The following is a 112,508-nucleotide window of genomic DNA, read 5'->3' as shown; positions in this document are numbered from 1 at the left end:
TTAGCATTTTCCGGTTACTTGGTGGTCACATACGGTCTCTAATGATATGTTTATATATGCCTTTTCAAAGATATATGGTTTCTATTTACTTTTGCTTATAATGAAGGAGATAATTAGCAACTTCCGGTTAATTTGTGGTCACATACGGTCTCTAGTGATATGTTTATATATGCTTATAATTGCTACTTCCAGTTTACTCAAGGATCACTTTCAGCTGATATTTTTTCAAGGTCATATGTCACCCAACATTTTGTAAAAGACTCAATGGCTTTAAAATGAACAAAGTAGAAGTTATAATCAGTTACCTTAAATACAAACATTTCAGGAGCAATAACTCCATTAAGATGTCATTAGATTGTTTTATAATAAATGTGTTCTACCTTCATCACAATAAAGCAAACATTTTTCTTTTATATATATCTTTAAAAGTATCAGAGAAACTGCAAAAGCAATCAAAAGTCAAAATTGCGAACATGATCTTGACTTTGACCTTGACCTCATTTTCTAAGTTTTGACCCAAGGACCTCAACTTAAAAGACTCTTAGTTTATACGACAAATTTATATGGTAAAAGTAGATAACTCCGTTAAGATTTCACTGGATCGCTTCGATCCACACCAGCCAAAAATTCCTACGGTTGTAAAGAACAATTTAGAAAAAGAATTTTGTCAATATCTTTTTGTTACGAAGGAGATGTACACACAAGATAAACAGTAAATGGTGATTTAACTCTTACACAGAAAATTGTTCGGCTGAGCAGGCTGAAATTTAAAAGCGCATAAACTGTACGACACAATTTAAGAAATATCGAAGCGAGATATGGTGAAACAAAAATTTAACGACAGAACAAAAAGAATAATTATAATCAGAACAAATACAATAGGTCTCTCAACAGAATAGTGGAAAGACCTAATTATGAGGTAAACACAAACATCTAATATTGACCATATACACATGTAAGCCATTTTTGAAAGTACTACAGATATGTCTATTCAAATTGAAGCTAATCTATGTTCACCAGCATATTTGCACTCTACTAAGTCGATATTAGCAACAACAAAGAAGGTATTCTAATAACAATATTTTAAGTATAATTGGCTGGTATCCATGAGAAGAAAAATACCCAATTCAAAAAGCTTACAAAATAAAAAGGTAGCGACTAAAGTTCAAACCTTGTATTGACTTTTCATGCTTGCATTGTTTCAATTAGATCCATGTGAAAAAAAAATACCCAATTCAAAAAGCTTACCCTTCCGGAGGACCTGAGATCATCCCTAGTTTTTGGTGGGGTTCGTGTTGCTTAGTCTTTAGTTTTTATATGTTGTGTCTTCTGTACTATTATTTGTCTGCTTGTCTTTTTATTTTTTAGCCATGGCGTTGTCAGTTATTTTCAATCTATGAGTTTGACTATCCCTCTGGTATCTTTCGTCCCTCTTTAACTGTGCATTTGTATTCAGATATCGCAGATCAAATTTATTCGTTCATTGTGTAATCATACGTTTTTTGATTGAGTTAAGTCTGCCAATTGATATTTTATCGTATGTTTTTCTATGTTGTGATATTATGCTATTGTTTCAGAAAAAGGGAGAAGGTTTGGGCCCATTAAAACGTTAAATCCCGCTGCAAATGTTTGCACCTGTCCTAAGTCAGGAATCTGATGTACAGTAGTTGTCGTTTGTTTATGTAATATATACGTGTTTCTCGTTTCTCGTTTTGTTTATATAGATAAAACCGTTGGTTTTCCCGTTTGAATGGTTTTACACTAGTAATTTTTGGGCCCTTTATAGCTTGTTGTTCGGTGTGAGCCAAGGCTCCGTGTTGAAGGCCGTACTTTAACCTATAATGGTTTAATTTTTAAATTGTTATTTGGATGGAGAGTTGTCTCATTGGCACTCACACCACATCTTCCTTTACCTATATAAGCAGACAGAGTAAATAAAATAAATATATCAACACCCTGTGTAGCTAACTTTTATGAATTCCGTCTATCTTATATAGATGATTAATTCCTTGGCGTGTTGTATATCTATTGTTCGTTCTTATCGAGTCTGCAACATAAAAAAATATTTAATTACCATTTAAATGTTATGATAGCTAATGAGTTTAATATGCTGCGTACGTGCAAAGGTATAAAGGTTTCATCTTCTTTCTGTTCACAAATTTCCGTTTATTATTGATATCGCTTGCTTTGAAATAAGTTTTAAATGAGGATGTAATGGGAGATTTTGAATAGTATACGTCAATAAAATAAAGAAACAATTGGCCTTGGGTTTGGACATATGTCTTTTTTTTAAGACCGTTTGTTAATCTCATATGTTTTTTTTTCAGATTTTAGTGTGCTGTTGCTGTCACAATGACAAGATTGCGGTATAGCAAAACCTCTTTTAAGGAAAATAAATATATACCTGTGTGGGAATGTTTGTGTCTGTGTGTGTTAGTTAAAATGTAAACATACGACAGCAGTAACTCGAATGAGCATATGTCAAATACCAGTCATTTGCATTGCATAATGTATACCCTCATTCGTCTCAACTCGGCCGATTCCGTATCATAGAAAGAGAGTAGCGGATTCTACCGAGGATTGCGGAATGATACGGTTGGTGACGCTCGTAGAGTAATAATTCCTTACCCGACCAGAGCACAAGAAATTATCTCCGCATTCAGAGCTAGATTCATATCGCTTAGAACTTTTTTGCCCATGTTTTGGTGCAATTCTTTGCCTTATTAACATTTTCATTTTAGCCATTCTGTCGTCTGTACTTCAATTCAGTAATTTAGATTGCTCAGTTCTTATCTTGTTGTTATTCTTTTATTTTGTTCCCCCTAAATAGTCACTCTATTGGTAGAGCAATAGAAATATCATTCCGAACTCAAATTTAGGGAAAACAAATATTGGTGCGATTAAAATTATTTTCTTTGATACCACTAAGAAAATGTATTAGATGAATCTAAACGAAAACAATTCTTTTTATAATAATATTTTAGGACACAAATCATTGTTGCATTTTTATGAAAATAAAGACAAAATCACCGTGGCAATCAGGCTTGGATTAAGGATTCCTATCAACGTATGCAAAACGTGTGATAACTCCATTACAAAATATAAAATTATGTAAAAGTAATTTATTAAGTGGTAAAATACTGTCAATGCACATTTGATTTACACGAATATCTGAAGCAAAAGAAACATAACTTTTCCAAACACAGGCATTTTCAATTAAAAATTTATACAATATTGTTAATTTTCGTTTTAACAATAATTTAATCATTTTCAATGAATTTGTGAACATAGTATTAGACATTATAAAGAAATGAGAAAGAGCAATAATGCCTTCAGGAACCTCAATTGAAACGCTTTGCTCACGTAAATGCTTCAAAGTAACAGGATACTTTTAAAAGGAATTAATTGGATGTGACATTTGAAATGCATCCTGTTGAACATTCTTCCAAGAGCACGTGACAGAATTAAAGACCATACAAAACCTTATTTTGCAACGTAGATAAGGAATCTTTGTCTGGAACGCGATAAATTATGGTTCGTCATTACAAAACCAACAGTGAATCTTATATTTAACAATAGATATAATATCCGTATCATTAGTAGTCTAAGAATGAAGAGCGAGCTATTTTCAATTCTCCGAACACATAAGGAACAAATTAAATAGATACTAGTACATGTAGTTTGTTAAATATCAAAACAGTTAATTTGAAATTCATATTTGAATCTTCAGATCTCAGTGATTTAACGACTGGAATATCTGTATAGTTACCATACAAACAATTTTCCATAAATATTGCAGACTGTATAATCGCATGAAACAAAAGTTACCGGTTATAAAATAGAAAACAGCCATGGTTTACAGTACGATTCCCTATATGCATGTTGCATATGTCGTACTTGGGATATCGTCTTGTTCAACGAACGGACTGCTTGTTTGGATTATATTTCGTAAACGACGTCTTCGCACGAATAGTAACATTATCATTGCCAGTCTGTCAATCAGCGATTTCTTATTAGGAGCGACAATAGCACCTGTAGAAGTAGCCCATACTCTACAGACAACTTTTACTATTGTTGGGTATGGTTGCTTAGCACACCAGGTCATGATGATATATATACCACTTGTATCCATACTTCATTTGCTGGTTGTTGCATTGGAACGATTTGTGAAAATTGTGTACTCGCTTCGTTATGTTAATATTATAACAAAAAATAGAGTTGCCGTATTGATTGTCTTTGCTTGGACTTTTCCACTTTGTGTGTCTGTAGTACCCTTTACAAATTCGGACTTGTTTTCTACCGGAAACGCTTCCGACCAATCATGCTCTACGCTTGATCTACTTTCCTGTCCTTATATTGCATTTGTTTTCACAGTAATTGGCACTACTTGTATAATAATGACTGTCTTATATGGAATAATATTAAAAATAGCTTGTCGTCATGCCATGGAAATTCGGTGTATAAATGTTCAAATATGTAAACAGAAAAGCACTTACAACATACGAGAGTTGAAAATTGTCGGTGTATTAATAGTAACTGTCGGGTATTTCATAATATCATGGACACCTTTCACTGTTGCTGTTTTTGAACAATGCATTTCTTCCAGATATCCGTCATACTGGTATCCTGTTGTGTTTCTTGCTTATTTCAATTCTACAGTTAATCCGATGATTTACGGGATAGGAAACAGGGATCTGAGAATGTCATTGACGGAGTTATGTTTTGGTAGAAAGCATGATGCACAAATTCCTAGTAACTTGACAACAGTTACAACAATTGCAAAATACGAGGACTCCATTGGACATACAGCTTTTTAAATTTGTAATAATTTAGGAAATATTGCAAGGTGTATGGAATAATGTATTATGATAAGATGGAGTTTACATATTGTTTTATTGCTGTGTTTAAGCTCTAACCCGGAACATGTGAAACGAAAATGTTGGGAATATATGTTAACAGAACAAGACTATATTATCATAAACAACATTTGTTACATGAGTTTTGTTTTAAATGCATTATATTATTGAAGAATTTTGACAATGATTATACTGATTTTAAGACACAATTCTGTCTGTACATGTACATGCACTCTTAAGCTGTGGAATATTGATTTCATAGAAATAGTGGATCTTAAACTTCAATTTCAATACTATCTTGTTCACTCAGTGGCATGACGATATAATGGACAACTCAAAAGAATTAAAAACCTTACTGACATATTTATATTGAATTATTATGGCAGATAACACTTACGAATCTATCTGAATTAGTGGCTCTTGATTGTGGACAGGAGGAAAAGAATGTGACTGTTTTGGAAGCACTAAACACCCACCTAGTGGTGCAATAACATAACGCACATAAGAATAAATCAGGTTGAACGTTCTTGCCTCATAAGATAACGTAGGTACTGAGCACATACACAACTAACCTTGCTAAGTACTCGTACAGCATACTAAAGTAATCTGCTTGTAATGTTTTGATATTCAATGGTAAAGGGGGAGGGTTGAGATCTCATAAACATGTTTAACTCTGCCGCAATGTTGCGCCTGTCTAAAGTCAGGAGACTCTGGTCTTTGTTAGTCTTGTATGATTTTTAATTTCAGTTTCTTGTGTATAATTCGGAGTTTAGTATGACGTCCATTGTCACTGCACAAGTATACAGATGTTTTGAGGGGCCAGCGGAAGGACACCTACGGGTGCGGGAGTTTCTCGCTACATCGAAGACCCATTGGTGGCCTTTGGCTGTTGTCTTCTCTATGGTCGGGTTGTTGTCGCTTTGACACATTCCCCATTTCCTTTCTCAATTTTATTATTTTCATTTTGAGATTAATAGTTGGAGCCTGATAAGACTAGTAAGACTGTTCTTACTTTTTTAAAAAGATAATATATGTATTTATTAAATTAAGCTTGGATAATTGCTTTACATGATTCATTGTGATTGCCATTACCAGAGTTTTTAATTGTATTGAAAGGAAATATACGGTTGCGACCTCTAAATGCACTCATCATAGATACCAGGGTTGAAATTGTGTGCGCCAGTCTAAAAAAATACTCATTGATGACGCTCGAATTAAAAAAGTTAAAAAGTCCAAATAAAGTACGAAGTTGAAGAGCTAAGAACAGGTTTTTTTTGTTTTTTTTTTACATAATTGATGTGCTTGTAAGTCGAATCAATCAGGATTTAGTGGTAAATGGACGACAGTTTAAGAGAGGCTAAAGACACCAAATTGACATTCAAACTCATAAGTCGAAAACATTCTAACACTGCCATGGCAAAAAACAAACAAAAAACATCAAAAAACATTTACCAGATACCATTTATAAAGGCGATGAATATAAGCACCTTATGGTCATCAACCGTACGGCCTTCATCACTAATGTAAACCCATACCTTAAAGTATAGGCTGTAAACACAATCATCGATCCATACCGATTTTATTATTGCTTGATTTAATGCTTCATTCATCTTCGATCGTGTCCTGCTTCGCCGTCATGCCCTTTACGCAATGTCGTCTTGTTGATTCTCACGTCAAAATATTTGTTCAAAAGGACACAGATTTGAAAAGAAAAAGGACATAAATTTGGGACGTATATGATGCAATATGAAAAGGACACATATTTGAGTAAAGGACATTTGAGACCGGGCATAGATTTGAGGCTAATATATATATGTAAGTCCGACTCCGTTTTAACGTACGTTTAAATATTTAGTGCTTATCTGCTTATCTAAATGAACATTATTAATATCAGTAATACAATTAGTTCCAAAAGGTTAGACAGTCTGTGTGAATTTATACACTAAATATGTCTTACAGACAGGATATCTTTATATGATTAAACAGTAATATTGCCATACTTCACAAGTGGTATTTTCATTAAAGACGGCGGAGTTTTCAAAAAAAGTGACGAAAAATTTTCCAAAATTAACGTACATTAGGTGTTGATAGATTTAAAAAAAATATATGCGTTTCCACAATCTTTCAGGCGAATATCTTAAACTGATATATCCGAAGCATTCATCCTTTATTTTTTTTTTAAATTCTCGCTTAATCACTATGAGAGGTTTGCATGAACAAGTTTTAATTAAAATAACTTATTTAATAAGTCGTTCGTATCCAGTCAGAATGAATTTCATGATAGCATTTCACTAAGATTTTTCCCTCTAGCATATAGCATATGTAGATGTATGTTAGCTTCTAGAAATTGAGTGCATGTTAATGTATGTTTTTTTTAAACGATAAGGCACATGCAAAGCCTTGAAAGTTCAAAATAAGAAAATTTTATAAGATCAGCTGATGATCTTTATCATTATTGTTAAAAACACGAACGAGCAGAACTTACGTAAAAATTTTAAGAACGACCTAACTTGTAACCTATAATTTTGAATGTGTCTACCTGAAAGCCCTTTGACTTCGTCCAAAATTCGTAATCGATAGACTGCATATCAGACAAAGGTCTGATAAGAACTTTACAATATCCGGAATTTCAGGTCTTTTGAACGCCATGTTAGCTACCTGGATATCTTTACTTAGTATTTGTTCCTCAGGTAATACATAATATATTTAAGGTTTTTCATGGAACCAAAATGATACACCCACAACTAACTAGTTAAAAATCACGCAGTAACCATTCGGTCAAATTAAGTTATTCGGCAAATGTGCGCCTTTTCAATTGTCAAATTAGTCAGTTACAGTGTACCAATGTATATAGAATTTAGTTTTGTAATGTTTCACCATGTAACAATTAACAGAAGATTAACATGATCTAATTACTTTTGCATGTTCACGTCGTCTATAATTAAACTGAAATTGAAAGAACAAGTCATTCACGTCAGTTTGCAAAACATATGTTTTCGTCATTAAATATCAGTTCACAAGATAATTATTATAAGTCATGCTCGATGCTCGTTTTAACAAAGGAAGAACTTAAACCTGTCAATATCTCTATGCAGAGCGTAAGCAAAATCTAATTTTAAATATTTTCTTCCACTTTCTATTAAACACAATGTAAAATTAAGCAGATGTGGTATGCTGCACTTTTACATCTTTTATAGTACATATTATGGAATACAACAATGAGCAAATCACATTACACATAGTAAGCTATAAACATGATAAAAGCTCCCGGAATGAAAAAAAAATGTGAAACTATTAAGGATGTTCGCTACTCTGTTTTGAAATAACAAGCCTTTTTGAAAGACTGTTATAAATTGAAAGTATATACATAAAGGATGTAAAAAAACAGAAAAAATTAAGAGTCTGTGTGCTAGTTTCTGAGATATAAGACATTGAAAATTTGGCGGGAAATGATTTTCTCTAGATTTTTCTTACAATTATTATGGCACCTTTTTTCTTTAAAAAACTAAAAAAAATAACAAAGATTTTATAAGATTTCAATTATGGCCTTTTACGCTACATGTAAAAAAATTATGAAAAGAAAAGTAGGGGTAAGTGGGCAATTTTTTCAATATCACTAAACGGATGAAACCAGAGGGTGCTGAATATCTGACAAAAATTCAAAAACAAGAGGAGCCAACATCCATAGGATAAGAAAACAAACGGTATGAATAGTTCTTATATATACAATCAACATAATACAATATGGAAAGGAGCAACTGACAGCAACCACTGAAATACAGTGGTTTGGAAAAGCACTTAAAGAATGTTGCGTGGTCAAACATGATTGGAGCGCAATTCTTCCCCATTATAACAAACTGAGAACCCTTACATTCACTCCCTTCAACATTTATACTGCAATGTCCTGGTAAGATCTATAACTTTTTGAAAAAAACATTTTTCGAAATGCAAACGATAATAAAGGTTAAACGTGTTTGTTCAAGGCCTTCTTAATGTGGTACCTAACACTACAGGAAGATAACTCTGTAAAATCAGCTAAACTTTTTAATTACGTTGTGTTGTCATTTAAGGGAATACTAAGCTTTTCAATGATCAAAATAAGTGTTTGACAAAATGCTATATAACCAGTGTATTTTTTCTGATAAAACGGTTGGTTCAAATTTTTGTAAATTTTTATATTTTTGTCAAAGGGTCGAAGTAAATAATTTGTCAAAATTTTATGAAAATTGAACGAGCTAAATTAATTTTAGTGAAGGTGTTGGGTACCACCTTAACTATTGATTTATCTTAATCAGTGTTTGCTGGAACATGGAGTAATCCTAATTGTGCTCCTGGAAGACACACCATTGTTCATCTTTTTGAATGGAAATGGTCGGATATTGCAGCAGAATGCGAGAGATTTCTTGGACCATACGGTTACTGTGGCGTACAGGTACTGTTAAAATGTACAAAGCAAGTAAAACAAAAAACAGCAAAAGATCAATGCAGACGAATTTTGATATGTTTCAGGAGTCTTAGATTTAAGAACATTCATTTTAAAAGAAATATTAAGTTTAAAGCAGTTGCAATTGATCATAGCAAATTTAAGAAAAAAGACATTTGAGATTAAATGAACAACATTTTCAGTACGTATCAGACAAACGATATGTTTCGAAACTTTGTTTTTGTGAATAAACCAATATTTTGTATTGTCTTTTTTTTGCGATTGGTTTCTTATTGATTTTTTTATTATTATCCTCTATATATTTTCATACATATTTGTCTTTGAAGAGTGGTTTTATTTGGTTTGTTAGTTTGTTTTAATTATGTTTATATATTGACATTTTCTACTGAGTCTGGATTGGTATTACAAAAGAGTTTGACTCAATTTCGTTCAATTTTGAGTTCTTGTAACTCCTAATTAATAATAATAATAATAATGATAATTATAATACTTTTACTACTACTACTACTACTAATAATAATAATAATAATAATAATAATAATAATAATAATAATAATAATAATAATAATAATAATAATAATAATAATAATAATAATAATAATAATAATAATAATAATAATAATAATGATAATAATAACAATATAATAACCATAATGATAATTTGAATAATATTAACTTACTAATATCTAGTTAAAATAATAATAAAGTAAATACAGAAAGATAGCTATTTTACTTCATGTGTATTATAGTGACAAAATAAAGGACATACTTCGGTAGATTCACAAATTTTTTTTAGTTTATGTCAGTGATCATGTAAAGATAGTCTGTCTGTTAGAAATATTAAGTGCATTAATTCACACATACTTTCTAACCTTTTGCAACTAATTTTAGTATTGATATCATTAACGTTCATTCAGATAAGCACTATCTAGTACATGTACACCTGGTAAACTTAAATCAGAAGGAACATAAGCTTACCATTTTCTCAAATTCAATACATCTTTAAATTATAATGTTATGATTAGAAATAAATGTAAACGTTGCATTACGATCGAATAAAGAATGGCGGTCTACTACATCACTTAAATAAATTGAGTTATAAAGTTATTATGCAGATTTGACACGTGATCACCTAGTATGTGATCTGTACTGATTGGTGAGCTTATATAGGAAAACATGATTTATTTATAAATTGATGTGAACCTAACTTTCAGTAAAAAAAGAGGTGAGAGATACATGAGAGATATTCTAATTGAGTCGGAAAAAAAACTGACAATGTCATAACAAAAAAACGACAAACAACAGTACACAAAAAACAACATATAAAACTAACGACTGAGCAACACGGTAGGTTATATCAGGTGATCCGGAACTGTAATCAGATCTTTCTCTTCATTTTGCACCCGTCGTGTTGCTCATGTAAGTACAAACTCGATATTAAGTCAAGTTCGTTGAGTCACATTCGAGAAAAAGAGGACGGAATAGTGGTTTATACATTTAGAACATATTATTCGTAATCTGAGAAACAAATAGTCCACAACGGTCAACCAACTTGTGATGGCGCACGTCAAAGTTTTCGAATTAATTATTTCAACTACTTGTACTCTTTAAACCAGTTTGTAGTGTCTTTTGTTCTTTTTGTCGTTTGATCTGCTTTGTTTAGATCTGATATGTCAAACCCTTTGAATTTAAAATATTTTTTAGTTTGTTCTTATGTTGTGCTGTTACACTACTTTTCCCGGTTAGGACAGGATTAAAAACGTTTAATACAACCACCTTTTTTAGGAGCCAGGCCAAAGTAAGGAGTCTGTTATTCATTGTTGTCGTTGATGACTGTCTTTCAGATTTTGTTGTCGATTATTGTTCAAGCACAAATTGGGCCGTTGTTATGTCGGGGTTTATTATACTTAATACTGTACGGTTTTTGCGCATTGTTGTATGCAGTACGAAAACCTAAGCTGACTTACATTCAGTTGTGTGGTCTCTTGTGAATTGGTATCTCATTTGACGTTGATACCACATCTCAATTTTATACATGTATCAGTACTTTAATTTTTACGACATCTTCTCTCAACGTATTGTGTCACTAGTCTGTCAACACTGAAGTTGTGAGTTCGAATTCGCACGACTCATATCTTAGATGACTAGGTTTATCAATTTTCCTACCGATGTTCGAGTTTCTCTCCGGGCACTCCAGTTTCCTCCACCTATACAAAAAAAAACTGACCGCCACGAAATAGCACAGTAGTGGTGAAAGTGGCGTTAAACATCAATATATCAATCAATTAATCAACCATTCAATCAAACTTTCAGTATTGTTATATTTTTATGATATATTAAGGTTTCTCCGCCAAACGAGAACCGTGTTGTGACATCACCAAATCGACCATGGTGGGAAAGATATCAACCTGTCAGTTATAAATTAGTCACAAGAAGTGGTAACAAGGCTCAGTTCACTGATATGGTACAGAGATGTAATAAAGCTAATGTGAGGTGAGAAAATTATCAAGCTAATTGTAACTGTGATCTTCTGTCATTCATACGCTCTTATTAAGTATCATTAGTAAGCCTAAAGAGCTTGTCGTTTGCAATTACACATTTATTTTATAATGAATGAGACAGAAACCTTCAAACAGAAATCGAAGGCAACATACGGTATCGTTTGGTAACTATATGATCTATGTAAACTTCAGATTTTCTCCCATCGATAGTATAAAACCATTTATGAATCACTGACCAATTGATAACATGAATGGATATGTTATTTTAGCTACAGGGCGTACACTAGTTACAAGCTTTCATGTCGTAATAAAAAGCTTGTTGATCTCTGAAGTATTTCTCAAAAGGATGGTTTGACTGGCAGTACAGCATAATATCCATACGTATTATTAAAGAAATTCATATACATGCGGCAGTAGCATGCATCTATTTTTTTTGCCTTTTGCGTTGTTTATTTCTTCTATGTTGAGGAATATCAAACGAAATCAAATATATTGCGTTCTTAATGGGCAAACTATTACGAAATCAATATGTTTAAATTTCCTCTAGGATTTACGTGGATGCTGTAATAAACCATATGACAGGAGCCGGTGGGCAGGGAACAGGAACAGGCGGATCCCACTGGGATGGTGGCGCCCTGAGTTACCCAGGCGTTCCTTTTTCATCGTGGGATTTCAACGGAAACAATGAATGCCATTCTGGAGATATGAATATCCATAACTATGGAAACAAAGATGAAGTACGAAACTGTCGTCTGGTGTCCTTGACAGACTTAAAACTAGGAAAAGAGTTCGTACGAAGCAAGATCGCAGAATATATGAATCACCTTATCTCTATAGGTGTTGCTGGTTTCCGAGTGGATGCTGCTAAACACATGTGGCCCGGTGATCTACAAAATATATATGGAAAGCTTCATGGTTTAAATTCACAGTATTTTCCTGGTTCCCCGAGACCTTTTGTCTTCCAAGAGGTAATTGATATGGGCGGTGAAGCTATCAGCGCATCGGAATACACAGGATTTGCACGTGTTACGAATTTCATCTTTGGAATTAAACTTGCGCAAGTGTTCAGAAGACAGAATGCGGCAAAATATTTACGGACCTGGGGAGAGGCATGGAGTATGCCAAAAACAACTGACGTGGTCGTATTCATTGACAACCATGACAACCAGAGAGGACATGGCGGGGGAGGTGGGTATATCTAAAATTTGTATTTATTATTCGTTAGGAACTGAATGCTTATTATTTGAATCATATTAACATTTTGCACATGTTATGAATTTGGATGACACATATATTGTATGAATGTGTTTTAGGCCTTGTTTGAATAGAGTAGCGAACATTCTTAAGTATTAATAAAATTGTTCGTTCCTTTTTGTCAAACATAGGTTTCCAATATGGGATTTTCTCATTGCTAAAGTCGTAATGTGACTTGTAATTGTTCATATGGTTGTCTATAGATTGGTATGAATAGTCGTCGGATTCAATGGCAATTATACCACGTCTCCTTAGATGATATTTTTATATATTGTATAATATATATTGAATTTTGACAGTTTGAAGGAATTTGAATATGCCAAAAAATCAATTAGTTCAAATTCGATATCACGTATGAAATTTTAAGCATATAGGCAAGTTAACTTCGTTTTTGATAGACCAGACATACATTTGTTGTCTTAAGACTGCTACAGACCTATTACATGTATTTAAATAATTAAGGGACCGTATGCTTGTTTTCGACATATAAGCCATTGATTATTTGGCGGGAAATTATATTCTCTAGACTGTTCATACATTTAACACAGGCACCCTTTTTCTTAAAAAATAACAAGGATTTCATAGCATTTTCAAATGTGGCTTTTTAAACTATATGTAATAAAATTCTGGAAAGAAAAGTAGGGGTCAGTAGAGAATTTTTTTTAATGGCACTACTTAAAATTTTAATAAACAGTGATATTGTTTTTTTCAGGAGGTGTACTGACACACAGCGACCCGAAAAGATATAAAATGGCAACTGCCTTCATGTTGGCACATCCTTATGGTTTCACAAGAGTGATGAGCAGTTTCAGTTTTGGCAGGTGATTTTAATTATCCATTTCTATGTTCCATTATTCATTCTCTATAAGTAAATTAAAAGGGGAGGGTTGTGTACTTAAATCCCTAGGCTAGGCTTGGCCACATTTTCATTAAATTGTAAATTGATGATGATTAGACTATCCGTTCTAAGAAATATTGCATTTGATAAAATTAAGGACGTTAAACTATTAGTCAGTGACTTCTATCCCGCCCCCGATAAAAAAATAATAGAAAAATCACAGGACATGTCTAAATATCATTTGAGCTTTGGTGTCGAGAAAAAAAGAAGCTTTCTATGTCAAAAGTAAATTTGTTCTCAGAACTTTATAACTGAACGGAAAATAACAGTTACAACAACTACGTGTAATTTATCTTATATGTTATTCTATCGAGAAAGTAGTCCTTATTTCAGTTACATAATTTTCTAAATCTTTGGTAAGCTTAAATCAACCATTTTTTCATGCCCCGCATAGGGGCATTATGTTTTTCGGTGTGTGCGTCTGTTCGTTGGTTCGTTGGTTCGTACGTTTGTTCGTCTGCCTGTTCCGCTTCAGGTTAAAGTTTTTGGTCAAGGTAGTTTTTGAAGAAGTTGAAGTTCAATCAACTTGGAACTTAGTACATATGTTCCCTATGATAGGATATTTCTAATTTGTATGCCAAATTAGAGTTTTGAGTCGAATTTAATGGTCCACTGAACATGGGAAATTATAGTGCCCGTTTCAGGATAAAGTTTTTGGTCAAGGTATGTGTTGATGAAGTTGGAGCCCAAATCAACTTGAAACTTCGTACACATGTTCCCTATTATATGATCTTCCTAATTGTAATGCCAAATTAGAGTTTTGACCCGAATTTCACGGTCCACTGAACATAGAAAATGATAGTGCGTGTACTATGGACACATTCTTGTTGTTTTCTAAAATAAATTCCATTCTTACACAGACTATTCATTTTTTCTCACGCATAAAAAACATATTTGCAATGTAAGACTCATCACTTATTTAACCATTATCTATCCCACAAAATAGTGTGTATCAACTTTCATAAAAAATACGGTTAATAGACTACGTCAACATGGAGCGATTTTACATGTTATATTTAATCGAGTCTTGCATACCCATACTTCATATTTTCAAACACGATGACACAGGAAGTACGACTGAAACCGCCACTTAATAAATGTTCAGGTCACCATCACGAATTGGTTGACCGATACGATGTGTTATTGTCTCGACTCACTAGTGACAAGTTTTTTGGACGTAGGTCTTTAGAATATAGAATAGCCCTCTACTTTAGCCCTATTCCTGATTGGGAAATTTGAAATGAGTTTGTTTTTTTGCAGATGATGCATAAATAGCAGAAAACGCTTACCCTGACAATGCACTCGTTCTCAGTCATTCCGTAGTTCGTGCGATACCTTTAGGTTTTGTTTGTTACCTATTTGTGTCTTTTCTTAATCCATTTACGTGATTCGAACATCAGGTAAACCCCAGTTGCCTAAACTTATATTCTCAGCATATGTAAATAATTCATTTGAAAAAAATATATAATGTGAGGTAAAACGAAGATGCGATCATAAAAATGTTTTGCAGTGTTGCTTGTTTGTGCTTCTTTTGAATTTTTATTTACAATCTGAAGTACAACTACATGCATTTTGGTTGATTGTTTTAATACAAATTCTTAGGCAAATGAGAAAAAACAATAAAATGTTCAAATATATTATATAGTTCCGACGAAGGACCTCCTCATAACGGAGATATGTCTACAAAGAATGTTAACTGGGGATCGATATCAGACTTAAGCTGTGGCAATGGTTGGGTATGTTATGTTTACATTTTAAGTAGATAATAAAACTATGGCTACAAACTCGTAAGAAATAACAGATTTATAATTGAAATAAGAAGAACTATGGTGTTTATATTGAAGAGACAAAATATCCAATTGATAGCTTTTATAATCATACAGATCGATTGATGAATTGACTTGCATTATCCAAATGCGTTACAAAAGACATTTGTATAATTGTATAAGAATGAGTCGGAGTGTATACTATATTTTTTTTCTAAATCCACCCCAATGAATTCATAGGAGCACAAATTACAATCTGTACATGCATTGTGGATCATTATGGGTTAATCTTTCGAACCTGGAACACATGTTTTCTTTAATATTTATTTCCACTTTGAATCGAATATATGCACAAATATACATGATAAACTAGAAGTACACATTTGTGCCATAATGTTCAAAAACTAGTTAGATTAAGACGCAATCAATTTGATTTACGACTGCTATTCCGACTGATCATTCATCTTTATGAGGGCATGGCATTATTTCTACTAGCAAAAGATATGTTTTCACTTTAATACAAAACGAATTGCTTTTTTACACAAACATACAGGAACAGGTTTGTTTGTAACTCGTTAATAAATGAAAACAAACTGTTGTTTTTGTTTTCCTCGCTTCTGAAATGTTTTTTTAAAGACATCTGCTCAACTAATTTATAGAAAATAAATGCGCCCCAATTGAAGATGAATTGGTGGTTACTTACTGGCCAACATAAACACTAAAAGAAAACTTTAAAAGTTTGAAAAACATTTGTTTATTTAAATAAGAAGGACGCAGTTGTCATTTAACAGTTGCCCTCAAACCATAAAACCATCGCTTATTTTACAGGTGTGCGAGCATAGATGGCGTGAAATCTATAACATGGTGGCATTCAGAAATGTTGTAATGGGAACCAATATGCAACATTGGTGGGATAATGGTAACTACCAAATAGCGTTTTCCAGGGGAAATAAAGGATTCATTGCGATAAATGTAGAAACGTCTGATTTGAATAGAAATTTACAAACTGGACTCCCACAAGGCACTTACTGTGATGTTATATCCGGAAGTTATGATGGTAGCAAATGCACTGGTACAGAAGTGCATGTGAATGGAGATGGAACCGCTCATTTCAATATCAGGAGTAGTTCAGATGATCCCATGGTGGCAATACATATAGGTATGAATTTGTAAACAAATAAGTATTTGTTCTATCATGTAAAGAAAAAAGGAAAAGAGGGGCGGAAGATACCAATAGGATTTTTAAACAAACTATTAAAAGACAATTTGAAAACATCATGTAAAAAAATCCCCCAAAACGACAAAAACAACCTAAAAACTAAAGGCAAAACAAACCTTACTAAAAACCGCTTATGATCTCTAGTGTTCCGGAAATGGTAAGCAAGGCATATTGATCTATTTCATTCCTTTGCATAATTTAGATAAACATAATCTTTAACTATTTATTTAAAGATAAAATAATACCTCTTATGCAGTACATTCATTTAAATAGGCAAGGACACAGCTGAATAAAATGAAAATTTCTAAATAATTTTCAAATTCGATTTTTTTTTTTTCAGGTGCGAAGAAAGGAAGTCAGAGAAAAGTAACAACATAAACAATCACTTATTTCTAATCATAACACTGATGAATTGTTACCAAAAAGATATGACATTAAATAATCGGTATATTTAAATAAATGTAAAAGTCTCAAACAGTTATTGTACTTCGACAATTTTTTAGAAACCTTACATGAATGTTATAAATAAACTCATCATAGATACCAGAATTTAAATTTTGTACGTCTCGTCTACAATAGACTCATCAGTGAAGCTCGAATAAAAAAAAGTTAAAACGGTCAAATAAAGACCAAGGCGAAATGCTTTTTTTCGATCTTTGATCGAAAGACCTTTTACAAATGATATTTATTTAAAGTTATTCAATGTTAAGGGAATGACAACATTTGTGTCATCTGTTGCGCAAAGTTGTTGATCCAACGTTAACTCGTATTCTGTGAGACTCTACATTTTAGCACCTGTACTTCGACAATTTTTATGAAAACTGAATGAATGATATAGATAAACTCATCATAGATACCAGAATTTAAATTTTGTACGTCTCGTCTACAATAGACTCATCAGTGACACTTGAATAAAAAACGTTAAAACGGTCAAATAAAAAGAAAGTTGAACAATATCGAGGACCCACAATCCCTGAAATTTTCACTTTGTTTTGCCTATTTGTAAAGCTTGGCTGCAGAAATAAAAGATGTTGATTCTATTGCCATTTTAAGAAATCACCTGTGAGTTGCTTCTCTCAACAAATTATGCCCGCGGCAATCTTTATTTTGTTTGGCCAATGTCAAAAATTTTTCCAAAATTGCATCGCAGATTGTTCGGAAACAGTAGAGGACAGCTGATTGGAAGATTTGATATAGTCGAGCATTGCATATTGTCCGCATTTATGAACTCTATGAGCTTACCTTGGAGTTTGGTGTTTTTTTTAAGACGTTTTTACTAGGAAAGACGTATGTTCTAATTAAAAATTATCAAAACTCTTCTCTTTTGCTACTAAAAGGTGAAATATTTTGGTAGTTTTAGGACATAGAAGGCAATACAAACAGCAGCTTTTGTCATAATTGAATTTCTTTTCATAATGAAGGTTAATTTGTCTGGTTAGCGATCCAAGTTTATTCTAGTTTGATCATATTCCCTTTCTATAAACTGCTTTTGTCTTTTGGTAGCCTGTACTTGTTCACAATGTACGATAGTCGATACCCGATAAAAGCTTGTTTTAAATAAGAAGATGTGGTATGAGTGCCATTGAGACAACTCTCAATCCTATGCATAATGATTAAAAAGTTAACAATTTTAGGTCAAAGTACGGCCTTAAACGTGGAGCCTTGGCACACACCAAACAGCAAGCTATTAAGGGCCCCAGAATGACTAGTATGAATTCGAAACAATTTAAACAGGAAACCCACCGGTCTAATTTATATAAAAAACGAGTAACGAGAAACACTTATAAACCACACCAACAAACGACAACCACTGAACAACAGGCTCCGGACTTAGGATAGAGGAGTAAAAATGCAGCGGGTTTAATCGTTTAACAGGCGCCAACCTTCACCGCAACCAGTAGTGTTACATTACAACATAAAAATACACACTATAAAATATCAATTAAAATGTCTTAACTCAATCAAAAAGAGATTTAAACAAAAACAACTAAACATACAACGAACAAGTTTGATCTATGACACAATATGAATACAACATGAAAAAGAGATGTGCGAACCGTGTCGAAAAAACTCTAACCTTGGACAAAATGGCATTGAACAACGTACACAGGTAAATAATTTTGTTGTTAGGAGAACGGAATACTACTTTTACAAAAATTATTTGTTGTTCACAGTACAGAAGTGAAAATTTATCGTCATACTAGCTATAGATATCTATCAAACGTGGTACATATTTAAAAAAGTTAGACGAGTTATAACAAAAAATAAGTAAACATTGAATTACAGAAATGCATTAAAAATTGTGTCATCAGGTCAAATTAACACGAAGGTACGATTTGAGAGTACTTGCAATTACTGAAAGCTAGTTAAAAGCCAAAAACAATAATAATAAAATAATCATGCATCAGGGACAAGAATTAATCAAAACACATCCTAGGGATTTAGTCCTTTAACGCCATGGACAGTCAAGAAAGACATGATTTGTGCAATTGTTTATCTATTCGCTGGTCCGTCGGTCGGTCGTTATTTTGTCTGTCCGTCAGGTCGTCCGTTCGTTCGTCCGTATCAGCCGAAAATCTATATTTACTGTACAACATGTACATAAAACTATCAAGGTGTGATAGCATTGCTAATGAGACAATTATGCACCAGAGTTTAGTGTAGTAAATGTAAGCAGTTAAAGGCCAATGAACGACCTTCATCACAAAAAGTGAAAATGTCTCATGACACTTTTTTTAGCAAAGAAACCGGTTACAGAGGAGATCTTTAAAAAAAAATCACGATGAACAATGGACGAAAAGGAAATGATAAGAAAATTTTACACAAAAAACTTCGTCGGCTGACCCATTAAAAAATGAATAAAAATAAACCTACAAGTACTTTGCTGTATGTGGTAAAACAGGTGTCACAACTGTTTGGGAGAATTTCGAAATTATAAGATTAAAAACAATAACTTTCATTGAAGTAAGGATGAAAGACCCTCTCTAATCATAAAATAGAATACAAGAATGATAAATGCGACATTGTGCAAATTTCAGAGAATTTAATCAATATAACAGTGTTACACACAGTTATATGCAAATCAATACTTATATTACAGCCCTTGAGAAATAGCATAGCATAGTACTAATTCGAATGCCATCATCCAATCGAATTTGAAATAAATGACACCACCCAGATATGACTGTTTTTTCTTGGTTTACTTTTAGATATTGTACATTTTTTTGGATGAAAACACAATTTTACGATACAAGTTATGATTTTTTGCTTTCGCATTTCAAACTTTCCATTTCTATGTAGCAACATTCGAGCAGCGATTGTATATGCTGTATATATCTTCAAGATGATACAATGTACATGTACTAGAGCTTTTGTAACCTTTTATCATCAATTACTCATTTTGAAGATTGTATCCTTAATACGATCATTCTATGTACCGTAATTCAGTACTTGTATTCATAATTTGCATCAATCTATGAAATCCGCATCTCCCGATGATTTATTGGTATAACATTACAAATGTTTTTATTAAATATGTTTGCTTATTACATTATACCAACTAGTTACAATATGTATTCAAAGTAAGTGGTTAATACAATGTATGGCGTTAAGATATTTCAGTTCATTTCAATTAATCATGACTTCAAACAGATAAAGCTTATTAGTACACAGACAGTTGGGGAATGGGTCCCCTTTTTGTGTTTATTTAAAAAAAATCTATCAAAGCATTTAAAATTTGTAATTTCTAGTTGGTTGAGTGATTGAACATACAAACCATCTACCAGAAAAAACAACAAAAAAAACCCAAAAAAAACCCCGAAAAGGTATGTATTTTTGGAGTTGATAGATTATCTTATTTATTGGAAAATTTGAAAAAAACGGGGAGGATCTATTCCCAATGCGACTGTATATTAGTACATGACATTAGCAACACAATATATTACATAACCTGCGATAAATCTTCAGAAAAGCATGCATTATATATGAATATTAAGGCATTTTCCAACCATTTTTTTTTACAAATATTATTCATTGACAAATAATTAGCTCTTAAATGTGCAACCATTATATTATTACTGTTTTAAATCAACTTTTAAATTTATCATAACAACTAATCTTTTGTCCGTCTTCTTAAATGCTGAACAGAAAGAATATATTATTTATCAAACTGAATATGAATATGACGCTAAATATTATCAAATAAAAAGTTCATAATGAAATATGAACAAGATACTTAAAATATTAAATGTAATTACGTGGGTCTTTTTGTCTTGATCAATTGACGAATTTGAAACTTATAGACAACTGGATTTCCTGTGAATATAAATTGTTTTAAGTATCTTGATTAACAGAGGAAAAGTTTCAGATTGACTTTTAATATAGATATATACATTAATTCGGCATTAATAGTGTACCAATTGTAGTGCGAAAGACACTTCTTTAACATGTTTATGGAAAATCATTCTTAAGGTATGTTCGAAAAAAAGTTTAAAGTCAAAATGATAAAATACTTTAGAGTACGTCAACAGCAGGTCTAGATAAAAACAGAATATGATCAAATATATCTGCAACCTCAGTTTTCAAACAATTCCATAATTCATAAAATGAAAAATTACAGTTAAATCATGCCAGTACCAAAGCGTTATATTTTAGGCAATGACAATCAAATAAAACACAATAACACAATGGTATCAAATTAATTCATGGATCAGTTACACTTCTTATCAAAGCATGTGTCCAGAAAACATGGAGTAATCGGCACCGTAAACCGATCCGGAATCTCGTGGATGTTGAAGATATATCGTGTCACCTTTCTGTAGTTCCAGTATTACTTGGAGTGTTCCAGCAACGCCATGTGTCTTTGCACAATGACCCCGAGCTATAAAATGTCCATTCTTCATTAAGTTTATTTCAAGCCACATGTCACCATTTGAAATGAAATTTGCAGAGAACTCATATACACCCGTCTTTGGTGCTCTAAAAATTCCCGTGTTGACGTCATAACCACTTCCAATATTGGTTACTACGTTTGAAAATTTTAGCACGTCTTTTCTTCCAAGGTTTTGAGTTGCCTTTAATGTTGCAAAGAAAGCTGGCTTCATTTCTGAAAGTGAAAAAGACACAATGTTGCATATCATAGTTCTACATGTGTGAGTATTTTGATAGTCCTTCTAGTAATTAGTGATACATTAACCAGCCATTATTAAACTCGATCACTATCAAAAGCTCTTACATTTACTATACATACTTCTCGTGTATTCATTTATAATGAATCGATTAGGTAATATCCTAATTATTGATATTACAATTAGTGCCTCCTATTTTCGTTGTCATCATAGTAAACTTTTAATCAGAGTGTTTTATTTCTTAAATCTTTAACTTTCCCCTTTTTCGTTTATTTCTACGTTTTTTTGTGAAAATGAAAGAAGAGAGTTGAATTTATCTTTTGTATGCTTTATTTTTACTGTTTAGTGGCTTGGCCCGGTGCAACATGGTAATGTTTACAGTTTTCGAAATATATTTTGTCTTGTCTATACAATAAAGTATGTGTTTTGGCAAAATCATTCAACTGGATCGATTAGTGTCATGTTTCTAAATTTCAAGTAGATTCTGTCACTTATACTAAAAATTACAAAATTACCCCAAAAAATGCAGAAATCGTTAACAGGATATATGAATTTGAGACAAAACATTATAGAAAACAAATAAAGGAAACTAATTTGGGTCTGTACAGTAACCTTCTAACTGGTAGAATCTACCTTAGGCCAAAAATGTTGCTCCTATAGATTTAATGTAAAAAAAAAGATCCCCAACTACCTACTTTGTTTTTTTCAGCATGTGATAGAAAACACACATACATTTTTGTTTGGCCTTATCAAAATCAATGAAACCACGTGCAAAGAAGAAATAAGGACATGAAACGTTTTAATGCTAAGACTTTCAAACATGCAATAAAATTCAGAATAGAAATGGTGAATGTGTCAAGGAGACAATAACCCGACCACAGAGCAGAAAACCGCCGAAGACCACCAATGAGTTTTCAATACAGCGAGACAATCCCGCATTGTCTACCTTTCATTCAGTTAATAATCAAACTCACCGAAAATACAATGCTCACAGTTGTGTACGCATGACACGCGATTCGTCTACAATAGACTGACACCAAAATATATTAAAAAAAATAACTTGCTTAAGTACAAAGTTGAAAAGAATTGAGGACCAAACATTCAGCAGATTATGTCAAATTAAGATAATATAATCTCTCTCCTGGGAAGAAAAACACATTCAAAGTTTTATAAACCGCGGGTTGTGGTACCATTCGAAACGAATTCGATCCATTTGTTACAAATAAACTTGTTATAAATACATGTTCTAGACCCAACTTCAAAAATGTTGGCCGAATACAGGTGAGGGAACATATTGCTTTAATAAAATATTTTAAGTTTTAAAATAAATACGTTTTACACTGTTGTTGACTTTATCATGTTTATACGGAAGTCTCAAGCAGATAAAAACACTCCTTGTGTTAACTTTTTGAAAGCTATTATAACAACCGATTAGCGAAAGCATCGTCTAACAAAATATTCGATCCATGACTGTTTATCATATAAAAAAAATCCTATGGGGCTCTGAAAAAAAAACCCGCACGCCTTAATCATAATAAAACTAAGTAAGAAACTTAGTTTATGCCACAAAATCATTGTATATCAATAAATGGGAAACGCATTAAGATAAGTTATGGTTAGGTGTAAGGACTGTAATTTCTTATACAAAAGAAAATACACACACCAGGAACATTCTTCCATTACAGAACAAATGCTTTAAGTTACATACGTTTTCGTTCAATAACCTCCTCTATTATTCGTTTAATATCGTCCGTGATGTTTAAAGTCACATTTTGTCTTACTTCGTCAACATAAAGTTTAACATCTTCCTCAATCTTTAGTGATTTGAAAACATCTTCAAGTTTCGTTTTAACTAGATTCGCCATTTTTGTTTCTAAAGCTGTGTTGACATACTCTTTGACGTGTTCATCAGCTTTTGACAGGTCGATCATCGCTACAAGAGGTGCGTTTTGATTATCAAGCAATGGCGCTGTCATTTTGTTGTTACATGCTTTTGTTAGACATGAACCGTCGTCTCCTCATACAACAGAAATGACAAATCCAGCTAGATTGAAAAGTAAAATGGCGTTCATTTTCTCGTTTAAAATTTTGCTACGTGCTGTTAGTTCTAAATCCAAGTGCAAAGTGATTATAAATAATATCATATTTTCCTGAAGTGGTCGGAAATACATACATCCGAAATGTGATACGAGGTAATGTAAACACACTTCTTATGTGTAAATACTTTTTAATAATTCATATTTTACGAAAGAAATCACATCCTGATACTGAGAACCGTGTTGTGACATCACCAAATCGACCATGGTGGGAAAGATATCAACCTGTCAGTTATAAATTAGTCACAAGAAGTGGTAACGAGGCTCAGTTCACTGAGATGGTACAGAGATGTAATAAAGCTAATGTGAGGTTTGAAAATTATCAAGCTAATTGTAACTGTGATCTTCTGTCATTCATACGCTCTTATTAAGTATCATTAGTAAGCCGAAAGAGCTTGTCGTTTGCAATTACACATTTATTTTATAATGAATGAGACAGAAACCGTCAAACAGAAATCGAAGGCAACATACGGTATCATTTGGTAACTATATGATCTATGAAACCTTCAGATTTTCTCCCATCGATAGTGTATAACCTTTAAAAAAAATTATGAATCACTGACCAATTGATAACATGAATGGATATGTTATTTTAGCTACAGGTCGTACACTAGTTACAAGCTTTCATGTCGTAATAAAAAGCTAGTTGATCTCTGAAGTATTTCTCAAAAGAATGGTTTGACTGGCAGTACACCATAATATCCATACGTATTATTAAAGAAATGCATATACATGCGGAAGTAGCATGCATCTATTTGTTTTTTGCCTTTTGCGTTTTTATTTCTTCTATGTTGAGGAATATCAAACGAAATCAAATATATTGCGTTCTTAATGGGCAAACTATTACGAAATCAATATGTTTAAATTTCCTCTAGGATTTACGTGGATGCTGTAATAAACCATATGACAGGAGCCGGTGGGCAGGGAACAGGAACAGGCGGATCCCACTGGGATGGTGGCGCCCTGAGTTACCCAGGCGTTCCGTTTTCATCGTGGGATTTCAACGGAAACAATGAATGCCATTCTGGAGATATGAATATCCATAACTATGGAAACAAAGATGAAGTACGAAACTGTCGTCTGGTGTCCTTGACAGACTTAAAACTAGGAAAAGAGTTCGTACGAAGCAAGATCGCAGAATATATGAATCACCTTATCTCCATAGGTGTTGCTGGTTTCCGAGTGGATGCTCCTAAACACATGTGGCCCGGTGATCTACAAAATATATATGGAAAGCTTCATGGTTTAAATTCACAGTATTTTCCTGGTTCCCCGAGACCTTTTGTCTTCCAAGAGGTAATTGATATTGGCGGTGAAGCTATCAGCGCATCGGAATACACAGGATGTGCACGTGTTACGAATTTCATCTTTGGAATTAAACTTGCGCAAGTGTTCAGAAGACAGAATGCGGCAAAATATTTACGGACCTGGGGAGAGGCATGGAGTATGCCAAAAACAACTGACGTGGTCGTATTCATTGACAACCATGACAACCAGAGAGGACATGGCGGGAGAGGTGGGTATATCTAAAATTTGTATTTATTATTCGTTAGGAACTGAATGCTTATTATTTGAATCATATGAACATTTTGCACATGTTATGAATTTGGATGACACATATATCATGTATATTGTATGAATGTGTTTTAGGCCTTGTTTGAAATAGAGTAGCGAACATTTTTAAGTATTAATAAAATTGTTCGTTCCTTTTTGTCAAACATAGGTTTCCAATATGGGATTTTCTCATTGCTAAAGTCGTAATGTGACTTGTAATTGTTCATATGGTTGTCTATAGATTGGTATGAATAGTCGTCGGATTCAATGGCAATTATACCACGTCTCCTTAGATGATATTTTTATATATTGTATAATATATATTGAATTTTGACAGTTTGAAGGAATTTGAATATGTCAAAAAATCAATTAGTTCAAATTCGATATCACGTATGAAATTGTAAGCATACAGGCAAGTTAACTTCGTTTTTGATAGACCAGACATACATTTGTTGTTTTAAGACTGCTACAGACCTATTACACGTATTAACAAGACTAATTCTGATCCAGACCATATTTTTGAAACAATAAGCTTTTTCAAAGACTGTTATACATTATTAGTATATAAATAAAGAAACTAAAAAAGCCAAAACAAATTGAAGGGACCGTATGCTTGTTTTCGACATATAAGCCATTGATTATTTGGCGGGAAATTATATTCTCTAGACTGTTCATACATTTAACACAGGCACCCTTTTTCTTAAAAAATAACAAGGATTTCATAGCATTTTCAAAAATGGCTTTTTAAACTAATTGTATATGTAATAAAATTATGAAAAGAAAAATAGGGGTCAGTGAAGAGATTTTTGTAATGGCACTACCTAAAATTTAATAATATGGTGGGTTTTTTTCAGGAGGTGTACTGACACACAGCGACCCGAAAAGATATAAAATGGCAACTGCCTTCATGTTGGCACATCCTTATGGTTTCACAAGAGTGATGAGTAGTTTCAGTTTTGGCAGGTGATTTTTATTATCCATTTCTATGTTCCATTATTCATTCTCTATAAGTAAATTAAAAGGGGAGGGTTGTGTACTTAAATCCCTAGGCTAGGCTTGGCCACATTTTCATTAAATTGTAAATTGATGATGATTAGACTATCCATTCTAATTAATATTGCATTTGATAAAATTAAGGACGTTAAACTATAAGTCAGTGACTTATATCCCGCCCCCGATAAAAAAATAATAGAAAAATCACAGGACATGTCCAAATATCATTTGAGCTTTGGTGTCGAGAAAAAAAAGAAGCTTAAAAAAAAGTCAAAAGTAAATTTGTTCTCAGAACTTTATAACTGAACGGAAAATAAAAGTTACAACAACTATGTGTAATTTATCTTGTATAATATTCTATCGAGAAGATAGTCCTTATTTCAGTTACACAATTTTCTAAATCTTTGGTAAGTTTAAATCAACCATTTGTTTTTGCTTTATGTTTTTCGGTCTGTGTGGCCGTTCGTTAGTTCGTTCATTCGTCCGTTCGTCCGTCCGCCTGTCCCGCCTCAGGTTAAAGTTTTTGATCAAGGTAGTTTTTGATGAGGTTGAAGTTCAATCAACTTGGAACTTAGTACATATGTTCCCTATGATATGATATTTCTTATTTGTATGCCAAATTAGAGTTTTTACCCGAATTTAATGGTCCACCGAAAATGGAAAATTATAGTCCCCGCTTCAGGATAAAGTTGTTGGTCAAGGTATTTTTTTATGAAGTAACTTGAAACTTAGTACACATGTTCCCTATTATATGATCTTCCTTATGTTAATGGCAAATTAGAGTTTATATCCAAAGCTCACGGTCCACTGAATATAGAAAATGATAGTGCGAGTGGGGCATCCGAGTACTATGGACACATTCTTGTTGTTTTCTAAAATAAATTCTAGTCTTACACAGATTATTCATTTTTGTCTCACGCATAAAAAACATGTTACTTTGCAATATAAGACTCATCACTTACTAGAGAATTCTCGATATCTGACTTTACTAACGTCATACATAAAGTATACGTAAGAAATCACAATTAAGACTATATTTGAGATTGAATTGTCTCCCTTATTCCGAATTGCATTCAGCCATAAGTTTATCTTCATATTTTTCCATAATCTAATTAGGATATTTGAATTAAGACAACATTAGTGGAAAACGTTATTTTCAGTTAGGGAATCATGAATACATTGGCCAATTAAACAATCTTTTGTTGGTTGATACTGTACGTGTAAGTCTTTTTTGTTTGATAGAAACAAACCGATCAAAAAACAGATACAGCCCAATGCCATTAATCGGCTGAATTCTGCTTTTATGGTCTGGTGTTGTCTTTTTGAAATGTTTTCGTCTTTCATTTTTTTTATACTTCGTCATCCCGGGCTTTTATATCTCAGATCGTTAATCTATGTCATAGCTTAGACTATTTCTTACGAGTTATTTATTGTGAATTGTTGCAACTGTCTTTTTAAAGTGATTTTACCGACTGCTGTTGCATCGCTTTCTAAACTTAGGAGATAATTTTGAGTCGGTAAACATGTTTGTCCACCGCCATAATTTATGCCCGGTCATATGCTACTCAGTGCTTGACTAAGTTGCTGCTTATACTATTTGTGTTTGGTTTGCACATGTTTGCTTTTTCGTTTTAATTCCCTTTCCAAAAAAGAGATTTCGTCAGTGCACAATTAGTCGATCTGTAAGCTAACATGCACGTCTTAAACTTGAAAAAGCATTTTGATTTTTTTAGTATTTAGTGATTCTGGTAACTTAAAATTATTGACCATTATTTCGCAAGAAAAATATTCGTAATTAATGGAAGCAAAGGAAGGTATAAAGAGCTGATATCCAGTTTAGGATTCAATAACTAGAGACACTGCTATACATCTGTTATACTTTGTTTTAAATGTCAAGGGTTAATAATTAAGTCAAAGCATATTATTATTACAATATTATAATTGAAATAAAAAATCTCAAAATACAAATATCATCTCACTTTGTTGACGATATCCACGATATTCACACCAAAATAGGTTGTATCTCTAATTTAAAGTTGTGTTTGACGTAAAGTTGTGTTTGGCGTATAGTTATCATAACTAGTATTTTGAAGGTTGTTGTTTATCCCCGTCAGATAGACCTTATAGTCAAGTCAGAATCACCATGTGTGAAATTATACAAAAATCTAAAAATGAATATTTATAGTTGATACAAAACTTCACGCCAACATATACATGTGTCGTATATCTTATATCAAGATAGTTCTTGTTTGTTTATTGTCGTCAGTACATAATTAAGGCAATCTGAAATTGAGCCCTGGATCTGGACTAAAACTCAATAATGAAGGTCATACGGTAACCAATAGTTGCTTAAAATCAACATTACTCCCCCTTGTAGTTAGCTATCTGATTGTTTATATTGTTAGATATCGACCATTCATCTTTTGTGGTTAAACAAAGGATTTTTTTAAAGTTTTATTCTTTATGCTTCATCAAATTGTCTGTACGAAATAGAATGCCCCTCTGCACAGAATTTTTAAACAAATAAAAGATTGTGCGTTCCTTCTATGATGTCAAAATTAGAAAGAAAATTAAAGGAACATCTGAGTGCCAATCTCCTGGTTATATTGTACCAAACATCTCTTTAAACAAGTATCTACAGTAAGGTTGAACACATAAGTAACGAAGTTTTTTTTTGGGGAAAAACTTCTTGCAAACACGTTTATGAAATATCGAATGAAACAAGTGTGGACACAGGCTCGTGGATTGTATCCAGCATATTAAGAATAACACGGTCAAACTCATAAGACCCAAACAAATTCGAACTTGATCTGGATTAAATCATGGACATTTGCCAGCCAGACAATACCACCAGAAAGACAGATATACAGACAGATAAAACCATCAGACCGACAAGACCATCAGAGAGACAGACCGACCTAAAAAAAACACCACCAGACAGACACACAAACAAGACCACCAAAGAGACACAGACGGACAGACAGACAGACAAGACAGACAGACAGACAGACACACCAGATAAACAGACAGACGGACAACAACACCAGATAAACTGACATATAGACAAGATCACCAGACAGACAGACATACAAGACCACCAGACAGACAAGACAGCCAGACTAGACCACCAATTAGACAGACAGACAGACAGACATGACCAGACAGACAGACAGACAGACAGACAGACAGACAGACAGACAGACAGACAGACAGACAGACAAGACCACCCGATAGACAGACAAACAAATATAATAGAGTCTCCTACAGCTCCACTTCACAGGTCAGGAACTTGTATAACCAGTGAACACTAGATGAGTAATGATCTATATCAATCAATAAAATGTTTTTTTTAGATAATTAAGCACAAGTCCCACACAAATCAATTTAGTTTAATTAACCCAAGTTAAACTTAAGGATGTTTGCTACTCTATTTAAAAAAAAACAAGCTTTTTAAAAGACTGTTGTAATTGATAGTATACAATTAAAGAAACTATAAAAGCAGAAAAAAATGGAGGGTCCGTGTGTATGTTTTCGAGATATAAGTCGTTAAAAATTTGGCGGGAAACAATTTTCTCTAGACTTTTCATTCATTAAACATTGACCACTATCTATTTAAAACAACTATGAAAAAATAACACGGATTTTATAAGATTTTGAAAAATAGCTTATTTAAATATATGTTATGAATAAAAAAGGGGGTTAATGGGCAAAAAAATTCAAGGCACATTGAAGGATAAAACCAGAGGATTCTGAAAATCTGACAAAATGTCTAAAAACTGAGTATTAACCCTCCTTAATCAGCCTATATTTGTGTCTTGGCTAAACGTCATATATAAATATGTAACATAACGTTGCTATGAAATAAAGAGAAAAGCAAATATATTTTTGGGTTCCCAAAAGGTACATGATATACTGTGGAGACCGAATATCTACAGATAAGCCTTTTTCAAATGATTTTTACATTTCGTTACATTTTGTGTCTGTACCCAAGTCTAGAGCCTGTAATTCAGTGGTTGTCGTTTGGTGCCGTGTTACATATTTGTTTTTCGTTCATTTTTTTGTACATTAATTAGGATTTTAATATTTTATTGTTAATCCTTAAAAAAATTAGTCTATCACAATTATTGGTCTCTTCAAAACTGAGTCGATCTAGACCTTTACATTTTGTGTAGAAAATGCATATTACTATATTGCAGATAAAAGGCCTAGACTACAATTCATTGACGGTTCATGTAATTGTTGTCGTAACTTTTATAGCTACGACTGGATTACGTACTTTACAAATAAGAATTAATTGGAAATTAGTGATACGAAGCAAAAATGTAATTTGTTTTTTAACAACAATTTCCTATAAGAAATAGTTTTCTGTGATATATGACTTTTTGTTTTATTTATATCCCCCTTTTGACGCTTTTATACCTCCTTGTTGACACCATGTAAACGGATTTAACCTATGAGATTAAAACATTTGTTTCATCAAAGAGCTTAACACATTTGTTTCATCAAAGAGCTTAAAACATTTGTTTCATCAGTAGATTTTTTTAGATAAGGTTGTACAAGTTCCGGTTAGATGAAATTTATAAAAAAAAAGGCAGGACAGAAATTTTGATTTAAAAAATACAGGACATGAGTTTCGATTGAAAAAAGGCAGAATGAGCAACTGGGCAAAAAAAACCAGGACCAAATAAAATAAAAATGCAGGACAGAAATTACAACTTTAAAAAAATGCAGGACACAATTCTTTTTATCGTAGCCCCCCCCCCCCCCCCCCCCTTTAAATTCAAATGGTAGCTTCCTGAAATATCAGATGTTTGACATTAAGTGATGTGAATATACCCCTTACATTGTGATGCGGCAACTGGTCTACCATGATAGGAATACTAACCGCATCATTTAATTTCAAAAGGTTTTTCGAGAAATCATGCATTGAATTTGCGCTTCAGAATTGTGCAACATTTCGCGAAACTAAATTGAATATGTAGGAAAAAAAGACTTCATCTTATCTGTGAGAAGATGTATTTAAACTTCAATGTTGGATTACGTTATACAGCCGATGTTAGTTTCTTGTTGACACCATGTAAACGGATTTAACCTATGGAGTGCCGATTGGGAGTCCCAACATCTTTCCGCCTTTTTGGTTCTAAACTTCTCGGATGGGTAAATTTGTATAGAAATAGTTCTAGGTGTTTTTTTGTTTTTTTTTATCTTGGGTTACAATGCAAAATCACTGCAAGTTCCAGCTCAGGCCAACTCTTCACTAGAAGATGGAGTAAATTAAAATAGTTCCGGAACAGAATCGATCAATGTTGGGCGTTATAACGTTGCAACTACGAGACAGGGCTTTACGGGTCGGGGTGCTTTCTATAAGGTCTGCGTTCTCAAATTCATATATGGACTGGACTAGGATGTAACATTGTCTCATTGGCACTCACACCACATCTTTTTATCTATATTGATAGGTTAAAATTCTAATTTGGGTGCTTTCTGTGACGTTTTCAAGTTGTATTATTAAATATCGGCCTAGTGTAGTAGTGTTCATTTCGTGACACTTTAAAGTATTGCCGCTGCTGCTGTTGCTTCATGTTGAGTCATATACAAGGTGTTTCCATGTAATGCTTTTACTTCCTCTACAGCTCTTGTGCTAACTACCTTCTTGTGTGTGTTTTGCTGCTGCCGTATTCGAGGATAGAGAGTTGTTGTTGCTGCTGCTTAAAATACTCATATTAAGATTTTTTTTTAAAACTGTTTTCAATGCTCCTACACCTTTTGTCGTTCTCATTTCACTTCCTACGTAGTCATGCTACTGCTGTTGCTTGAGGGAAGAACGAACAGAGGGGATTTTTCTTTAAATTCATAAACATATAAATAAAGAAAAAAAATCATGCAATGAGTTTGAATGTGATTTCCTTTATTTGATTCTTAAAAGCAGCAAATTAACAGCAACATCATAACTATCCAACGCAACAGCAGAATACAATGAGCATAAGAGCAAGCTACAAAGGGCCCCAAAATGACCATTGTATCACAATTCAAACAGGAAAACCGACGGTCTAATCTATTTACCAAAACGAGAAACATTTATCAAACATACCAACAAACGACAAGCACTGTTCCTGAATTAAATTCCTGACTTAGGAATATATGCAGCGGATTTGAACGTTTTAACATAGGCCAACCTTCACCCTAAACCTGATACAGCAGTATATTAACATTACAAACAGAAAAGACGCACTATAAAATATTAATTGAAAACGGCTTTACTCAGACTATAAAATAAATGAATGTAATATAAAATCGTGTGTACCAGTGTATGACTGAAATTTCCTCAAATTTACTTTACATATGTTGTAATGGCTCTTGCTCTTTCTGCATGAAACAGAATAAACTTTCAAAGAGGAAAAAAAAATTGCAGCCATCAGCTACATTTCCTTTTATCTGTTTTGACTCCTAATAATTTTAAAATCTTGATTTATTTCCTTGCATAAATTTCAAAGTTTGTTCGATTTCCTGTAATATGCGCTGCAACGCATTTAAAAAAATGGAATTGATGACTAGGGACTCTACAAAGATCTTCTAGTAATCTAAATAAGTGTCCATCGGTTGCTAAATAACATTGCGCATTAACATAACAACTGTAAAGATACAAATGTCGTCTTCACCGAAAACTTTAACAAATTAATTTGGAAAAAAGGTATCAAATATGACAACTTAAATTAAAAGATACTGATATATTTCATTTTATCTATAAAAATCGTATTTTTTAGCTTACTGTCAAAAAAAAATTTGAATCTGTAAAAACAATCACGGACTTACCACATTACGTATGCAAAGTCAGTGATTAATACCATGTACGTTTTCACCTGTTTAACGGTCTAAAAATGATTTTGGGAAAAGAAAGACAATCCAAATTAATAATTTTCACTTTCATATGTATAATGTATGTTGAAATGACGCTTGGAAGGTATAAATAACATGAAGTTGACGCTTCATACGTACAAATACCATTGTTAAGTAACATTTAACGTATAAAGTAGATACTTATGTCGCTTGTGTTGTTTTCTCTATTTAACCATTATGTAGCCCACAAAATAGTATTCATCAACTTTTTTTAAAAGATTCAGTTAATATATTACGTCAATATAAAGCAACTGTACATGTTATATTTTATCGGGTCTTGGGTACTCATACTTCTTAATTTCAAACACGATGTTTTAGGAAGAACAACTGAAATCGCCACTTCATAAATGTTCAGATCACCATCACGAATTGGTTGACTGATACGATATGTTATTGTCTTGACTCACTAGTGGCAAGTTTTGCGGACGTTGGTCTTTAGAATCTAGATTAGCCCTCATATCTCTATTTTTAATTAGCTGTTGGTGTCCTATTCCTAATTCGGATATTTTGAATGAGTTTGGATTTTAGTGCAGGTGATGCATAAACAGCAGTTAACGCTTACCCTGACGACGCACCCGTTCTCGGTCATTTTATAGTTCGTGCGATATTTTTAGTTTTTGTTCGTTACCATTATATTTTGTCTATTCTTAGTCCATTTACCATGTTTACGTGATTCGAAACATATGCAAAGAATTTAATTTTGAGAAAACAAATAATGCGAGTTCTACGTTAATGTGATCATCAAAATGTTTACACTTTTGATTGTTTATGCTTCTTCTGATATATTTTACAATTTGAAGTATTAAAAACTCCATGCCATGTGTTTTTTGGAATTTTTGATAAAATTCATAGTCAAATGAGACAAACAATAAAATGTTCAAATATATTATATAGTTCCGACGAAGGACCTCCTCATAACGGAGATATGTCTACAAAGAATGTTAACTGGGGATCGATATCAGACTTAAGCTGTGGCAATGGTTGGGTATGTTATGTTTACATTTTAATTAGATAATAAAACTATGGCTACAAACTCGTAAGAAATAACAGATTTTTAATTGAAATAAGAAGAACTATGGTGTTTATATTGAAGAGACAAAATATCCAATTAATAGCTTTTATAATCATACAGATCGATTGATGAATTGACTTGCATTATCCAAATGCGTTACAAAAGACGTTTGAATAATTGTATAAGAATGAGTCGGAGTGTATACTATATTTTTTTCTAAATCCACCCCAATGAATTCATAGGAGCACAAATTACAATCTGATCATGCATTGTGGATCATTATGGGTTAATCTTTCGAACCTGGAACACATGTTTTCTTTAATATTTATTTCCACTTTGAATCGAATATATGCACAAATATACATGATAAACTAGAAGTACACATTTGTGCCATAATGTTCAAAAACTAGTTAGATTAAGACGCAATCAATTTGATTTACGACTGCTATTCCGACTGATCATTCATCTTTATGAGGGCATGGCATTATTTCTACTAGCAAAAGATATGTTTTCACTTTAATACAAAACGAATTGCTTTTTTACACAAACATACAGGAACAGGTTTGTTTGTAACTCGTTAATAAATGAAAACAAACTGTTGTTTTTGTTTTCCTCGCTTCTGAAATGTTTTTTTAAAGACATCTGCTCAACTAATTTATAGAAAATAAAGGCGCCCCAATTGAAGATGAATTGGTGGTTACTTACTGGCCAACATAAACACTAAAAGAAAACTTTAAAAGTTTGAAAAACATTTGTTTATTTAAATAAGAAGGACGCAGTTGTCATTAAACAGTTGCCCTCAAACCATAAAACCATCGCTTATTTTACAGGTGTGCGAGCATAGATGGCGTGAAATCTATAACATGGTGGCATTCAGAAATGTTGTAATGGGAACCAATATGCAACATTGGTGGGATAATGGTAACTACCAAATAGCGTTTTCCAGAGGAAATAAAGGATTCATTGCGATAAATGTAGAAACGTCTGATTTGAATAGAAATTTACAAACTGGACTCCCACAAGGCACTTACTGTGATGTTATATCCGGAAGTTATGATGGTAGCAAATGCACTGGTACAGAAGTGCATGTAAATGGAGATGGAACCGCTCATTTCAATATCAGGAGTAGTTCAGATGATCCCATGGTGGCAATACATATAGGTATGAATTTGTAAACAAATAAGTATTTGTTCTATCATGTAAAGAAAAAAGGAAAAGAGGGGCGGAAGATACCAATGGGATTTTTAAACAAACTATTAAAAGACAATTTGAAAACATCATGTAAACAAATCCCCCAAAACGACAAAAACAACCTAAAAACTAAAGGCAAAACAAACCTTACTAAAAACCGCTTATGATCTCTAGTGTTCCGGAAATGGTAAGCAAGTCATATTAATCTATTTCATTCCTTTGCATAATTTAGATAAACATAATCTTTAACTATTTATTTAAAGATAAAATAATACCTCTTATGCAGTACATTCATTTTAATAGGCAAGGACACAGCTGAATAAGATCCAAATTTCTAAATAATTTTCAAATTCGATTTTTTTTTTCAGGTGCGAAGAAAGGAAGTCAGAGAAAAGTAACAACATAAACAATCACTTATTTCTAATCATAACACTGATAAATTGTTACCAAAAAGATATGACATTAAATAATCGGTATCTTTAAATAAATGTAAAAGTCTCAAATAGTTATTGTACTTCGACAATTTTTTAGAAACCTTATATGAATGTTATAGATAAACTCATCATAGATACCAGAATTTAAATTTTGTACGTCTCGTCTACAATAGACTCATCACTGAAGCTCGAATAAAAAAAAGTTAAAACGGTCAAATAAAGACCAAGGCGAAATGCTTTTTTTCGAACTTTGATCGAAAGACCTTTTACAAATGACATTTATTCAATGTTATTCGATGTTACGCATTTTAAGGGAATGACAACGTTTGTGTCATCTGTTGCGCAAAGTTGTTGATCCAACGTTATTTCGTATTCTGTGAGACTCTACATTTTAGCACCTGTACTTCGACAATTTTTATGAAAACTTTGTATGAATGATATAGATAAACTCATCATTGATACCAGAATTTAAATTGTGTACGTCACGTCTACAATAGACTCATCAGTGACACTTGAATAAAAAACGTTAAAACGGTCAAATAAAAAGAAAGTTGAACAATATCGAGGACCCACAATCCCTGAAATGTTCACTTTGTTTTGCCTATTTGTAAAGCTTGGTTGCAGAAATAAAAGATGTTGATTCTATTGTCATTTTTGAGAAATCACCTGTGAGTTGCTTCTATAAAAAATGATGCCAGCGGCAATCTAAATTTTGTTTGACCAATGTCAAAAAAAATTCTAAAATTGCATCGCAGATTGTTCGGAAACAGTAAAGGACTGCTGATTGGAAGATTTGATATACTAGTAGTCGAGCATTGCATATTGTCCGCATTTATGGACTCTATGAACTTACCTTGGAGTTTGGTGCTTTTGTTAAGACTTTTTTTTACTAGGAAAGACGTATGTTCTTATTAACAATTTTCAAAACTCTTCTGTTTTGCAACTAAAAGTTGAAATGTTTTTGGTAGTTTGAGGACAGAGAAGGCAATACAAACAGCAACTTTTGTCATAATTGAATTTCTTTGGATAAATAAGGTGAATTTGTCTGGCTAGCGATTAGGTTTATTCTAGTTTGATCATATTCCATTTCTATAAACCGCTTTTGTCTTTTGGTAGCATGTTGTACTTGTTGACGATGTACGATAGTTTTGAATAAGAAGATGTGGTATGAGTGCCGTTGAGACAACTCTCAATCCAAGGCAAAATGAATAAAAAGTTAACAATTTAGGTCAAAGTACGGACATTAACGTGGAGTCTTAGCTCGCACTAAACAGCAAGCTATAAAGGGTCCCAAAATGAAACAATTCAAACAGGAAAACCACCGGTCTAATCTATAAAAAAAACCGAGGAACGAGAAACACTTATGAACCACACCAACAAACGATGACCACTGAACAACAGTCTCCGGACTTAGGATAGAGGAATAAAAACGCAGCGGGTTTAATCGTTGTAACAGGCGCCAACCTTTACCCCAACCCGGGACAGTAGTGTTACATTACAACATAAAAAGACACACTATGAAATATCAATTAAAATGTCTTAACTCAATCAAAAAGAGATTTAAACAAAAACAAGTAAACAAACAACGAACAAGTTTGATCTATGACACAATATAAATATAATATTAATGAAAAAGAGATGTGGGAACCGTGTCAAAAAGACAACTCCAACCTTGGACAAAATGGCATTGAACAACGTACACAGGAAAATAATTTTGTTGTTAGGAGAACGGATTACAATTTTTACAAAAATAATTTGTTGTTCACAGTACGAGTACAGAAGTGAAAAATTATCGTCATACTAAATATTTTTCAAACGTGGTACATATTAAGAATAGTTAGACGAGTTATAACAAAAAATAACTAAACATTGAATTACAGAAATGCATTACAAATTGTGTCATCAGGTCAAATTAACACGAACGTACGATTTGAGAGTACTTGCAATTACTGAAAGCTAGTTAAAAGCCAAAAACAATTAATAATTAAAAAATCATGCATCAGGGACAAGAATCAATCAAAAAACATCCTAGGGATTTAATCCTGTAACGCCATGGACAGTCAAGAACGATATGACTTGTGCAATTGTTCATCTATTTGCTGGTCCTTCGGTCGGTCGTTATTTGGTCTGTCCATCAGGTCGTCCATTCGTCAGTCCGTATCAGGCGAAAATCTATCTTTACTGTAAAACATGTACATAAAACTATCAAGGTGTGATATCATTGCCAATGAGAAAAATTATGCACCAGAGTTTAGTGTAGTAAATGTAAGCAGTTAAAGGCCACTGTACGACCTTCCTCACAAAAAGTGAAAATGTCTCATGACACTTTTTTGAGCAAAGAAACCGGTTCCGGAGGAGATCTTTAAAATAAATCAAGACGGACAATGGACGTAAAGCAAATGATTAGAAAATTTCACACAAACCACTTTGTCGGCTGACATAATAGAAATTAATAAAAATAAACCTACACGTACTTTGTTGTATGTAGTAAAACAGAAGTCACAACTGTTTCGGAGAATTTCGAAATTATAAGATTAAAAACAATAACTTTCACTGAAGTAAGGATGAAAGACCCTCTCTAATCATAAAATAGAATACAAGAATGATAAATGCGACATTATGCAAATTTCAGAGAATTTAATCAATATACCAGTGTTACACACAGTTATATGCAAATCAATACTTATATTATAGCCCTTGAGAAATAGCATAGCAAAGTACTAATTTGAATGCCATTATCCAATCGAATTTGAAATAAATGACACCACACAGATATGACTGTTTTTTCTTGGTTTACTTTTATATATTGTACATCTTTTTGGTTGAAAACACAATTTTACGAAACAAGGGATGATTTTTGCTTTCGCATTTCAAACTTTCCATTTCTATGTAGAAACATTCGAGCAGCGAATGTTTATGCTGTATAGATCTTCAAGATGATACAATTTACAGGTACTAATGCTTTTGTCACCTTTTATCATCAATTACTCATTTTGAAGATTGTATCCTTAATACGATCATTCTATGTAATTCAGTACTTGTATTCATAATTTGCATCAATCTATGAAATCCGCATCTCCCGATGATTCATTGGTATGACATTACAAATGTTTTTATTAAAAATGTGTGCTTATTACATTATACCAACTAGTTACAATATGTATTCAAAGTAAGTGGTTAATACAATGTATGGCGTTAAGATATTTCAGTTCATTTCAATTAGTCATGACTTCAAACAGATAAAGCTTATTAGTACACAGGCGGCTTGGGAATGGATCCCTTTTTTGTGTTTATGTTTTAAAAATTCTTTGTAATTTCTAGCTAGTTGAGTGATTGAACATACAAACCATCTACCAGAAAAGAAAAAAAAAAAAAAAAAAAACAAAAAGGTATGTATTCTTGGAGTTGATAAATTATCTGATTTATTGGAAAATTTGAAAAAAGGGGGATGATCCATTCCCAATGCGACTGTTTATTAGTACATGACATTATCAACACAATATATTACATTACCTGCGATAATTCTTCAGAAAAGTATGCATTATATATGAATATTTAAAAAGTGTTTGTTCGTTAGCACATAAGTCCTCCGATAATCATGTGAATATATTGATAAACAAGATTTAGCCAAAATTTCACAAATCATTGACATTTTCAGCGCTAAGTAGATGAACTAATTTCAACAAAGATGGACGTCTTTAATAAAATGTTTTAATATACTGCCTCATTTTACGCTTGTAGGAGCAAAGTCATTTTTCTAACCAATTTTCTTTACAAATATTATTCATTGACAAGTAATTAGCTCTTAAATGTGCAATAATAATATTATTACTGTTTTAAATCATCTTTATCATTACAATTAATCTTTTGTCCGTCTTCTAAAATGCTAAACAGAAGGAATAGATTATTTATCAAACTGAATATGAATATAACGCTAAATATAATCAAATAAGAAGTTCAGAATGAAATATGAACAATATACTTAGAATATTAAATGTGATTACGTGGGTCTTTTTGTCTTGATCAATTGACGTATTTGAAACTTATAGACAACTGGATTTCCTGTGAATAATAATTGTTTTAAGTATCTCGATTAACAGTGGAAAAGTTTCAGATTGATCTTTGATATAGATATATACATTAATTCGGCATTAATAGTATTCCCATTGTCGTGCAAAAGACACTTCTTTAACATGTTTATAGAAAATCATTCTTAAGGTTTGTTAAAAAAAAGTTTAAAGTCAAAATGACAAACGTCAACAGCAGGTCTAAATAAAAACAGAATATGATCAAATATATCTGCAACCTCAGTTTTCAAACAATTCCATAATTCATAAAATGAAAAATTACAGTTAAATCCTGCCAGTACCAAAGCGTTATATTAAAGGCAATGACAATCAAAATAAAGGGGAACACAATAACACAATGGTATCAAATTAATTCATGGATCAGTTATACTTCTTATCAAAGCATGTGTCCAGAAAACATGGAGTAATCGCCACCATAAACCGATCCGGAATCTCGTGGATGTTGTAGATATATCGTGTCACCTTTCTGTAGTTCCAGTATTACTTGGAGTGTTCCAGCAACGCCATGTGTCTTTGCACAATGACCCCGAGCTATAAAATGTCCATTCTTCATTAAGTTTATTTCAAGCCACATGTCACCATTTGAAATGAAATTTGCAGAAAACTCATATACACCCGTCTGTGGTGAATTGAAAATGCCAGTGTTGACGTCATAACAATTTCCAACGTTGGTAACTACGTTTGAAAATTTTAGCACGTCATTTCTTCCAAGGTTTTGAGTTGCCTTTAATGTTGCAAAGAAAGCTGGCTTCACTTCTGAAAGTGAAAAAGACACAACGTTGTATATCATAGCTTTACGTGTGTTAGCATTTTGATAGTCCTTCTTGTTCTTTATTGATATAAATTTGTATAATTACCAAAACTTTACCAGCACGGTCATTATTGAAGCTCTCAAATTTTGCTATACATATACTATAAATAGTTGTCGTGTATTCATAAATGATGAATCGAATGGGTACTAGCCTAAGATCACAATTAATTACCCCTATTTTCTTGATTTCTTCTTTTTTGTTTTATTAATTTCTACGTTTTTATTGGCTGTATATGAAAGAAGTGATTTATAATAAACTTGTGTAGGCTTTATTTAAACTGTTCAGTGGTTAGGCCTGGTGCAAAACGGTAATATTGTTTGCCTTGTCTATACCAGTAAGGATGTGTAATTAGTCAACTGGGTCAGTGTCCTTTTTATACGCCCGTCAACATTTTATCTGGACGTATAATGGTATACAAATGTCCGGCGTCCGTCCGTCTGTCTGTCCAGCGTGCACATGTCACACCGTAACTTGAGAACAACTTATAAAAATTTCATGAAACTTAACATAGTTGTTTCTTATGACGATCAAACGATCTGTATACTTTTTGGTGAAAGTCAGATTAAAACTTTTTGAGGTACGGCACTTTGTAACTAAAACAGGAGTGTTTTTTTCACATGTCGCGCCGTATCTCAAAAAAGATTTATGAATATTGCTTAAAACTTCACACACTTCTTCGTTATATTTATCTTAAGATCTGTATACTTTTTGGTGATGATTCGAAATTTTATTTTAGAGTTATTGAGTTTAAAAAAAAGGGGAGGGGGTTCACATGTTCCACCGTATCTCAGAAACAATTTATGAATATTGCATAAAACTTCACACACTTGTTAGTTATATTGATCTGAAGATATGTATATTTTGTCGTGATGATTCCTTATTTTAATTTAGAGTTATTGATTTTTTTGTAAAACAAAGAGGGGGGGTCACATTTTTTCGTGATGATTCTTTTTTTATTTTTGAGTTATTGAATTTTTATTGAGCTTTTCGGTAAAAAGCATATAAAATATGTTTTGAGCAATTTTTTTTCTGTCTCTTATACAAACTTCCTATTGAGCAGGAATAAGGAATGAGTCAGGATATACTTCATGTACAACCCCGGGGGCCGTGTTATTTTTAAGTGTTTTTTCACAAGACGACGGGCGTATCTTGCGCTCGTGGCGCAGCTGTTTATTCTAAATTTCGGATCTATTTTGGGACTTGTACTTAACATTGCACGTCCCATACAATTGGCAGAAACCAGTAATGGGATATTCAAAATGTGACAAAACGTAATTTATAACAAATAGAGGATATTTATTTGTCTAAAGCCTTCAAAATGGTAGAATCGAGCTTATCGAAATCAATAAAACAACGTTCGACGAACAGCATGTTTACTAGACTAAAACACAATGATTAAACGGATCAAAATCAATACATCAAATAAAAATCAAAACAAATAAGGATATAAATTCCGGTTATGACCGATACTGTCACAATATATCTTCTGATATTCTTACATGATCATGTCATAATTCTAAAATTTTATCCCAAAACCAATTTGAAAATCAGCTTCGTTCCTGGTCATTTACAATTTTGGGAGATGATTATTTGGTCAATAAATGAACAATACTAGTGTATTTACTTGACATAATAATGGTATAAGAATACGGCTTTGTAACGGTGAAATTGTGAGATTGTGACTGTTTTGCTGTATGTGAATTCGTATTACTATAAGACGTGTTTCTGTACTTGTTTATCCCAAATTCATGTATTTAGTTTATATGTTTAATGTTATATTTGTAATTCTCATCTTCTCATTTTGTCAAATGTGTTGACGTCTTTTTATTATATTTAGGGGTTACGGATAGAAAAATTAATCACCGCCTTTATTAATTATATTTAATTTTGTACGATTAATTACGTTTGAAGTTGGATTCATAACTAACTGGACATATATATATTACAGTTAATTGCTATTAATAAGTATTGCAATATGCATTTTGTTTAAATGAATTATCAGTATTTAGTTTTAATATAATCTTAAAGCAATCCTAATTCTAGCTCACTTTTAAATTATAGTTTTTCATAGTTATCAAAAGTACCAGGATTCATGTGTGACGTCATGCTGTTTCTAAATTTCATAAATTCAAATGTAGCATAACGTTTGCCTTTTCGCCATCGTATGTGACGTCATTTTTTTAATTGCGTCAACGCCTTGACTGATTCTGGTGTGTCTATGCTGTATTGAACTTGGCATCATGTATTCGGGTTTAATTTTCTGTAATAAGTTAATACTTTAGTTTCATTATGAATATATCTTTCACATTCATTTGTTAAAATTTACTGTTTGCAATAGCATGAATCGTTCTATATAATAGGGTTCTTATCCCGGGCATAATACAATGCCGTATTTAGTAAAACCTTTCAACTTTTGATCTTCAGTGCTGTACAACTTTGTACTTTTTTCACTTTCGATCTTGTATATCTGGGCGTTATGTGTTCGGGTTTAGTTTTCTGTAATTAGTTTTTACTTCAGTTTCATTATGTATATCTCTTTCATATTCATTTGTTAAAATTTACTGTTTGCAATAGTATGAATGTTCTTATCCTGGGCATACAAACAATGCCGTATTTGGCAAAACCTTTTCAACTTTTGATCTTCAGTGCTGTACAATTTTGTATTTTTTTCGTCACTGGTGAGTCTCGTGTGGACTAGACGCGTTTTTGGCGTATTGAATTTTAAACCTGATGATTTTTGTTATCTATTGATCATGCTTTTCTTTGTCTAATATGTTCTGCTTTTTATTTGTATTGTAGTCCTGTAATTTTTTGTTTTCATTTTAATGTTATATTTAACTGTGCCATTAAAGTGCGAGGTTTGGCATGCCTTAAAACCAGGTTTAACCCACCACTTTTATTTCCCTTTAAAAGTGTCCTGTACCAAGTCAGGAAGATGGCCATTGTTATAATATTGTTCGTTTCTGTGTGTGTGTTGCATTTTAACGTTGAGTCGTTTCTGTTTTCTCTTATTTTTGAGATAAGACGTGGCACGGTACTTGTCTATCCCATATTCATGTATTTGGTTTTGATGTTATATTTGTTATTCTCGTGGTGTATTGTCTGTTGCTTGGTCCGTTTCTGTGTGCTGTTGCGTTTCGCTGTTGTGTCGTTGTTCTCCTCTTATATTTAATGCGTTTCCCTCGGTTTTGGTTTGTTGCCCCGATTTTGTTTTTTGTCCATGGATTTATGAGTTTTGAACAGCGGTATACTACTGTTGCCTTTAAATATGATGCATTTTCTACGTTTCATGCCGACACCTTATATTGTTATTATGTCAATCAATAATTAAACTCACCATCGGTATTATGCTTACAATTATGCACACAAGACACGCATGTTATCTACAAAGGACTCATAAGTGACGCTTGAATATAAAAAAAATAAAAGGTTATATAAAGTACGAAGTTAAAGACGACCCAAGATTCTGAAGGTTATGTCAAATAAGGATAAGGTATACAATTGAGAATGGAAATGGGGAATGTGTCAAAGAGACAACAACCCAACCATGAAAAAAACAACAACAGAAGGTCACCAATATGTAATCTCTTTCGGGGGTAGAAATCAAGAAAAAAAGTTTTCTTAACAGTTAACTTATAATTATTTCCATATTAATGATAGTTCTTGTCAACACAGCAGGACTGACTACTGGGGTGGTGAAACCATCGGATCGGAGAGGAAACATCTACCAGCAGTGGCATTGATCCAGTGATTGTAAATAACCTCATCATAGATACCAGACCCAACTTCCGAAAGGCTTTGCCAAATACAGCTATGGTAACCTATTTTTTTGGGTAGAATATCCTTAGTATTTCGAAAAATACGTTTTACACTATTCTTGACTTTATATACTGCTATCTCCAACAGTTTTATACCCCTTTTTATAGGTTAACCTTAGTAAACGCCTTTCAGTTTGCCAGAGTGAAATTGTCATATTTTAAAATTCGATGTTAAAATCATGCAACTCATGCTGTTGGAAGAACGAGTGCAGCAGATTTCAGATCAGAATATCAACAAAAAGAAATAAATATCACGAAATTAAACAACTTTATCAAGTAATAAAAAAGAAGAAAATATATTATTGTATGATTGTTGTAAGGAAAAATGTGGATAATCGTGTTTATGTCAGTGACCGCCTAGCGGAAGTGTATACATTTCATTATAAATTTCAAAAAAAAAGTGGTAGGCGTGGCCTAACGAATTGTACGATCAGTGACTTTATATCACACAAAATTAAACAGTCAACGCATTTTGCCTCTCAAATAAAACGAATGAAGTATACACCGTGGTCATAATAATATTCAGTAAGAAAGTTAGTTAATACTGGAAATTCGATGTATATCAATAGTTGGGAAAACATCTTAGATAACTTAAGGGGACTCCTGGGTATAAATAAAAAAAAAATCTAATATAGGATTTCGCTATATTTTTTTTTAAATGAACTTTATCATATACTTAGAAGAAAAATGAAATAAAAACATTGGGTCACCGTTCATTTAAGCTCACAAATCTGCCTAGGAAAAAGCATACATTTTTGTTAATGTCCTTTTTTTCTGTTGAGCTAATAGGAGAAATAGAGGTAATATCGAAATAAAAAAAAAACCTTATTACAGAAATCGCTTAAATTTTACAATTATTTAGTTTATGTACAGCTTATTTGAAAACAATAATAAAAATATAGGTCACCGATGAGTTAAAAAAGATATTTCAAATTTAATGCCAAAAAATGTCATTTTTGCACCAAAGGGAGATAATTTGGAGCTTTTTCAATGATTTAAACATTTTTAAAGGCATCTGGGACCAAACCGAATCGTTTTGTTGGGTTGATTTTTGTACCATATAATAGTAATAACTTATAATGTAATAAATAAAAATTGTAATTTAAAAATTAAAGGTTTATTTTTTTGCTGTAATTTTTGTACCCACGAGCCACCTTAACTTATTGTTATGTGTATATAACTTTGTACAAAAAAAATCAAAATTCAAACTATTTATTTAAATATCAAGACAAAAAAATAACTTTAAATTACATACGTTTCCCCTGTAAAACCTTCTCTATGATTCGTTTAATATCGTCCGTGATGCTTAATGTCACATTTTGTTTAACTTCGTCAACATAAAGTTTAACATCTTCCTCAAGCTTTAATGATTTGAAAACATCTTCAAGTTTGGTTTTAACGAGATTTGTCATTTTTGTTTCTATAGCTGTGTTGACATACTCTTTGACGTGTTCATCAGCTTTTGACAGGTCGATCATCGCTACAAGAGGTGCGTTTTGATTATCAAGCAATGGCGCTGTCATTTTGTTGTTACATGCTTTTGTTAGACATGAACCGTCGTCTCCACATACAACAGAAATGACAAATCCAGCTAGATTGAAAAGTAAAATGGCGTTCATTTTTATCGATTAAAACTTTGCTACGAGCTGTTAGTTCTAAATCCAAGTGCAAAGTGATTATAAATAATATCACATTTTCCTGAAGTGGTCGGAAATACATACATCCGAAATTTGCGTGATACGAGGTAATGTAAACACACTTCTTATGTGTAAATACTTTTTAATAATTCATATTTTACGAAAGAAATCACACCCTGATACAAAAACTGAAAACAAATGAATGAAGATTTGAATGTATATGATTTTTTTTTATTTAAGATAAAAAGATACCCAATAAGTAGATGCAGTAAAATAAATAAGACAACGTCAGATTGATTGCCATATTGCTGTTTAGAGTTGTCTCATTTGCAATCATGTGACATCTTCTTTTTTTATATAATGACTTCTGTATTTTGAGACTGTCAACAAAGTGAGAGGGTTAGCGATAAACCAGATTTAATCCATCATTTTCTACATTTGAAAATGCCTGTTCCAAGTCAGGAATTTGACTGTTCTTGTCCATTCCTTTTTGATGTGTTTTGTCGTTTGGTTTTGCCATTTGATTATTGACTTTCCGATTAGATTTTCCTCTGAGTTCAGTATTTTTTGTGATTTTACTTTTTTCAGTGCTATTAATCAACTTCACACCCTTCATCTAGGTCGAACCATATTTATATAACCTCGTTCTGATTATGCATATAGTGTTCTCGATTAACCTTTCATCGGCTGGAAAAAAACTAATCAGTACTGAATATTCATATCTTAAACGTTAGACAGATAAAATGATTCATATTTTAATCATTATGGTATCTAACCTAACTCTGAGTATGCATGGAGTTTTCTCGAATAGCTTTGTATCAACAACAAAAACTGTTTGAGTTTTATTTTGGAAAAAAGACGGCATTGACGAAAATAGCTTCCGCACTTACCGTATTCTGCCACAAAAGTATCGTCTTTATGTATATAAAATACATGTAATACACATGTAATCAGAAATATTTCTCTTTATTTGTATAAAAAAATATATCTATGATAAAAACAAATCTAGATTTTTGGGTCCCACTAAAATGCACCCGGAAGCGCCCGAGTGAGGAAAAAGCGCTGGGGTGGAAAGGGGGGGGGGGGGGGGCGCAAAAAGAGCCCGAGGAAGAAAATATATCGCCTGGGGAAAAGAAAAAGCGTCCGGGGAAAAATATATAATAGATATTTTAATGGCATGAGACAGCGATGAAATAAGTTATGCACATTGATTTTTTTTATTTAACAAGTGATTTGCAAATTCAGATTATAGACATTGGTAATAAAGCACAAAAACAAGAATAAATGTTTCAATTTAAACTATAATATTTGAATACTTTTTCGAAAGACAGATAATAATGGATCACAGCTTATGCGGAAGATTTATAAAATTTAAGACATCAAAAGACATGTTTTTCAAATTAACACGACATCAAAAGAAAAATGTAAAATAAACCTTAAATTTGACTGGTAATTATTTGTTAAATCAAAATTGAAAAAGATACACATAAAAAATCATCAAATAAAGCATAAAAGAGGGACGAAAGATACCAAAGGGACAGTCAAACTCATAAATCTAAAACAAACTGACAACGCCATGGCTAAAAATGAAAAAGACAAACAGAAAAACAATAGTACACATGACACAACATAGAAAACTAAAGAATAAACAACACGAACCCCACCAAAAACTAAGGGTGATCTCAGGTGCTCCGGAAGGGTAAGCAGATCCTGCTCCACATGTGGCACCCGTCGTGTTGCTTATGTGATAACAAATCCGATAAATAGTCTAATTCGGTAGGTCAAATTCATGAAAGGGGATTGTAGTTACGACGTAAGGAACATATCCGATATCATTTGTGAAACGGTTATTCCATAACGGTCAACCAACTGATGGCGTCCGTAAAATTTACGAATTCACCATTTGGAACTCTTGGATTAATAGCTTACTTGTGAGCAGTAACCCTCTATCAAGAAAATCATAGGAAATGCAAGCACGGGAATATCGTATCAATTGGGAGATATATACCCCGTATGCAGGTGTTGCTGGAATGTTGCTACTTAGAAATGGAAAGTTCACAATTGGAAAGCTACAGTTGGGTGCAGACCAAGCATTACATAAAGTAAACGCAAGTTAACGCCGCGTGCACATATTTCGTTAGTTAACTTCAAATTTCCCGTTTACTAGTAAACGCCCGTTTACTATAATTACGTTAACGCGGTCGAAATGGAAATTTCGAATGTCTACCCGAGTAAACGGGCGTTTACTTTGTGTCCGTTTAGTCAGTAGTAAACGGGCGTTTACTTCAGAATTCGTTAAATTTATGTTTACGTGCACTTAAAAGTAAACGGGCGTTTACTACAGATTTTAAAAGTGTATTTTTACGTGCACTTGAAAGTAAACGCGCGTTTACTTTTCGCGTTAACTGATTGGCCAAAATTTAGAAATAAACTTCAAGTTCATTTGTTCATTTATCTTATAAAAACGACCTTTAGTCTTTGTATTTTACGTATATGTGTTTTAAACCAGAACAATTAAAAAACTATTTTAATTCGAATATTAATTTTATTCAATCACACACAATCAGTTCCATTAAGTCCGTTATTTTTACTTCTTAGCAGATTTTCTATATTTTCTTTTCAAAATTTACATGTACAAATATCGATACGGAAAGAAAGGTTATCCGAGACATCGGAAACATATTTTTATATGATGGGATATAAACATCATGGTTTACGTTGTTTCATTCCCCGTTTTTAATTGTCTCTTCGAATTCCAAACTATAACTCGGTGCATTTAATACATAATTTTTAATCGAAATTCCCCTCGTTTGTCTTGGATTAACATGATTTAAGCTTCAGTTTAAAAAAATTATCAAACATAAATTGTACAGGGGTATTTATAAAGTGTAACATAAGTATGCACGTCATTTGTACCATTCCGTCAATTTAATGTTCAAATATTGCGATCCTTTGCATGGATTTATAACAGATTTACTATTCAGCTATATAGAGTGCTAATATGGTCTGTGTTAGTTGTTTCCGACAAATAATTTTATAATACGAGTCAGTCGTATGAAAACTACTGAAATTTGTTTCAATTCAATATTTTGAATCAAAAAAGGACATGGTGGATCTCTAAATTGACATGATTGATGCCAACCATTTTTTTTAGTCAAAGCTAATCAAAAATTGCTACCTTTCAGTTTTATATAATACAATCAAACATTAAATTAAAATATAACTCATTTACTATGCTGCTATAAAGATTTACATAAAAACAGTGCTAATATGGTCAGTTATTGTTGTTGGGGACAAATAATTTTATTATATGAATCAGTCTGAGGTATGAAAACTACTGAATTTTACGATTCAATATTTTGAATAAAAAAAAATCAGTGTGGCACTCTAAATTGATGCGAACCAATTTTTTTATTCATACTGTTCCAATATTGCTACCGCTTAATTTATAAAATCAATCTTTACATGAAAAAAACAACTCTTTTACTATGTCACTATATAGATTTACATAATAAAGTGCTTATATGGTCAGTTTTGGTTAATGCGGACAACTAATTTAATCATACAAGTCAGTCTGAGGTATGAAAACTACTTAAATTGGTTTACAATTCAATAATTTGTATAAAAAAAATACATGCTGGCACTCTAAATTGATGCGAACCAATTTTTTTTAATTAGTATTCAAATATTGCTACCTTTTCTAGAATACAATCAATCCTTACATGAAAATATAACTAATTTTCTATGTGACTATATAGATTTACATAATAAAATGCTAATACGGTCAGTTTTGGTTGTTGCGACACAAATAGATTTATAAAACGAGTCAGTATGAGGTATGAAAACAACTTAAATTGGTTTACGATTCAATAATTTGTATAAAAAAGTACATGCTGGCACTCTTAATTGATGGGAACCAATTTTTTGTAGTCATAATATTCAAATATTGCTACCTTTTATATTGTACAATCAATCATTACATGAAAATATAACTCATTTACCATATGGCTATATAGACTTATATAATAAAATGCTTATATGGTAAATTTTGGTTGTTGCGGACAAATAATTTTATTATATGAATCTGTCTGAGGTATGAAAACTGCTGAATTTTGTTTAACGATTCAATATTTTGAATAAAAAAAGAACCTGCTGGCACTCTGAATCGATAGGAACAAAATTGTTTAGTCATAATATTCAAATATTGCTACCTATTTTATTATACAATTAATCCTTACATGAAAATATAACTCATTTACTATGCGGCTATATAGATTTACATACAAAAATGCTTATATGGTCAGTTTTGGTTGTTGCAGACAAATAATGTTATTATATGAGTCAGTCTGAGATATGAAAACTATTGAATTTTGTTTACAATTCAATATTTTGAATACAAAAAGGACATGCTGGCACTCTAAATTGATGCAAACAAAATTTTTTAGTTATAATATTCAAATATTAGTACCTTTCTTATTATACAATCAATCCTTACATGAAAATATAACTCATTTACTATGCAGCTATATACATTTACATAATAAAATGCTTATATGGTCATTTTTTGTTGTTGCGGACAAATAATTTTATTATATGAGTCAGTCTGATATATGAAAACTATTGAATTTTGTTTACAATTCAATATTTTGAATAAAAAAAGGACATGCTGGCACTCTGAATTGATGCGAACAAAATTTTTTAGTCATAATATTCAAATATTGCTTCCTTTTTTATTATACAATCAATCTTTATATCAAAATATAACTCATTTACTCTGCGGCTATATAGATTTACATAATAAAATGCTTATATGGTCAGTTTTGGTTATTGCGGACAAATAATTTTATTATATGAGTCAGTCTGAGATATGAAAACTATTGAATTTTGTTTACAATTCAATATTTTGAATACAAAAAAGACATGCTGCACTCTAAATTGATGCAAACAAATTTTTTTAGTCATAATATTCAAGTATTAGTACCTTTCTTATTATACAATCAATCCTTACATGAAAATATAACTCATTTACTATGCGGCTATATAGATTTACATAATAAAATGCTTATATGGTCAGTTTTGGTTGTTGCGGACAAATAATTTTATTATATGAAAACTACTGAATTTTACGATTCAATATTTTGAATAAAAAAAAATCAGTGTGGCACTCTAAATTGATGCGAACCAATTTTTTTATTCATACTGTTCCAATATTGCTACCGCTTAATTTATAAAATCAATCTTTACATGAAAAAAACAACTCTTTTACTATGTCACTATATAGATTTACATAATAAAGTGCTTATATGGTCAGTTTTGGTTAATGCGGACAACTAATTTAATCATACAAGTCAGTCTGAGGTATGAAAACTACTTAAATTGGTTTACAATTCAATAATTTGTATAAAAAAAATACATGCTGGCACTCTAAATTGATGCGAACCAATTTTTTTTAATTAGTATTCAAATATTGCTACCTTTTCTAGAATACAATCAATCCTTACATGAAAATATAACTAATTTTCTATGTGACTATATAGATTTACATAATAAAATGCTAATACGGTCAGTTTTGGTTGTTGCGACACAAATAGATTTATAAAACGAGTCAGTATGAGGTATGAAAACAACTTAAATTGGTTTACGATTCAATAATTTGTATAAAAAAGTACATGCTGGCACTCTTAATTGATGGGAACCAATTTTTTGTAGTCATAATATTCAAATATTGCTACCTTTTATATTGTACAATCAATCATTACATGAAAATATAACTCATTTACCATATGGCTATATAGACTTATATAATAAAATGCTTATATGGTCAGTTTTGGTTGTTGCAGACAAATAATGTTATTATATGAGTCAGTCTGAGATATGAAAACTATTGAATTTTGTTTACAATTCAATATTTTGAATACAAAAAGGACATGCTGGCACTCTAAATTGATGCAAACAAAATTTTTTAGTTATAATATTCAAATATTAGTACCTTTCTTATTATACAATCAATCCTTACATGAAAATATAACTCATTTACTATGCAGCTATATACATTTACATAATAAAATGCTTATATGGTCATTTTTTGTTGTTGCGGACAAATAATTTTATTATATGAGTCAGTCTGATATATGAAAACTATTGAATTTTGTTTACAATTCAATATTTTGAATAAAAAAAGGACATGCTGGCACTCTGAATTGATGCGAACAAAATTTTTTAGTCATAATATTCAAATATTGCTTCCTTTTTTATTATACAATCAATCTTTATATCAAAATATAACTCATTTACTCTGCGGCTATATAGATTTACATAATAAAATGCTTATATGGTCAGTTTTGGTTATTGCGGACAAATAATTTTATTATATGAGTCAGTCTGAGATATGAAAACTATTGAATTTTGTTTACAATTCAATATTTTGAATACAAAAAAGACATGCTGCACTCTAAATTGATGCAAACAAATTTTTTTAGTCATAATATTCAAGTATTAGTACCTTTCTTATTATACAATCAATCCTTACATGAAAATATAACTCATTTACTATGCGGCTATATAGATTTACATAATAAAATGCTTATATGGTCAGTTTTGGTTGTTGCGGACAAATAATTTTATTATATGAGTCAGTCTGAGATATGAACACTATTGGATTTTGTTTATGATTCAATATTTTAAATACAAAAAAGACATGCTGGCACTCTAAATTGATGCAAACAAAATTTGTATGTCATAATATTCAAATATTGCTTCCTTTTTTATTATACAATCAATCTTTATATCAAAATATAACTCATTTACTCTGCGGACTATATAGATTTACATTACAAATTGCTTATATGGTCAGTTTTGGTTGTTGCGAACAAATAATTATGTACTACGAGTTGGTCTGATGTATGAAAACTACTTAATTTTGTTTACTATTCAATATTTTAAATAAAAAGAGATCATGGACGTCAGGCTGGTACAAAAATTGCTGTCAATTGTATTATATGGTCAATTATGTCATAAAAATATAACTGAATTACTTCTATATAGAATAAGATAACTTGTTAAAGGGTACATATTGTCAGTTTTTGTTAATGATATCAAATTATTTTGTTTAACGAGTCAGATGAGAAAACTGTTTGATTTTGGAAATTTACTATAATTATTGTTCAATTAAATACAAATGTGTGACATTTTTAAATAACTGTTATCTTCAATATGTCAAGCGGAAATGACTAGTTGGTAAATTAATTTTGATGTTCCTTATCATTTCATATTGAAGGTCAGTGTATCCAGGTTACGATGACAATCTGCGTTAATGGGCGTTTACTACAAACAGTGAACGCCCGTTTACTTATTACGAAAATAGAAGACGCGCATTTTCCCACGTTAACGCGGAGGTAAACGGGAAAGTAAACGCCCGTTTACTCTTTAAAAAATTAGAAGACGCGCCGTTTTTGCGTTAACGCGGAGGTAAACGCGAAAGTAAACGCCCGTTTACTTTTAATGTCTACTGCAATTTCTGAGTTAACGTACAGTTAACGCGGCGTTAACATGAAGTGCACGCAAGTAAACGCCGCGTTAACTTTTTCGGCCCGTCTACATGTAATGCTTGGTCTGCACCCAACTGTAAAATCATCTCTTTTGTCGTAAAGTTTTGTCTTCAACCGACCCTCATTGTCAATTTCTAGATGTAAGTCAAGATATGAAGCCGACTTATCTGTATCTGTAGTATCATTTATATCCAATTCGATGGAATAGATGCGTTCCACATAGTCACAAAATTTTGAATTGTTTAGTGAAAGAACGTCATCTATATAGCGGAAAGTAGAGTTAAAGGATATTGCTAACTTCTTATCTTTCTTCCTAAGAAGTTCCTTAATGAAGTCAGCCTCATAATAATAAAGAAACAATTCAGCAAGTAGAGGGGCACAGTTTTTCCCATTGGGATGGCGACAGTCTGTTGAAAAACACGTCCTCCGAACGTAACAAATACGTTGTCAATCAAGAAATCAAGCATCTTGATAAAATCGGTTTCAGAGAAAGAAAAATTTCGAATCAGAGTGATTCTTTACAAAGAAGGATTTATCCCGCCCTTAAACAAGATACTTGTATCTACGTTGGCCATTCTTTTTTTTATTGCAAAGCGTGCAAAGTAATACAAACCCTTTAAATTTGTCTTTTAGTTTGGAATGTGGAATACTTGTGTAAAGAGTAGAAAAGTCATATGTTTTAATACTGTTATAAGATGAAAGAGAGTTAGATTGTATGTACTCTAAAAGATCTTTGGAATTTTTAAGTATCCACATTTGATTCACGCAAACTCTAGAATAGGCAGTTTCACAATAACTTTGAAGCTCGTCTTTGCTTGCTGATAAAACAGATGTTAATAATTTAGAAAGGGATTTCATGGAGCACTTAGAAGACCCAGCAATATACCGTTGTTTGTAAGGACACTTATGTAGTTTAGGTATCCAATACAGAGATGGAAGATCCAGTTCTTCATCTTTGGTTGAAATACCAAAGGAACAAAGAACAGACCTATAATTATCCAGGATTTCCTCTTTGGTATGTGTCGTGAGGGTATATGTTGAGTTTCCAAGTGAATTGTCTATACCTAATTCGTTTATCAAGCAATTAATGTAATGACTTTTACAGACAAAAACGATGTTATTTGGGGCTTTGTCTGCGGGGACAACAACATATTTATCATGGAGGTCGGATAGGTGTTAAGCAATATTTGGGACTTTGAAGATTGACGTAGCATGGGTATTGATGGACCCATTCAGCTTCTTAATTCTAATTTGTATTAACGACCTCACTGCCTCAATCCATTCGGAGAGGGTGCCTACGTCTTCCTTCTCGCGCTTAGCCTATTGCCTGGCATAATCCTCGACTGTATCCATCAAAATTTTAACGTTGTATTTCCAATTGATGGATTTAGGCTCACGATATTTCGGACCTTTTGATAACTCATTTCGAAGAGAAGTATTATTAACAATGTTAAGGTCACCGGTAATAACGTGGCCAGCAGGATTATATGTGAATTGAAAACTAGCACAAGTGCAATCAGGAGGTTTAGACTTGAAGTCGTCAATATCGAGATCCTGCAAAACGCGTTTGTAATTGAAAATTTTAGTTGCAATAGGTTTGGTATAGGTATAAGAAATTATTGGTACAGACTGGTCTTTTGAAGGCCGTACTTTAACCTATAATGGTTTAATTTTTAAATTGTTATTTGGATGGAGAGTTGTCTCATTGGCACTCACACCACATCTTCCTATATCTATTTGAAAGAAGGAGGTATTTTCAAATTAAACTAATTTATGATGAAGGATATTGCCCAGGTTGACGCCATCGAGATCTTTGTTGGCAAAGGAAAGATTTAGAAAAAATCTTTTCTCTTTTTCATCTTTTCCAATGCGAACTGGCTTGAAAATTCTGTGACTTGCAATATCCGAAACTATAGCTTGAAGTTTGTATTGGTCTGAATGAGGGTTTGTAACAGTGGATTCCAAACATAAATTGAACAGAGAATGAAGTTTTGAAAGGGGTAATGAATAAAGTTTCGTGCGAATGTAATGAATACCTAACGGTTTTTGTATGAATGGCAGCAAGTCATATATAGAGACATCATGCAGAGAGGGTGATGTATAATGACGATGAACATGACTGCGTCTACGTCGACGATTCGAGTTGAAAATATTCATCACATTCACCGAGTTACACGAAGGACTAGATAGAATACCTATACCATAAATTTTGTCATTGCAGCCATACGGTGTTGCAGTTCCCAATTGTCCAATCCAGTAGTCTTCTTTTTGTCTACGGAGAGTAGTTGAAAGATTAGGATTATTAGAGCTATGGTATATCTATACATGTACCGTTGTTAAAACAGAGGGATAAAAAGCAGGAGTTTGGTTTAAAGTCAAAAGCAAGCATTAAAACCCTGATAACCATATCCATCAAAGACATTTTTTATTTTTTTTTAAATATAATAAATTTATATCAGCATATGCATACAAAGTGTTCACCATGCAGTTGCAAACATATTAGACCTCAGTCACTGATTATTTAAAAAAAATTTTATACGTTTTGATCGAGGATTAAGGAAACAATTTATTTTTATCAAATATTATCATTTTAATTGTCCTTCCCCGAGCGCTTTTTATTTTAACGGGAGCTCTCGGGCTCTCCGGGACGCTTTTTAGGAGGACTGCATGTTTTTACGTTGATTATTATAAATTATAAATTCATCGAAATGTGATTTCCTGCATAACGATATGCACTGTCTGCATATTTTTAATTTGATTGATTTTTTGGGGAATTTTTTAATGTACAATAGCAAAAACATCATCGATTATTGTGAAATAATGAATTTCTGCTATTAATTACATTAAGACTGCTAAACAATTCTCGAACGGTTTATAAGTGTTTGTCTCGAACGTTCGTGAAAACGAAACGCAGGATCTGCGTACCCTTCTGGAGCACCTTAGATCACTCCCGATTTTCGGAGGTGTTCGTGTTGCATAGTCTTTAGTTTTCTATGTTGTGTTTTTTGTACTATTATGTGTCGGTTTGTCTTCATTTGTTATGCCTTGGCGTTTTTAGTTTACTTTCGTTCCATGAGTTTGAGTATCCATCTGGTATATTTCACACCTCCTTTATCTGTTAATGTTAATGTCAATGTTTTTTTTTCTTCTTTTCAACAAGACAGTCATTATGAAGGAATGTTTTTATTCATTTCATAGAACGAAGTGTATACATTATGAAGGTCAACCACTTTAATAATGAATAGTAACAATCCGTACTTTTCTATGAATGACAATCGCCAGGCAACCCCGAATTACAGAAATGCAATATTTATCACTGCACGTGATCCTGATAACAATGTCATAACAATCCTAGAAAAAAACAAACGAAAAACATGATATAATGTTGTGATTATAGGATATAATGTACAAATGTAACTAAAGGGTTGAAGGAATTTTCTTTGTATTTTATACTGTTAAACTTTAGTCGTTTGTTGTGCGCGATTGTGCGCACATTTTTAACCAGACGCGCTACCAAAAAATGTGCTCATTACACTATAAATGTACATCGTACATAAAATATAAAAAACACGCATTTGATTTGAGTTTTTTTTTTAAATATAGAGCAAACGAATCTTTTTTATAATATCTAAAAGAATTAAGACATAAGTCGAAAACAATCTAACAATGTGTCTATCCCCAGTCATGTGCATGTATTTACAGCGGATTCCATTGAGTGTGTAGCCAACGGTAATATCTTTGGTTAGCTTGCTTGTTAGCTGAACCGTTAAGTCATTGTGAGGTTAGGTAAACTACTCTACTTTAAGAATAGAATATCCCGACAGAAAACCAATCTATCTGTCTGTTGGACTATGCTACTTCGAAAGGAGGATAGTACGGACGGATGAATTCGAAAGTGGTCTATTGAATCGTTTCATTTTTTTCATATTGGGTCGTTTATTGCCGACCATACCGTATTGGATTTTCTCATTGTTGAAGGCCATAAGGTTGCCTATAATTGCTTATATATATTTCATTGAAATTTGATGGTTAGTTGTCTCCTATATAATTATACCACCTTATTCTTTTTATACAAAAATATTGTGGCCACACCAAAAACCACGCACATACAACTTGTACAATATCTCGTAAAACAAACCATAGGAAACAAAGAATAAAAACTCGAACCACATCACTATCTGGAATGATCCCTGTTTTGTCTGGAAGGATAGAATTCTAAATGATTATCTCAAACTGTATTACAATTTTGGTTCTTTCCTTTCTAAAAAAAAAAGCCCAACTCAATCAGTTAATAAGCAAAACAATTTGTTGATGATTATAAAAAACATATGATATTGTATAAGGTGAAATACAATTTTTTTTCGTATAAACTGAAAACTATACGTTAATCTTTTATTATCAACAAACTGAGAACATCACGGACATCTATTACATGTAAGCTGACAAAATATTTTTAAGTCAGTATTGCACACTGATTTATCGCATGTAAGACGTGGATCATCTATGCAGGGTTGTTTTTTAGCAGTTGTTCCCATGGTTGAAGCTGTTGTTCCCATTATTGTAGTAGATGTCCCAAATGTTTTATTCGTTGTTCCCATTGTTGAAGTAGTTGTTCCCATCGTTGAAGTAGTTGTTCCCATTGTTGAAGTAGTTGTTCCAATCTTTGAATTTGTTGTTCCCGTCGTTGAAGTAGTTGTTCCAATCGTTGAAGTAGTTGTTCCCATTGTTGAAGCAGGTGTTCCAATCGTTGAAGCAGTTGTTCCAATTGTTGAAGTAGTTGTTTTACTTGCTGTAGTTGTAGGAACTGGGGTAGCTGAAACGATACATCGTTTACATAACAGTTTTATAAGTGGCCTATAAATTAAAAACAAGACTGGAAAACAAATTAAAAGTAAATTAATTTGTATACCTTAAACATGGTAAACAAAATTAAAATTCCGACATAGACAGGTTCTGATGAAATTCTTTCTTATATATGATATTGCTATGTGATTACATTATATATTTGCATCATTATTATACGTTAATTTGATTGGCTTAATTCAATCTTGAGATGTTCTGAAATTAACATTCATCTCAAAATAAATTGTAACATTTATGATGACACACGTGTCCACAATTAAGATCACATGCATATAAAAGAAAGAAAAAAAAATGATTACAACTGGGTTTTCATGCTCAAAGTGAAAAAAATGTTATAATAAGTATTGAATGTATCTTTTTGTTATTTCATAGGGTTGTAAAAACATTGACCGTGCGAATATTTTTATAAGAAAGCACTTCTGCAATTTATACAAAATGTTCTTCGGTCAACAGTTTTACACCCAAATGAGTTTACAAAGGAACAGCTGCGCCATGAGCGCATGATACGCCCGACGTCTTGTGTGGAAGTTTTATGCAATAATCATAAATAGTTTCTGAGAAAGTTTTAAGCAATAACCATATATTGTTTTTGAGACACGGCGGGACATGTGAAACCCCCAACCCTGTTTTTTCTTTTACAAAAAACTAAATATCACTAAAATAAAATTTTGAATCAAAACCAAAAAAGTATACAGATCTTTAAATTAATATAACAAAGAAGTGTGTAAAGTTTTAAGCAATAATCATAAATTTTTTTTGAGATACGGCGCGACATGTAAAAAACACCTCCCCTGTTTAACAAAATCCTCAAAACTCCAAAATAAAGTTTTGAATCATCACCAAAAAGTATACAGGTCTTTAATATAACAAAGAAGTGTGTAAAGTTTAAAGCAATAATCATAAATTGTTTTTGAGATACGGCACAACATGTAAAAAAAAAACTCCCCCTTATTTACAAAATACTCAATAACTCAAAAATGAAATTTTGAATCATCACCAAAAAGTATACAGATCTTTAGATTAATATAACAAAGACATGTGTAAAGTTTTAAGCAATAGTCATAAATCGTTTTTGAGATATGGTGCGACATGTAAAAAAACCCTCCCCCTTTTTTACAAAATACTCAATACCTCAAAAATTAAAATTTTGAATCATCACCAAAAAGTATACAGATATTAAGATTAATATAACTAAGAAGTGTTTTAAGTTTTAAGCCATAATCAAGAATCGTTTTGGGGATACGGTGCGACATGTGAAAAAAACACACCCCTGTTTTAGTTACAAAGTGCCGTAAGTCAAAAAGTTTTAATCTTATTTTCACCAAAAAGTATACAGATCATTTGACAGTCATAAGAAACAACTATGTTAAGTTTCATGAAATTTGAATTAGTCGTTCTCAAGTTACGGTGCGACATGTTTACGCCGGACAGACAGACGGACGGACAACGGACATTTGTATACCATAATACGTCCCGTCAAAATTTTATAAAAAGCATTCAATTTTTAAAAAGGTTTTTGTTATATTATATTATATTATGGTAGGTATCGACAGGTAAATATAATAACTTATTTACAGTACCAGTCACTGTAACTTGTCCATGGCTCCCAGCTGTTGTTCCGGTCCCTGTTCCGCTTGGTCCTAAATACCTGCCTGTGTAATAAGACCCACCAGCTAAAATGTAAAAAAAATGAATATCTATAGTTGGTTCATTATGTAATGTATTTGAGACAGTATGAGATAGGCAGAACTTATGAAAAAGGATAGACAAATTATATATTGGATATTGATTTTTATTAAAAACTTAATGCATTCAATCATTTATTATTTTCAAATTTAACAAACTATGACATTAGAAAATACAAAACAAAACAACAACACACTATCATTTTAATAGTTTTGGATTCTCATAAATTCTATGTATAACTTTTGGACTAGTTTGAATCTCGGTCTATTTCTGTGATTTATTTTTACATACTTTTGATTTTTTAACCCTGTATGCGTACATTGCCTATGTAAATTTTAAAATTGTTTGTATACACATTGAACGACAAATTTAAGTGACGTATATAATTTTTCTGACGTCAGACACTCAAATCAATCCATGTGTTCGTATATAGATAGTAGATGATTTGTGTCCTGTTAAATTGCTCCTTTTAAAATTGTTATACGATGATGACTGATGTACCCATATGTTGACTATTATATTAATTGTGACTGTTTATTTCACGCATCATGTAAATTTAGCAGAATTTGATGAGACTGTTATTAAAGTGAGAGGGTTAGCGCTATAGAACCAGGTTTAATCCACCATTTTCTACATTTGAAAATGCCTGTACCAAGTCAGGAATATGACAGTTCTTGCCCATTCGTTTTTGATGCGTTTTGTTTTTTGATTTTGCCATGTGATTATGGACTTTCCAAATTGATTTTCCTCTGAGTTCAGTATTTTTGTGATTTTACTTTTTAGCAAATATTCGTCTTTTTTACGTACACAACATTATAGGCTACAAAGATGAATACAGGCCAATATCTTGATCAATTTAAAGGAAAATATTGTCTGCTATACACACATGATTCAGTCGTATGTTAAAAAGTACTAGACTCATTCTAATATACATTGATTTGTTTAATCTGTCATGAAAACCTAAAAATAAAACTAGTAAGAAAAAAATAACGATTCTTGTTTAACTAAATTTCTAACGTTAAAATAATCATTATGGAAATTTTGCAGACACCGTCACGATTAAACTGACCGTTATGGAATATCCGTTTCGCTGACGATATCGGATATATACCGTACCCTTTTCGCGATTAAGACCTACCAAATTAGTCTATTTACCGCGTTTGTGATAACATGAGCAACATAACAGGTGCCATATGTGGAGCAAGATCTGCTTATCCTTTCGGAGATCATCCAAAGTGTTTTGGTGGAGTTCGTGTTGTTTATATTTAGTTTTCTATATTGTGATTGCATCGATTGTGTACCATTATTTGTCTGTTTGTTTATTTCTTTTTTTAAGCCTTGGTGTAAGCAGCTTATTTTCGATCTATGAGATTGAATGTCCCTCTAGTATATTTTGTCCCTCTTTTATATTGATTATCTGTTGTGATTTTTTTGGCATTTTTACAAATCAGATTCACTATTACAAATCTAAATGACATAACTTTGATATATTTTCAACTTGTTCTAGTTTCACATTACTTACAACATAAGCACGTTCTTGCACAATTATCTTTGACCCATTCTGTATATTTCGGATTTACACATGTCTGAAGTGCATAAGTGGCACAGTCACCTCTTTTATCGACGCAAGATACTACAGAACAAAATGTTTAGAATTATGAAGTGTTGCCACCGTCAGATAGATAAATAGCCACTATAAGAACAAGAGCAGTTGATCAATTATCTAGACTCGTAAATCTGTTTAAAAATACATACCAAGAGAAAAACTATACTCAGTCAAACAAATGTCGTGATTAAATACAGAAACAGACGGTTAATTTTCAAATACAATAACTATGTTGGTGTTTAATTAAGACCAAACAGCGAACCATCAACGAATTGATGATAGTTTATTGCACTTATGTGTACTATCTACACCGGTGTATTCTTAAGGCTCAATCTGATAGTGTTGATATTTCCTTATGTATTCCCAATGTCCATGTCTGAAGTGACGTCTTATATTTCAATGTACATTAATTCCGTGTAACATTCATAATAGAGTCAGGCATGGCATCAAGTACATGATGTACGTGCGATTTGAATTAAATAAAATGACGTTTTAAGACAAGCTTTGTTAAACTATAAGGAATGTCAAATTTCTTCTCTGTTTTTATAGAGCACGTTAATTTTGATACGATCCATGTGGATTTCATTTATACTTCGATGAGATTATTGTTAAAGGTAGTCAAATTACCATCCTAATGAGTTTTTAATATTATTCTATTGATACCAATAAACCTTTTGTCATGTTTGTTTTTGATTATATAAATCCGTACTAGATACTGGGGATTCATTTATTTTCGTGGGTACCAATTTATATGGATCGAGTAGTACTTTTGTTGATATATGAGGTTTTCATGTTTTTTCAATTTCTGTACACAAAATATAAAGAAACTTTGATATATATTGAACATTTGAATTCGTGGTGTTTATGTTCCAACGAAATCTATTTAACAACATGCACATGAACATGAACAAAGAATAATGAATTCACAGTACGTTAAATAGTCATTAGACTTATTATTCTACATCCTGTCAATATTATGTACAGATAGCATGACTTTGTACAAGGTCATGCTTTTATCAGACTGTTTCTGACATTTATGTTGTTTGCCGTTGGATATGTAATGATTGAATGTCTACATTGATATTTAAGATTAAATAAAAAGCAATTTAAGAGAAACAGTACCGGTCTTTGTTCTGGACACACCAGTTCCAATCACTGTTCCAGATCCACTTGTTCGTATATACTTGCCAGTGTAATAAGATCCACCAGCTAAAAGTTACAAATTTGTGTATCAATAGAAAGATAATTATGTAGTGTATTTAACAGGCATAGCCTATGAAATAGGATGCATACCTGCATTTGATATTCATATCGATTTTTACAAAATCAAATGTACTAAATCACGTAAATTGTATAAATTATGGTATAAAAAAAATACCCCAAAAAAGCACTAACAGAAAAAATGAATCGTAACTTTTTAGATACATTACACCATTTGGATCAAGGCTGAAAATATTGCATATTGTTTTCTATACAGTCATATTGTTAAGACTATGTGAACTGTCCTAGTAAATATCTTTTGATTCCATGTTTTTACTTTTGTCAAGTATTATTGATTTTTGTTTAACTGGATTTCTAACGTTAGTGACGACTTCGCTAAATTTGTAACGTTAAAATAATCATTATGGAAATTTTGCGAACACCATCACGATTAAGTTGACCGTTATGGAATACCCGTTTCGCTGACGATATCGGATATATTCCGTACCCTTTTCGCGATTAAGACCTACCAAATTAGTCTATTTACCGCGTTTGTGATAACATGAGCAACATAACAGGTGCCACATGTGGAGCAAGATCTGCTTATTCTTTCGGAGATCATCCAAAGTTTTTTGGTGGAGTTCGTGTTGTTTATATTTATTTTTCTATGTTGTTATTGCATGGATTGTGTACCATAAGTTGTCTGTTTGTTTATTTCTTTTTTTAAGCCTTGGTGTTAGCAGCTTATTTTCGATCTATGAGATTGAATGTCCCTCTAGTATGTTATGTCCCTCTTTTATATTGATTATCTGTTGTGATTTTTTTTGCATTTTTACAAATCAGATTCACTATTACAAATCTAAATGACATAACTTTTATATATTTTCAACTTGTTCTAGTTTCTCATAACTTACAACATAAGCACGTTCTTGCACAATTATCTTTGACCCATTCTGTATATTTCGGATTAACACATGTCTGAAGTGCATAAGTGGCACAGTCACCTCTTTTATCGACGCAAGATACTACAGAACAAAATGTTTAGAATTATAAAGTGTTGACACCGTCAGACAGATAAATAGCTACTATATGAACTACAGCAGTTGATCAATTATCTAGACTCGTAAATCTATTTAAAAATACATACCAAGAGAAAAACTATACTCAGTCAAACAAATGTCGCGATTAAATACAGAAGAAACAGACGGTTAATTTTCAAATACAATAACTATGTTGGTGTTTAATTAAGACCAAACGGCGAATCATCAACGAATTGATGATAGTTTATTATACTTTTGTGTACTATCTAAACCGGTGTATTCATAAGGCTCAATCTGATAGTGTTGATATTTCCTTATGTATTCCCAATGTCCATGTCTGAAGTGACGTCTTATATTTCAATGTACATTAATTCCGTGTAACATTCATGTAATTAAGTCAGGCATGGCATCAAGTACATGATGTACGTGCGATTTGAATTAAATAAAATGACGTTTTATGACAAGCTTTGTTAAACTATAAGGAATGTCAAATTTCTTCTCTGTTTTTATAGAGCACGTTAATTTTGATACGATCCATGTGGATTTCATTTATACTTCGATGAGATTATTGTTAAACGTAATCAAATTACCATCCTAATGAGTTTTGAATATTATTCTATTGATACCAATAAACCTTTTGTCATGTTTGATTTTGATTATATAAATCCGTACTAGATACTGGGGATTCATTTATTTTCGTGGGTACCAATTTTTTATGGATCGAGTAGTACTTTTGTTGATATATGAGGTTTTCATGTTTTTTCAATTTCTGTACACAAAATATAAAGAAACTTTAATATATATTGAACATTTGAATTCGTGGTGCTTATGTTCCAACGAAATCCATTTAACAACATGCACATGAACATGAACAAAGAATAATGAATTCACAGTACGTTAAATAGTCATTAGACTTATTATTCTACATCCTGTCAATATTATGTACAGATAGCATGACTTTGTACAAGGTCATGCTTTTATCAGACTGTTTCTGACATTTATGTTGTTTGCCGTTGGATATGTAATGATTGAATGTCTACATTGATATTTAAGATTAAATAAAAAGCAATTTAAGAAAAACAGTACCGGTCTTTGTTCTGGACACACCAGTTCCAATCACTGTTCCAGATCCACTTGGTCCTATATACTTGCCAGTGTAATAAGATCCACCAGCTAAAAGTTACAAATTTGTGTATCAATAGAAAGATAATTATGTAGTGTATTTAACAGGCATAGCCTATGAAATAGGATGCATACCTGCATTTGATATTCATATCGATTTTTACAAAATCAAATGTACTAAATCACGTAAATTGTATAAATTATGGTATAAAAAAAATACCCCAAAAAAGCACTAACAGAAAAAATGAATCGTAACTTTTTAGATACATTACACCATTTGGATCAAGGCTGAAAATATTGCATATTGTTTTCTATACAGTCATATTGTTAAGACTATGTGAACTGTCCTAGTAAATATCTTTTGATTCCATGTTTTTACTTTTGTCAAGTATTATTGATTTTTGTTTAACTGGATTTCTAACGTTAGTGACGACTTCGCCTAATAAAGTCAATCTCACGATTCAAAGATATCAACTATCTGGTATGGATATCCTTTTATCAAATTTTTACAAATTTGATTTATAATCACAAAATGACTTAACTTCTATTTATTTTCATCTTGTTCTAGTTTCAAATACTCACAACATAAACAGGTTCTTGCACAATTATCTTTGACCCATCCTGTATATTTGGGATCAGTACATGTTCCTTCACGTGCATAAGCGGCACAATTACCTTGTATATCGACGCAAGCAACTAAAAGAATTAAAAAGTGTTGCGATCGTTTGAGAAAGGAATGGTTACTATCAGAACAACAGCATTTGATCAATTATCTAGACTCACCTATAGTTGTTAATGTCTGTGTCATTTTGGTCTCTTGTGGACAGTTGTCTCATTGGCAATCATATCACATCTTCTTTTTCATATCATAAATCTATTTAGAATATATACTTTACGAGCCAAAAAACTATGCTGAGTCAAAAAGTGGCACAAAAAGAAGCAGAAACAGACGGTTAATTGTCAGCTTGTATGTACTTTAAGGACCGAAGCGTTCCTTAGATTTATTCTGATGGTGATTATATTTTCATATGTATTACCTATGCCCATGTTTGAAGGGACGTCTTATATTTAAATGAACATTATACGATATATCCGTGTAAAAACTTGTTACTGAGTCAGGTGGGAATTCATTTACGTACGATTATCGAATTGGAAAAAATATAGATAACAAATGATGTTTTTAGTTAACCTTTACTTGGAAGTATCATATTGTAAATAAGACTACACATTTAAATTCGTACGTTATTTTATAAAGTCCGATAATTAGATACGATCAATGTGAACTTTTTGAAAGTTTTATGAAATTATTTTGAAAGGTTATCGAATAACATACATAATAAGTTTTTGAATATTATTTAATTTATACTTATATATATTTCGTTTTTGACTGACTAAATAATGTATAGATACTGCATGTGAATTCATTTATTTTCGTGGGTACCAATTTTTAAGGATATAAGGACAACTTGTACTTTCGTAAATATATATATATGATTTGAAGATTTGGTCGATGCCACTGCTGGTGGACGTTTCGTCCCCGAGGGTATCACCAGCCCAGTAGTCAGCACTTCGGTGTTGACATGAATATCAATTATATGGTCATTTTTATAAATTTTCTGTTTACAAAACTTTGAATTATTAGAAAAACTAAGGATTTTCTTACCCCAGGAGTAGATTACCTTAGCCGTATTTGGCACAACTTTTTGGAATTTTGGGTCCTCAATGCACTTCAACTTTGTATTTGTTTGGATTTTTAACTATTTTGATCTGAGCGTCACTGATGAGTCTTATGTAGACGAAACGCGCGTCTGGCGTATAAAATTATAATCCTGGTACTTTTGATAACTATTTACACCACTGGGTCGATGCCACTGCTGGTGGACGTTTCGTCCCCGAGGGTATCACCAGCCCAGTAGTCAGCACTTCGGTGTTGACATGAATATCAATTATATGGTCATTTTTATAAATTTTCTGTTTACAAAACTTTGAATTATTAGAAAAACTAAGGATTTTCTTACCCCAGGAGTAGATTACCTTAGCCGTATTTGGCACAACTTTTTGGAATTTTGGGTCCTCAATGCTCTTCAACTTTGTATTTGTTTGGATTTTTAACTATTTTGATCTGAGCGTCACTGATGAGTCTTATGTAGACGAAACGCGCGTCTGGCGTATAAAATTATAATCCTGGTACTTTTGATAACTATTTACACCACTGGGTCGATGCCACTGCTGGTGGACGTTTCGTCCCCGAGGGTATCACCAGCCCAGTAGTCAGCACTTCGGTGTTGACATGAATATCAATTATATGGTCATTTTTATAAATTTTCTGTTTACAAAACTTTGAATTATTAGAAAAACTAAGGATTTTCTTACCCCAGGAGTAGATTACCTTAGCCGTATTTGGCACAACTTTTTGGAATTTTGGGTCCTCAATGCTCTTCAACTTTGTATTTGTTTGGATTTTTAACTATTTTGATCTGAGCGTCACTGATGAGTCTTATGTAGACGAAACGCGCGTCTGGCGTATAAAATTATAATCCTGGTACTTTTGATAACTATTTACACCACTGGGTCGATGCCACTGCTGGTGGACGTTTCGTCCCCGAGGGTATCACCAGCCCAGTAGTCAGCACTTCGGTGTTGACATGAATATCAATTATATGGTCATTTTTATAAATTTTCTGTTTACAAAACTTTGAATTATTAGAAAAACTAAGGATTTTCTTACCCCAGGAGTAGATTACCTTAGCCGTATTTGGCACAACTTTTTGGAATTTTGGGTCCTCAATGCTCTTCAACTTTGTATTTGTTTGGATTTTTAACTATTTTGATCTGAGCGTCACTGATGAGTCTTATGTAGACGAAACGCGCGTCTGGCGTATAAAATTATAATCCTGGTACTTTTGATAACTATTTACACCACTGGGTCGATGCCACTGCTGGTGGACGTTTCGTCCCCGAGGGTATCACCAGCCCAGTAGTCAGCACTTCGGTGTTGACATGAATATCAATTATATGGTCATTTTTATAAATTTTCTGTTTACAAAACTTTGAATTATTAGAAAAACTAAGGATTTTCTTACCCCAGGAGTAGATTACCTTAGCCGTATTTGGCACAACTTTTTGGAATTTTGGGTCCTCAATGCTCTTCAACTTTGTATTTGTTTGGATTTTTAACTATTTTGATCTGAGCGTCACTGATGAGTCTTATGTAGACGAAACGCGCGTCTGGCGTATAAAATTATAATCCTGGTACTTTTGATAACTAATTGCAAACTCTCCACACAAAGCCCATAGAAACGTTGTAATTGGTATTCATCAAATAGTAATTAATACACTGTACGTAAATAATCATAAGTACAAGGAATGACATTTTGTATTTGCACAAGACGCATCACTGGTCTACAAAGTAATCACCAGTAACGCTCGAATAAAAGAATAGTTAATAAACTCATTATTCGATATCCTGTCAGTAATATGTACAAAATCAAGATATTTAATATTGCAGCTCTTCTCTTTGCGTAGTACAATTGCAATGACCATATATGTATATGTCATGTAGTCACTGACCGTATAGCGCCTATGTTTATGACACTGACAATGCATTTTCCTAGACTTTTATTTATGACGTAAATTAAACACATAGGTTGGCGGAAATTTTACGTTGTCCGCTCCAAATCAAAAACTGATGGTGTTTACACTAAATGTTTCATTTGAAACAAAAACTAGTATGACTTTTTTTGTTGTAGATCCGTTGGATATGCACTGATTGAATGTATACATTGATACTTAGAACTCATTTAAAAGTAAATTAAAAGTCACTACCGGTCATTGTTCCGGATCAACCAGTTCCTGTTATGGTTCCAGATCAACTTGATCCTACAAACCTTCCATTGTAATAAGATCCACCAGCTAAAATTTTCAAATTGCCATATGGATAGTATGATAATTTTCCTGATATTCAACATGTTCAACCTGGAAGTCAGGCGAAAACTATAACCGAGGACGTAGAAATAACTAACTTAGTGTTTGAGATTGATTTTTACAAAATTAAATGTACTTACCAGTTCCGCTTGGTCCGACATACCTTCCAGTGTAATAAGATCCACCAGCTTAAATATAAAAAAATATATATTGGTAATTAAATAATTTTGTTGTGTATTCAAGCTAATGCTAAACAGGTGTAACCTATAAAAAAGGATGTCGAAGTTCTATGATTGATATTGATTTTTACAAATGAGATGATCATACTCATTCAAATTGTACGCATGATCACATAAAACAAATACCAACAAAAACGCCCCAAAATCAGTAAAACAGAAATTGAAAAAGAGGGACGAAAGACACCAAAGGGACAGTCAAACTCGTAAATCTAAAACAAACTGACAACGCCATGGCTAAAAATGAAAAAGACAAACAGAAAAACAATAGTACACATGACACAACATAGAAAACTAAAGAATAAACAACACGAACCCCACCAAAAACTAGGGGTGATCTCAGGTGCTCCGGAAGGGTAAGCAGATCCTGCTCCACATGCGGCACCCGTCGTGTTGCTTATGTGATTACAAATCCGGTAAATAGTCTAATTCGGTAGGTCAAATTCATGAAAGGGAAGGGGATTGTAGTTACGACGTAAGGAACATATCCGATATCATTTGTGAAACGGTTATTCCATAACGGTCAACCAACTCGTGATGGCGTCCGTAAAATTTACGAAGGGATGATTTCAACTTCACCATTTGGAACTCTTGGTTTAATAGCTTCCTTGTGAGCAGTAACCCTCTATCAAGAAAATCATGATAGGAAATGCAAGCACGAGAATATCGTATCAATTGGGAGATATATGCCCCGTATGCAGGTGCTGCTGGAATGTTGCTACTTAGAAATGGAAAGTAACTTTCGAGATACTTTACATCATTGGCTTTAAGGCTGAATACATTACATACTGTTTACTTCACAGTCATATACTAGTTAACCTGTTCTTTTGATTAATTGTTTTTACTTTTGTAAAGTGTTATTGATTTTTGTTTGACTGTATTTTTAACTTCAGTGAAGACTTTGCTAAGAGTTAAAACTATTTCGAGATGAACAGATATTAACTTTCTGGTATGGATTTCCTTTTTCAAAATCAGATTCATAATCACAAAATAATTTAACTTTGATTTAATTTCACCTTTTTATACATACTCACAACATAAGCAGGTTCTTGCACAATTATCTTTGACCCATCCTGTATATTTCGGCTCAGTACATGTTCCTTCACGTGCATAAGCGGCACAATCACCTTGTTAATCGACGCAATTTACTAGAATTATAAAATGTTGCCATCGTCAGCGAAAGGAATTGCGATTATAAGAACAACAACAGTTTATCAATTATTTACTCGTAAATCTATTAGGAATATATACATAACAATAGAAAAACTATCATCAATTAAAAAAATGTCACTATTAGATACAGAAAAGGAACAGTAAATATTTAGATGCAAAAACTGTTTTGATATTTAATTTTAAGATCTTATACAGCAGACCATCAATGAAATAATACTATGTCTGGCAATAATGTGCAAATTTTTTGGACCGATGCATTCCTTAGGTTCATTCTGATGGTCCCTATGCTTTCCAATTTATTCCTTTGGACAATGTCAGAAGTGACGTCTTATATCTATATGTACATTATGTCCGTTATTTTTAAGTTTTATCATTTGATTTTGTCATTTGCGTTAAATACAATCCCTTTTGAATTTTCCGCGAAGTTAAAAAACTTTGTGATTTGACTTTTTAATGAATAGGTAATTGAGTCAGGAAGGACAACATGTACGTGCGATTAGAATTTTTGATTAAATTATTCTTACAAAAATGATGCTTTAAGTTAAGTTTTACTTGTGAGAGTCATATTGTAAATGGCATATCACATTTAAATGTTTAAGCATTTTTTTAAATAGAGCCCGTAAATTTACATACGCTACATATAAATATTGTATCTTTTGATTTAATTTAAAGGTTATCAATAAGTCACCCTAATGAGGTTATAACTATTATTCTATTGATTTCAATATACATTTTGTCATGTAGGTTTTGGATTGACCATATCCTCAATAAATACTGCATGTGGATTCATTTATTTTCGTGAGTACCAGTATTCATGGATTGAGGAAAACTAGTATTTTCGAAAAATAATATATGATAGCGTCGTTTTGTAATCGATGCACAGGAGGCATATAGAAACTTTTCATATATAATACATTTAAATTCGTGGTGTATTTTTTCCCATGAAACACATGGATATTGGTATTCAACAAATAGTATGTAAATAAACTCATCATAGATACCAGGATTGACATTTTTTATTTGCACAAAACGCGCGTTTCGTCTACAAAAGACTCATCAGTTACGTTCGAATAAAACAAAATAACAACGGATGTCAAACGGACATGAACGGATTGAAAAAAGTTATCCGTTCGGCGTCCGTTTGCGCTGTCTGGTATTGTGTGACCAGGGCTTTACATTATTATTCACAATATAGAAATTTTGAAAGATGATAAAATATATGATGAGTTTCTGCAATCTTGAATTTTGTTTTAAAACAATTTTATAAACAAAACGAATTGGTAAGGTTTTATTCACAAATGATAAGACTCACCACCATTGTGACCTCCATTAACTACACCACCTCCTAAAAGAAGAGTTACAACTCCTATTGTCATATTCACACCACCTTAATCAAATGTTAATACAAACAAACCAACTACGGATTCATTATTATTCGTTGTTGGAAACCAATTTTCGTGGTTGTCATGGGTACAGGTGAACCACGAATTTAAGGATGTTCGCTTCTTTGTTAAAAAATAACAAGCTTTTCAAAAGACTATTATGACTTGATAATACATTGTATATAAATAAAGACACAAAAAAAATAAGAAAAAAATGTGCTCGTTTACGAGATATAAGCCATTGAAAATTTGGCGGGAAATAATTTTCTCTAGATATTTCATATATTAACCATTGACACCTTATTTGTTTCAAAAACAACGAAAAAGTAACAAGAATTTTATAAAATTTTTAAATATGGCTTTTAAAACTTTATGTTATATAATTGTGAAAAGAAAAGTAGGGGTTAGTGAGCATAACGTTTTAATGACAATACATGGATAAAACCAGAGGATTCCGAAAATCCGGCAAAAATTAAAAAATGGAGGAGCAAATATCCTTACATGCTCAAATAACAAAAATAGTACACATTTTCTGTCAGGTCGTATGCGGACTTTGGCAAAAGCACGAAATTACATATCTACAAAAAGGCAAACTGTTAGCAATCCACGAAAATTGGTACCCACGAAAATATATGAATCCACAGTATTTAAGATAATATAGTAATATTACGCCAGACACGAAGTTATAATGCGGATACAAATAGCAGGGATCAAATCTATACAAGTATGAAGTTTACTAGCATTGATGAAAAATATCTACAAATGTCCAAAATAATCTCATCTTAGAATAGTGTACTGATAAACAGTTGTTAATTTCTGTTTCATTATGGTCTTTCGTGGAGAGTTGTCTCATTGAATTGGCAATCATACCCCATCTTCTTTTTTTAGCAACGAATATTTTTAAACTTTTATTCATATACTTTAACCTACATTTAGTGCTATTCTTGTTGTCTTACTGAAAATAAGGACACCTAAATGGTTTAAATTATATTAAATGTTTCTCCTTATACCAAAATCATATCCATAAAACCTATTTTTGTGGTCTTCCAATGTTTTTTATTTCAATTTTCAGTATTAAACTGTATCATTTAGTCATGGAAATATGACAGAAATATGGAAGAACTTTATATGCAATAAATCAAACACTTTTTCTAGCTTTTGAATACAAACTTTGTCCACAAAACGATACACAGTTATCTGTTACTCAAGAGTCGTATGTCGTATGCTGTGTCTATAAAATATGACACGGCCGTAGCCGTTATAATTCTGAATGTTTTCAGGACAACCTTTTGGAAACATTTTGCTGATATATGTATACACCAGTTGAAAAAAAGATAAAACGATATGAAAATATATACAAAAATATAATTTAAATGTATCCACTGAAACGAACCCTACACATTTTTTAAAGATATTACATACCACATTTTCCACAAAACAATGCACAATTATTTTCTACCCAAGCAGCATATGTCGGTTCTTCACATACAGCACGACCGTAGCCATGACAGCTATGCAAATTGTCCTTGCAACCTGCGTTACAAATTTGTTATATACATGCACTATGATAAATTTTTAACGATAAATACAATTATAAAAAAAGTCAATAAAAAGTAAACGTATCATTATTTGCAAACTTTAGAAATTTCAAATAAGGTGAACCAATTTCCTTCAGATTAACAACAAATATAATAATCTCATCGAAAAACAGCAAAACACACTGATGTAAACAGTGAAGGACTTTTACATTTTTTTACCCACAAAAATATATGAATCCACAGTATTTAAGATAATATAGTAATATTACGCCAGACACGAAGTTATAATGCGGATACAAATAGCAGTGATCAAATCTATACAAGTATGAAGTTTACTAGCATTGATGAAAAATATCTACAAATGTCCAAAATAATCTCATCTTAGAATAGTGTACTGATAAACAGTTGTTAGTTTCTGTTTCATTATGGTCTTTCGTGGAGAGTTGTCTCATTGGCAATCATACCCCATCTTCTTTTTTAGCAACGAATATTTTTAAATTTTTATTCATATATTTTAACCTACATTTAGTGCTATTCTTGTTGTCTTACTGAAAATAAGGACACCTAAATGGTTTAAATTATATTAAATGTTTCTCCTTATACCAAAATCATATCCATAAAACCTATTTTTGTGGTCTTCCAATGTTTTTTATTTCAATTTTCAGTATTAAACTGTATCATTTAGTCATGGAAATATGACAGAAATATGGAAGAACTTTATATGCAATAAATCAAACACTTTTTCTAGCTTTTGAATACAAACTTTGTCCACAAAACGATACACAGTTATCTGTTACTCAAGAGTCGTATGTCGTATGCTGTGTCTATAAAATATGACACGGCCGTAGCCGTTATAATTCTGAATGTTTTCAGGACAACCTTTTGGAAACATTTTGCTGATATATGTATACACCAGTTGAAAAAAAGATAAAACGATATGAAAATATATACAAAAATATAATTTAAATGTATCCACTGAAACGAACCCTACACATTTTTTAAAGATATTACATACCACATTTTCCACAAAACAATGCACAATTATTTTCTACCCAAGCAGCATATGTCGGTTCTTCACATACAGCACGACCGTAGCCATGACAGCTATGCAAATTGTCCTTGCAACCTGCGTAACAAATTTGTTATATACATGCACTATGATAAATTTTTAACGATAAATACAATTATAAAAAAAGTCAATAAAAAGTAAACGTATCATTATTTGCAAACTTTAGAAATTTCAAATAAGGTGAACCAATTTCCTTCAGATTAACAACGAATATAATAATCTCATCGAAAAACAGCAAAACACACTGATGTAAACAGTGAAGAACTTTTACATTTTCTTACCCACGAAAATATATGAATCCACAGTGTTTAAGATAATAAAGTAATATTACGCCAGACACGAAGTTATAATGCGGATACAAATAGCAGTGATCAAATCTATACAAGTATGAAGTTTACTAGCATTGATGAAAAATATCTACAAATGTCCAAAATAATCTCATCTTAGAATAGTGTACTGATAAACAGTTGTTAATTTCTGTTTCATTATGGTCTTTCGTGGAGAGTTGTCTCATTGAATTGGCAATCATACCCCATCTTCTTTTTTTAGCAACGAATATTTTTAAATTTTTATTCATATACTTTAACCTACATTTAGAGCTATTCTTGTTGTCTTACTGAAAATAAGGACACCTAAATGGTTTAAATTATATTCAATTTTTCTTCTTATACCAAAATCATATCCATAAAACCGATGTTTGTGGTCTTCCAATGTTTTTTATTTCAATTTTCAGTATTAAACTGTATCATTTAGTCATGGAAATATGACAGAAATATGGAAGAACTTTATATCCAATAAATCAAACACTTTTTCTAGCTTTTAAATACAAACTTTGTAAACAAAACGATGCACAGTTATCTGTTACCCAAGAGTCGTATGTCGTATGCTGTGTCTATAAAATATGGCACGGTCGTAACCGTTACAATTCTGAATGTTGTCAGGACAACCTATTGGAAACATTTTGCTAATATATGAATACACCAGTTGAAAAAAAAGATAAAACGATATGAACATATATACAAAAATATGATTTAAATGTATCCACTGAAACGAACCCTACACATTTTTTAAAGATATTACATACAACATTTTCCACAAAACAATGCACACTTATTTTCTACCCAAGCAGCATATGTCGGTTCTTCACATACAGCACGACCGTAGTCATGACAGTTCTGCAAATTGTCCTTGCAACCTGCGTAACAAATTTGTTATATACATGCGCTATGATAAATTCTTAACGATAAATACAATTATAAAAAAACTCAATAAAAAGTAAACGTATCATTATTTGCAAACTTTAGAAATTTCAAATAAGGTGAACCAATTTCCTTCAGATTAACAAAAAATATAATAATCTCATCGAAAAGCAGCAAAACACACTGATGTAAACAGTGAGGAACTTTTACATTTTCTTACCCACGAAAATATATGAATCCACAGTGTTTAAGATAATAAAGTAATATTACGCCAGACACGAAGTTATAATGCGGATACAAATAGCAGTGATCAAATCTATACAAGTATATAGTTTACTAGCATTGATGAAAAATATCTACAAATGTCCAAAATAATCTCATCTTAGAATAGTGTACTGATAAACAGTTGTTAATTTCTGTTTCATTATGGTCTTTCGTGGAGAGTTGTCTCATTGGCAATCATACCCCATCTTCTTTTTTTAGCAACGAATATTTTAAAATTTTTATTCATATACTTTAACCTACATTTAGTGCTATTCTTGTTGTCTTACTGAAAATAAGGACACCTAAATGGTTTAAATTATATTAATTTTTTCTCCTTATACCACAATCATATCCATAAAAGTATTTCTGTGGTCTTACAATGTCTTTGTTTCAATATTCAGTATTAAACTGTATCATGTAGTCATAGAAATATGACAGAAATATGGAAAAACTTTATATGCAATAAATCAAACACTTTTTCTAGCTTTTGAATACAAACTTTGTCCACAAAACGATACACAGTTATCTGTTACTCAAGAGTCGTATGTCGTATGCTGTGTCTATAAAATATGGCACGGTCGTAACCGTTACAATTCTGAATGTTGTCAGGACAACCTATTGGAAACATTTTGCTGATATATGAATACACCAGTTGAAAAAAAAGATAAAACGATATGAAAATATATACAAAAATATGATTTAAATGTATCCACTGAAACGAACCCTACACATTTTTTAAAGATATTACATACCACATTTTCCGCAAAACAATGCACAATTATTTTCTACCCAAGCAGCATATGTCGGTTCTTCACATACAGAACGACCGTAGTCATGACAGTTATGCAAATTGTCCTTGCAACCTGTGTAACAAATTTGTTATATGCATGCGCTATGAAAAATTGTTAACGATAAATACAATTATAAAAAAACTCATTAAAAAGTAAACGTATCATTATTTGCAAACTTTAGAAATTTCAAATAAGGTGAACCAATTTCCTTCAGGTTAAAAAAAAAAATATAATTATCTCATCGAAAAACAGCAAAACACACTGATGTAAACAGTGAGGAACTTGTACATTTTTTACCCACATCTTCTTATTTAGCAACGAATTTTTTTTAATTTTTATTCATATACTTTAACCTACATTTAGTGCTATTCTTGTTGTCTTACTGAAAATAAGGACACCTAAATGGTTTAAATTATATTCAATTTTTCTCCTTATACCAAAATCATATCCATAAAACCTATTTTTGTGGTCTTCCAATGCTTTTAAATACAAACTTTGTAAACAAAACGATGCACAGTTATCTGTTACCCAAGAGTCGTATGTCGTATGCTGTGTCTATAAAATATGACACGGCCGTAGCCGTTATAATTCTGAATTTTTCAGGACAACCTATTGGAAACATTTTGCTGATATATGTATACACCAGTTGAAAAAAAGATAAAACGATATGAAAATATATACAACCAGATGCTCCGCAGGGCGCAGCTTTATACGACCGCAAAGGTTGAACCCTGAACGGTTCGGGCAAGTATTGACACAACATTCAAGCTGGATTCAGCTCTAAATTTGGATTGTGATTAAATAATTGACACAGCATAGGTTTCTGACACAGAATGAATGTGGTCTAATGAACTTAAAATTTTTGTTTTGCCTTTGAGCAATTCACTATGCTGTTGAATATTAATCCTCTCAAAAAAATGTTTGAAGAAATTTTCCTTTAATTTATGAAATTTCAAATGAGAAAAATTGAACCCATCCCCCCCCCCCCCCCCAATTTTTTTTCCACACCCCCTATCCTTTATTCCAAAACTAATCTCAATTCAAATTTCTAATTGAGTTTGCAACAATAATTACTCATTTAAATACATCATAAAATATTAAAATGTAAAAAAGTGCTTGTTATCACTGAATGGTAAAGATTGTTTTAATTTATCAGTTGGTAATAAAAGTGAATATACATTGTATATTGAATAAAACAATGATTTAAGTTTATTCAACTACCTATTCTGGACAAAGAAAAATAACTCCAATTGAAAATCTTGCTATTGCACAATATTGTGAAATTAGATATTTCTTGATATTGTGCAATACTGTTCATTTGAAAATACGTGCTATTGCACAATACTGTGTACTTGAAAATTTCTTGCTATTGCGCAATACTATGCAATTGAAAATCTCTTGCTATTGCACAATACTGTGCAATTGAAGATTTCTTGTTATTGCTGAGTACTGTGCAATTGAAAATTTCTTGCTATTGCACAATACTTAATATAATAATTTTGGATCCTGATTTGGACCAACTTGAAGACTGGGCCAATAATAAAAAATCTAAGTACATGTTTGGATTCAACATATCAAAGAACCACCAGAATTCAAATTTTGTTAAAATCAAACAAAGTTTAATTTTGGACCCTTTGGACTTTAGTGTAGACCAATTTGAAAACAGGACCAAAAATTAAGAATTTACATACAGTTAGATTTGGCATATCAAAGAACCCCTTTTATTCAATTTTTGATGAAATCAAACAAAGTTTAATTTTGGACCCCGATTTGGACCAACTTGAAAACTGGGCCAATAATAAAAAAATCTATGTACATTTTTAGATTCAGCATATCAAGGAATCCCTAAGTTTCAATTTTTGTCAAAATCAAACTAAGTTTAATTTTGGACCCTTTGGACCTTAAAAAAAGAGTGACGAAAGACACCAAAGGGACAGTCAAACTCGTAAATCTAAAACAAACTGACAACGCCATGGCTAAAAATTAAAAAGACAAACAGAAAAACAATAGTACACATGACACAACATAGAAAACTAAAGAATAAACAACACGAACCCCACCAAAAACTAGAGGTGATCTCAGGTGCTCCGGAAGGGTAAGCAGATCCTGCTCCACATGCGGCACCCGTCGTGTTGCTTATGTGATTACAAATCCCGGTAAATAGTCTAATTCTGTAGGTCAAATTCATGAAAGGGAAGGGGATTGTATTTACGACGTAAGGAACATATCCGATATCATTTGTGAAACGGTTATTCCATAACGGTCAACCAACTCGTGATGGCGTCCGTAAAATTTACGAAGGGATGATTTCAACTTCACCATTTGGAACTCTTGGTTTAATAGCTTCCTTGTGAGCAGTAACCCTCTATCAAGAAAATCATGATAGGAAATGCAAGCACGGGAATATCGTATCAATTGGGAGATATATACCCCGTATGCAGGTGCTGCTGGAATGTTTCTACTTAGAAATGGAAAGTTCACAATTGGAAAGCTGAAATCATCTCTTTTGTCGTAAAGTTTTGTCTTCAACCGACCCTCATTGTCAATTTCTAGATGTAAGTCAAGATATGAAGCCGACTTAACTGTATCTGTAGTATCCTTTATCTTCAATTCGATGGGATAGATGCGATCCACATAGTCACCAAATTTTGAATTGTTTAGTGAAAGAACGTCATCTATATAGCGGAAAGTAGAGTTAAAGGATATTGCTAACTTCTTATCTTTCTTCCTAAGAAGTTCCTGCATGAAGTCAGCCTCATAATAATAAAGAAACAAGTCAGCAAGTAGAGGGGCACAGTTTGTTCCCATTGGGATGCCGACAGTCTGTTGAAAAACACGTCCTCCGAACGTAACAAATATGTTGTCAATCAAGAAATCAAGCATCTTGATAATATCGGTTTGAGAGAATTTTTTGTTTGAATCAGAATGGTTCTTTACAAAGTATGATTTATCCCTCCCTAAGTCAAGATACTTGTATCTACGTTGGCCATTCTTTTTTATGAAGCAAAGTAATACCAACTCTTTTAATTTGTCTTTCCTAAGTACACAGTTAGACTCGGTATATCAAAGAACCCCAATAATTCAATGTTTGATGAAATCAAACAAAGTTTAATTTTGGACCCTTTGGGCCCCTTATTCCAAAACTGTTGTTGGGACCAAACCTCCCAGAATCAATACCAACCTTCCTTTTGGGGTCATAAACCTTGTGTTTAAATTTCATAGATTTCTATTTACTTTTACTAAAGTTATGGTGCGAAAAACAAGAAAAATGCTTATTTAAACCACTTTTTGGCCCCTAATTTCTAAACTGTTAGGACCAAAACTCCCAAAATCAATCCCAACCTTCCTTTTGTGGTCATAAGCCTTGTGTTAAAATTTTATAGATTTCTATTCACTTTTACTAAAGTTAGAGTGCGAAAAACAAGAAAATGCTTATTTGGGCCCTTTTTGGCCCCTAATTCCTAAAATGTAGAGATCAAAACTCCCAAAATCAATCCCAGCCTTTCTTTTGTGGTCATAAACCTTGTGTTAAAATTTTATAGATTTCTATTCACTTTTACTAAAGTTAGAGTGTGAAAACTAAAAGTATTCGGACGACGACGACGACGACGACGCAGACGACGACGCCAACGTGATAGCAATATACGACGAACATTTTTTCAAATTTTGCGGTCGTATAAAAATATGATTTAAATGTATCCACTGAAACGAACCCTACACATTTCTTTAAGATATTACATACCACATTTTCCACAAAACAATGCACAATTATTGTCTTCCCAAGCAGCATATGTCGGTTCTTCACATACAGCACGACCGTAGTCATGACAGTTATGCAAATTGTCCTTGCAACCTGCGTAACAAATTTGTTATATACATGCGCTATGATAAATTGTTAACGATAAATACAATAATTTTATATAAAAAAAAACTCAATAAAAAGTAAACGTATCATTATTTGCAAACTTTAGAAATTTCAAATAAGGTGAACCAATTTCCTTCAGATTAACAAAAAATATAATAATCTCATCGAAAAACAGCAAAACACACTGATGTAAACAGTGAAGGACTTTTACATTTTTTATTCGGGCGTCATGGATGAGTCGTGCGTCTAGCGTAAATATAAACTTTCAATCTTAGTATCTAAGATGAGTTTTTTTATACAGCGTTTTACATCAGATAAATTGCAGATAAATTTCAAACCTATGTTATTATTACAAATTATTTCAAAGGACACGTCTCTTCGTTAAACTATCAAGCACATGTAAATCATAGCTCACTCGATGGAAGATGATTTTCGTAAAAATGTGGATAAGTGAAACTGTTACGATGGTAAAGATAATAAATACATACAAGTTAATTCTCACCAGTGACACCCGTTGGAATATTGAATGAGATTTAAACAATTATGTACTTACACATGTTACATGAATAAAAAAACAGAATGACTTGTGGAGTAACTAACTTCCTCTCTCTCCCTTCCTCAAATGTTAGTTATTGGTGTTTGTCTAGTTGGTTTGTTTCTTTTGTTATGTGTTTACTTCAATTTGAAGGTATTTATGTTTCCCCGAAATTTTCCGATTTGTGCGATTACTTTAGTTGAGTCGGTTTATATTTGGTTTACGAGTTAGAATAAACACTCCGTATCTTCAGCCTCTTTTTTTTTTTTTTTTTTATTGCAAATACGTTTTTAACGACAAAAGTATATTACAAACGCAAATAATAGTTTCTTAACCTTTTCGTCGTTATATAAGTAACACGTTTTGACAAAATGACTGACCTGATTGTCGTTTATATATGTGTGTTGTCGTCTTTACTGCTCTGAATTTAATAGCCGTAGTTAATCCTGCCATCAATAACATGAATAAGATAAACAAATATTTCATAATGATATGCAGTGATTGGAGTCCCTCTATATAAAAATGAATGAAAAGAAGGCAGAAGGTTATATAACCAGAACATCATGTGACAGTTTACCTATATTCTCTTATCTATCTACATGATCTAACGGTATCGAAATTAGCATGATTATTTTTAACTGGATTCCTTTGTATTAAAACCACACATTCAGATATACAAATGCAAATGTTTGCACCTGTCCTAAGTCAGGAATCTGATGTACAGTAGTTGTCGTTTGTTTATATATATACGTGTTTCTCGTTTCTCGTTTTGTTTATAATGAGACAATATCTGAAAAAGTCGATTTTCTATGTCCCCAACTTCACCAGCAATTATTTTTTTATTCAACCATCTTTTTTGAAAATTTCAAGTTTCAGTATAAACTAAATTATATAATGCACCAACCCCTGACAATTAAACACTCATTCTTATATTTCTTCCAATAAAATATTGTAATTTAAATGTTCAACCCCCCTAAAATCATGTTGTCCCCCGTGTTTTTTGGAAAAGTAAATCATTCAAATAATATCCAAATTAATTAAACAGGCGTCCGATTCACACATATATGATAGATTATATAATAAACTTGCCCTTTATTTGTCTTTTTATATTATAACTATAGCATGTAATAAAATTTTGCAAATCTTAAGACAAAAAAAATTTGTCTCCAGAGGTGATTTCCCTCCTGTTACCACTGAGGTTTTTTTTACCTGTGGAAACGTTTACAAGACCAATAGTTATTTTCCCATTATGTATTGTGAAGAGCATCATTTCCTGAATGCATTAGTACAAAAAAATAGTTGAAAAGGCTGCCAGGTTTGAACATTCAAGCCCATTCAAGGTAAGAATTTATAGAAAAATACGTATTGGTGTTCCATCCTGTTATAGCCTTTTCTTCCACTTTCTGAGAATATTTTTAAGTGTGCACCACAATATTAAGTGTGTTTTTATATCATCTTTTTAAAAGTTATAGGACACAGGAAATACACTTACATTTAATGTGATAAAAAGGACAAAAACTATCGCGTAATTCCTTTCTGTTACGTTCTGTCATGTTACCTGATAAAAAGTAACAGCATAACCATCATTAGTAACAGGAAGGATATTCAAGACATTTTCACTGAAGAATCGAAGAGTTAATCTACTATATGTCAACCATTTCATTTAATATAAGTTATCACCACCATATCAAATAAATTTCAAAATAATATACAGTATATTGAATAACAAAATAGGTTTTTTGCTAGAGAACATTGTGCAATTTAAGTATAGTAGATAGTAACAGAAAGGAATTTCTTTTAGAATTTTTCATTACCTAGGCAGATTTTTCATCTTGCAAATAGTTTCAAAGACTAAATGACATTGTTTGCTGTTATCTTCCAATTGTGACAAATCTAAAATGATGTATTTTTCTTAAACTTTAAAATAAAGCAGAAAAATCCTTTCTGTTACCAACTCTGTCCTGTTACCGTTGTCCTGTTACTCAAGATTCTTTCATGTTACCGACATACCGAAGTATATTTCTAAACCTTTTGTATTGCAAATGTTAAAATCAATAATTGGCATTTGATAAACTATTGCAGGATATACTAGTAAACCACAAATAATGTCTTAAACGTATTCCTTATTCCCATTAGAAACTTTTTAAAATTGATTCCCTTTGGTAACAGGAAAGAACTGGATTTTTTTGTACCATTTTTAAAATTGCCATTGTTTCCTTATTAAACAATTGTTTGAATTACAGACAACAGTTCCTAGATCCCAAATGTGTGTTCTTCGATTTGTGCTACTGAAATACCGTGTTTAAAGAATTTTTTGTTTGTTTTTTCTTATTGCCAAAACATCGACTTTTTCAGATATTGTCTCTTATATAGATTAGACCGTTGGTTTTCCCGTTTGAATAGTTTTACACTAGTAATTTTGGGGCCCTTTATAGCTTATTGTTCGGTGTGAGCCAAGGCTCCGTGTTGAAGGCCGTACTTTAACCTATAATGGTTTACTTTTTAAATTGTTATTTGGATGGAGAGTTGTCTCATTGGCACTCACACCACATCTTCCTATATCTATATAAGGACTCATATCTTATCCCCAAGGAAACTCATAAATAGTCGCATTTTTATCATGTTTATAATACAGAATTAAGAAAAACAGACCAAAACGCAAAAACTTAACTATGACCACTGAACCATGAAAATGAGGACAAGGTTAGATAAAATCTGCCAGTAGGACATGTACACCTTACAGTCCTTCCATACACCGAATATACTGGACCAATTGCTTATAGTACTAGTATCTTAGATATGGACTTGACTACCAAAACTTAACCTTGTTCACTGATCCATGAAATGAGGTCAAGGTCAAGTGAACACTGCTGTATGAAGGGCATCAGGGCCTTGCAAGGTACGCACATACAAGATATAGTTATCCTATTACTTATAATAAGGGAGAATTTAACACTACAAAAAATCTTAACTTTTGTTTCAAGTAGTCACTTAACCATGAAATGAGGTCAAGGACATTGGTCATGTGACTGGAGCAAACCTCGTAACATGAGGTATCCATATACAAAGTATGAAGCATCCAGGTCTTCCACTTTTTAAGATATAAAGCTTTTAAGTAGTTAGCTAACGTCGCCACATCACTATCCCTATGTCGAGCTTTCTGCGACAAAAGTTGCAGGCTCAACAAAAAACCTGCACTCACCTTTGTTTTCCATCAATACACTTTTTTTTTCTGAAAGCTAGAAAAATGGCACCAAATTCCTGAACGGTATGGGCAATTACTTCATTGATAACTACCTTGACTATAACTTCAACCTAAAGCAAGACAGATTGACGATTGGAGGGAAACACAGACTGTAAAACATAATGCCTGTAAATGGGGAAAATAAAATCACTGTGATGGCATATTGGTTTTGAAATAAGTTTATTAAACAAACCTTTTTGCTTCTTATATTTTTCAGCAAAATCAAGTGAAAAACAGTGACTCAAAGATATTGTCTTTTCAGTTTTCTTTATTTCCTTTAGTTCCAATGAGTAAACTTAAGATAAATGGGAACAAGTTTTAGTAAAACACTATTCTATGGGACACTGTCCATAATACTTGTCATGCTTGTGAGGACAATTTTATGTGTGATAATTGTTGCAAGTGAGATTTAAATTTCCTTTGTCTCTTTTAGCTCAGAATATAATGGTTTTGTAATAATTTTTTCTGTACAAAGTTTTTTAAACAAATCTTTCTCCTTCTAATAATTTTCAGGTAAATACAGTCGAAACAGTTACTAAAATTTGTGAAAGATATTGTCTTTTCAAATTTCTTTTACTTCCCTATAGTTCCAATGAATAAGATGAGTTGGAACAAAGTTTTAAGAAAACACCATTCAACAGTCAATACAACTTGTCAGGCTTGTATAAAAGGACAATTTCGTTTGGGATGATTGTTGCAAGTGAGATTAAAATTTCCTTTGCCTGTATTAGCTATTAATATAATGGGTTTGCAATCCTTTTTTCTGTACACAGTTTACTAAACAGATCTTTCTCCTCCTTGTATTTTTCAGGCAAATAAAGTCGAAACAGTGACTCCAACATGTCAAAGGTATTGTCTTTTTCTGTATTTCTTTTCATTCCAATGAGTAAGATAATTTGGAACAAAGTTTTAAGAAAACACCGTTCCACCAACAACATGGTCAATAAAACTTGCCATTTGTGATGATTGTTGCAAGAGAGATTCAGATTTCCTTTGCTTTTATCATGTTTATTAGCTCAGAATATAATGGTTTTGTAATCCTTTTTTCTGTACACATCCTAACCAGAATAATAAATCCAAAAGTTCATTCCTATGGTCTGCTTTCATTATATCAAATAATTGTGTGTATTGTATATGTGATCGCATATTTACTATATCTTCAGATCTTTTTATAGCCATAAAATGTTTGTTTGAAAGCTGGAGGTAGTTGAAGATAACCTGAAAAGTAAACATGTTAGGATTAAAATTAATTTATTGGTTGATTTTCCCATTTAAATGGTTTTAAATTAGTCATTTTGGGGAACCCTTTATAGCTTGCTGTTTGACAATGTTTGATGTGAGGCTCCATGTTGAAGATAGTTCTTTGACCTATAATGGTTTGCTTTTATAAATTGTGACTTGAAAGGAGATTTGTGTTATTGGCTTTTTATCTATTTGGTCTTCAAGGTTATAAATTAAATAATCTAGTAAGATAACTGATTATTGTCTTTAAATGTAAGAAGAATGGTTTTATTTTCGATAGCTTAATACCCAAGCTGTAGGTGAGCACATATGATAAAATGTCTTTAAGTCTATTTTACTGAGCATGATTGTATTTTGTGTTAAAAAAAAAGTTCCCCCCAAAGAGCACAGATGGTATGTTTGATTTTACTTTTTTTTGTTGCTATCTATTTATATAATTACAAAGTACCAGGATGTCTAATCACAGATTAGGTAATCTGTCGAAAAATAATTCAATCTGGAGTCAAAAGTAGGTAATATAAAAAAAACACTATTGCATACTTTAGTATGTGTATTTTGGAGCTGTCTGTTAACACACTGACACAGATACTGATGCTTTTACTAAACAGTAGTTCTTCTATAAAAGAATGCAAAACAAAACTTTGATTGACTTGCTTGCTTTGTTTGTTTGGATGTTTGTAAACAATAGGTAGGCGGAGTTTCAGTCTGTTTAAAATATACTGGCATTTGATTGTACAATGAATATTAACATACTATGAATTTCATTCCATTCTCAATTTTATGAAGTTAATGTTTATTGGCTCAAATTCACGTATATAGTAAACAGACTGAAACAGACTGTTTACCTATTGTTTACAAACATCCAAACAAATAGAGCAAGCAAGTTGATCAAAGGTTTGCTTTGCAAGCTTTTATAGAATAGCTGTAAGGTTTATCTTTTCTTTAAAGTTTGTGACAGATAAAATGAATGTATAACACTTCATATATCAATGTTAAATTGCAATAGAGGAGCAGAAACCCTTTTTCCAAAGCTACACCATGTCTAGAATTTCAGGCACAAAAACAGATTTTTTCACAAATGCAAGCTTAGACATTACCTTGGTTTTCATGCACATGATGCCTAGAATTTCAGGTACAAATATTGAGTTGTGGCATTCAGCAAGCATTTCACATCCAAGCTGAGCTAGAACATCAGGTTGAACTTTACTGTGAATCCATGGTGCTTTGTTTGGCTTTTTTTCATCACTTGAAGATGTGGTATTTTCAATCTAAAATGATCATAGTAATTAAATTGTTGCATATATAAAAAATAAAGATGTGGTATGATTAACAATGAGACAACTCTCCACAAGAGACCAAATTACACAGAAATTAACGACTACAGGTCACTGTATGGCTTTCAACAAAGCCCATACTGCATGTTTATCTGGCAGTCAGGTGCATTATTTAAATATAAGGTTAAACAAATTACTTTTCAAATTTATCTATACACATGATAGATATAGGATATGTTTCTGTTTTGCAAATCTATCACTATTTGCATTTTTTTCATTACAGCTATTTTCCTAATTACATGTAGTTTAACGGTTTGGTTGGCTCACTTGTTTTGTTTGTACAGTGGCGGATCCAGAACTTTTCCTAAAGGGGGGGGGGGGGGGGGGGGGGGGGGGGGGGCACTTTTCAAAGACTTTTAGTGTCTAATTCAGTTGATTCAATTATATTAGTACATGTGAAAGATTTGAACTGATTAAATCATTTTTAAAGACGCTCAAATTCAAGCTTAAATATGAAAAATCTGTCAAATATGCCATAATATGTCTTTTTTCAGATTGTTTTGGTCAAAAATGAAAGTGGCTGCATACGTGTTCACTCTCAACCTTTATATATGTTATGTATTACCATCAAATTCAACTTCCATTTAAATATTAAGATGGAAACCGTCTAAAATTTAACTCAAACTATAAATTGTGAAAATTTCAGTAATTTAGCATGACTTAATGATGCTAGTACAAGATATATGTGCATTGTATTGTAAAAAACTGCCCATATTTATGTAACAGATGTATTCTTCATTGCAATAAACAGCTACAAGTTTACATTTAATAAATTTTGTAAAACTGCTTTATTTTGTGGACAAAAAGGGGTCTTACTCGACCTACTCCTTTATGCTGCTGCTGTTGTCTCTTAAAATAGTTGAAAAATATAATCTTATCTTTTTGGGGATCGAAAGGTGATCCCATAGTCAGCAATTAATCACTTAAGGGGGCTTGCGGGTGTAAATCAAATTCTTTTTTTAATGTAGGACTATTAATCTATCTAGAGCTTATACTGACAGGTGATAATCATTCAGCTATGTTATTTCTAGTTAAAATAGGCTGGGGTCTTTGGGGTTACACATGTTTTCGTAGGTAAATAATATTGCTGTGGAACTTTTTATTATGAAAGTGTAATAGAGTATCACTTTCTGTCTCGTGGAATTGTGAAATAGAAGTCAATACATTCTTGCTCAATCCTATTTCGCTTTGAACATGTCATGTTTGTCATCCTCAGTCTATCTATGTGTTACTGTAATTTGAATTTCAAATGACTGAGTGAAGTTTTTAGGGCGAACTGGTCAACTCCACCATACCAAATCACATGAGTTTGACATGATCAGTAAATACCAGCAAAAAATATCATTATAAGTAAAGAATTGTCGCATAGCTTACAAAAAAAGTCCAAACAAAGGGGGGGGTGCATCACCCTCTACGTCCCCCTCTGGATCAGCCACTATTTAGTTTAAGTACAGCTTATTTGAAAACAACAATAAAAAAATATAGGTCACCGATGATTTAAATAAGACATTACAATTTTGATACCATAAAATGACATTTTTGCACCAAAGGGAGATAATTTGGAGCTTTTTCAAAGATATAAACATTTTAAAAGTCATCTGGGCCAAACCGAATAGATTTTTTTGGTTCATTTTTGTACCATATCATAAAGTAATAACTAATAGTGTACTAAATAAATTTTGTAATGAAAAAATGTTTATTTTTTTGCTGAATTTTTTATATCCCCGAGCCTCCTTAATAAAGAAGGTGATTTAGAAAAAGTTTCAGTTTTTCAAAATTTGAATCCAGTTAGGTTATACATTGGTGTTGCAAAATTACCTTCTGGCATTGTACATTAAAGTTAGAGGGGGAAAAGTGTGCAAAAATTAAACAACAGTGTGCAAATAAATGTTTTTGCTAAACTATTTCTACCTGTTACTGTATACTGTGAACTATACATACTGTACATGCTGAAATTGTATCTTCACTTTTACTGACTTCACTCTCCTCAGTATGTTCTGAGTTCCTAAATGCTGCAGTTTTCACCTGAAAACAAACATGTCTGGAAAATACAAATAACTTATGTTACAATAAACAAAGGGTTTTTCATTGTTAATATACATCTCCCTATCTAATACCCGACAGAACTTTATAGTCTGTGTCATTTTGGTCCTTGTGGACAGTTGTGTCATTGGCAATCATACCACATCTTCTTTTTATATTTTAATGTTAAAGTTGTAAAACCTTGTAAACTAAAACTATTTTTAAATCATAGTTCTTGTAAGCAGGAAAGGGTAAAGATTGGGCTAATTTATGAGTGGGAAGTAAAATTAAATTTATTGCATTGGTTGTAGTTGATTAAACAGCAATTCTATACAAAGGAAGATAACTCCAACTGTTAAAGATATTACTTTGAAAAAGACTTCATTAATTTTTTGAGAACAGACAAGTGTATACGTAACATCATTTTGTGCCTTGAATATCTGAGCATATATCAAATCTATAAATTTCTGGAAATGATCATGGATAGAATATATTTAGACTGTTAAGATCAATGCACTATATTTTGTGTATCAAAAAGGTAGTGGTCAGCCTTGGCAGATTTAGATAATAAGTCAGTAACATAGGGTTCTTATTGCATTTCACGCAATATTTATCCAATAACTAGTCAGTAAGACATGACTGTTCTCCACCTACATCCAGGTTGTGATACATTGGGCCACAGTTTTTTAATTTGTTGGTTTACAGATTTTCTCCATGAAAAAGTCGGGTCCGTCGGTCGGAAAAAAAAAGAAAAAAAGATCTTTCAAGACAGAAAACTGATATGTAGAATAAAAATATATTTCACCTTTCTAATAATATGTTTGTCATACTATTTTTTCATCGTTTTTAAATTTTAGTTTGATGAAATATTATTGCTCAGCTGTAAACATCGCATGACATTGTCTAATTATTTCCCGTAGAAAAAGGGGGGTACACCAGTCAGGGCTATAACCCTATAGAGTTATTACAGAAAATAACCAATGCATGTTATTGTGGAAAAATTACAAGAGTTATCCCTCTTTTATAGTTGCATTTTGAAATAACACCCATGTGTTATTGTGGTAATGTTAGTAAACAAAATAAATTAACAGATAAGGTTGTTTAATCAGTTTGGATTATCTCCCTTAAAGTTGAGATAACATGTAATGGTTATTATTCACAGTAACTTGCATCTGTTACTACATGATTAAATTACCACATTTCATGTATGGGATACAATTATCTGAATTATATAATTATTTTTTTATGTAATAAACAATTATATACTTACTAGTAAGTCTAACTAATCAAGTTGATACCTCTTAAAAATATTTGAAAAGTAGTAGTAATAGGAACAATAATTCACCAAAACAGTGTTAAATCTTGAAAATATTAGACTGCCATCTAAACCTTATGTTTATCATTGTACTAAGATAACACCTGTGTATTATTGCATGTCAAACTATTTCATGTATTATTGCAGAACTATAAACTGTTGTGTGGGTATCCAGGCTTTTATTAAACTCTGAAAATCTGGAATTATTTGACCACCACCTTAATTTTTGTAAAAATATTTTTATAAAAATCACTGAGACAACTGTGTTTGAATAATCTTTTCTAAATCACTGAGATAACACCTGTGTGTTATTGCATGTCAAATTGTTTCATTCTCAGTGTTTGAATAATCTCATCTAAATCATTGAGATAACACCTGTGTGTTATTGCATGTCAAATTGTTTCATTCTCGGTGTTTGAATAATCTCATCTAAATCACTGAGATAACACCTGTGTGTTATTGCATGTCAAATTGTTTCATTCTCGGTGTTTTAATAATCTCATCAAAATCACTGAGATAACACCTGTGTGTTATTGCATGTCAAATTGTTTCATTCTCAGTGTTTTAATAATCTCATCTAAATCACAGAGATAACACCTGTGTGTTATTGCATGTCAAATTGTTTCATTCTCAGTGTTTTAATAATCTCATCTAAATCACTGAGATAACACCTGTGTGTTATTGCATGTCAAATTGTTTCATTCTAGGTGTTTGAATAATCTCATCTAAATTACTGAGATAACACCTGTGTGTTATTGCATGTCAAATTGTTTCATTCTCGGTGTTTGAATAATCTCATCTAAATTACTGAGATAACACCTGTGTGTTATTGCATGTCAAATTGTTTCATTCTCGGTGTTTGAATAATCTCATCTAAATTACTGAGACAACACCTGTGTGTTATTGCATGCCAAATTGTTTCATTCTCGGTGTTTGAATAATCTCATCTAAATCACTGAGATAACACCGGTGTGTTATTGCATGTCAAATTGTTTCATTCTCGGTGTTTGAATAATCTCATTTAAATTACTGAGATAACACCTGTGTGTTATTGCATGTCAAATTGTTTCATTCTCGGTGTTTGAATAATCTCATCTAAATTACTGAGATAACACCTGTGTGTTATTGCATGTCAAATTGTTTCATTCTCGGTGTTTGAATAATCTCATCTAAATCACTGAGATAACACCTGTGTGTTATTGCATGTATGTCAAATTGTTTCATGACATAATCCACAAGTGTAAACATGGTTAACGAGAATATTTAACTGTTGGGTTGGCATCTCTTGCATGTCTTGTGTTTTTTTTTTTAAACTCTATAAAAATTATATTTTTCTCTTGGGCAAATATTGTTCGTGATTTTTCTTGATGGAAAGTAAGACAGCTGTTAATATTTAATGCTGAAATCTGTGATAAAACTTTTACTTTGGCTGCTGATTTTAGGGTGAAGGTTAAAAATCTTACCCTTCTACGGATAATCAGCCAATCAAGATTGTTAAAACACCATCAATGATTATGTTAGCAAAGGTTCTGTGATAAACACCTATAATTAATAACTTTTTTACATAGCGACTTGAATGATTCATTGGCAGTCATACCACATCTTTCATTTGTATAAACACCTGTATACTTGCTTGAAATGTCAAACATTTTCATAAGTTAGTCACTCAGGCAAAATCCATCAATATATCAATATCCCTTCAACCTAATGCATGATATCATGCTTATGATTTTTATTTTACCCTAAAATCAATCAATTCCCAGAAGGCAATAATTTGTGTGTTCCAAGATTTAGATATTCTTGCTGTCATCGTTATATCTAGGTTCTTACAAAGTGTGAGGTAATAATAGAAAACATACAATAACAATTAAAACACATTTATTTTGCATAACATATGTACATGTTGACATGATTCTGAATAAAATTCAAATAATAATCTAATAGTTTATATATTTCAGTTCACACTGAAAGTATATAATTACACTCAAATTTGTTTGCTATAGACAATAATAGATGTCTTTATGGATGTCAGTAAAAAAATAAAATAATAATTTGCCATGTAAGATCTGACACTGATTATTAAAAATTTCATTTAAAAAAACCAGACATCATCAAAAGAGCAAACAAAGACATTGACATACAAGATATTTGTTTTGGAATGTCACTTTGCATTTATTGGAATTGCTATTGAATATTTATTAATCTTGATTTACCATTTGATACACACTGCTAAATCTATTTTTTCACATAATTAAATTCAAATTAATATTAACCATGTAAATAATACTGCAAAACCAGATTATATGATATATTTGGAGTTTAAAAAAAAATAATTCAAGGAGATCATAATCATGATAATGGAGAGTTAAAAAACATAATAAATCAGGAATGTTTTTTGCATTAAAATAGAATTATGATGAATCTTCTCAAGTGGCACATTTGCTGTTTTGCTGTTATATAAAAAGATGAGTATCAGTAAAGCAATAAATTTTTAGCCCAAAGTGTTTGTGTCAGGGTTAGGTTTATACCCATGCATCAGATTTAGGTAATAAAACAAGAATGTGTCCAAAGTACATGGATGCCCCTCTCGCACTATCAGTTTCCATGTTCAATGAAAATGGGTAAAAAATAAAGATAGGCATTAAAATTAGAAAGATCATATCATAGGGAACTTGTGTACTAAGTTTCAAGTTGATTGGACTTCAACTTCATCAAAAACTACCTTGACCAAAAAGTTTAACCTGAAACTCGCACTTTCATTTTCAATGTTCAGTGTTATCGTGAAATTGGGGTAAACATTTTTAATTTGTCTTTAAAATTAGAAAGATCATATAAGGATCATATGTACTAAGTTTTAGGTTGATTGGACTTCAGCTTCATCACAAACTACCTTGACCAAAAACTTAAGCCCGAAGTGGGACAGACGGACAAACTAATAGACGGACAGACGCAAAGACCAGAAAACATAATGACCCTTTACTATCGTAGGTGGGGCATAATAAGCACTATATCAACAAGATAAGGCATTATATTTAGGTAACAAATAAGCACTATATTGTCATGATCATGTATATCAACATTGTTAATGAAATTAAAACCTTTACATTAGGAACATGAACAATTAAAAACAAAATATATTAAGGTCAAGTTACAGTAAACAGGCAATGGAACAGATTGTGGTAAAATTTTGCTTCCCATTGTTTGTTGAACAGATAATTGAAAAAAATAATGCATTTATCTTTTTCAAATTAAAAAAAAAACTGATTGAGTTCTTTCAACATGTCCAAAGTATGTTAATTTTTGCCTAAAAAGAACAATTTATCTTAAAATCATAAAATCTCTCTACTCTATCGATTTTCTTAAAATGCATGAAATGGTAAATAGAGTACCACAAATTATCAAAAAAGTGTAATGTCATTGCGTTGTAAAAATGTTTTAGGCCATTAAACCTTAGAATTTTAATGTTTTCCCTTCCAACTAAAGTGGTGAATACTATAAAAACAAAGTCAATAACACCATGAATTTACCAAAATTTCATATATTTTGGTTATAGAGAAAGATAAAAGTTTTTAAACACCATTAAGGATGGTAAAAATGAAACTTTTCAGAATGTTATGAATGAAATGCTGAACCCAACATTTGAAGCAACAAACAAATAAACATAAAAAAATGGGTAAAAAACCCTTGTTGAAGTATTTAACAATATATATTTATAAAAATAACATAATAAGCACCTTTATTAAAAAAAAATACTGGTTAAATGAGATCTTCACTGTGAAAGAGACAACAAATAATATTAACCCGTAGTTGTAAAAGTAATAATAGAAAAGAACTGAAATTGATGTATGGGTTCAATTCAATTTTAAATAATCAATTTGTCCATCTTTTTCAAATGTTTACATGGTTAAGATTAAATGAAAAAAATCATGTTTCAAACACATTCAATCTGTCAACCAACTATATTTACAACTATACACATTATAATCAAAAAGATTTTCGAAAAGAGCACTGGATTATGGATACATTATTAAATATGAAGAATACAAGTACTTGTTTCAGCTGTGCTGCACCCAATTTGTCAGCTTGTTTTGAGTGAAATGCTGAACCCAATTTGTCAGCATGTTATGAGTAAAATGTTGAACCCAACAAACAAATGAACACAAAAAATGGGTCTAAAAACCCTTGTTGAAGAATTTAACAATAAACATCATATATATATTTATAAAAATAACATAATAAGCACCTTTATTTAAAAAAAAATACTGGTTAAATGAGATCTTCACTGTGAAAGAGACAACAAATAATATTAACGTAATAATAGAAAAGAACTGAAATTGATGTATGGTTTCTATTCAATTCTAAACAATCAATTTGTCCATCTTTTTCAAATGTTAACATGTTTAAGATTCAATGAAATCAACAACTATATTTACAACTATACACATTATAATCAAAAAGATTTTCGAAAAGAGCACTGGATTATGGATACATTATTAAATATGAAGAATACAAGTACTTGTTTCAGCTGTGCTGCACCCAATTTGTCAGCTTGTTTTGAGTGAAATGCTGAACCCAATTTGTCAGCATGTTATGAGTAAAATGTTGAACCCAACAAACAAATGAACACAAAAAATGGGTCTAAAAACCCTTGTTGAAGAATTTAACAATAAACATCATATATATATTTATAAAAATAACATAATAAGCACCTTTATTTAAAAAAAAATACTGGTTAAATGAGATCTTCACTGTGAAAGAGACAACAAATAATATTAACGTAATAATAGAAAAGAACTGAAATTGATGTATGGTTTCTATTCAATTCTAAACAATCAATTTGTCCATCTTTTTCAAATGTTAACATGTTTAAGATTCAATGAAATCAACAACTATATTTACAACTATACACATTATAATCAAAAAGATTTTCGAAAAGAGCACTGGATTATGGATACATTATTAAATATGAAGAATACAAGTACTTGTTTCAGCTGTGCTGCACCCAATTTGTCAGCTTGTTTTGAGTGAAATGCTGAACCCAATTTGTCAGCATGTTATGAGTAAAATGTTGAACCCAACAAACAAATTAACACAAAAAATGGGTCTAAAAACCCTTGTTAAAAATTTAACATTAAACATCATATATATATTTATAAAAATAACATAATAAGCACCTTTATTTAAAAAAAAATACTGGTTAAATGAGATCTTCACTGTGAAAGAGACAACAAATAATATTAACCCGTAGTTGTAAAAGTAATAATAGAAAAGAACTGAAATTGATGTATGGTTTCTATTCAACCCTAAATAATCAATTTGTCCATCTTTTTCAAATGTTAACATGTTTAAGATTCAATGAAATCAACAACTATATTTACAACTATACACATTATAATCAAAAAGATTTTCGAAAAGAGCACTGGATTATGGATACATTATTAAATATGAAGAATACAAGTACTTGTTTCAGCTGTGCTGCACCCAATTTGTCAGCTTGTTTTGAGTGAAATGCTGAACCCAATTTGTCAGCATGTTATGAGTGAAATGTTGAACCCAACAAACAAATAAACACAAAAAAATGGGTCTGTTGTTATTCCATGATAAAGTTCTCTCTGTAATAACCTACGTCTGTTATAAATGTGCATGATGTGATTGAAAATTAATTCTCTCCATAGAATGAAAGATAAAGTTTTTTAGACATATTTAAATTATTGAAAGATATTTTGATCATTTTTGAAGAAACAAACAATTATCAACTCAAAATTTACCAGAAGACATGTTGTACCAAGAATCAGACTTAAACATGTTATATTGAATAATTACATGTAAAATTCAAAATAATTTTTTTTAACGCAAACATTGACAATCAAAGACCAAATTCTTATTTGGTTTCTTTATATCGCAAACAGTTAAAATCTCATTTAGGTCTTAAAAGAACAAATCACAATTATAAATGCACAGGATAATATCTCAATTTAGTCACTTGGGTAATTGTGATTATTTTGCATTTTAGACAATCAATGTACAGTTGTCCCCTCCCCCTTTTCTCAACAGCTCTTGCTTTTTAATCCCTTCATTACTATAGCATTTCAACCTTTTCGATGAAATTTAAACATTTTGAATATGGCAGATAATTTAATATCTATATTCCATTCAGAAACAAAGTTATAATACCAAACTAAATGTTTTTAAAAGAGATCTCTTGGTAATAACACCCTGTTGTTATTCCATGATAAAGTTCTCTCTGTAATAACCTACGTCTGTTATTAATGTGCATGATGTGATTGAAAATTAATTCTCTCCATAGAATGAAAGATAAAGTTTTTTAGACATATTTAAATTATTGAAAGATATTTTGATCATTTTTGAAGAAACAAACAATTATCAACTCAAAATTCACCAGAAGACATGTTGTACCAAGAATCAGACTTAAACATGTTATATTGAATAATTACATGTAAAATTCAAAATAATTTTTTTTAACGCAAACATTGACAATCAAAGACCAAATTCTTATTTGGTTTCTTTATATCGCAAACAGTTAAAATCTCATTTAGGTCTTAAAAGAACAAATCACAATTATAAATGCACAGGATAATATCTCAATTTAGTCACTTGGGTAATTGTGATTATTTTGCATTTTAGACAATCAATGTACAGTTGTCCCCTCCCCCTTTTCTCAACATCTCTTGCTTTTTAATCCTTTCATCTCTGTAGCATTTCAACCTTTTTCTATGAAATTTAAACATTTTGAATATGGCAGATAATTTAATATCTATATTCCATTCAGAAACAAAGTTATAATACCAAACTAAATGTTTTTAAAAGTGATCTCTTGGTAATAACACCCTGTTGTTATTCCATGATAAAGTTCTCTCTGTAATAACCTACGTCTGTTATTAATGTGCATGATGTGATTGAAAATTAATTCTCTCCATAGACTGAAAGATAAAGTTTTTTAGACATATTTAAATTATTGAAAGATATTTTGATCATTTTTGAAGAAACAAACAATTATCAACTCAAAATTCACCAGAAGACATGTTGTACCAAGAATCAGACTTAAACATGTTATATTGAATAATTACATGTAAAATTCAAAATAATTTTTTTTAACGCAAACATTGACAATCAAAGACCAAATTCTTATTGCGTTTCTTAATATCGCAAAAAGTTAAAATCTTATTTAGGTCTTAAAAGAACAAATCACAATTATAAATGCACAGGATAATATCTCAATTTAGTCACTTGGGTAATTGTGATTATTTTGCATTTTAGACAATCAATGTACAGTTGTCCCCTCCCCCTTTTCTCAACAGCTCTTGCTTTTTAATCCTTTCATCTCTGTAGCATTTCAACCTTTTTCGATGAAATTTAAACATCTTGAATATGGCAGATAATTTAATATTTATATTCCATTCAGAAACAAAGTTATGATACCGAACTAAATGTTTTTAAAAGTGATCTCTTGGTAATAACACCCTGTTGTTATTCCATGATAAAGTTCTCTTTGTAATAACACCCTGTTGTTATTCCATGATAAAGTTCTCTCTGTAATAACCTACGTCTGTTATTAATGTGCATGATGTGATGAAAATGGTTATTTTGAAATCTCAAAAACTATGACGTAGGTGAATACATCTCATGGATGTAATTTTTAATCACCTAGTTAATTGCGATGAGAACATGTTGTGAAAGCAACATATTCTATATAATATAAATGTAATTTCATGGTTAGTATATTTAACCAAATTCATATAAAATTAATTCTCTCCATAGGATGAAAGTTTTTCACTGCATTAAAGACCCATTATTGTCTCTTCTATGGTTGGTTTGTTGTCTCTTTGACACATTCCCCAATTCCCATTCTCAACTATGAATATGCATGTATGTTATGAAACTATAAACTTAAGTCAATCTGACCATAACAGTGCTCCTTCAAAAATGACATAAAAAGTGTTGGTGTAGGCACAAATATCATTTGTAGGTTGGGTTAGCTGAAACACATGAATATAAAAAAGAAGATGTGGTATGATTGCCAATGAGTCAACTATCCACAAAAGACCAAAATGACACAGACAATTACAACTATAGGTCACTGTACGGCCTTCAACATTGAGCATAGCCCATACGGCATAGTCAGCTATAAAAGGCCCTGATAAGACAATGTAAAACAATTCAAACGAGAAAACTAAAGACCTTACTTAAGCAAAAATAACCAAAAACAAATATGTGACACATAAAATAAACAACATCCACTGAATTTACTCCGGACTTTGGAAAGACACATACATAAATAATGTGGCAGGGTTATACATGTTAGCAGGATCCCAACCCTCCCCTAACCTGGGACAGTGGTATATCAGTACAACAAACATAAAAAAATCAGTTGAAAACGGCTTAACTCATCATTTGCTCATCAAATGGACAAAAATTAAAGTGGACGGGGCCATATATTTTTTTGGCCTAAACAATTTAAACAGGATAACCAATTTTCAAAAGTTGACAAAACTGAATAAAAACCATAGGGAAAAAAAATATATATGAACCACACAAAAAATTGACAACCACTGAACACAGGGAACAACAGATTCCAGACTTCCATGTAGCCTACTTAAGACAGAGAAGAACAGGTGCATTTTAAAAAAACACACACTGAAATATATCAATTGAAAACAATATCTTTATAAAACATTGTTTGTACACCCAAACACCTTTTTGCAATTGCCATAAGTTTTTTCCTTCTCTTGGTCTTATATTTTAACCCTTACATAAATCATAATCACGATTATCATCATGATTATTTATATTTCATTTTCTTACTAACTTTATTATGTAAAGTTACATTATGCATGGCTACATTGGGTGCCGATTTAACAAGTTTAACCAGGTGCCAAATTCGCTAGGTGCCGATTTGACTATACTTGGTGCCGATTTGACTTTACTTGGTGCCGATTTGACTAGAATTCATTCTATAGTATAATTACTATTTATAATCACGAAAAGTAATGAAGGGAGACAAAACAATATATTTTTTAAGACTGCATGAGTTATCTCCCAACAAAGTGACACACAAAAATATAAAAAAAAAGTCTCCTGTGATAACATACATGTGTTATCTTAATTGGACCCCTTCTCGTTTCAAAACAATTGCGCAGAAACTTATCGATCGTGCGCAGACACAAATTCGACAGAGTAATGTTCTTTAATAACCAACAAATTAGATTAATTTGTGCCTATACCCCAAAGCTATCTTATAACACACGAAAATGTCTGACGTAAATACACTTCTTTCAATAATAATAGTGACATAAAATCAATAAATACTGTTTACAAACAACTTACCTTACAGCGTGTGTTGGATCAAAATGGCGTGGTAAATAATGCGCGCGCATGTCGGATCACGTGGGACTTAGAGCATCGACAGAACAGCGGTAAATTCAAAAATGTTGTCTGCCGTTAAGATTTTCTCGTCGAGATAACACCCATGTGTTATTTCAGATCAATTTTTTCGTGAGATAACGGACATGTGTTATTTCAGATTGATAAACTGAAGGGCGGATAACTCTTGTAATTTTTCCACAATAACATGCATTGGTTATTTTCTGTAATAACTCTATAGGGTTATAGCCCTGACTGTACACTGACAAAGACGAAATTAAATCGTCAGTTCACAAACAAGAAAAACAGATTCACGTCAGTTATTTGACTTAGCTTTTAATCAAAACTTGGTGAAAAATAATAAGCACGAAAACTGATAAAGGAAAAAAAAAGTAAAAACGTTGTACGAAAACAAGTTTAAACACAAGTGTTAAAAACGTAATAGACTCGTCCACTGGAAAAACGAGAATATCAGGTTAAATAATTAGTTGTCATGCATTCCCGTTTTTTATTCAAATGGACGATATTTTTTTTATCTATAAAGCAAGAAAATATCAAATGAATTGTTAAAATTCAGTATTTTAACTTGATGTCTTGAACTTCCACCTGTCCACATTTGGACAAGTCTATTTATGTGAGAACATGCATCTTACGGACTGGTAACAAATAAGGAAAATGAACTTATTGTGTAATTGGTTTTAAACACGGGTTTCGTTCCTCAAAATTTTTTGCGCAAACGACATTTCAAGGTCATTAATAATTGATTTGTCTATTTTTAGAAACGTAAACTGAAAGTTTCATTTTTCACAACAGAAAGTGTCTTCACTTCTGTTAGTGATTAATGCATTTCATTTCATAAAAAAGGATATTTTAATTATTTTTCAGGGATAATGCATTTGTTACGGTCGGCGAGAATAAAAAAAAGCCTGAAATTTCGATTTTATTTTTATTTTGGAAATCGGCAAAATCAGGTCGGCGGATCCGTAAACCAACAAATTAAAAAATCCTGGCCTTGGTAAACAGTTACAAAAGGCTAAGTCTGTGAGTCATCATTTACCATGTTTACACAATAATATAAGATTATGTAAAAATGATGTATTAAACCAAAAACAAAAACTCAATCCTTATACAATTATTATTGTACCAAAATCAGCTCCAGATCAATAGGCAAACGCAGTCAGGATGAGAACAATATTCATGAAAAAAGGCCAACAGGGGATGAAACCCAATCTGTAAGTAATCATTTAACACCAATGTATTCTAACATACTAAAACTCATGTCTGTAAAACTTTAATTTCAGAAGGATTGAACGACTGTCAAATTGCAAGTGTAAAACTATATGCCCTGGTGACTAAGAGGCAAAGACAAATAGAATTGAAATAAAATATAAATTCATTTCTTACTTCTGCTAACATTATCAATATGTTTCTGCTTGGCATTGATGTCTGCTGCCAGTAACGAATGTTAGGAAGGCATCCAACTCTTTTATTTCTAATCCACAAGTCAGTTCTAGCTCCTATGCCAGGTCTGAAATCATTTCAAATTAGACATGAAATATTCTTATACATACAAAAACATAGAAGAATTCTATACATACTTCATACATGTTATACGAATTTCAATTGCTATTTTAATATTTTATAGCGTAAATTTCTATTTTGTGATGTAAAACTTTTGTTTCACGTATTAAGGGTGAAGGTTGGTACTTATTAAAATCTTTAAACCTGTTGCATTTGGTAGGACCTGTCCTAAGTCAGGAACCTGATGTTCAGTGGTTGTCATTTTTTATGTAGATTAAACGGTTGGTTTTCCCCTAGACTCTGCATGGTTTTACACTAGTAATTTTTGGGGCCCTTTAATATGTTTCAAGTTTGCAGTTCAGTGTGAGCAAAGGCTTCATTTTGCCTATAATGGTTTACTTTTACAAATTGTGACTTGGAGGGAGAGTTGTCTCATCGGCACTCATTCCACATCTTCTTTGCCAATTCTTAATGGGTACTCACAGGAAAAAGCAATAACAATTTCAGTGATTCCCTGAGGGAAAAAACAAAATTATCAAACACTAAACAGCAGACTCACAACAGCATTACATTGTACAAACATTTAACCTCCCAACAGGGGGGGGGGGGCGGTTTTTGATCCCATATTTGATAAAAAAGAATATTCCAGTCAAGCAGATGACAATTTTTGTTCATTCTGAATGCAAATTCTCTGCCTACCTTATCATGCTCAAAGTGATAAATAAAAAAATAATAATCTGATTGATTGCATCCAAAAGAACAAGGAATTTTGTTCAGGCTTTGCACAAAAACAAAATCTTAGAAAACAAGAATGTGTCCCAAGTACACGGTTGACCAATCCACACTATAATTTTCTATGTTCCGTGGACCTTGAAAATGGGGTGAAATATTTAATTGTGCATTCAAATTAGAAAGATCATTTCATAGTAAACATGTGTACTTAGTTTCAAGTTGATTGGACTTCAATTTCATCAACAACTACCTCAACCAAAAACCTTAACCTGAAGCTAGACAGAAAAACAGACTGACGAACGAATGAACAGATGAAAAAAGGATGGACAAACTAACGAACAGACGCACAGACCAGAAAACATAAAATAAATGGGGCATGAAACATAACCCCCCTTGAAGTAAAATGGTTGCTCCCTTAAAAACTTTCTTACTCTGGACTAAGAAAGCATATTTCTGTAAACTTCATTAAAAGATAAGTGAATGAGCCTTCTTTAATATGGAGTTGGCTAGTTTTCTTTTTATGTTCAATGTTGTCCAAAGCCTCATTAATCAACAAGTTTAGCAACTGGATTGCCTGATCTATAAAATCCACCACTTTGCAGTACCATCTTTCAAATAATCTGAATAAAACAATGATAATGGTCAGAACAAATTCTTGATATAAAAAATTGCCATGAAAATATGTATGATGCAGCTCTATACAGTCATGCTATAACTCCAGGTTTCCCATGTTTACTGTGCCACATTAAATAAAGATGATATTTTTTATGCCATTGTGTTGTGTTTTAATTATGTGCCATGCTTTAAATGATTATAGCTATATATAGCCACTAATAAGTGAAACCAAAATCAAAGGTATTTAGTCTCCTTAAATATACTAAAGGTGTCATTAATTATGAATGAACCTGATTTACATGAAATTGACAGAGTATATACATGTTGTATGGAATGTTACTATATGTATAGCATATAGAATATAACTATGTTACTGTATATCAATGGTATATATTAAGCATGTGTTTAAAATAAAGAAAGCGGTAATTATTCCAGCTGCAGTATAAATTATACTAGAGTATATACATTGATATATATGTATATGTAAACGTATAAAATTTACTCTACATTTAAACAATTTGTGAAGTCATGGAAGTGATATCAACATGATACAATGTTATAACAAAGACCAAATTAAAATCTACTTAGCTTGACAATTGACAAAACTAATGACATACATCATGTACATTTTACATACTTGATCCAAGGCTTTGTGTTGAAGACTGTACTTTGAACTTTTATACATATATAATGGTTTTTCTTACACAAATTGTGACTTGGATGGAGAGTTTTCTTATTGGCACTCATAATACATGTAATACATCTTCTTATACATATTTTATATATCTATTGAGTGCAGCAGTTCAAATGACAACCAATATTACAAATGAATTAGATGTTTTCAGTTTTTCACAGACATTTAGAAATCTATACTTAAATGGATGTAGATCCAGATTAATTGCCAAACACAGTGAAACTTCTAGTTTGTGAGGTGAGGTCTTAGGAAAGAATTGTAACAAACGGTGGTGTTTTTTCATAATGCTGATGATTTTGGGTGATTCACTCTGATATACATTTGTAGCTCTTTGTGTATCACATAGGGAAAATCATGAGTGATCTAGATCTCATGTCCAGTTGTAGTCGTTTGTTGATGTGGTTTATAAGTGTTTCTCATTTCTTATGCAGACATGATAGATTAGACTGTTGGTGTTGGTTTTCCTGTTTGGAAGATTTTACATTAGTCCTTGTTGGGGCCTTTAAAGCTTGTTGTTCGGTGTGAGCCAAGGCTTTATGTTCAAAACTGTACTTTGACATACATGACCTATAACATATATAATGATTTATAAATTGTAACTTGGATGGAGGGTTGTCTAATTGGCATGAATACCACATCTTCTTATATTCTTAACTAAATGAAAATACATACTCTCTATTAATTGGTTCTTCATCCAAAAGTTGTGCTTCTTCAGATCGTATCTTATTAGCAAAGATTCTAACGTGTTTTTTTGCATTGATCAGAGTCTCAATTCCTTTCTCTTGTTCTGGTCTAACTGTTAAATCACACATTTGCCACATACTCTCATCAATTGTAAAGTTTAGACATTCTTTAGTAAATCCAATCAACGTATTGACTATTTTTGGTACATCCTCTAAATCTCGTCTTTTTTTCAAAAGGCTAATCAAAGTTTCCATTGGCAAATTTTCAGCAGCAAAGAAAACAGACTGTAGGTTAAGATCTTCAATTGTCCATGCTGATGATAAAGTTGAGGGCTTTTTAGTTGGATGACTTGTACTATCATCAGTAGATTCAGAGTCAGATGATGAACATGGTGAACTAGAGTATGTTTTACCATGTTTACGCTTTCTTGATATTTCATGGTCAGATGATGAACTAGTGTATGTTTTACCATATTTACGCTTCCTTGATATTTCACTTTCAGATGATGACATGATTGTAGAAGAAATATAAATGATTCAGTTAACAAGAAGTACACACTTTCTGAAATCTAAGGAAAAAAAGGATTAAAGATTAAAAATTATACTAAACATGATCATGATGATCCTGCTAAATAAACATTGATAAAAGACAGATTCAAAATGTAATTGAACATGTTGAACAATCATACAACATTGTACAATGTTGAAGTGTAATATATGTATGTATCAAAATAATGTATGTGAATTAAGGAAATTCAAATTATCATGAGTATGTGCCTGTTCAAAATCTGGTTCCCTTAATTCAGTGGTTGTTGTTGGTTTCTGTCTGTTATATTCATGATATTTGACTTTTTTATTTGTGTTTTGTTATTCATGTTATTACCACATCTTCCTATATATAATACCACGTCTTCTTATATATATCCATTCATTGTTATTGTTTTGTCATAAGTCTGGCCATTGGTTTTTCTTTTTCACAATTTTATTGTCATGTTGGGGTCTATTAAAGCCGACTATGCGGTATGGGCTTTGCTTATTGTTGAAGACAATATCATAATATGTAATGAACAGTGAAATTTAGTTGCAAAAATCTACATGTACATCATAAAATTAGACTCTGGTGGATAGCTGCAAAGGTCTTAAGTATTTGCACAAGGCCTTCACAAATTGCTCCTTGGGACTTGTAAATAACCAGTGTTCTGAAGATAACAGACAAATGGGATTTTCAATGCCCATGAAATTACACTTAAATGATTAGTAAAGACATCTGCAAACATGGCAAAGGGCAGAAAATTTAAAATTCTATTAGAGCAAAGAAATCCTAAGAATTTAAGAAAAGAAGATAGGATGACTTTTTCACTTATTACCCTGGCATGAAATTGCACTTAAATGATTAGAAAAGACATCTGCAAAGGGCAGACAATTTAAAATTATATAAGAGCAAAGAAATCCTAAGAATTTAAGAAAAGAAGATAGGATGACTTTTTCACAGGATGACTTTTTCACTTATATTTATATATAAGTAAAAAAAATCTTAATGTCTAAGGGACATAACTTAGCCAATTTTGTTTTTACCTATACAAATAAATAAAATTCACTTATATAACATGTATAAGTATCCTACAAATTGACTTATATAAGTATATTTAAATTTACTTCTTCAAGTTAATAAAAATTACTTTCAAGTACAAATAGTACCCCTGACCATGCTGACTGAATTACATCAGGTGCAATATACTCTATTATCTATAGGGTAGTTCTTAAATTTACTAATAAATTTACCAATTAAGCAATATCAATCTGTTTAAAGAAAGGCACTGGCTACAGTTATATATAGGAAATGTTACAATGATAACAAGAATGTGTCCCCAGTACACCAATGCCCAACTCACACTATCATTTTCTATGTTCAGTGGACCATGAAATTGGGGTGAAATCTCTAATTTGGCATTAAAATTAGAAAGATCATATCATAGGGAACATGTGTACTAAGTTTAAAGTTGATTTGACTTCAACTTAATAAAAAACTACCTTGACCAAAAACTTTGGCCTGAAGCTGGACAGTGAGTGAGATGGAGGAAGGAACGAACAGACGGACGAACGAACAGACGGACAGAAAGACAGATGCACAGACCATAAAACATATTAAAGGTTAAGTAATAGAACGTGGCTGCGTATTTACACATCCCTACCAACTGTAATTAAAACTAGTATAATTCAAAAATTCCTGAAAAGTGTAAGAGATCAGTACAAAAGCCGGAGTTACTGGACACAAGTGATGGCAGGAAATTAGTGATGGTAGGGAAAATGAGTGACTCTTCTATGTTTTTTCATTAATGCCCTCTGGGGAAACTGTCCTGAGCTTTCTTATCCAAAAACTTTCCCGAGCAAGTCTGTCGGCCTTTGACCAATCCTAGTTGTGATCTTTGATGGTGATGGTAATTTTTTTAAGATCAGCTTGGGCGTGCCCATGTGATCTTAAATGACGACTCCTTATTGATAGGATTTCAAACTCCTGTGCACGGATCAAACTGGAAAGGTTAGTAATGGCGGGATTGTATGTTAAAACAAATGGAACTATTTTGCTGCGCCAAGGGATATACCAAGGGATGTACTTATTTTTCGTTGTAAATAGAGGTGGTGTTTGATGTGTATAAACGAAACAATTATAGTTCATTGGATAAATTGAAGAATTATGAGAACAGTACAGAGTACAGACTAAAATCAAAGTAAAAGTATTTCTCATTTGACCCGGTTATATGCTATTTTTCAAATATAACGGTTCTTTCTGTTTTTATCATAAACATACTGTAAAATAGACCTGTAATTACCTAAATATTTGATGCCAAATGCCGTGTTCAAAACAAGGGGATATCATGGAAGGGGGATGCTAACTAGTTTCTGACTGTTTACTTTTTACTGATAAGTTCCTCCTATCTAAGGAGCACTCCCGAATGATCAGTATACACATAATAACGTATATATGGATTTTTACAGGTACTTAGTTCTAATTTAATGTAAGTAGCACCATCACCCGTGTAAAAGGCATCGACAGTGTACACTATATACATATTAAAGTTGGGTGACCCTTTATTAGCAGACTTTCCGTTTGTGTACTGTTCTGAATCACAGTTTATGACTCCGAACTCAGTAAAGACCCGTCTAAATTGCATTTAATTGATAAATTCAACAACACTAACCGTTATCTTGATGACATTTTTTCGTTAAGTAATCCAAAACTTTTTCAATATATACTGCTGAAATATACCTAAAGGAACTTACTTTAAATAGATCAAATTAAAACGGTCCATTCGATTTAGATATTTCGGGTTTTCACGGGAAACTCCACGCTTATATTTACCGGCGACAAAAGGGGCGATTTTTCGTTCCCTTTTTTTAATTTTCCCTTTTTGGATGGTGATGTTCCTCAGTTTGGAACCATCTTACGGTGTTTATATTTCTCAACTCGTTCGCTATGCCCGTGTCTGTTGTGACGTTTTATATGTTTTTCTGTCCTTTGAGAAAATTTGACTCACCAAACTCTTACTCTGCGGACAATGCATACAACACCATGAACCTTAAGCAAAATAACTTATTCAATGTATACACATACTCAAATGATACTATACTTGAGCAATTTCCGTTTCCTTGTAGTCATGAGCAAAAGCCAGGAGTCATTCACGCTGGAGTAAATACACTCAAAAATGAGTCCACTCATTGACGGGAAGATAGATAATAGATAAGGGTTTAGTATATAAAACATGTTTACATCTTTAAACTGAATTGGAACATATTCTTAGTTTGATCAATGGGTTTGGCAAGAATGGATTAAAGGTGAAATGACCTAAAACAGTTTTAAAACCATATACCAATAATGCAAGTCAGACCGTTTCAAACTGATTTTTTTTAATTGTTAGACCATTTGTTTTTATGATTCACCCAATCTCAAACTTAGGGGCGGATTGTAACTTGAGCATCCACAAACATGTTTGACCCATTAATAGTATTCATGTTTATGTGCCTTTACTATATTATTAGCAAGAAATTCAATGGTTGCCGTTTGTTGCTGTATTTCATTTTCGATTATTTCTATCGGTTTTTTTTTATTTTAAACATTATCCAGACACCTGTTTTCTCATTCGAATATATTTTGTCAGTTTTTCATATCAATGACTTCTAAACTTGCTATGCAGTTTATATTTTTGTCATTGTCTAAGGCCGTATTGTGATCTAAAGTTGCTAACAGCTACATCCAAAGCAACAAGGCAACAGTAGTATATATTTCAATTCAAACTTCATAAATCAATTGAGAGAAAACAAATCCGGTTACAATTAAAACCGAGGGAAACACACCAACTTAAAAAGGAAAACAACGAAACAGCAGCACACTGAAGAGCAATAAACAACAAACAACAATGCAACAATGTAACAGAAAATTATCAAACCTGTGTTAACATATATCACAGATATACAACATAATTGGCTCAAAAATCCAATCGATATTATAGCATCTGTCTAATACAGAACTAGTGAGCTGATATGGTATTCTAGATATTTACAAGTAGGACGATGAGATACAGTATAATTGGCATAAACACAATAGTAAAAATCAATCATAATGAATCGATACATGTACAAGCATCAAGAACTATGATTTATTATAATGATAACTTTTAATATATATAACATATGTCCGGAAAACATGGAGTAATCTTGTCCAATGATTATATACAGAAACCACGTGGATATACCGGGATTAAAATGTGTATTTACGCCACACGTGCGTCTCGTCTTCAAAAGACTCACCAGTTGTCTCAATGGCAATCACACCATATCTTCTTTCTTATATATATTGAGACCTTCGATCTGGCATATAGTTTATATCCCCTGAGCCGTAGTCGAATTAAATATAAACCCTAAACCGGGAAGGTTACATTATATACCCTGTCTGAGACCTGCATTACACATATATTACGGTTTACTCCTGCCTTAATGTTTTTGTTCAGTACCCGATATTTGTCGGGACTTAAAACATATACAATGCAGTATATGAACAGATATACATATCCATACTTGTTTTTATTTCTGAATGTTTTGGGTTATTAATACAAATAATTTTTTTTTTCTTGATAAACTTTTTTTTCGTTAAGAATATATTTTCAACAAAGTTGTTTTTAGATTACTTTTTAACTGTTTGTTTGACTACTTTTTATAACAAATACAAATTGAATATCCAAACTGATATTTTCCGCATACGTGAAGGAGGTTGTAATTTGCTGTTACAAATAATTGCGTCGTGTATGTTATTCTTCATAATAACACTTTAAAACATTAATTTTAAGTTATTGGAGGGTAAATTGCATGATTCTGAATTAGAAAGGTCTTATTGACATATTCACGTCATTGTTGAGCTCTGGCATTCTTTAAGGTGGTACCTAACACTACAGGGAGATTACTCTGTAAAATCAGCTTAACGTTTTAATTACGTTGTATTGTTAAGGATATATTAAGCTTCTCGATGATCAAAATTAGTGTTTGTCAAACTGCTATATATAACCAACCATTTTTTTTCCGAGAAAGTGATTGGTTCAAGTTTTTTTTAAATTTTTATATTTTTTTCAAAGGGTCAAAGTAAATATTTTGTCAAAATTTTATGAAAATTAAACGAGCCAAATTATTTATAGTCAAGGTGTTAGGTACCACCTTAAGTGTTCTGTATAGATTGAGATACGTCACATAGAACAGGTGCTATCATGACGTTGTTGAAGTTCCAAATGGGATAAAAAAAAAAAAAAGAGAGAAATAACGTTGTAAATAACAACAACAAATGGAAGTTTTTAACGACCTTGACTTGCTATACAGCCCTTGCACGGTCGGCCCTGGCTTGCGCCTTTTTGGGCATTAAATAATTTATATTTTTACCATGTGGTAATTTAAATAATTTAGAATGATAAGAAAGTTTAATAAAAACAAAAATTTAAAAAGCAAAAAATTTGGATAAAAAAATGAATAAAATAAGTAAAATTTTTAAGATTGAATAAATAATAAAATAATAAAAAATAATGAAAGAATATAAAAATAAATATAATAAAATAATATAGAAATAATTTTGTATAAAAATAAAAATAAAATAAAACAAAATAATAAATAATTATTAAACACGGAGCCACCGGAAGTAGGAACAGGAGGAAAGCTTGGCCAAGCAAACAGCAGTGAACGGCAGCAACGTTGTCCTGGTACACCAGCAGCCAAGTAAAGAGCGGATAATTTTGATATGCCAAATTGTGTATGTGAATTTATATGCCAAATATTATGTATAAACCACAATAAGCCTAAATTTGTGTATGTGAGTTTTGCAAAAATATTTAGTGGGATGTTTTGTATGTACTAGAAAAAAAAAGAAAAGTGAAATAAAATAAAATAAAATAAATAAAAAACCAAAGTGTGTATGTAAATGTTGACTGCTTTGTGCTAGCCTACCGTAGTTGCAGGACTTTAGAGTGCTAGTACACTGGAACACTTATCCGCAGGAAGACAGTGCCCCACGCTAATTAAAACTGGATTAGCGCAAACCAGATAAATAAACCGGCAGTTTCCTGAATATATACTGACAACTCTGTGTTGTTATCCAATCACAAAACTCGACACACTTGTAATCTGTTATATTAGTCGTTATTGCATTTAAGAATTCTTTTGAAAATTTCTTTTAATTAATGATAAGAAACTAAAATTAAAACAAGACAACGGGACTTACCTTTGCATTCAGCACTGAATATTTGAATACCGACCGTCGCCAAAAGTAACACATACATACATTTAGAACCATTTTGAAGTCGTCAATTCTTCAAATCACAACATGTTTATAACTTTACTTATTATATGAAATTTTAAAATTTACAAATTTGCGTGACATTCAACAGATGTTTTTGTTATTTTATTTTTTCGTTGCTTTATTCGATGTTTTAGTGTTTATGTTTTTTTTTTTTTTTTTAAGATCAAAGGGTAGTTCTTCATCGTGTGATAATAGACCACTTTCGAGTTCATCCGTCACCGGAAAAAACTCGTCAATCATACGCGCCTTTATCACCGTCATTTGTGCGTTTAGGGGCGTCGTCACTTCCTTCCAATGTTGAGCGAGTGGTTGGAAAACTATAATTCTATATTGTACGAATTATTCGGCAAATTGAATTCTCAAAATTGACAATCAACACTGCTGTCATTAGGGAATTGTCAGTAAGTACCTACAGAGCAACCATTATTTCTAGTTTATCCTGCACAAAGACGATCACTAAGACGCTTGATGAACGTAAATAGTGCAGGGATACAGGCGAGCCCCTCTATCTGGTAAATGACGTCATAAAGGCGTGCATAATTGACGAGTTTTTGCCGGTGACGGATGAACTCGAAAGTGGTCTATTCTTAGAATTGATAGCAAAAAATCATCTAGACATCTTTTTAATTTCATTTTTAATGAAATAAACATTTGTCAATTAAGCTAATTAAATTTTTGTTTGTTATCTATGTATACGTCTGATCAAAATATCTCCACCAGGTTCAAAATATAAATACCTTTTTCTTGTTAATAGTTGAAGGCAACTTTATACAAATATCTATAAAACTTCAACATTTTGAATTTAAGTGTGAATTAAATTTTTACCGAAAACTTTACAAATGAGAAATATAATTTCATCACTAAAACGAGACTTAGTTTAAAATACACTCATTTCCCCAAATAAAGTAAGAAAGTTATTTACGAAAAATATACAGTCTCAATGATGCAGCCACGTTTCGGAATTGAAAAATACTGCACTCACTTTTGATATTGGAAAAAGACTTGCACAAAGATTGTAGTGATTAGAATGTATGAAACTATTGAACTTCCTCCATCAAACGCTGAAATCAACATTTAAACAATATTATCATGTTCCATCGTACTTTTTTTAATATTAAAAGGTAAGAAGGATCGAACTGGAGAAAAGTAATATTATATTCAGTACAATCCCTACATTCAAAAATAAAAATGGGAAATGAATTTAATCGACTCAAAACTGGTCAAAAGCCCGTAAAAATATAAAGTTGAAAAATTGAA

The 112,508-nt window shown here is 31.9% G+C and overlaps 6 protein-coding genes and 1 long non-coding RNA gene across 7 annotated transcripts; 2 read left to right on the top strand and 5 right to left on the bottom strand.

Moving 5' to 3' along the window:
• Positions 1–7,443: 7,443 nt before the first annotated feature.
• LOC134691029 (alpha-amylase-like) lies at positions 7,444–17,340 on the top strand. Its single transcript, XM_063551219.1, has 8 exons — positions 7,444–7,546; positions 9,152–9,288; positions 11,642–11,793; positions 12,349–12,989; positions 13,768–13,876; positions 15,599–15,689; positions 16,548–16,878; positions 17,279–17,340. Exons 1-8 carry the CDS (start codon positions 7,504–7,506, stop codon positions 17,314–17,316), a joined length of 1,542 nt encoding a protein of 513 aa, XP_063407289.1. The 5' UTR covers positions 7,444–7,503; the 3' UTR covers positions 17,317–17,340.
• Positions 17,341–20,119: 2,779 nt separating this feature from the next.
• Positions 20,120–24,284, bottom strand: LOC134691033 (complement C1q-like protein 4). The gene is made up of 2 exons (XM_063551221.1): positions 23,773–24,284; positions 20,120–22,042 (listed from the first exon to the last, which is right to left on the bottom strand). The coding sequence occupies exons 1-2, from the start codon at positions 24,038–24,040 to the stop codon at positions 21,663–21,665; spliced, it is 648 nt and encodes a 215-aa protein (XP_063407291.1). The 5' UTR covers positions 24,041–24,284; the 3' UTR covers positions 20,120–21,662.
• On the top strand, positions 24,261–36,310 carry LOC134691034 (alpha-amylase-like). Its single transcript, XM_063551222.1, has 6 exons — positions 24,261–24,470; positions 25,036–25,676; positions 26,569–26,677; positions 34,499–34,589; positions 35,447–35,777; positions 36,176–36,310. The coding sequence occupies exons 1-6, from the start codon at positions 24,277–24,279 to the stop codon at positions 36,211–36,213; spliced, it is 1,404 nt and encodes a 467-aa protein (XP_063407292.1). The 5' UTR covers positions 24,261–24,276; the 3' UTR covers positions 36,214–36,310.
• Positions 36,311–39,646: 3,336 nt separating this feature from the next.
• On the bottom strand, positions 39,647–46,643 carry LOC134691032 (uncharacterized). Its single transcript, XM_063551220.1, has 2 exons — positions 46,215–46,643; positions 39,647–41,085 (listed from the first exon to the last, which is right to left on the bottom strand). Exons 1-2 carry the CDS (start codon positions 46,576–46,578, stop codon positions 40,706–40,708), a joined length of 744 nt encoding a protein of 247 aa, XP_063407290.1. The 5' UTR covers positions 46,579–46,643; the 3' UTR covers positions 39,647–40,705.
• An 11,915-nt stretch (positions 46,644–58,558) lies between these two features.
• LOC134690001 (uncharacterized) lies at positions 58,559–64,368 on the bottom strand. The gene is made up of 5 exons (XM_063549972.1): positions 64,335–64,368; positions 63,421–63,507; positions 62,215–62,325; positions 60,587–60,679; positions 58,559–58,956 (listed from the first exon to the last, which is right to left on the bottom strand). Exons 1-5 carry the CDS (start codon positions 64,366–64,368, stop codon positions 58,559–58,561), a joined length of 723 nt encoding a protein of 240 aa, XP_063406042.1.
• A 50-nt stretch (positions 64,369–64,418) lies between these two features.
• LOC134690576 (uncharacterized) lies at positions 64,419–70,933 on the bottom strand. The gene is made up of 5 exons (XR_010101979.1): positions 70,855–70,933; positions 69,725–69,772; positions 66,243–66,356; positions 65,625–65,711; positions 64,419–64,523 (listed from the first exon to the last, which is right to left on the bottom strand). It is a non-coding gene; the product is annotated as an uncharacterized LOC134690576 (long non-coding RNA).
• Positions 70,934–85,043: 14,110 nt separating this feature from the next.
• Positions 85,044–107,272, bottom strand: LOC134691027 (uncharacterized). Its single transcript, XM_063551218.1, has 7 exons — positions 107,251–107,272; positions 104,409–104,988; positions 102,859–103,047; positions 101,579–101,702; positions 89,398–89,481; positions 87,220–87,390; positions 85,044–86,098 (listed from the first exon to the last, which is right to left on the bottom strand). Exons 2-7 carry the CDS (start codon positions 104,930–104,932, stop codon positions 85,892–85,894), a joined length of 1,299 nt encoding a protein of 432 aa, XP_063407288.1. The 5' UTR covers positions 104,933–104,988; positions 107,251–107,272; the 3' UTR covers positions 85,044–85,891.
• Positions 107,273–112,508: the final 5,236 nt, after the last annotated feature.

The sequence above is a fragment of the Mytilus trossulus genome, chromosome 11 (genome assembly GCF_036588685.1).
Source record: "Mytilus trossulus isolate FHL-02 chromosome 11, PNRI_Mtr1.1.1.hap1, whole genome shotgun sequence".
In the NCBI taxonomy this organism is placed as follows: Eukaryota; Metazoa; Mollusca; class Bivalvia; order Mytilida; family Mytilidae; genus Mytilus; species Mytilus trossulus.
This window is presented reverse-complemented; position numbering and strand designations above follow the sequence as displayed.

Bases quoted from the DNA above. Each gene is read 5' to 3' on its own strand.
- LOC134691033 (XM_063551221.1), bottom strand. From the start codon at position 24,040: ATGACAGCGCCATTGCTTGATAATCAAAACGCACCTCTTGTAGCGATG. The intron at 22,043-23,772 runs GTATGTAACTTA...TTTCACTTTCAG, and splicing joins GGAGGTTATTGAACGAAAAC to AAATGAAGCCAGCTTTCTTT.
- LOC134690001 (XM_063549972.1), bottom strand. From the start codon at position 64,368: ATGTCATTTAGATTTGTAATAGTGAATCTGATTT. The intron at 63,508-64,334 runs GTAAAAATGCAA...TGTAACTTTTAG, and splicing joins TGTAATAGTGAATCTGATTT to CTGGTGGATCTTATTACACT. The intron at 58,957-60,586 runs GTACTGTAAATA...GTATCGTTTCAG, and splicing joins TGGACAAGTTACAGTGACTG to CTACCCCAGTTCCTACAACT.
- LOC134691034 (XM_063551222.1), top strand. From the start codon at position 24,277: ATGTGTAAATACTTTTTAATAATTCATATTTTACGAAAGAAATCACAT. The intron at 25,677-26,568 runs GTGGGTATATCT...GGTTTTTTTCAG, and splicing joins GAGAGGACATGGCGGGAGAG to GAGGTGTACTGACACACAGC. The intron at 35,778-36,175 runs GTATGAATTTGT...TTTTTTTTTCAG, and splicing joins CATGGTGGCAATACATATAG to GTGCGAAGAAAGGAAGTCAG.
- LOC134691032 (XM_063551220.1), bottom strand. From the start codon at position 46,578: ATGAACGCCATTTTACTTTTCAATCTAGCTGGATTTGTCATTTCTGTT. The intron at 41,086-46,214 runs GTATGTAATTTA...TTTCACTTTCAG, and splicing joins GAAGGTTTTACAGGGGAAAC to AAGTGAAGCCAGCTTTCTTT.
- LOC134691027 (XM_063551218.1), bottom strand. From the start codon at position 104,932: ATGTCATCATCTGAAAGTGAAATATCAAGGAAGCGTAAATATGGTAAA. The intron at 103,048-104,408 runs GTATGTATTTTC...TGTTTTATTCAG, and splicing joins GAAGAACCAATTAATAGAGA to ATTATTTGAAAGATGGTACT. The intron at 89,482-101,578 runs GTAAGAAATGAA...GTTTGTTTTCAG, and splicing joins TATTGATAATGTTAGCAGAA to GTGAAAACTGCAGCATTTAG.
- LOC134691029 (XM_063551219.1), top strand. From the start codon at position 7,504: ATGTTAGCTACCTGGATATCTTTACTTAGTATTTGTTCCTCAG. The intron at 13,877-15,598 runs GTGATTTTAATT...TATATTATATAG, and splicing joins AGCAGTTTCAGTTTTGGCAG to TTCCGACGAAGGACCTCCTC. The intron at 16,879-17,278 runs GTATGAATTTGT...TTTTTTTTTCAG, and splicing joins CATGGTGGCAATACATATAG to GTGCGAAGAAAGGAAGTCAG.